This window comes from Pongo pygmaeus, chromosome 2 (assembly GCF_028885625.2).
Source record: "Pongo pygmaeus isolate AG05252 chromosome 2, NHGRI_mPonPyg2-v2.0_pri, whole genome shotgun sequence".
Classification (NCBI taxonomy): Eukaryota; Metazoa; Chordata; class Mammalia; order Primates; family Hominidae; genus Pongo; species Pongo pygmaeus.
Window position 1 is genome coordinate 58,269,140 of NC_085930.1, and position 144,179 is coordinate 58,413,318.

General features: G+C 40.7%; 2 protein-coding genes and 1 non-coding gene across 4 annotated transcripts in view; 1 reads left to right on the plus strand and 2 right to left on the minus strand.

The window, feature by feature from the left end:
• The first annotated feature begins 3,578 nt into the window (after window positions 1-3,578).
• Window positions 3,579-3,681, plus strand: LOC129034443 (small nucleolar RNA U13). Its single transcript, XR_008501918.1, has one exon. It is a non-coding gene; the product is annotated as a small nucleolar RNA U13 (small nucleolar RNA).
• Window positions 3,682-4,169: 488 nt separating this feature from the next.
• Window positions 4,170-84,632, minus strand: SNX4 (sorting nexin 4). Of its 2 annotated transcripts, none has more exons than XM_054481477.2 (15): window positions 84,256-84,632; window positions 83,772-84,145; window positions 68,263-68,384; window positions 57,990-58,125; window positions 57,765-57,914; window positions 57,270-57,317; window positions 49,694-49,749; window positions 40,515-40,587; window positions 34,414-34,475; window positions 25,340-25,405; window positions 17,901-17,990; window positions 14,761-14,860; window positions 11,309-11,454; window positions 8,826-8,940; window positions 4,170-5,351 (listed from the first exon to the last, which is right to left on the minus strand). In XM_054481477.2, exons 2-15 carry the CDS (start codon window positions 83,910-83,912, stop codon window positions 5,304-5,306), a joined length of 1,353 nt encoding a protein of 450 aa, XP_054337452.1. In that variant the 5' UTR covers window positions 83,913-84,145; window positions 84,256-84,632; the 3' UTR covers window positions 4,170-5,303. The 2 variants fall into 2 exon arrangements, with proteins under 2 accessions (XP_054337452.1, XP_063517762.1); XM_063661692.1 differs by lacking the exon at window positions 84,256-84,632 and adding an exon at window positions 18,106-18,222 and having other exon boundaries at window positions 83,772-84,025.
• Window positions 84,633-93,975: 9,343 nt separating this feature from the next.
• The window catches only part of OSBPL11 (oxysterol binding protein like 11), a 67,158-nt gene continuing 16,954 nt past the window's right edge, over window positions 93,976-144,179 (minus strand). Inside the window, exons 5-13 of the mRNA XM_054480756.2 lie at window positions 141,581-141,757; window positions 132,868-133,069; window positions 129,036-129,181; window positions 125,713-125,853; window positions 117,226-117,724; window positions 112,398-112,584; window positions 103,616-103,798; window positions 96,989-97,142; window positions 93,976-95,688 (exon numbers count right to left, since the gene is read on the minus strand). Of these exons, the coding sequence (XP_054336731.1) occupies window positions 95,623-95,688; window positions 96,989-97,142; window positions 103,616-103,798; window positions 112,398-112,584; window positions 117,226-117,724; window positions 125,713-125,853; window positions 129,036-129,181; window positions 132,868-133,069; window positions 141,581-141,757 (1,755 nt within the window). The 3' untranslated portion in view covers window positions 93,976-95,622. The remainder of the gene's footprint in view (window positions 95,689-96,988; window positions 97,143-103,615; window positions 103,799-112,397; window positions 112,585-117,225; window positions 117,725-125,712; window positions 125,854-129,035; window positions 129,182-132,867; window positions 133,070-141,580; window positions 141,758-144,179) is intronic.

The following is a 144,179-nucleotide window of genomic DNA, read 5'->3' on the forward strand; positions in this document are numbered from 1 at the left end:
TCTCCATGTATTAACTTTAAAATTTTTCTTCTGGTAATATAGTGATTGTAACAATTGACTTTAAATGCAAAAACAACCTTGCATTCTGAGATAAACTCTATTGGGTCACAATGCATATTGCTGGATTCAATTAGCTAATAGTTCAGTGATTTTGCATCTATGTTCATGATGTATTTAGGTAGTCACTTTCTTTTCTTGAAATGTCTTTGGCCAGTTTTGGTATTGTGGTGACACTGTCATCATAAAAAGAGGTGGGAGGGAAGTGTTCCCTTTTTCTTTTATTTTCCAAAAGTTTGCATAGAATTGGAGCTTTTTCTTTCTTAAATGTTTGATAGAACTCACGAATAAAGCAATCTGGACCTAAAGTTTTCTTTGGAGATTTTTTTTTTTTTTTTGAGATGGGGTCTCACCTTGTTGCCCAGGCTGAACTCAAATTCCTGGGCTCAAGTGATCCTCCTGTCTTAGCCTCTCAAGTAGCTGGGCCTGCAGAAAGATTTTGTTTAATAACACATTTCTTTGATATAGGGCTACTCAGGTTTTCTATTTCATCTTGTGTACATTTTAGTAAGTTCTTTTTCTCAAGGAATGTGTTGATTTCATCTATTGGTTTAACGTTGTTCATAGTATTTCCTTATTATCCTTTTTTGTTTTGTGTTTTTGTTTTTTTGAGATGGAGTTTTGCTCTTGTTGCCCAGGCTCAAGTGCAATGGCACAATCTCAGCTCACCACAACCTCTGCCTCCCGGGTTCAAGTGATTCTCCTGTCTCAGCCTCCTGAGTAGCTAGGATTACAGGCATGCGCCACCATGCCTGGCTAATTTTTGTATTTTCCGTAGAGACAGGGTTTCTCCATGTTGGTCAGGCTGGTCTTGCGCTCCCAACCTCAGGTGATCCGCCCACCCTCAGCCTCCCAAAGTGCTGGGATTACAGGTGTGAACCACAGCACCTGGCCCTTATTATCCTTTTAATGTCTGTAAGACCTATAATAATATCTCCTAGTTTGTTACTGATAGGAATAATTTGTGTTTTATCTTTTTTTCCTTACAGTTTTGCTAGAGGTTTATTAATCTCAAATAATCGACTGTGGCTTTGTTAAATGTATTGTTCGTCTGTTTTCAAGGTCATTAATTTTGCTTCTATCTTTAGTATTTCCTTTCTTCTTAGTTTGTTTTTCCTCTAGCTACTTTCTTTCAAATATATAGATAATTAAAGTTATTAATATATCATTTAGGAAGCAAGTACAACCTACTAGTTTAGCCTTTTATTATTTTATTTCTCTGGGTTACTCAATCTTGAAATATATTTCTAATTCTTTTTTTAGAGAAAACTTTACTTTTTATTTTTATTTTTTTAAACGCTACATTGGCAAGAATTTAGAGAAAACTTTCTAGGAGAATCAGGAAATACTACCCATGGTGGGTGGAAGGGAGTATATGTAAAAATCTAGAGAATGATTGTAAGGATAGAAAAAACCTAATATTCCTGTTCTTTTTCATTCCATTCCAAGCTGTGTTTATTCTAAAGATACTTGAATTTTAGGAACCCTCAGTTCCTTTTTGAATGCTATGTTGTAATTACCAGTGACTCATTCATCTATACTCAAGTTTTTGGATATAAATGAAGGTTAAATATGACTCCGGTTAATTTAATGCTTTAACTATACCATACCAACCACATCACTAACACACTGTCAAGATGCAATCTTCCTTTCTTACTAATTACATTAACTTGATGAGTCACTTTTCTTTAGTTATTGCTTATATTACCTTTCAATATTTATCTCTGGTGAACTAATTCTCCCATCTTTTTAATAATTCATTTTAATTTCTGATTTTTAAATACTGAAAAGGGTTATAACAAAGGTTATTTTCTTTACACTTAGTCTGGATAGTACAAAAAAATTTCCATCATAAAATTCTTTTTTTTTTTTTTTAAAAGGAATGATTGTGCTAGAAAATGAAACAATTTTCTTTCTTTTTTTTTTTTTTTTTGAGACAGAGTCTCACTCTGTTGCCCAGGCTGGAATGTAGTGGTGCAATCTTGGCTCACTGAAACCTCTGCCTCCTGGGTTCAAGCGATTCCCCTGCCTCAGCCTCCCAAGTAACTGAGATTACAGGTGCCCGCCACCACGCCCGGCTAATTTTTGTATTTTTAGGAGAGTATTTGTATTTGTAATTCATGTATTTTCACCATGTTAGCCAGGCTGCTCTCGAACTTCTGACCTCAGGTGATCCACCTGCCTTGGCCTCCCAAAGTGCTGGGATAACAGGCATGAGCCACCACACCAAGCGATACAATTTTCAAAAGGAACCCCGTCAAGATATTCCTAGTTAAATATACACATAACCAAATGTATGTTTGTATATTTTAGAGAAAATAACGTAATTTTTGTTCTTACTTTAATTGTAGCAACAGAGTCTAGCTATGTTGCCCAGGCTATTCTCGAACTCCTTAAGATGGCCTTAAGTTGCCTCAGCCTTCCAAAGTGCTGGGGTTACAGGCATGTAACTGCACCCAGTCTAGAGTTTTCTTAAATCTTTTTATTTATTTTTTTTTGAGACAGGATCTCACTATGTCGCCTGGGCTGGTTTGAGACAGGATCTCGCTATGTTGCCTGGGCTGGAGTGCAGTGGTGTGATTATGACTCACTGTACCCTCAAGCTCCCGGGTTCATGTGATGCTCCCACCTAAGCCTTCTGAGTAGCTGGGTAGGGATTACATAGGTGTGCACCACCACACTCGACTAATTTTTGTATTTTTTGTAGAGATGGGTTTTCCCCATGTTGCCCAGGCTGGTCTTGAACTGAGCTCAAGCAGTCGAACCACCTCAGCCTTTCAAAGTGCTGGGATTACAGGTATAAGCCACGGAACTTAAATCATTTTTGAAACATAGTTAATAATGGACTTCTCAAATTAAGTCAGCTAGTAGAAAAAAGTCTAACATTTTACATCGAGTCCAAAGCTAGTTTGGGGGAAAAGGCTTTTGATCTTTAAAAGCCAAGAGGAAAAGTATTTTATCTGTCAAGGGATGATACAATTCAGTGGAATAAAATATGTATCCACACAGATGACTTTTGCTTCTACCAATTTTATCTTTTATAAAACCCTGACATGGCCGGCTACAGGGGCTCCTGACTATAATCTCAGCACTTTGGGAGCCAATGAGGTAGGTTCGCTTGAGCCCAGGAGTTTGAGACCAGCCTGGGCAACACAGTGAGACTTCATCTTTACAAGAATAAAATAAAAAAATTAGCCAGGCATGGTGGTGTACCTATGTAGTCCCAACTACTTGGGAGGCTAAGGTGGGAGGATCACTTGAGCCCCCAGAGGTTGAGGCTGCAGTGAGCCATAATTGTGCCACCATACTCCAGCCTGGGCAACAGAGTGAGACCCTGTCTCAAAACAAAAGAGGCCGGGTCAGGGTGGCTCAGGCTGTAATCCCAGCACTTTGAGAGGCTGAAGCGGGAGGATTCCTTGAGCTCAGGAGTTCAGACCAGCCTGGGCAACATCAGACCTTGTCTCTATTTTTTTTTTTTTTTTAAGTAAAACAAACAAAAACAAAAACAAAAAAAACTCATGATCCTTTTGTGGTTCATAAGCATGATGACTGGGTGTTCACACCCACACGTGAGACGTGCCTCCCTCAAACCTTGTTACAACTTCAACCATTACCCATCTGACAGTAAAAACAAAAAAACAAAAACAAAAAACAGTAAAATTTTAAAAATCATGTGTCATTTCAGCATCTTATATTTTTAAAAACCAGTATTTTGGTAGATGACAAATTTATACCATTAACGACTTTATTTTTTTTTCTTTCCTCAACTTTTGTTTTAGGTTCAGGGGATACCTGTGTAGGTTTGCTACATGGGTAAATTGTGTGTTGCTGGGGATTCGTGTACAAATGATTTTATTACCCAGGGAGCGAGCATAATACCCAATAGTTAGTTTTTCGACCCTCGCCTTCCTCCCAACCTGCCCCCTCAAGTAAGCCCTGGTGTCTATTGTTCCCATCTTTGCGTTCATGTGTACTCAATGTTTAGCTCTCACTGATAAGTGAGAACATGTGGCATTAATCACTTTAAAACATAGTATGACAGATATCATTTTCTTACAGAGCATCAGATATTAATATGTATGGATCACCTTGTTAAATTAACAAAAATCATCTGAAAATCAGCACAATATTTCATTTATTTATTGTATAAGTTTGGCAAACAGCACAAAAATCCAGCAACATTTAAAACATATAAAAAATTCAAATGCTAAACAGGACTAGGGATTTTTTTTTTACATCATTAGAAATAACGAGTACACATTTTAAGATTCTGCAAAGCTAGCAAAATGAAGATGCTTGTCTTCTGAACATATACCACAAACACACATATAAAAAAAAATATAATTTATCTTTACAAAAATTACAGCCAAGCAATAGAAAAGAAGGATGTTAATGAAGATAGCAACACATATGTTTAGTACATATATCTTACACATTGAAATGCTACATCTTATACCCTGAAATGCCATGTGTAGAGAGCCAAGCAGAGTAAATTTAGGCTCATTACTGAGGTTAAGAATTATTTGAGAAGAATTTAATTCTTATATGTAACATATTCAGTTAAAACTTTCTATATAGGAATTGCTAGAGGATGACAATGTATTCCATTATAGATCTGAGAAGTTGAGTCTTCTTTGTTGGCAGTATAAAATTTCTGACCAGTATCAAAATTCTGGTAAAACACAAATTGAAGGCATTTTCTAGTGTATGCAAATGTTACAAGGGGCATCAATGAATGTAGAAGAAAATCGTAGATTTTTCACATCAAGTTTCTGCTGAGCTTTGTCAAACCAAATAGCTCAACTATAAGGCAAGAGAAAACAACTCCCTATAACAGATTAGTGGATCTTACCAAGTAAATATAGGAATTCAATCTTAGAGAAAAATTCCCTACATTAATAAATCTGAAACAGTTGGCCTTGAAACAAACATCTAGAAATTAACAAACATCTTGACATTCAGTCATTGGTTCAGAAGCGTGACAAACAATCTGTTGGTATATATTATTAAATTAACTTTTTGGAATCAGCACCGGTCCCCAAAACCTCAAATTATAATATTTAATCTTCATTAAAATATATCTTTTTTGTGCTACATTAACACGACTACAATTAAGTTAAAGAAAGCTGCATTTACTTAACTTACTGTATATGTTTATGTATACTAGGTAGCGACTTAAATTTCTTTCATTTACTTGTGCTTCTGTTTTGGGGCACTTTGATTGAACAGAAATTCAATTCACAGGATTACATCTTGCTAAAGCATTCCTTAGCATTGGTCCAAACTTGAATTCCCTAAAAATAAAAATAAAAACTTTAAAATGTGAGTTTGGAAGGAATCTGAAAACCCAAGTACTTGGCTTAGTGGTACACTAAGTTTTGCTTTTTGGAATAATTAAGAAGTCGAGCAAATTTGACACTATTTTGGGAAGTGGCTAATATAAGCAAATGTCTAATGCTTCTGAAAAGAGAAAGAGAATCTCTAATATGAGCTTATCTTCAAAATGGAAAAAGAACTCCTACACAACTTGTTGGAAAACTGAGTTAATTCATTTCATATCACATACTTGAGTAATTTCTATTTGTGAATCAAACAAGTTTTCAGTCTTTTTTTTTTTTTTTTTTTGGAGATAGGGTCTCACTCTGTTACCCAGGCTGGAGTATAATCATGGCTCATTGCAGCCTTGACCTCCAGGACTCAAGGGACCCTCCCACCTCAGCCTGCCAAGTAGTTGAGGCCACAGGTGCGCGCCACCACACCTGGCTTATTTTTTGTAGAAATGGAATCTCACTATGTTACCCAGGCTGGTCTGGAATTCCTGGGCTCAAGCAATCTGCTTGCCTCTGCCTCCCAAAGTGCTGGCATCACAGGTGTGAGCCACAGTGCACGGCTCGGTTTTTTCAATGTAATATTTGAAACAAAAAACTTCATTAGTCTAACAAATATAAATTAAGTTATTAAATTATCATTCTAATAACTAAAGTTTTGATAAAAACTAATTATGTACTAAATTACTGAATCCCTCTTAGTACCTGAAGTTACTTAGCACAAAGTTATAGATGGCCTAATATGCATACGCAAAAATACATGTTTATAGAGATGTAACAGTAAAACTTAAGGGGTTTTCTTCTTTTTTTTTTTTTTTTGAGATGGAGTCTTGCTTTGTGGCCCAGGCTGGAGTGCATTGGCGCGATCTTGGCTCACTGCAAGCTCCGCCTCCTGGGTTCACACCATTCTCCCACTCAGCTTCCCAAGTAGCTGGGACTACAGGCGCCCGCCACCATGCCCAGCTAATTTTTTGTATTTTTAGTAGGGACGAGGTTTCACCGTGTGTTAGGCAGGATGGTCTCGATCTCCTGACCTCGTGATCCACCTGCCTCGGCCTCCCAAAGTGCTGGGATTACAGGAGTGAGCCACTGCGCCCGGCAACGGTTTTTTTCAGTAAGGTATTTTTTCAATAAGATACATATTCTCCAATAATTGCTAATTTATGAGAAAGAAACTTTTTAATACTTAATCATTAAAGTGTGTAATTTATTAAGGTTTTGAACAATTTTCTTTTTCTTCTCTTTTCTTTTCGAAAGAAGGTCTCGGGCCGGGTGCGGTGGCTCACACCCATAATCCCAGAACTTTGGGAGGCGGAGGCGGGCGGATCACGAGGTCAGGAGTTTGAGACCAGTCTGGCCAACATGGTGAAATCGTCTCTACTAAAGACACAAAAAAAATTAGCCAGGTGTGGTGGCACGCACCTGTAATCCCAGCTACTCGGGAGGCTGAGGTAGGAGAATTGCTTGAACATGGGAGGCGGAGGTTGTAGTGAGCCGAGATCATGCCATTGCACTCCAGCCTGGGTGACAGGGCAAGACTCCGTCTCCAAAAAAAAAAAGAAAGAAAGAAGGTCTCACTATGTTGCCCAGCCTAGTCTTGAACTCCTGGGATCAAGTGATCCTCCTGCCTCAACCTCCCAAATAGCTAGGATCACATATAAAAATCTATATCACTTAGGCAAGAAAATAAAACGACGAAATTGCATAGTACCATTCTTGGGAAACAAGGTGAACATACACTCTTATTAAACTTTTTGTTTTACTAGTTATCTAAGGATTTGTGAATAAACCTACAAAATATCCAACAGTATGTCCAAATACAGCTATAGTAGTATCTTTTATATTCACAGATTAAATTTCTAGCACCCTCAACCACTGCAGCCTAAACAAAATGGAGGGGGAAAGTCCTTTGAGACATTATATAAAGGTCTTGCATTTTACTTTGGAAAGAAGTGAATGAGAGATCACAAGGAGCTTCTTAATGAGTCTTTTACAGGAAAAACAAAAAAACTAAAAACCTTTGTTATCTGGTCTTTCAGATTTCTTGAGGTTAAAAAGTTAGATTGGAAAAAGGACTGTATGACTGGGTGTGGTGGCTCATGCCTATAATCCCAGCAATTTGGGAGGCCAGGGTGGGAGGACTGCTTGAGCCCAGGAGTTCAAGATCAGCCTCGGTAACACAGTAAGACCCCATTTCAACAAAAAAAGAAAAAAAAGAAAAAGGCAAAGGATTGTAAATATCTAGCACCTAGCTGCAGGCAAGAAGTAAGAGGTGACAGAATGAAGGCAAAAAAAAGATAGAGACGCTACCAAACTACAACATACTCAACCTTTAGCACCTGCAGACTCACCAGTCACGATCTAAACTTGTTTTAAGTGACTCCAAAGATCCACAGGATACAGTAACTTATAATTCACTGAGCATAAATATGAATTTGTCCAAACCAAATGGAGCCCACTTAACCAGTGAGCGCGTATGGTGTTTATGCCTCAAAATATCTTTGTTCTCTCAGTGATGGCCTTTAGCCAAAAAATAAAATTTTGGGACAAATTAAAGCATAAGAATTGTATATATATTTATATGAGTGTGATTTTGCCCTGTAAGAAGGTCTTCATAAATGTGAGAATTCATCTTACCATGTAATTTACTGAGATAATGCATGTAAAAGTGCTTGATAAATTATGACAGGTGATACAAATCAAAGCACTGGTGCTGGTAGTCACATTGGCAGATCATAGGTTATAAAAAAGAGGTTAAGGAATGTTTCCTATTTTGTTCTTAAACCAACGTTTTAGAAAGACTTCCATCATTGTCAAACATTTATTTTAACTAGAATAAACTTCAATGTTTGTATCTTTCACTATGGATATCAGCAACACAAACGATTTACTTTACGAGGAAGCATATCATAACCAAGTCTTCACGAAATAATGTTCAAGCTATTTTCCAATCAAAGCATATACCTGGAATGGTATTTTACTGTCTGGTCCAAGAGTACCATATGATCTAAATAATCTTGGTATATATTCTCAAATACAAGTTATAAATGGGGGATACAAATTTGGACTTTAGATGAGTGGAGACTCAGTAATGGGCATACTGGTGGTAACACCAGTAGAGGCTGGACATGGTGGCTCACACCTGTAATTGCAGCACTTTGGGAGGCCGAGGCAGGAGGACTGTATGAGGCCAGGAGTTCGAGACCAGCCTGGGCAACACAGCGAGACCCCCATCTCTATTTTTTAAATATTTAAAATTTTAAAACAAAAAAACCAAAACAAAATAAAACAGAAATCCTATAAAATTAAAATAGAGAAATTGGTAAACATTCTACAAGAGAAGAATAAAAATGAAAAATTTTTTGGTCCAAGTAAGGTAATTTAAATAAATGTATAAGCACTTCTGAATATACATATATCTTCATTGAAACCAAAACCTACCTTTTTGCACATACTGATCTGCATGACTGCATAGCTTATGAGGGCCTCCTTTAAGTCTCGGTTCTTTTGTTCTTTGAAGCGTTCAATATCAGCCCATGCGTTTTTCACAAATTCTCTGAAATAAAAGGTATAGCCATTATTATTCTTATTTAAGTTAAATAAACTGTGTATTAAAAAGTTAACCAGTTCTCATTGGAGTTGGTTTTTAATTGCCTATGTAGAAGGAAGAGTTATTGCTTGTATAAGACAGTTTTTTTATTTTCCTAAAAATTATAGTTAAGGAAAAAGCAAACAGACAGTCATATATTCTTGCACCTTTTAATCTACTTTTTCTTTTTTTTTGAGACAAGAGTCTCACTCTGTTGCCCAGGCTGGAGTGTAGTGGCGTGATCTTGGCCCACTGCAGCCTCTGCATTCCGGGTTTGAGCAATTCTCCTGCCTTAGCCTCCTGAGTAGCTGGGATTACAGGCACACGCCACTATGCCCAACTAATTTTTGTATTTTTAGTAGAGACACGGTTTCACCATGTTGGCCAGGCTGGTCTCGAACACCTGAGCTCAGGTGATCTGCCCACCTCGGCCTCCCAAAGTGCTGGGATTACAGGCGTGAGCCACTGCACCTGGCCTAATAATCTACGTTTTTGCCACAAGGATTCTACCTTCAAATTATTCCTATAAAATACACATAGATGACTCCTTGAGCCAGCTCACAAACCTAACAGGTGTCAGTCACAATGAAGTAAGTGCCTTCCAGGGGTCACTGGAAAATATACACTCTTTTGACAAGATGGATTATGAATCACATTTAGCTTTTTTTTTTTTCTGAGACCAAGTGTCGCTCTGTAGCCCAGGCTGGAGTGCAGAGGCATGATCTTGGCTCACCGCAACCTCCGCATCCAGGGTTCTTGCCTCAGTCTCCAGAGTAGCTGGGATTACAGGTGCACGCCACTGCACTCGGCTAACTTTTTGTATTTTTAGTAGAGACAAGGTTTCACCATGTTGGCCAGGCTGGTCTTGAACTCCCGACCTCAGGTAATCCATCCTCCTAGGCCTCCCAAAGTGCTAGGATTACAGGTGTGAGCCACCACGGCCAGCTGCATGTACTTGTTTTAAATGACAACCAAAGTTTTAAACATTTTTTAGCCAGGCATGGTAGCTAGTAGTCCCAGCGATTCGGGAGGCTGAGATGGGAGGATCACTTGAGCCCTGGACTTTGAGGTGGCAGCGAGCAACAGTGGCACCACTGCACTCCGGCCTGGGCAGCAGGGTGAGACTCTATCTCAAAAAAATAAAAAATAATAATAAAAATAAAAATCCCGAGAGGTATTTGTCTTTTTTTTGGAGACAGAGTTTCGCTCTGTCACCAGGCTAGAGTGCAATGGTGCGATCTCGGCTCACTGCAAGCTCCGCTTCCCGGGTTCACACCATTCTCCTGCCTCAGCCTCCCGAGTAGCTGGGACTGTAGGTGCCTGCCACCGTGCCCGGCTAATTTTTTTGTTTTTTAGTAGAGACAGGGTTTCACCGTGTTAGCCAGGATGGTCTCAATCTCCTGACCTCATGATCCACCCACCTCGGCCTCCCAAAGTGCTGGGATTACAGGCGTGAGCCCCCACGCCCGGCCTGTCTTTTTAAATTGTATCTATTACTTTGCCATATTTGGTGCCAGTAGTTCTAAAAATGAACAAAACCACCTCAAAACCCAAAATACACTCTTGGTCTGCCTTGGTCTATTCACTGACTGTCAGATGAAAACAAAAATAAGAAAAATGAGTCAAACAGTGATAGTGGGTCTCTGAGAACTGAATTTCTAGAAATACTTATGTAACAATTACATGCTAAGCCCTATGCAAGGCACTGGGACGTGAATGTGGAAAAGATACAATCACTGATTTTGAAGGGCTTAAATTTAGCCAGGGATAGTCACACAGAACAATCAATCATCTAATACAAAACTGCCGTACCATACTGGCATGAATTAAATGCCGTGATGGCCTGAGAAGGCTTCACAATGAAGTAACACTTCAGCTGGGTACTGAAGGAGGCGCAGGGGGAGAAGAAATGGTGGAGGGAAAGTACAAAGGGTAGAAATCAGGAATAGTGCAGGAAAATAATATTATGAAGTTGAAACTTTTATTTCTCTTTCCCCCACATTGAAACAACTGTTTCTATAACATGATTTTTGATAATTCAACTTTTATTTTTATTTATTTATTTATTTTTGTAGAGACAGGGTCTTCCTATGTTACCCAGGCTGGTCTCAAATTCCTAGGCTCAAGCAATCCTCCCACCTCAGCCTCCTAAAGTGTCGGATTACAGGCATGAGCCACCACACCCAGCCTAATAACTCAGATTTCTTAGGAATGCATTTTAAAGGAAGAGGCTGTATTCAGGGATGCCAATGAAGCTGGGAATTGTTACCAAAAAAAAAAAAAACTGCCATGTAGTCTACAAGCCTAGCTTACTTAAACATCGCAGCATCTTTACCTGCCTTCCAGATTTTTAGACTTTAGCTGTTGTTCTCCTTCATTTATTTGTTCTTCTAGCACCTTTATTCTGGCTTCTCTCTGCTCTGGAGTTTCTTGACCAAAGAGCTTGGTAGTCATTCCCTTCAAAGAGAATGTTCTCACAGTCTAAAAGGAAATAGAAACAGATGAATGGATAAACAAAATGCGGCATACACATACACATACAATGGAACATTATTCAGCCTTTAAAAGGAATCAAATTCTGATATATGCTACAACATGGATAAACCTGTAGGACATTATGCTAAGTGAAATAAGACAGATACAAAAAGACAAATACTATATGATTCCACTTTTATGAGACACCAGTGTTTACACTGTATTAGGTATTAATAATCTAGAGATAATTTAAAGCAGGGGGTCCCCAACCCCAGAGTCACGGAGTGATACCAGTCCATGACCTGTTTTGGAACCAGGCTGCATAGCAGGAGGCAAGCGACCACCTGAGCTCTGCCTCCTGTCAGATCAGCAGCAGAGGCATTAGATTCTCTTAGGAGCACGAACCCTATTGTGAACTGCACATGTGAGGGATCCAGGTTGTGTGTTCCTTATGAAAATCTAATGCCTGAGATGATCTGAGATGAAACAGTTTCATCCCGAAATCATCCTCAGCACCCACCGCCCTCGTCCATGGAAAAATTGTCTTCCACAAAACAGGTCCCTAGTGCCAAAAAGGTTGGCGACTGCTGATTTAAAGTATACAAAAGGATATGCACAGGTTACATGCAAATACTACACCATTTTATAGAAGGGACTTAAGCATCTGAGGATTTTGGTAGCCAAGGGATCCTTAAACCAATCTCACTGAAGATACTGAGGGATGACTGCACTACTGAACTATATACTTAAAAATGGACAAGATGGTACATTTTATGTTATATATATTTCACTACAAACACAAAGGAAATAAAAAACATTTGCCATATTTCCCCTAGGTCAGACAAAACCACCATAAGCTTCACAACCAGGGGACTCTTATATGAGTTTTTATTTATTTTTACAGAGTCATAGCCAAAAATCCTAATAAAATTTCTAACACTCAAATAATATGGAGTAGTCAAAAAGAAGAAACTTCTAACTGAATTTCTTTTTTTTTTTTTTTGAAATGGGGTCTTGCTCTGTTGCCCAGGCTAGAATGTAGTGGCACAATCATGGCTCACTGCAGCCTCAACCTCCTGGGCTCAAGTGATCCTCCCACCTCTGCCTCCCAAGTGGCTGGGACCACAGGTGAATGCCACCACACCTGGCTAATTTTTAAATTTTTGGTAAAGACAGGGTCTAGCTATATTAATCCACACTGGTCTCAAATTCCTGGGCTCAAGCAATTCTGGGTTTACGCCTCTGCTGCTAAAGGTGTTGGGATTACCATCATAAGCTACCATACCTGGCTTGAATTTCATAATCAAATGGAAAACTTCCACGTGAAATATTAGACAAGTTATTTCTCACTCTGTATGAATGATATTTTAAAAAATTACTTTATGTTATAAAAAAGTAGATAAATTCACTAGGCAACTATGGAAATAAACCAAACTAAAGAAGCATATTTAAAATCTGCATAACTCAATGCTCAAACTTGGGCATCTATTAATAAAACAGGATACCTAAATCCAAGCATGGCAAGGCAACCCCAAGCTTCACTGCCTTAACATTTCCTCACTCTCTGGAGTTTACTGAAGAAAACACTTTTCCCTTGACATGTAGGATAGAGAACCAAGCTCCCTGAAAATGGCCTGGGAACTTCTCCCACTGAGTTTTAAAAATAAACCAAGGGCCTAGGTTATACATGTGTCCTGGTCACAAGTCTTTCCCTACATATATCTATGACTTTTCATAGATGTAGCCAGTGGGTAATCTCTGTGAAAAGCACTTTTAAAACTACAGTGCTTGGCCAGGCACAGTGGCTTACGCCTATAATCCCAGCACTTTGGGTGGCCGAGGCGGGCGGATCACGAGGTCAAGAGATTGAGACCATCCTGGCTAACATGGTGAAACCCCGTCACTACTAAAAGTACAAAAAAAAATTGGTCGGGCGTGGTGGCGGGCGCCTGTAGTCCCAGCTACTCAGGAGGCTGAGGCAGGAGAATGGTGTGAACCCAGGAGACGGAGCTTGCAGTGAGCCGCACTCTGGCCTGGGCAACAGAGCGAGACTCTGTCTAAAAAAAAAAACAAAAAAAAAAAACTACAGTGCTTATTAACTAAGTAGAGATATTGCTGCTGGTTTACTACTTTCAGAATGTGTGTTGCTCACCATGATGGCTGATTTATTGCAATGAAATAACTGGAGTAGAAAGCTGATTATAAAAATGATCCAACACTAATGCAATCAGGTATAGAATTTTCCTCACAAGTACTCACTGTAAGCATTAAAGAATAAAGTACATCAAAAGCTCCCTGTTAGGCGAGATGCACTGATTCTAAGTAGGTAAGGCTTTTCAAAGTCAACTAAAATTTCTGCAAAGTACCTTGCAAAGCTGAACCTGATAAAGGTCACTGCATGTTTTTTCACTTGGACTTAGAAACCATATGATAGACTAGGCATGGTGGCTTACCCCTGTAATCCTAGCACTTTGGGAGGCAGAGGTGGGAGAATCACTTGAGACCAGGAGTTTCAGACCACCCTGGTCAACATGATGAGACTATAAACAAAATTAGCCAGGCATGGGGGCACATGCCTGTGGTCCCAGCTACTCAAGAGGCTGAGGCAGGAGTATCGCTTGATCCCAGGAGTTTGAGGCTTCTGTGAGCCCTGATCATACCACTGCACTTCAGCCTGGGCAACAGAACCAGACCTTGTCTCAAAAAATAAAAATAAATAAAAACAATTTTTTTTTGATGGACTCTTGCTCTGTCACCCAGGCTGGAGTGCAATGGCGTGACCTCAGGTCACTGCAACCTCCACCTCCCTGGTTCAAGCAATTCTTCTGCCTCAGCTTCCCGAGTAGCTGGGACTACAGGTGTGAGGCACCACACCTGGCTAATTTTTGTATTTCTAGTAGAGATCGGGTTGCACCATGTTGGCCAGGCTAGTCTCGAACTCCTGACCTCAGGTGATCCACCAGCCTTGGCCTCCCAAAGTGCTGGGATTACAGGTATGAGCCACCATGCCCAGCCCAATAATTTTTTTTTTTAAACGAAACCAGATGATACTGATTACACCAGAGAAATGTTGGCAAAATTTCTTATAATTCTATACAGTACACGGTTTTAATGGCTTACATCTTTTTGTATCAAGATAATAAAAGAATTATAAAGTTACTCACAAATTATTCCCCTGTAAAAGGTGCAGTGTCCTGAGTATTGTAACTGGAGCTGATTCTACAGTAGTGAGTTACTCACTCAGAGTGAGTGCTTGTGAGGAACATTCCGTGTTGCTACAATATCATCAGAGGCCAAAAGGAAAATACTCACCCCAGTTGCCAGTTCCTCACACTGCTGCTTCTTGGATGCTAAGTCCTGAGCAGCCATCTCCAAGTCATACTGCATAAGTTCATGTTTCCTGCACACAGCCCTACAGATGAAAAAAATGTGCTGCCATTTAACTTTTCCTTTAACATGCCAAACATTGTTTTCAAGGGTAGAGGAGAACCATTCACAATGTCTCACTAGGGCAGAACGTGTGTGCCCAGAATTTTCAAGTTTAAAATGTAGTAGCCCAACATTAAAAATGGAATCTAATGGAATCTAGCAGAACCTAACCATAAAAACTTCATATATTCTTTTTTTTTTTTGAGACAGAGTTTTGCTCTTGTTGCACAGGCTGGAGTGCAATGGTGTGATCTCGGCTCACTGCAACCTCCGCCTCCCGGGTTCAAATGATTCTCCTGCCTCAGCTTCCCGAGTAGCTGGGATTACAGGCATGCACCACCACACCCAGCTAATTTTGTATTATTAGTAGAGACGGCGATTCTCCATATTGGCCAGGCTGGTCTCAAACTCCCGACCTGAGGTGACCCGCCCACTTCAGCCTCCCAAAGTACTGGGATTACAGGCATGAGCCACCGTACCCGGCCAAAAACGTCATATATTCTTAACACAAAAAAAGTTGTTTTCCATATACTCGGAACATTCCTTTCAATAAACATGCCATTATCACATACATAAAACATTTTTTAACATAATGTAAGAACTAATACTGTAATCTCATATAGCAACTGAGTATTCTTAGAAGAGATAATACCTCAAAGTTTTCTTCTTTGTGATTTAGAAATGTCTATTAGCTTTTTTTCTTTTTGGAGATAAGGTCTCACTCTGTCACCCAGGCTGGAGGGCAATGGTGATTTAGAAATGTCTATTAGCTTTTTTTCTTTTTGGAGATAAGGTCTCACTCTGTCACCCAGGCTGGAGGGCAATGGTGCGATCTCGGCTCACTGCAACCTCTGCCTCCTGGGCTCAGACAATCCTCCTACCTCAGCCTCCTAAGTAGCTGGGACTAAGGCATGTGCCACCACGCCCGACTAATTTGTGCTTTGTAGAGATGAGGTCTCGCCCACGTTGCCCAGGCTGTTCTCAAACTCATGGGCTCAAGCAATCCATCCACCTCAGTTTCCCAAAGTGCTAGGATTATATGCATGAGCCATGTCGCCCGGCCTAGAAATGTTTATTAGTTTTTATGATCATAAAAGTAATCCATGTTCACTGTAAAAAGAAAAGATTCTAATACAGCAATGTATAAAATAAAAAAAAGAGGCTGGGCGTGGTGGCTCATGCCAGTAATCCCAGCACTTTGGGAGGCCGATGTGGGCAGATCACCTGAGGTCAAGAGTTCAAGACCAGCCTGACCAACATGGTAAAACCCCATCTCTACTAAAAATACAAAAATTAGGCGTGGTGGCGCATGCCTGTAATCCCAGCTACTTGGGAGGCTGAGGCAAGAGAACCGCTTGTACCCAAGAGACAGAGGTTGCAGTGAGCAGAGATTGTGCCACTGCACTCCAGTCTAGGCAACAGAGTGAAACTCCATCTCAAAAAAATAAAAAATGCAAAATACAAAAAGAAAGTTCAAGAACACTCTCTTTCCTCCAATCTCACTCTCCAGATATAATCTGTGTTACCAGATAGTATATAACCTTCCAGAATTTAGCTAGGCATTGACAAATACCATATCCACGCACCCCAAATGGTTCCTACATCTTTTCTCACATGGCTATATACCCTGGCCATCTTTCCATGTCAATATGCATTGATCCTTTTTATAACTTTTAAGGGCTGCAGATAATTCCACTGTACTCAGCAACTTTCTTTTTTTTTTTTGAGATGGAGTCTTGCTCTGTCGCCCAGGCTGGAGTGTAATGGTGCGATCTCGGCTCACTGCAACCTCCACCTCCCCTGTTCAAGCAATTCTTCTGCCTCAGCCTCTCCAGTAGCTGGGATTACAGGAGCCCACCACTAGGCCTGGCTAACTTTTTTGTAATTTTAGTAGAGACGGGGTTTCACCAAGTTGGCTAGGCTGGTCTCGAACTCCTGGCCTCAGGTGATCCATCCGCCTCAGCCTCCCAAAGTGCTGGGATTCAGGCAGGAGCCACCTCACCCAGCCAACTTTCTTTTGCTTGGTGGCTTGAAAATACATTGGTGAGACTTCCTACTACTCAAAGCCCTAGAAGGAAAACAAGCTAACAATGTGCAGATGATTTCACACCAGTCACCACAGAGGTAAGGGAATAGTGCTCTTTTGTTTTCCTAACAGAATTCTTATACTGCTTTTAAAAGTGACAGGACAGCAGTGGCTCATGCCTGTAATCCCAGCACTTTGAGAGGCCAAGGCGGGCAGATCACCTGAGGTCAGGAGTTTGAGACCAGCCTGGCCAACACGGTGAAACCCTGTCTCTACTAAAAATACAAAAATTAGCCGGGTGTGTTGACGGGCACCTGTAATCCCAGCTACTCAGGAGGCTGAGGCAGGAGAATAGTTTGAACCCGGGAGGTGGAGGTTGCAGTGAGCTGAGATCATGCCACTGCACTCCAGCCTGGGCGACACAGCCAAACTCTACTCTGTCTCAAAAAAAAGAAAAAAAGTGACAGGACAACTGACCAAAAGCCACCTATTCTGGGAAAATAATTCCTTTTTCTAAACTGATCAGAAAAAAAATATTAACTTTTTCCTGGTCACATAGGACTATCTAAAAGAGAATTCCCTTTGGCTCTGTAAAAGATAACATAAGAACAGATAAGAAAGTCCTTGTTACATACAAGCTACTGATAAGAAACACAGAATAAAAATAGCAATATACAACCTAGTAACAGATACTGTTACACACACTCAATCTGTATTTTGCTTCCAATCTTCAAACTGGAAAAAGTGGAAACAACATACAGACACACTTGATGCCTGAGGCTGGCAGGTTTTATCAAAATGATGCTTTGAGGGCAGGCCTCATCTTACATGTTTATGCCTAGCACTCTGCAACACAGAGAAATACAATGAGACCTCATTCATTATCTGAGGGAATGCATTCATTTAAAAAACACTCTATTATCTGTCCTTTACAGTGGCATATGAGAAGAGTGATGAACAACCCCATGGCTGCACCTGGAACTTTTATTAAACTTACCGCAATGCTTCTGCATAAAAAAGATACTCTTTTAACTGATCTGCATAATGTTCCTCATCTTCCAAAATATCATCAATAGAAGATGCATACCTGTTTTAAAAAAAAAAAAAACAACACACATTGCATAAACAGAGTTACTTTCATTGGAACACAAAGTATTAGGGTTCTAGAGAAGTACAATTAGGCTGGGCGCAGTGGCTCACACCTGTAATCCCAGCACTTTGGGAGGCCAAGAGAATCTCTTGAACACGGCAGGAGGAGTTTGCAGTGAGCCAAGATCACACCACTGCACTCCAGCCTGGGCGACACAGCAAGACTCCATCTCAAAAACAAACAGACAAACAAACAAACAAAAAAACAGCAATTCTAAGTGTGGCCCACAGACAATTTGCTACCCATCAATGATGTTATAAGTACAGACAGTGAGAATTAGCATTTAGAATCACTGATAGCAATGTGTAATTACCATGATGATATTATTGAATTTTACCAAAATGTTTTGGTCAGCAATGATTTAGAAATAAAAAATAAACAAAAAATGGTCCTTTTCATAGGTAGCTTAAGAAGCCTGTAAGACTGTAATATCTTTTGTTCAAAGACATACATAAAAGGGCTACAAAATCTGTAGAAAGAATAAGAGTTTGGTATAATTGGTATACATATGTTCTTGGTTGCAATTATTTATTTATAATGATGCCAAAAAGCTACAAAAGAAAAAGTAGAGTAAATAAAGATTAGAGAAAATTTTAGAAGCTTATTTTATACTAATTCTTTTTTTTTTTTTTTTTTTTTTTTTGAGATGGTGTCTTGCTCTGTTGTCCAGGCTGGAGCACAGTGGCACGATCTCGGCTCACTGCAAGCTCCGCCTCCCGGGTTCAAGGGATTCCCCTGCCTCAGCCTCCTGAGTAGCTGGGACTACAGGCGCCCACCACCACGCCTGGCTAATTTTTTGTATTTTTAGTAGAGACGGGGTTTCACCATGTTAGCCAGGATGGTCTCGATCTCCTGACCTCATGATCCATTCGCCTCGGCCTCCCGAAGTGCTGGGATTACAGGCGTGAGCCACTGCGCCCGGCCATTTTATACTAATTCTTAATAGCAACCTCTGCTTTGATTGGGAGACTCCCTCATTGTCATCCCAGTTTCATTCCTGCGCATGAGTCTTCATTTGTACAGAATGTGATGGCTCCCACATTGCTTCTCCAAACCATACAAGCACATGTCTCAACACTTCTAGGAAATTTTCCCAGACTGCTTTAGTCTTTAGTCATCATTCTACTTCCATTCCCTTATCAACAATTTGAACTTCAATTTTATCAAAGTCATATTTCATGTGTTGGTTTTTTAAAAAGTGATTCTTATTTATTTGAATTATCTGTTTGTTGAGCATCTACAATGTGCCAATTGATAGGCTGAGTGTGACAAATCTAGTGACAAAAGAAAACTCGGTACTAAAGCCAGGGTAGACGGAAAAGCTGTAATCGAAGATTGTACACTAGAGCCCAGGAGTTCGAGACCAGCCTGGGCAACATGGCAAGACCCTGTCTCTACAAAAAATACAAAAATTAGCTGGACATGGTAGTGCATGCCTGTAGTCCCAGGTACTCAGGAGGCCAATTTGGGAGGAATGCCTGAGCCCAGGAGGTCCAAGGCTGCAGTGAGCTGTGAATGTGCCATTGTACTCAAGCTGGGGTGACAGAGTGAGACTCTGTCTCACAAAAAAAACAAAAAAAAAGAAAGAAAGAAAAAAAAAGAGAAGAAACCATAGCTGATACAAGGTATTGTAATTTAATATAAAACTGTATGAAATACATGGCAAGTTGCAGTTTATCAGATACTTTTAATTACACACACCATTCCACTGTTTAGTTCCTTTTAGATTGACATTAGATAAGGAATTACCAGATCTAGATAATGCAGGACAAGTGAGCCCCAAAATTGGAGGTTAGCCCAGGAGGGTTATCGGCTTCGCCCAGGAAAGAATTCAAGGATGAGCCGGTGGTGTCAGGTGGAAACCTTTTATTGAAGAGCACTGCTCCTTGAGGAGCAGGACCAACTCATAGGCAGTGCACCTAGAGTCGGCCTCGTGTGTTGGTTTTATTTCTCTGATAGCATTGTAAATTCCATAAGGACAGGGGCTATGTGTATGTACTACTTCTGTGTGATACAGCAGGTATCCTTCTTTCAAATTAATTCCGGTTCCTTCGCATGGACATACTTTATGTCTCTAGGACTGCCTCATCACGTTTATTGAAGTTGTAAGACAAAATAAACAAAACTATGCTAAGGTTCATTTGAAAAGCAATGTGCTTACAGGATTTATATAAGCAGTGAACATATACATTCTGTAAGTACAAACTTACAGCTATGAGAGTGAATAATTTCTTATATGTGACTGAAAAAAAGTCTTGAGAATCACTGTTAAGAGTAGGAAAACCTGACTTTAGTTCCTCAGTCTATGATTCTGGAAGAGTTAATGTGAAGAAAACAAAGAGGGCTGGTGGCCTGAACATAGGAAACACAGTGTAGGGAGAAATTGGAACATCCTAGGGTGGGGAAGTATAAATGATAAAGATTTTCAGATCTCAGTACTCAGAATTTTATTTAACACTTTCATAAATCAACTGAAGGGATAATCCTAAATTCTTATGAACATTGAAATGCCAAATCAAGAGACCACAGGATGACTTAAGGTTAAACAAAATAGTTGAAAAAAATAGCTAGTTGGTTTGCAACATGGCCTAAGGAAAAGTAATATTTAGATAAACACATTTTTTTTTCTCTCCTAGCTTTAAAGTATAATTAAAGAACTGTATGTATTTACAGTGTACAATGTGATGTTTTGACGTATGTATACATTATGAAATGATTAAATCAAGCTAATTAACATATCCATCACCTGACATATTTAGCATTATTTTTGTGGTAAGAATATTTAAGATCTATTTTTTGTCTTTTTGAATCACAGGAGTTCTTTCTATACTATGGTTAGAAATGTTTGCTCCTATACTTGCTTCTTCACTGTCTTAATAGTGTCGCTTTTTAAAAAATAGTAAAGGCCTGGCAGGGTGGCTTATGCTTGTAATCCCAGCACTTTGAGAGGCTATGATGGTGGATCACTTGAGCCCAGGAGCTTGAGACCAGCCTGGGTAACACAGTGAGACCCTGTATCAATTTATATTAAAATTTAAAAAAATAGTAAAACATACATAATATAAAATTTACCTTGTTAATAATTTTTATGTGTACAACTCAGTGGTATTAAGTATATATACACTGTTGCATAATCATTACCACCACCCACCTCCATAATTTTCTCATCGTCTGCAACTGAAACTCTGCACCCCATTTAATTCTCAATTTCTTGCTCCTTCAATGGTATCAAATGGTAAATTGGTCTTCATCAAAATTTAAACAAAAATTTTAAATTTGATGAAGACCAATTTGCCATTCAAAGTAATTTTTTCTTTTCATATCCTTTTTAACAATGTTTTCCACTAAAAGCTATACTTTTACCTTTTACAATTATGTGTATGATCCGAATTGAATTAGTTTTGTGTCAAGTGTAAGATAAGGCTCAAGGTTCTTTTTTTTTTCCATGTAGATATCCAGTTATTCCAACATCATTTGTTGAAATGAACTATAGAAGTGTGAGTCTATTTCTGTACAGAATTCTGTTCCATTGATCTATTTATCTTTCTTTTTTTTTTTTTTTTTGAGACACAGTCTCACTCTCACCCAGGTTAAAGTGCAGTGACAGGATCATGACTCAACTGCAGCCTTGACTTTCTGGGCTCAAGTGATCATCCCACTTCAGCCTCCCGAGTAGCTGGGACTACAGGTGCACGCCACCACTCCCAGCTAATTTTTGTAGTTTTGGTTTTTTTGAGACAGAGTCTTGCTCTGTCACCCAAGCTGGAGTGCAGTGGTGCAATCTTCAGCTCACTGCAACCTCTGACTCCTTGGGTTCAAGTAATTCTCCTGCCTCAGCTTCCTGAGTAGCTGGGACTACAGGTGCACGTCACCAGGCCTGGCTAATATTTATATTTTTAGTAGAGACAGGGATTCGCCATGTTGACCAGGCTGGTCTTAAACTCCTGACCTCACATAATCCACCCACCTTGGCCTCCCAAAGTGCTAGGATTACAGGCTTGAGCCACCACGCTGGGCCTAATTTTTGTAGTTTTTTTGTAGAGACAGGGTTTTGCCATGTTGCCCAGGCTGATCTCAAACTCCTGGACTCAAGGGATCTACTCGCATTTGCCTGCCAAAGAGCCGGGATCACAGTATCAGCCACTGTACCTGGTCAATCTGTTTAACTTTATGCCAATACCTCACTATCTTTATAACTTAGCTTTATAGTAAATCTTTTTTTTTTTTTTTGGGAGGTGGGGACAGAGTTTCACTCTTGTCACCCAGGCTGGAGTGCAATGGTGCAATCTCGATTCACTGTAGCCTCCGCCTCCTGGGTTCAAGTGATTCTCCTGCCTCAGCCTCCCGAGTAGCTGGGATTACAAGCACCTGCCACCACACCTGGCTAATTTATTTTGTATTTTTAGTAGAGATGGGGTTTCGCCATGTCAGCCAGGCTGGTCTTGAGCTCCTGGCCTCAGGTGATTCACCCGCCTCAGCCTCCCAAAGTGCTGGGATTACAGGCGTGAGCCACTGTGCCCGGCCTAGTAAATCTTGAAAGTAATATATTCCAGTTTTGTTCTTTGTCAAGATTGTTGTAGCTATTCTAGGTTCTTTAAATGTCCATATAAACTTTTATTTTTTATTTTATTTTTTTGAGACAAAGTCTCACTCTGTCACCTAGGCTGGAGTGCAGTGGTGTGGTCTTGGCTCACTGCAACCTCTGCCTCCCGAGTTCAAGTGATTCTCCTGCCTCAGCCTCCCAAGTGGCTGGGACTACAGGCATGCACCACCATGCCCGGCTAGCCAGGCGTGGTGGCGCATGCCTGTAGTCCCAGCTACTCGGGAAGCTGAGGCAGAAGAATCACTTGACCCCAGAAGGTAGAGGTTGCAGTGAACTGAGATGGTGCCACTGCATTCCAGCCTGGGTGACAGAGTGAGACTCTGTCTTCCCAAAAAAAAAAAAAAAAGGGCCAGGTGTGGTGGCTCACCCCTGTAATCCAAGCACTTTGGGAGGCTGAGTTGGGCAGATCACTCAAGCCCAGGAGTTTGAGACCAGTCTGGCCAAAATGGCAAAACCCTGTCTCTACTAAAAATACAAAAATTAGCCGGGTGTGGTGGTGGGCGCCTGTAATCCCAGCTACTCAGGAGGCTGAGTCAGGAGAATTGCTTGAACCTGGGAGGCAGAGGTTGCAGTGAGCCAAGATTGCACCACTGCACTCCAGCCTGGGCGACAGAGTGAGACTCCGTCTCAGAAAAAATAAAAACAAAAAAAATAAAGGAGTGGGGGGAAGGACATGAACAGGTATTTCTCAACAGAAGACATACATGTGGCCAACAAACATGAAAAAATACTCAACATCATTAAAGAAATGAAAATCAAAACCACAATGAGATACCATCTCACACTAGTCAGAATGGTTATTATTATTTATTTTTTTTAACTTAAATAATAGAGACATGTTCTTGCTATGTTTCCCAGGCTGGTCTTGAACTCCTAGGCTCAAGAGATCTGCCCACCTCAGCCTTCTACAGTGCTGGGATTACAGGCGTGAGCCACTGCACCTGGCCAGAGTGGTTATTACTAAAAGGTCAAAAAATAACATGCTGGCAAGGTTGCAGAGAAAGAGGAACACATACACTGCTGTTGGGAAAGTAAATTAGTTCAGCCACTGTGAAAAGCAGTCTAGAAATTTCTCAAAGAACTTAAAATAGAAGTACCATTCAACCCAGCAGTCTCCCAGTACTGGGTCTATATCCCCCAAAATATAAATTATTCTACCATAAGGATACATGCATGCCTGTGTTCACTGCAGCAGTATTCACAATAGCGAAGACATGGAATCAACCTAAATGCCATGAGCGGTGGACTGGATAAAGAAACTGTGGTACATGTATACCATGGAATACTACACAGCCATGTAAAAGAATAGATGCAGCAATAAGGATGCAGCAACATGGATGCAGCTGGAGGCCACTATCCTAAGTGAATTAACACAGGAACAAAAAACCAAGTATCACATATTCTCACTTATAAGTGGGAGCTAAACATTCAGTACACGTGGATACAAAGAACAGAACAACAGATACTAACGCCTACTTAAGGGTGGAGGTTAGGAGGAGGGTGAAAATCGAAAAACCACCTCTCAGGTACTAAGCTTACTGGGTGATGAAATGATCTGTACACCAAACCCCCATGTCAGGTAATTTACAAACCTGCACATGTACCCCCTGAACCTGTAATAGAAGTTGGAAAAAATAAAATTAATTCAGTTGTTGGCCAGGTGTGCTGGCTCCCACCGCTAATCCCAGCACTTTGGGAGGTTGAGATGGGAGAATCCCTTGAGGCCAGAAGTTTGAGACCAGCCTCGGAAACACAGCAAGACCCCATCTCTAAAAAAAAAAAAAAAAAATTTAATTCAATCTGGGAACAGCAGCTCATGCCTGTAATTCCAGCACTTTGGGAGGCCAAGGCAGGAGGATTGCTTAAGGCCAGGAGTCCAAGATCGACCTGGGCAACATAGCAACACTCTGTCTCTACAAAAAAAATAATAATAATTAGCCAGGTGTGGTGGCATGCACCTGTAGTCCTAGCTACTTGGGAGGTTGAGGTGGAAGGTGTGCTTGAGCCCAGAAGGTTGAAGCTGCAGTGAGCTGTGATTGTACCAATGCACTCCAGCCTGGGCAATAGAGTGAGACCTAGTCTCTTTAAAAAAAAAAAAAAATCAGTTGTTAGTTCTACAATGTTTTTGGTTGATTGTTTATGGTTTTCTGTGTAAAAGACCTTGTCAACTGAAAATATACTTTTGCTTCTTCCTAATATTTAGGCCTCTTATTTAATTTTCTTGTCTCACTATACTGAGTAGGACCTCCAGTACAATGTTTACTAAAAGCGGCAAGAGCAAACAACCTTGCCTTTTTCTTGACCTTAAGGGAAAGCCTCAATGTTTCACTATTAAGTACAATATTGGCTATAAATTTTAGACTGAGAAAATTCCCCTTTATTCCTAGTTGATGAGACTTTTTACTATAAATGGGTGTTAAAATTCGTCAAATGCTTTTTCTACATGTATGGAAATGAACATACCTTCAATGTTTTCATCTTCATTCTGTTAAAATATGAATTAGAAGGATTTTCAAATGTTAAACTAACTTTGCATTCCTGAGATAAATTTAAGTCAGATATGTACACATAGAGCACAATATAAATGCCAGCAAACTTGATAAAAACAGAAGAATAGAAGAGTCACTAACGCTTCACTACAGGACTTCACCTCGGGCTTCACAAAAGTTCTCGAGGTACTTACACATCCATATGATGACCAGCACTCTGCAGTCCATCACCCATTTCTTTTTCTATGGCACTCCATTCACTAAGGAGTAAAAGATAAAACCAAAAGCAACATGCATTAGAGATATGGAATAGTATTAAATGGACTCTTTTCAAGATTCTTGTCTAGCTAGCTTTAAAATAATGTATAGCACCCGTATTTGGGTTTATTTTCTATAACTCAAATATGCTGTTTTCCCCTTAAGTTTAACAAGTAAATGTAAGTGAAGGCTTCAAACGTTGATGCTTGCTGCTAAGTGGAAGGTAAGTATCATATTAAACAGCTTCTGGTTATAGATAACATTCTCAGTTAGGGGGCTGATTTAAATCATGTGTAAAGCTTTTAAAAAATACCGATGCTAGCCCTACTCTTGATCTACTTAATCAGAAGCTGTGGGGATAGAGTGAGACATGTACATTTTTAAATAATCCATGTACGGCTCTGATGAACATACCTGATTACATGCCACTGTTCTAGTAGCTAACAGAAAAAGACAACTGTATAGAAACAGTAGGTGCAGAGTAAAGTTTTAATAATAATAATCATATTACACAAGAAAGCTACTAGAGCCACACATCATTTTGTTGTCATTTCTGTGAAATGCTTTACATTAAAAATCTTTTTATGGAAGTTATATATGCTTATTATAGTAAACTAGGAAAATAAATCTATAATCCCAAATGCCAAGAGATAACATAATTTGATATACCTCCTTCTAGTCTTATTTGCGTAAAGTGGCTGAGATCATATGGTATATGTGAGTTTGTGTCATGCTTTTTTTAAATAGTATTTTCCCATACTATTAAAATAATTTGTTCTAAATGTCATTTTAAATGGCAACTCACAATCTTTTTAATCATTTTCCTGGCTATAAAGGTTGTTTCCAATTTTTCTGCTATTTAAAGAATGTATAATAAACATCTTCAATTCCAACATATCATAAAAAATAAAATAGTATTATACTCTTAGTATAGATGAAAACTATGTATCTTTTCCCTAAAAAGTTAAAAAAAAAAAAAAAAAAAAAAAACCACAAGATTTTGTGTACGATTTCAGAGACTTCAGACAACCCGAAGTCCACCCTCACCTCTTGGATCTAGAACTCGAACTAAAAAACCACCAGGGTCGCTCTAGTATTTTATAGCTCCATGAAATAAAAAAAAAGACTCCAAGAATGCCTGAGAGTCAAGATTTTGGACAGGAATGAAAAATATTAATTACAACAAAAAGAAAGGCTTAGAGCTAAATTTAGTAATCCAGTATGGTATTCACCAAGGATAAAATCTCTAGCCCCAAACAGGTCTGTGGAAATAGGTTCTATTTGTTTATATTTCTGTATGAGTCTTTGTTTAAACACATAAGAGTTCCACGCTAAAAAAAGGTTTGAAAATCACTGTCCTCATCTACCCCAACAATTAAGAATAGACACTGAGGCCCAGAAACCTAACACGGTTTACTCAAAGTCAGGCAGCTGATCAGAGACAGAGCTGAGCCTAGAATCAACCTCCAACAGAGTCCTCTATCTACCAGTCCCAACTTAAGGCACTTAACTTTTTTTGTTGTCTTAGTCAAAAGAGTTTTTCGGCCGGGCATGGTGGCTCACACCTATAATCCCAGCACTCTGGGAAGCCAAGGAGGGCTGATCACCTGAGGTCGGGAGTTCAAGACCAGCCTGACCAACGTGGAGAAACCCTGTCTCTACTAAAAATACAAAATTAGCTGGGCATGGTGGCACATGCCTGTAATCCCAGCTACTTGAGAGGCTGAGGCGGGACAATCGCTTGAACCTGGGAGGCAAAGGTTGTGGTGAGCCGAGGTCGCGCCATTGCACTCCAGTCTGGGCAACAAGAGCAAAGCTCCATCTCAAATAAAAAAAAAAAAAAAGAGCTTTTCCATGCATATAACTAAAAAGTTAGAAATTATAGAATCATTAAACACAAGTACATCTTTGTGTCTTTGAGCTTTGAGGTACATAACAAGTTGGTGTGCCTTTGCACATGGCTTTTTGAAAGAAATTTGTCTATTTTCCTGGAATCTCTTGAAAGGAACTGTAACACTGAATCTGGAAGAGACGGTTACTTTTGGTTGCTTCCATATGGATTCACAACCTATGAATTAAGATGATATTTTAAAATGCTCAATTAACAGAACACAACATTTTAGGCTATTAGTTCCTGACTGCTTTCATTAGCTTTAAATGCATAGTTATTGGTACTTAAAACTCTTTCCCCCTCTTCTCTAAGTCTTTTGCAGAGTGAACCCCACCTATGTATTTAGTCCATTTCTGCACAGGTGGATCTGAAAGTTCCTGTCTGAGCATGAAACTAGTCCTATAAGCCCCTATGGGGAATAGCCCTTTTTTAGGCTTATCCTAAATTGGGTCAGGTGCTATTAATAGGGGAGGGAGGCTGCAAAAGGCCTAGGGATGTAGGAGCACAAAATAAACTCCTCTACTTAAATGAACAAACAAACAAAACAAACATAACATCAGCAGCACCATGAATATACAACAAAATCTTCCCTGTTTCTTCTCTGTAAGCCTAATTCCTGCTCATTTCTCACCTACATAACATCTGTCACTTCATGTCAGTCCTTTTCTAGTCACAGCTCAGTCTTTTTTTTAGTCCATTCTCTCACTCCAACCTCCAATTGCCATAATTTTACAAAAATTACTTAAGGAATATATTGAAAAAATTTCAATTAAAAAAAAAGGCTGATAAAACCAGCTTTGTATTTCTTCCCCTCTCAAACTGCAAACCAAAGAACAAATTAAGTTTTTTTCCGATTATGTGGCCCCCAACTTTTGAATTTTTTCATTACTCTTATAGGTCAGCAGCACTGAAAAGATAAAAACCATCTCCCACAAACTGGCGCTGCTCAGCAATCCTTTCCACATTCCGAAGTGATGCCTTCATCGGTGCTTCTCAAACTGGGATGTTTTCATCATGGATATTAGAAGCCATATAATAGATATGGCACACTGTTTCTGAAGAATAAATTTTACTTAAACATTAGTGGGGAAAAATAAACTTTTAAAAATAAATATTAAAGTATCCACACAATGTAGATTTTACATGAATTGATAAAACTCAAGCCTTCACAGAGTTCCTGCACTTGGTACAGCTGCTTCTGGCCAATGCCCTGTGAATTGGTGAAGGGAGGTAAAGGAGCTTTTGCAGTAGGACAAGTATTATTGGCACCCCTACCTCCAACCCCCCAAAAGAGAATTCTCTGCACTGTTTGAGACAGACTGCCCAACGTCATTCCCCTCAATCCCCACAACCACACAATTACACAAACTTGTTCTCAAAAAAGACACCTACTTCATGGTGCCTTCTACAACTCACCTCTTCCCTGCCTTAAGACAGCTCTGCACCTTCCCTATCTTCTCCCTCGTCCATGCTCCTATCCCTCCCCTGTCCACCATCCCACGCCAGCCCCAGCCTCTCCTCAAAAAAGTCTTACTACCCTTCAAAAATAACCACAGTTCATCTTTCTCCTCAGGGACTTTTGAAAAAAAAAATTTCAACTTTTATTTTAGACTCAGGGAGTACCTGTACACGTGCAGGTTTGTTACGTGTGTACACTGGATGGTGTGGAGATTTCAGATACAAATGAGCCCATCACCCACACAGTGAGCACAGTGCCCAATAGTTAAAGTTTCTCAACCCTTGTTCCCTCCCACCCTCCCTCCCCGCTCTGGCAGTTTCCGGTGTCTACTGTTGCCATCTTCACATCCATGAGTAGGGACTTTCTTAAAAGACTAATCAATAACTTGCTGTCTTTCCTTCCTTAATCCTTTCCTCTTATTTCTAGGATCACTAGGACATAACGTCATACCACTTAAACTGCTTTCCAAATTAACACTAAAGATGTACTTTTTCCCCCTTCTCATCTAAACTCAATTCTCTTTTTTGTTTTTTTTTGAGATGGAGTCTTGCTCTGTCACCCAGGCTGGAGTGCAGCGGCATGATCTCAGCTCACTGCAACCTCCGCCTCCCAGTTCAGGCGATTCTCCTGCCTCAGCCTCCCAAGTAGCTGGGATTACAGGCACACGCCACCATGCCCGGCTAATTTTTGTATTTTTAGTAGAGACGAGGTTTCACCATGTTGGCCAGGCTGGTCTTGAACTCCTAACCCCAAGTGATCTGCCCGCTTCGGCTTCCCAAAGTGCTGGGATTATAGGCGTGAACCACCGTGCCTGGCCTAAATTCAATTTTTCTACAGTATAATTCCAAGCCTTATTGAAGTGTTCCCTTCACTTGCTTGACTTTGCATACTCCATGTTCCTCATCAATTTCTTGCCTGATCCCTGAACGCAGATATTCCCTAAGGCTTGGCCCTTGAGTCTCCTGTAGACTTGCTCTAACCCTCTAATATTATCAACTAAATCTATGTTTTAAAAAATCACTCTGTAAGGATACACTTTATATATACAACTCATATTCTCACTAGCTTCTTAAATTCCTGATCCAAATTTCTAACTGCTTAATAAAAATCTTTAGTTAGAATGCAATTTATCCACATGAGAACCCTAAAACTCATCCCTCAAACCCACCATTCCACCTACATTCTCTATCACAATCCTCTTAGGCACTCAGCTGCCCTAAATTAAATCTTGGTATTCTTAGCACCTACCATGGTAACAGGAGCTCAGTTACTGTGTGCTGAATGACTGAAAAAAATCCATTGGTAAGTCCATCATTTAGGCCTCTTTATTCTTCGCTGGCAACTGCTGCAGTTCAGGTCTTAATTAAATTACCTCAACCACCTCTGGTCTTTCTGGCTCAGTTTTCATAAGATGTTTTTATTTTTATCTATTTTTATTTTTTTGAGAGACAGGGTGTTGCTCTGTCACCTGGGCTGGAGTGCAGTAGTGTGATCATAGCTCGCTATAACCTTGAACTCCTGGGCTCAAGTGTTCCTCCCATCTTAGCCTCCCAAGTAGCTAGGACTATAGGCATGTGCCGCCATGCCTAATTTTTTAATTATTTTTGTAGAGATGGGGTCTTGCTATGTTGCCAAGGCTTGTCTTGAACTCCTGGCCTCAAGTGATCCTCCTTCCTTGGCATCCCAAAGTGCTAGGATTACACGTGTGAGCCACCACACCCAGCCTCATGAAATTTTTTAAATGTAAAGTGGCTTTCTAATAATTTATTAAGCTGGCAAAAAAAAAAAAAAACCTGTACAATATTTATCATGTGGCCTTAATGCAAATAATTTTCTTTAAAGTTTGATTCAACCAATTGATCTTTTGTCTACCCGCCTCTCAAATTAATTAAAAAGTTCATTTATTAACTATAATAAATGTGCTACCTTTGAGAATGTTTAGTTTATGTTAATTCCCCCCCATTGTCTCCTATGGGATATAATTTTTGTTTTTAAATAAGCATTGTTCCCAAGCTTAATTGGGTTCCAGTTTGAGTAATACTAAAAATTAGAGATGACTTGTGCATAAATCTAAAAGCAATTAATGTTAAGTCAGACAGCATGAGGTAGACTTCAAAAAGTGTAACACTATTTGTCTTTCTTCTCATTATACTATTCTTTTACAGTTGATCATACATTTTCATAGACCCTGGTCCTAGTTATGAAGAGTTTACCTTTTTATAATATCAATAAGCTTCTTTTAATTAAAAAAGTCATATAACCCTGATCTGTCTCAACTTGCATTTAATTTTAATGTATTGATCAACCAAAGACATATGGATAACCTACTACTCTAATAAATGAATTAAATAAATTTAAATCTCTATCTCACATCTTACATTCAAATAAATTACAGATGAATCAAAAATTTATGAAACCACAAAAAATAGAAGAAATGAGAATTTTTTTCCCCACCTAGAACCCACCACCTGAGAAAAAATTTTTTTCATTTTTTGAGATGGAGTCTCACTCTGCCGCCCAGGCTGGAGTGCACTGGCGTGATCTCAGCTCACTGCAACCTTCACCTCCTGGGTTCAAGAGATTTTCCTGCCTCAGTCTTCTGAGTAGCTGGGATTATAGGACCCCACCACCATGCCTGGCTAATTTTTCTATTTTTAGTAGAGATGGGGTTTCACCATGTTGGCCAGGCTGGTCTCAAACTCCTGACCTCAGGTGATCCACCTGCCTTGGCCTCCCAAAGTGCTGGGATTATAGGCATGAACCACCATGCCTGGCCGAGAAAATTTTTTAATAATGCAAAGTAGGGAGCCAGGTATGGTGATTCATGCCTGTAATCCTAGCGCTATGGGGGGTCGAGGCCAATGGATCACCTGAGCTCAGGAGTTCAAGATCAGCCTTGGCAACGTAGTAAAGTCCCATCTCTGCAAAAAAATACAAAAAGTAGCAGAGCATGGTGGTGTGTGCCTGTAGTCCCAGCTACTTGGGAGGCTGAAGCAGGAGGATCACTAGAGCCTAAGAGGCAGAGGTTTCAGTGAGCCAAGACCATACCACTGCACTCCAGCCTCGGTGACAAAGTGAGACCCTGTATTTAAAACAAAACAAAACAAAAAAAACAAAAAAAAAACGGGTGCAGTGGCTCACGCCTGTAATCCAGCATTTTAGGAGGCTGAGGCAGGTGGATCACAAGGTCAGGAGTTCAAGACCAGCCTCACCAACATGGTGAAACCCCATCTCTACTAAAAATACAAAAAAACAGCCAGGTGTGGTGGCAGGTGCCTGTAATCCCAGCTACTCGGGAGGCTGAGGCAGAGAACTGCTTGAAACCAGGAGGCAGAGGCTGCAGTGAGCTGAGATTGTGCCACTGCATTCCAGCCTGGGCGACAGAACAAGACTCCATCTCAAAACAAAAACAAAAACAAAAACAAAAAAAAAACGGGCTGGGTGCAGTGGCTCACACCTGTAATCTCAGCACTTTGGGAGGCCTAGGCAGGCAGATCACTTGAGGTCAGGAATTCGAGACCAGCCGGGCCACCATGGTGAAATCTCGCATCTACTAAAAATACAAAACATAGCCAGCTGTGGTGGCATGCACCTGTAATCCCAGCTACTTGGGAGGCTGAGGCAGGAGAATTGTCTGAACCAGGAGGCAGAGGTTGCAGTGATTTGAGATTGCACTACTGTACTCCTGCCTAGGTGACAGAGTGAGAGTCTGTCTCAAAACAAACAAACAAACAAAAAGTAGCAAAGGCCAGGTGTGGTAGCTCATGCTTGCAATCCCAGCATTTTGAGAGACTGAGGCAGGAGGATCTCTTGAGCCCAGGAATTCAAGACCAGCCTGGGCAACATAGCAAAACCCTGTCTCTATTTTTAAAAAAAGAAAGTGGGGGTGGGGAGCAAGGTAAAGCAAATGAACAATGTAATGTATACAATTTGCTCCCTTTTCTTTCTTTTTTTTTTTTTTTTTTTGAGACAGGGTCTCACTCTATCATCCAGCCTGGGCTCTTTCAACCCCCCTAGGCTCAAGTGATCCTCCTACCTCAGCCTCCCAAGTAGCTGAGACCACAGGCACGTGCTACCATGCCCAGCTAATTTTTGTATTGTTTCTAGGGATGGGGTTTCATCATATTGCCCAGGCTAGTCTCAAACTTCCGGACTCAAGCAATCTGCCCACCCCAGCCTCTCAAAGTGTTGGGATCACAGGCGTGAGCCCCTACACCCAGCCTCCTCTTTCACTTTAAAGAAAGGAAAAATGCATTTGTTTATATGCTAATATGTTCCATTAACAGTGCTATTTTTTACTAGAAGGATACAAGAAACTAAGAAAGTGGTATTAGTTATGTCAGAGTAGGAGACCAAAATAGTTGGCAGACAGGGATGAGGAGCCTTTTTTTTTTTTTTTTTTTTTTTTTTGAGACAGGGTCTTGCTCCGTTGCTGGAGTGTGGTGGCACAATCACTGTTCACTGTAGCCTCAACCACCTGGGCTTGAGTGATCGTCCCACCTCAGCCTTCTAAGTAGCTGGGACCACAGGTGCATGCCACCACACCCAGATAATTTTTTAGTTTTTGTAGAGATGGGGGGCTCACTATATTGCCCAGGCTGGTCTTGAACTCCTGGCCTCAAGCCATCCTCCTGCTGTGGCTTCCCAAAGTCCTGGGATTACAAGTATGAGAACCACATCTGGCTGAGACTTTTCACTGTAGAAGATTTTATTCCTTTTGAATTTTGTCCTAACTGAATGTATGATCAAATTAAAAATGCAAAATAAGCCATATTTTAAATTAACTCAATCAAAAGGACTTATAATGGAACATTTGCAAGGATATTTTTCTTATAAAAAGTTCTAGATAATAACTTCTAAAATGTCACAACCAAAATAATGAACACATATGAAAATTAGTGGTTCAAAAATAACCAAAATATGCAAGTCATATAAACAAATATTCTATTTATCACTAAAGTTAACCTAAGAGTGCAAAACTCACACTGCGAAAGCCTTTGTAAATTATAAAATGACAAAAAGAAAGAAAGAGAAAATCACTAATTCTGTAACCCAGTCATTTCCAATGAAATATCCTTAGGCATTCTGTCAAGAAAGCAAAAGGCTGCAACCCTGCTTCAATCAGTTTTACTTTTTATCTGATCAATGTATTGAAAATCCTCACTAATTTTTATTTAAAGAAAGGCTTTGAAATGAAAGCCTTGAAAACCACTATTATAGGACGTTATTTGAAAAAAATAATCTTCTCACGCCAGGCACAGTGGCTCACTCCTGTAATCCCAGCACTTTGGGAGGCTGAGGCGGGCGGATCACCTGAGGTCAGGAGTTCGAGACCAGCCTGACCAACATGGTGAAACCCCATCTCTACTAAAAATACAAAATTAGCCCGGTGTGGTGGCGCATGCCTGTAATCCCAGCTACTGGGGAGGCTGAGGCAGGAGAATCGCTTGAGCCCAGGAGGTGGGGGTTGCAGTGAGCTGAGATCACATCATTGCATCAGCCTGGGTGACAAGAGAGAAACTCCGTCTCAAAAAACAAAAACAAAAACAAACAAAAAAAGAAATAATCTTCTCTCCAGACTCATAAATTTTCAAGAATTATTGTTTTTAGGCAAAAAGCTAATTAAAGCTAATTATTTTTAAAGTCTGTATGATGCTTACCTGAAAACTCGCCCATAATTCCCATGTACTTTATATACACCATAGAGTCGATCTGCTACTCTCTGAAATAAATATTTAATAGAAATTACTTTAGGTCAAAGTTATATCTTCATCCAAAAAAATACCCAAAAAACAAAAAACATGCTTAGTACAATAAACTTGGAAACGGAAAAAAGAAAAATAGTAATCTCCGAAAATCCCATCCCCCTAAAAGTAAAACCAGTGCTCTTAACATATTTATCATATCTTATACTTTCATACTTCTTTTTCTGCAAAGTTTTTAATTACTGTTTTTAAATTGCCTATAGCAAGAGTGGTAATATGCTTACCCATCAGGTTAGTATTACCTTTAATAAATACCACTATAAATAGTTGCATAAAATTCCACTAAGTAGTGTATAAGATATACAAGCATTCCTTGTTGAATAATCTTGTTGGAATTCAGTTATTCTTAATTTTTCAGTATTATAAAAAGTTATCTCTGAGAATAAGCCTTTTTCCTTCAGATTGTTTCCTTATAATAAAATCCCCAAAGTGGAATTAACCAAGGGAAAGGACACATTTTCAATTCTACTGAGATACAGTTTTATATATAAATGCTGAATACATGCATATACTTCTATGCTTTGTCAAAAGATAACTCCTCACCAACGAACACATTATTTTAATAACAACAGAATTATAATTTACTCACTGAAATGTGTACTGCCTAGCCAGTCACAGAAATTTTACAAGTTAAAACAAAACCTCAATATGGTAATTAATTTGCTTTACGTTCCCCCGAAGCATTATGAAAACAAACTGGAAGACCAAAAGCTCATCCTACAAAAAGCTCTAGAAAAAATTTCTGGTATACAGTTTCTAAGTATAAGCTCTAAGGATAAATTATCTCCCTGATTCCTTACTCAAACATAAGTATGAGGAATTAGGCATTAATGATAGAACAAATCAACAGAACTGCCACTACAAATACTTCAAGTAGGTGTATGAGGATCATAAAATGTTTTCCATCTATCGTTGGCCTGCTCTGAGGAAACACGTACCCACTAGACTAGGGGTTCACACACTACAGGTCTGCCACTTGTTTTGTAAACAGAGTCTCACTGGAGCACAGTCAGTTTCACAGTGGAGCTGAATAGATGCAACAGAAACCATAAAGCTAACAAAGCTGAAAACACCTCCCATCTGGCCTTCAGAAAAAGATGCTGGCCCCTACACTAGAACCAGCTTTCGGGACAAAGCTCATAGTCCTATTCCTACTTGAAACTCTTATGGGTTGTCCCCAGACCTCTAAACTAATTTCTCTAGGATGTCATTTCCTTCTTCTTCTTCTTTTTATTACTATTATTATTATTATTATTTTGAGATGGAGTCTCACTCTGTCTCCCAGGCCAAAGTACAGTGGCATGATCTCAGCTCACTGCAACCTCTGCCTCCTCGGTTCAAGCGATTATCCCACCTCAGCCTCCCGAGTAGCGGGGATTACAGGCATGCACCACCACGCCCAGCTAATTTTTGTATTTTTAGTAAAGACCATGCTGGTCAGGCTGGTCTCAAACTCCTGACCTCAAGTGATCTGCCCAGCTTGGCCTCCCAAACTGCTGGGATTACAGGTATGAGCCACTGTGCCTGGCCCCCCAAGTATTTTTTGAGCATTCTGTGCAGTGTTGAATGTTTTTCTTTTTTTTCTTTTTTAAGTGGTTCCATCATCAAGCAAGGTTGGGAAACATTGAGACAATAAAATTTAACAGTTTTTTTTTCTGTAGAACCTTTTAGACCTTTAACACCACACATGAATCATGACTGCTCAAGGGAGATATGGTTTGCAGTAGGGAACATCTTACAGGGTTAGCATTCCAGAGAATATATGATGGAAAATGTCATTCTAACACTAACTTTTCTAGATCCCTGTACTTTTAGATACCAAACCTCCTTCCTAAAAGCTGAGCATTCATCCTCTACTAAGATATTAAGCATGGAAGAGAAGAGAAGTTGCTGAAAAACCACTTAAGAAAAAAAAAACTAGAAGCAATGTGAGGGTACAATGCAGATTCTCTGAATGTTTGTCCCCCATCTGCACCTCCCACAAGAACCATTGCCTAATTTGTCTGGGTAATTTCAAGGCAACCAAAGGTCCAGAAATTTTATCTCATTAATCCACAGCCCTTTCTAATACCCAGTTCTTGACTCTAGCCTAATAATTCTCGCAGGTAACTTTTCTTTTATGAGAAGGTATATTATAATTTATTCAAAGAGTCCAACGATACTCTTGAACAGTTAAACTGGAGATCAAGACAATATAAGACCTTCAGAAGAATTTTTTCCTTTATTTTTTCTGTACTGTCATGGAAATCTTGAAACATACAAAAAGCATATAGAACAGAAGGATATACCTCCATTTCCCAACACCCAGCTTCAATAATTATTATATGGCCAAACTCATTTCTCCTAAAACTGCCCCCGCTCTCCACTGCTCATCAGTAGACTCTTTTTTTTTAAATTAATTAATTTATTTATTAATTATTATTTTTTTCTTTTTTCAAAGTACAGAGAAATCTCTTTTTTTTTTCTTTTTATTATTATTATTATTATTATACTTTAGGCTCTATGGTACATGTGCGCAATGTGCAGGTAAGTTACATATGTATACATGTGCCATGCTGGTGCGCTGCACCCACCAACTCGTCATCTAGCATTAGGTATATCTCCCAGTGCTATCCCTCCCCCCTCCCCCCTCCCCCCACCCCACAACAGTCCCCAAAGTGTGATGTTGCCCTTCCTGTGTCCATGTGTTCTCATTGTTCAATTCCCACCTATGAGTGAGAATATGCGGTGTTTGGTTTTTAGTTCTTGCGATAGTTTACTGAGAGTAATGATTTCCAATTTCATCCATGTCCCTACAAAGGACGTGAACTCATCATTTTTTATGGCTGCATAGTATTCCATGCCGTATATGTGCCACATTTTCTTAATCCAGTCTATCATTGTTGGACATTTGGGTTGGTTCCCAAGTCTTTGCTATTGTGAATAATGCCGCAACAAACATACGTGTGCATGTGTCCTTATAGCAGCATGATTTATAGTCCTTTGGGTATATACCCAGTAATGGGATGGCTGGGTCAAATGGAATTTCTAGTTCTAGATCCCTGAGGAATTGCCACACTGACTTCCACAAGGGTTGAACTAGTTTACAGTCCCACCAACAGTGTAAAAGTGTTCCTATTTCTCCACATCCTCTCCAGCACCTGTTGTTTCCTGACTTTTTAATGATTGCCATTCTAACTGGTGTGAGATGGTATCTCATTGTGGTTTTGATTTGCATTTCTCTGATGGCCAGTGATGGTGAGCATTTCTTCATGTGTTTTTTGGCTGCATAAATGTCTTCTTTTGAGAAGTGTCTGTTCATGTCCTTCGCCCATTTTTTGATGGGGTTGTTTGTTTTTTTCTTGTAAATTTGTTGGAGTTCATTGTAGATTCTGGATATTAGCCCTTTGTCAGATGAGTAGGTTGCGAAAATTTTCTCCCATTTTGTAGGCTGCCTGTTCACTCTGATGGTAGTTTCCTTTGCTGTGCAGAAGCTCTTTAGTTCAATTAGATCCCACAAAAAAAAGAGAATTTTAGACCAATATCCTTGATGAACATTGATGCAAAAATCCTCAATAAAATACTGGCAAACAGAATCCAGCAGCACATCAAAAAGCTTATCCACCATGATCAAGTGGGCTTCATCCCTGGGATGCAAGGCTGGTTCAATATACGCAAATCAATAAATGTAATCCAGCATATAAACAGAACCAAAGTCAAAAACCACATGATTATCTCAATAGATGCAGAAAAGGCCTTTGACAAAATTCAACAACCCTTCATGCTAAAAACTCTCAATAAATTAGGTATTGATGGGTCGTATATCAAAATAGTAAGAGCTATTTATGACAAACCCACAGCCAATATCATACTGAATGGGCAAAAACTGGAAGCATTCCCTTTGAAAACTGGCACAAGACAGGGATGCCCTCTCTCACCACTTCTATTCAATATAGTGTTGGAAGTTCTGGCCAGGGCAATTAGGCAAGAGAAGGAAATCAAGGGTATTCAATTAGGAAAAGAGGAAGTCAAATTGTCCCTGTTTGCAGATGACATGATAGTATATCTAGAAAACCCCATTGTCTCAGCCCAAAATCTCCTTAAGCTGATAAGCAACTTCAGCAAAGTCTCAGGATATAAAATCAATGTACAAAAATCACAAACATTCTTATACATCAATAACAGACAAACAGAGAGCCAAATCATGAGTGAACTCCCATTCACAATTGCTTCAAAGAGAATAAAATACCTAGGAATCCAACTTACAAGGGATGTGAAGGACCTCTTCAAGGAGAACTACAAACCACTGCTCAAGGAAATAAAAGAGGATACAAACAAATGGAAGAACATTCCATGCTCATGGGTAGGAAGAATCAATATCATGAAAATGGCCATCCTTCCCAAGGTAATTTACAGATTCAATGCCATCCCCATCAAGTTACCAATGACTTTCTTCACAGAATTGGAAAAAACTACTTTAAAGTTCATATGGAACCAAAAAAGAGCCCGCATCGCCAAGTCAATCCTAAGCCAAAAGAACAAAGCTGGAGGCATCACGCTGCCTGACTTCAAACTATACTACAAGGCTACAGTAACCAAAACAGCATGGTACTGGTACCAAAACAGAGATATAGATCAATGGAACAGAACAGAGCCCTCAGAAATAATGCCACGTATCTACAACTATCTGATCTTTGACAAACCTGACAAAAACAAGAAATGGGGAAAGGATTCCCTATTTAATAAATGGTGCTGGGAAAACTGGCTAGCCATATGTAGAAAGCTGAAACTGGATCCCTTCCTTACACCTTATACAAAAATCAATTCACGATGGATTAAAGACTTAAATGTTAGACCTAAAACCATAAAAACCCTAGAAGAAAACCTAGGCAATACCATTCAGGACATAGGCATGGGCAAGGACTTCATGTCTAAAACACCAAAAGCAATGGCAACAAAAGCCAAAATTGACAAATGGGATCTAATTAGACTAAAGAGCTTCTGCAGTAGACTCTTATTAAAACAAATTCCAGGCAATATATTTCATTTCAAGAGGATTCTGGCCAGGCATGGTGGCTCATGCCTATAATCCCAGCACTTTGGGAGGCTGAGGTGGGCAGATCACTTGAGGCCAGGAGGAGTTCGAGACCAGCCTCGTTAACATGGTGAAACCCCATCTCTACTAAAAATACAAAAATTAGCCAGGCATGGTGCTGCATGCCTGTAATCCCAGCTACTCAGGAAGCTGAGGCAGGAGAATTGCTTCAACGCGGGAGGTGGAGGTTGCAGTGAGCTGAGATTGTGCCACTGTACGCCAGCCTGGGTGACAGAGCGAGACTCCATCTCAAAATAATAATAATAAAGAGGATTCCAGATTCCAATCAGCATAAAATGTGACCTTACCTGGTATCCCAGTCTCTTTCAAAGCCTTTGGCACAGGCATGTTCTAAGGTTCCTTCTAGGTTGCCACAAGGGACCAGAGTGGATGGTACATTTTCCAGGTACATTAATTTACTGAAAAGTATTTTCCTCTTTGCCTATTACAGCTGAACTATATGGTTAAGTATAATTATTATTCCTTGATTTCTAGCCCCTTTTTTCATGGCAGACTTATCTGAAATTAGTTTATTTGGTAGAATTTAAGAGCACAGACACACGATGGCCTAACGTCTATAAACTATTTCACAGACCTTTAAAAAAAACATGACAGAATATGATATGTAGATCTAAAATCCTACACTTATTTACATTCCAGCACTGAAATGGCAGGCCTTTCGACAACATCCAAAACAACTATTCTATTCCAAACCATGGAGAAAACAGGCTAAGTGAGTTGTTTATAACAGAAACCATTTCACATTTTTTTAAAAAGTACAGTTTGGATGATGAACATTTTAAATTCAAATGCAAAAATCAGTTATTCATGATAAATACCACCTACTACTTAAAAACATAATGCTTAAATGAGAAGCACTTCCTTATGCATGAGCATCAAAAAGCTTTTGGGGATCACTTACAGCTCTGACTCGAAGAAGATGTGAGATGACAGACTGCAGTTCATCACTATAGTGCTTAAGGTCAGTAAATCTCCTGAAACAGGAAACAAATAAAACATCGTTTTTCAAATGAAAACAAGCAGTCAAAAACTGAAAGAAAAAACAGTAGTTCCCGAGAATAACAAAACTGATTCTATTTAACCATATGCTGGCCTTAAACATTTACACACCAATATAAATCCAAAAAACTCCAAAATAAAATGATACTTTCTTTTGATATTTTGAAAGTCAAGATATCACACTTCATAATTTACCTCGTGGAACTGAAATAGATAAAAAAATCTGTTGGTATGAAAAATTACTTTGAAAATACAAAACAGGAAAAACTTTAAGGAGCTAAAAGATACATTATGGTGCAATCATAAACTCATGGTCTCTAACCTCAATCTTAATTCTGCTCAAGTAATTTGCTTCCCTCATCTATTAACTGCCATTTTCCATAAGGACCAAAAACTTCTGATGCACCGCCTGTCATTCTCCAAACAACCAAGCTTCACAGACAAACAAAAGCCATCAGATGGGAACGACTCCCACCTCTACCTCCTGCCAATCAACTTACACACTTCCCCATATCTATATAATTTTTTCCCTCCCACTAGGATTTCTTCCCATCTAACGCTCTAGATTCCATTCCAGCTACACCCCATATTCCTATTTCCTAACTTCCTATCTCTATAAGCTTTTTCTCACTAACATATCAATTAACTCCTCTCATAGATTAAAATACACACTCCCTTGACAACACACCCAGCTATTAACACCCTGTCAATATCTACTCCTTTTATAGCCAAGCTTTCACAAGGTATCATTTCTCCAGCAATAACCACTTCTTCCATTCCCATTCACTGCACAGCCTATGAGAATCTAGCTTCTGCCTTCAGCACTATATAGTAGGGAAATATTCCTGACAAAGTCACCAACTATTTTCATGTTGTAATATCCAATGATCAATTTTAGTTCTCCTCTTACTTGATCCTTTTGGTAATGCAGTAGCTGACATCACCCTCCTTCTCAAAAATCTGTTTCCGTTTCAGTGTTATTTTCTCATGGCTTTCCTTTTATTTCACTCTCTGGTCACTCCTGAAGCTTCTTTTGTAGTACTTCCTTCGCCCATCTCTTACATCTCCAACTGTAGTGTGCAAAAAATTCCTGAAATCTTTTTTTTTTTTTTTTTGAGATGGAGTTTCACTCTTGTTGCCCAGGCTGGAGTGCAATGGCGCGATCTTGGCTCACCACAACCTCCGCCTCCTGGGTTCAAGCAATTCTCCTGCCTCAGCCTCCCGAGTATCTGGGATTACAGGCATGTACCACCACACCTAGCTAATTTTGTATTTTTAGTAGAGATGGAGTTTCTCCATGTTGGTCAGGCTGGTCTTGAACTCCCAACCTCAGGTGATCGCCTGCCTCGGCCTCCCAAAGTGCTGGGATTACAAGGGTGAGCCACTGCGCCTGGCCAAAATATTTCTTAAAAACACTACTGATGGTCTTTCAGAGGGATATGAATACACCAAGGTCCTCGTGGGACTCAGGAATCTGAATCTGAATTTTATAGCTCATCCACAGGATTCACATGCTGGCAGTCCTCAGGTTACACTTTATTTTTCTTTCCTTCTTTTTTTTTTTTTTTTTTAAAGGCCTGGCACTGTGTCACCCAGGTTGGAATGCAGTGGCTTGATCCTAGCTCACTGCAGCCCTTGATCCACCTGCCTCAGCCTCCCAAACAGCTGAGACTACAGATGGGCATCACCATGCCCAGCTGACCTCGGTTATACTTTGAAAACATCCTTAAAGTGTTGGCATTCTTCAAGGCTCAGTCCTAGGTCCTCAGCTATCTTCCAATCAGTCTTTCAATCTATACATTCCTATGTGACTTGTCATTCACAAAGCTTCACGATTATGATCTACATGTTGCTAAATTCCAAATTTCTACCATCAGCCCAAATCTCTCCTAACTCCAGATCTATAAAACCAACTGATTTAGTAGATATTTGTACTTGCTTACATAGCCAAAGCTCAGCCTATCTTCCACTACTCCTCAAAATCTTTCCCTTGTGGTCCCTTGCACTCTAAAGAATGAAAACTTGAGTGCCATCTGTATTTCCTTCTCTCCTTCACCCCATACATTCCACTAATTGCCCAGTCTGTTGATCCTACCTCCTAAACATTGCCCCAATCCACTCACTTTTCTCTGGCCTCTCTGCCAATGCCCTAAATTCAGATTAGCATCATCATCTCTCACCAGTCTTCCTGACTGGCCTCCTAGCCCACTCCCACACTCCTCTAATCTACTGTCCGCTCTGCTTGGATGATCTTCCAAAGTCCATATCTATACCACCCCCTTGCTTTTAAGCAGCTTTCTACTGCAAAGGTTATCCGCTGATCCTGAGACAAAGTCCAAACTCTGTAATGTGGCTTAAAAAACTTTTCACAGACCCCAAGTATTCAGTTACTGTGGTTCATTTAAATAAAGAGGCAGTGGTGAAGTTGAGGACATCAAATCACTAGATAAAATACTTAACCACTCTTATTCCCCCCAAGGCAGTGTTTTTCAGCAAGGAAAATAATTCAGGGATAAAAGAGTTGGCAAGATCGGCTCCCAATTAAGTGGAGTACAAATCTCCCTTTTTATATCCAAGATGGAAGGTGGAAAATGTACACTTGCATTTGTAGGATAAAACTTTGAAGGAATATAAACCTAAAAACTAACACGGTGTTACTCTCTGGGGAGGGGAAATTGATAGAGAAGAACAGGAATTAGACTTTTCACTGTACAACTTTTCCATACTTATCAATCTACATATATATCTGGTTAACCATAAGAATATATTATGTACTCCAAAACATTTTTATTTAAATAAAATTAAATTTATATATAAATATATATAAATATGTATTTTATATAAATATATAAAATCTCAGATAACTGTGGGTGGCTTTCTTTACGTAGAGCCAGTTACAACTGAGCTGGTATAATTTTCCCTTAGAAGTTTTATTATTTGAATTTAAGTTTCAAGAGGCTAATATTTTGTTAAACTCTTCGATCAGATCCTCTTGTGCTGGGTCCCAGGAGCTAGAAATTCTAAAGATCAGGTCTTCTGAAGCTTCTCCAGAACTGATTAGGTCCCCTAAAAATGTTTCTTTGTCAGCTTCCATACTCAGGATCTGGCATGACTACAAAATTCTTAGCTGTCATAATCTGGATATGAGAAATGTATAAGAATATAAACAGTAAGCCTCAGAACACTTAAATTAGGTGAAGCAGAGGTTTCTGGAGTTGAAAGGTCTTAACACCTGTGGTCACAGAACATATAAGGCACACTAAAGTTTCTCTGTTTGACTAACACATTGGTACAATCTCTTGTGAGGGGAGAGGAGTGACAACACAAATCATCCCCAGGTGATCACATCACCAGAAAGTCAGGGCTAAAAGATTCTAAACACCTAGGGGACACAGATAGATGTGGACCTTTGAAAAAAATCACAATTACTGGGAAATCAGAAGACCTAAAGGTGAAGAGTGAAAAATTCATCAAGTCTTAGATAACAATGTATGTTTAAGAAATAAAGGAATGAATTTTCTGAAAACGAGGGTATAACTACTTAGCCCAAGTCAAAATCTAGAATGTCTGCATATTAAAATGAGGAATCTTATCATAAATGATTAGGTGTTCTTAGAGAAATATTAAAGACTAAAAATCATATATAACGTCAGAATGTTGCAGTTTCACTTGAAAACAGTGAGTTTAAAAAGAGGACAGTCCATACTAGGAAGATGGTGACATAAAACTTCCCTCCGGAAATACTAAGTATCTAAAATCCCTGTCTTCGAGGCATGCAAAAGTGAACATGTAAATGCAGATTCTGATAAGACTGTAGTTTGAGGTTGTCTATATCCAAACCCAATATGTCCTCTGGCCTGAATCAGCCGTATTTTCTATTCTCCTCAAAGTACACCTATTGCCATTACAGGCTTTATGTTTCCCTTTATTTTCCATATTCTTTTTGAGACGGGGTCTAGCTCTATCACCCAGCCTGGAGTGCAGTGGCACGACCTTGGCTCACTGCAACCTCTGCCCCTTGAGTTCAAGTGATTCTCCCATTTCAGCCTCCCGAGTAGCTCGGATTACAGGCATGCGCCACCATGCCTGGTTAATTTTTATACTTTTAGTAGAGATGCGGTTTCACCATGTTGGCCAGGCTGGCCTCGAATTTCTGACCTCAAGTGATCTGCCCACCTTGGCCTCTCAAAGTGCTGGGATTACAGGTGTGAGCTACCATGTCTGGCCTTATTCTCCATATTCTTTAACATACTTTTAGTAAGTAAGCCTGGACAGGTGCCTCTCCTAATCAGATGTCATCCATTTCTCAAGACTCGTGTTGAAAAGACCCTCCATCAAGGCTTTTTGAGAATGCTTCTCTCCAATCTCAAAGGCAAAAACATGGCTAGGTGCAGTGGCTCACATATGTAATCCCAGCACTTTGGGAGGCCAAGGTGGGAGGATCACTTGAGACCAGCCTGAGCTGGTGAGACCCTGTCTCTGCAAAAGCACAAAAAATTAGCCAGGCCGGGTGGATCAACTGAAGTCAGGAGTGCAAGACCAGCCTGGCCAACACGGTGAAACCCCGTCTCTACTAAAAATACAAAAATTAGCTGGGCGTGGTGGTGGGCGCTTGTAATCCCAGCTACTTGGGAGGCTGAGGCAGAGAGAATTGCTTGAACCCGGGAGACGGAGGTTGCAGTGAGCCAAGGTCACGCCACTGCACTCCAGCTTGGCAAGAGTGAGACTCCACCTCCAAAAAAAAAAACAAAAACAAAAACAAAAACCAGCCAGGCATGGTGGCGCTTGCCTGTAGTCCCAGTTACTTGGGAGGCTGAGGTGGGAGGATCATTTGAGCCTGGGAGGTCAAGGCTGCAGTGAGCTGAGATCACACCACCGCACCCCAGCCTGGGTAACAGAGCAAGACTTTGTATCAAAAACAACAACAAAGGCAAAAACACAGCTTGGGGTATAACTTATCTATTTTATAAGGCTTTCCTTTTTTTTTTTTTTTTAGACACAGTCTCACTCTGTCACCCAGGCTGAAGTGCACTGGCACAATCTCGACTCACTGCAGCCTCCACCTTCCCGGCTCAAGTTATTCTCGTGCCTCAGCCCACCAAGTAGCTGGGATTACAGGCATGTGCCACCATGCCTGGCTAATTTTTGTAGTTTTAGTAGAGACAGGGTTTCACTATGTTGGCCAGGCTGGTCTTGGACTCCTGGCCTCAAGTGATCCGCCTGCCTTGGCCTCCCAAAGTGCTGGGATTAGAGACGTGAGCCACCGCGCCCGGCCTTATTTGGAGTTCATATTTGCATACAGCTGTAGTTTTCTCTACCTAGCTATTATACCGAAAATAAATCAAGCCATACAGATTGTCTTACGCTTCTTTACAACTTGTGCAACTATTACCTAAGATAAAGCCCTGAAAGAAAAGAAACTGTAGTCTGAGTGACTGTTAGAAATCATAAATGACAGTCCACTCCCCACCCTTCTCTTCTTCTAGTTTCTACACTTTGGTTCTTGCCTCCCTATCTGTAAGCATTCTGTTTTTTTGAGACAGAGTCTTGCTCTGTTGCCCAGGCTGGAGTGCAATGGCGCGATCTCGGCTCACTGCAACCTCTGCCTCCCAGGTTCAAGCAATTCTCCTGCCTCAGCCTCCTAAGTAACTGGGATTACAGGCGTGCCCCGCCACACCCAGCTAATTTTTGTATTTTTAGTAGAGACGGGGTTTCACCATGTTGGCCAGGTGGGTCTCGAGCTCCTGACTTCGTGATCCACCCACCTCAGCCTCCCAAAGTGCTGGGATTACAGGTGTGAGCCACCACACCTGGTCTCTGTAAGCATTCTTAATATGATGTACCTTGAGCTCCTTGAAGAAAACTCACTATATAGATTTTTCTCTATCCATACTTCCTGCCCCAAACTCAGCATAACAAAATGATATAACCTGATATTTAGAAGCTCGAGGAATAACCTGAACATATCATAACCTCAATTATCTAACTAGTTTTCTTTTAAAAGAAAAAAACTATCACTTTACATATGAGTTAACTAAAGTTACATAGATTTTTTTTTCAGCCAAGAAAAACTGGCCACATTAGATGAAACTTCTACTATGCAACGCAGCACAGTACATGAGTGGTTAGTACTGCTTATTTCTACTAGCGACAGGAGATTGCCAGGCGTGGTGGCAGGTGCCTGTAGTCCCAGCTACTCAGGAGGCTGAGGCAGGAGAATGGCGTGAATCTGGGAGGTGGTGCTTGCAGTGAGCTGAGATCGCAGCACTGCACTCCAGCCTGGGCGACACAGCGAGACTCCGTCTCAAAAAAAGAGAGTATGTTACTCATATAATCTGGTCAGTTTACCACCTAGATTTTGACTTAGTGGGTTTAGTTTATTTGCAACAATATAAGATGCTCAATAAATGGAGATAGACCTTGGGCACATCTCTTTTAAGAAAAATATACAAGCCAGGCACAGTGGCATCCGCATGTAGCTCCAGCTATTCTGGAGGCTGAGGCGGAGGATTGTTGAGCCCAGCAGTTCCAGACCAGCCTGAGCAACACAGTGAGACCGCATCTCAAAAATATATATATATGTGTGTGTATACATATATATGTATATGCAATCCAATATGCAAAAGAAAGCATTTACAGAGTACCTAAGGCCACATAAAAGTAGAAGACTCCAGGCCCTCCCACTCACTGCTCTTAACAGTCTAGTTTGGGGTAAGATAAACATGAATGAAGCAAGTACTAGAAGAATCACTTTGTAATCCCTCTAAAACAATCTTTCTGGTTTTCTGAATTTTAGGAAATAACCAAACTATTTTAGTAATATATTTTAATAATCATATAAAAAAATCTATTGTAACAGCTAGATCTAGAAGAGAGTCTACATATTAAGAATCTGATACAACAATGACCAATATACACAATTATCCAGAATTTAAGACAAATAAATCCTATTACTAATTATATAGCAATTACACACTTTAACAAGAACATAAGGGCAAAAAAACTGCCTTGGTGACATTATTGGTCATATTAAACTTAAAATTCTACACACAATATGGATAGTAAATAAAATTCAGCAGTTCAGAAAACCTGGCTGGGTCAGAAAAGGGAGGAAAAACATTCAATTGACAAAATGTTTTTCATTCAACTGAAAAATACTAATTGACAAAATACTAGCATTAATCAAAAATATTATCAAAATATCAATCAAAAACAATTCTCTAATGGATGTACAGCCACCAAAGTCATACACTTAGCTTACTAAGTTATCCAGAGCTTTTTTTTGAGGGTGACTTATAATTTTAGTTCTTAATCTAGAGAACACCTCTTATATACCATGCATGTTAGTATAATACTTATAAAAACCTCAATGGAACCATAGATGCAAATTAAGTGAAAGAAGCCAATCTCAATGTTTACATACTGTATATGATGTGACATTCTAAAAAAAAAAAAAAACCATGGTGATAATAAAAAGATCAGTGATTCCCAGGGGTTGAGGGAGAAGATGAACAGGTGCAGTAGAGAGGATTTTTAGGACAGTAATACTATTCTGTATAAAATGATAACGGTGGATACACGTCATTATCCATTTGTCCAAACTCAAAAACTGCCCAACACCAAGTGTGAACCCTAACATAAATGATGGTCTTTGCTGATAATGCTGTTTCAATGTAGGTTCATCAACTGTAACAAACACAGCTCTCTGGTGTGGGATGCTGATAGTTAGGGAGGCTGTGACAGGTCAATGGGGAGAGGTGTGGAGAGAAGGTATATGGGAATTCTCTGTATACTCCACTCAATTTTGCTAACTCTACTAAACCTGTGACTGCTATAAAAAATAGTCTATTTAAAAAAAAAAAAGGCCAGGCATGGTGGCTAACACCTGTAATCCCAGAACTTTGGGAGGCCAAGGCGGGTGGATCCCTTGAAGTCAGGAGTTTGAGACCAGCCTGGCTTACATGGTGAAACCCCATCTCTACTAAAATACAAAAATTAACTGGGCGTTGTGGGAGGTGCCTATAATCCTAGCTACTCGGGAGACTGAGGCAGGAGAATTGCTTGAACCTGGGAGGCAGAGGTTGCAATCAGCAGGAATCACGCCACTACACTCCAGCCTAGGCGACAGAGCAAGTCTCTGCCTCAAAAAATAAAAAAATTAAAATTAAAAAACTCAAGTTACCATCACAACCTCCTAATTACCAAAATTTAAAAATATTCATTTAGGTTTTATATTCAAAATTTATATGAAAAATCAGGGGCATTTTGTTAATATGTTATGGTTTATAAAGTCAGGCATAATAGGTCATCAGAATATGCAGACCCCACCTTTGTCTGGTAAGAATTTACACAATGTAGAAATTAGTGCTGAAGGATTCACTAGAGAAATTCTAACAGACCTCATAAATTTGGTCCTCCAAAACAAAAAAGCCTCATCTGCCTAAGCACATATCCAACTAAAAAACTCTAACTGAACCAAATTGCCAAGTAAAGGTCCATATAATGTACAGTTTGAATTATACACCAAATATAAAGATTAAGCAAAACCAAAATCTTAAATACATAGGTCCCACCCCATGTTAAGTAATTTCTGAATACACTGGCTTCTTTTAATATGGAAATGCTCTCACAAATACTAGCTGATATTAATAAAATCAAGTATTTGTCATATATCTTCGTGAAATTTTCTTGGTATACAAACTAGATGGTTCATTAATAAGTATATGTAAAAAGTATATAATTTTCTTATCTTGAGCTGTGCATATTTAACAAGCAAAATCGTATAAGGAAAACTATAAAATTAAAATTACTTTTCTCATTTTTCTGATATCTGCAACAACACTTAACAAACCCTTCTAGAAAAAAGCAATGGTTTAATTTTATAAAACTTCAGTCACAATCATACCCCCAATCAAGTTATCAAATTTCAAATTCAGTTTTAGACTTTAAAAGGATTTCACTAAATGTGAATAGGTAAAATATTTAGCAAATACAGTGCACACATTCAGAAACGAAAAATTAAATAGATTGATAGGCACCATTCAAAACAACGTTGTAACTGTTATTAAAACAAAACCTTACTTGTCTGGGTTTTTCACTCTGAATGTTGCATTAAGCGCTTTTAACCTGGAGTCTGCCTGGAAAAAATAATTTGTTCACTTAATACAATTACATTTCAGGGTATAAAATTCAAACAATTTTACTTTCCCTTTAGAATTAAGATGCTGAAGTACAGTTTTCTTCATATCAATTGTTGTAAACACATTAAACATGCCTAAAAAAAGCTTAGTAATTATTTTTGAAAACACTACAAAAACATACTATAAAACAGACTGAATACATGGCATTCAATGGTACCAAAGTAAAACAACTGTACACACCAACCAATACACAAACAGGCATACAGCACTGCATTATTAGAATTTGGAAGAGGTCATGTGAAAACAGTAGTTTTTCTCTAGAACAAGAAAAGCAATGATATGTATATATAAACTAAATGAAACTACTGCTTTAATGGCCGGGCACAGTGGCTCATGCCTGTGATCCCAGCACTTTGGAAGGCCGAGACAGGAGGATCACTTGAGGTCAGGAGTTTGAGACCAGCCTGGCCAACATGGTGAAACCCCGTCTCTACTAAAAATACAAAAAAATTAACTGGGTCTGGTGGCGTGTGCCTGTAATCCCAGCTACTCGGGAGGCTGAGGCAGGAGAGTCGCTTGAACCTGGGAGGCGGAGGTTGCAGTGAATTGAGATCGTGCCACTGCACTCCAGCCTGGACGACAGAGAGAGACTCCATCTCAAAAAAGAAACTACTGCTTTAGAGTCTGCATCTACCGAGGGTAGTTCCAAAGCAAATGTACACTGGTTTTTCTCATTTTCACAATCTGTATTTTAGAAGAAAGAATATAGAAATACATGTACTAACACTCTACTAAAAAAACAAGCTAGATTACAGCAATTACTTTTTAGCTAGCAGAAAATGTAAGACAACACAACTTTTAAACTATTTTCTTCATTTATTTCTAGATAATTACTCTCAAAGAAGAAACAGAGGGATAAATACTAAATAATAATTTCACTGCATAAAATGTATACTTAACACATCCAAATCCTGTCCTGTCCTAAATTCTCATTAAAAAAACAACAACAAAAAAGACAACCAAACAACTTTTCTAACCAAGGTACAAGAACAATTAGGGTTCATAAAAGGTAGCTCAATCAGGAATCAATTTCTAAATGTGGTCTGGTTTTTAAAATCCCACCTTGAAAATTTTACACTATTACAACTTCCAACTCATAATTACAACTACTGTTAATGAATAAACAAAACAAAAATATTACTAAGGCTTCCCAGATTACTTGGCTAAGAAAATAAAAACAAATATAACAAATATACTACTCACAAGTTCAGCCTCCTAGAACTCCAGACCAAAAGAGATTTAAAGGGCTATCTAAAGAATATCTAAAGTAGTTTACTTTGATTTTAGGGAATTCTCTTATGGAATTCTCCTATTTCTAAAATCAGTATTTCACAAATTCTGGATCCTTCTTACATCTGAAGGAAAAATTAGCTAATACACGTCAAAGTCCTTATAAATAAAAACACCTATGAATTTAAGGCATATATTAAAAATCACTAAAAACCAAAGGATCTTGTAAGTATTCATGACTTCAGTCACATGCAAAATGTGATTCTTTAAATGAGGATGAAACTACATAAATCACTAAGGAAAAAAATATTCATTTGTATCTTTTCTTGAATCTCATGCTTTTTAACACCAGCAATTTATTTTTTACTTTTAAAGTCACCAATTTACCAATTTAAAAGTCATATAAATGTAAAAGGTCACCATTCTAACCTTTGCTAACCAAATGTTTTGTCAGATCAGATCCATCTCCACACCCAACTCAATCTGCTCATTTCAGAAGATTACATAAAAAAGGGGAAGCTGACTAAAATGTCACCAAACCGCTGGATCTCTGAAAAACTACCTGGACTGTTCCAAATCTGATAGGTTATCACCCACCTAATCAGATTCCCCATCAACACCTAAAGATGCCCCTTAATTCATTATTGTCTCCTATGATCCTATTTTACTTCCTTTGAAACAGCATTATCTGAATCATCTTGTTCACTTGATTCTTGGCTGTCCATTAAGAATATAAGAGCCATAAGCCAGACGCGATGGCTTATGCCTGTAATCCCAGCACTTTGGGAGGCTGAGGCGGGCGGATCACGAGGTCAGGAGTTTGAAACCAGCCTGGCCAATATGGCGAAACCCTGTCTCTACTAAAAATACAAAAAATTAGCCAGGTGTGGTGGCACATGCCTGTAATCCCAGCTACTTGGGAGGCTGAGGCAGGAGAATCGCTTGAACCCGTGAGGCAGAGTTTGCAGTGAGCCGAGATCGCGCCACCGCACTCCAGCCTGGGTGACAGAGCAAGACTCCATCTCAAAAAAAAAAAAAAAAAAAAAAAGAATATAAGAGCCATAAAAAGGCACAGTGTGAAGGTGGCCCCTGGACTGTACAAAGGCTGCTGTGGCAACACTTCTACCTGCTTTATCTTCCCCCCCTACATTACCTAGTAAAGCACACCCAGTCTGGGCCTCCCTCTCAAGGAGCATTCCTCTTCCTTGGACTCTGGTGACTTCACTGCAGGTTTCTCATCATCACTAATGTCTCAGCTCAAATGTAGGCTTTTTAAAGGAGGGTGACCATGTGGCCTGGTTTGCCCAGGAGAGTCCTGGTTTATAACTGTTGTCCTAATCTTTTTTTTTTTTTTCAAGACAGAGTCTTGCTCTGTCACCCAGACTGGAGTGCAATTGTCCCCATCTTAAATGTCCCTATTTCCTCTCTAAAGGGGTCCCATTTGGATAATAAACTTTATGGTCACTCATCTTAGGGTAACCCTTGAAAAATAATCCCTGCTGTCATATTCCCCAACAAGGACGATGCTTTATGTCCTTTATACTACTTATCACTATTTTAAAGTATCTTATTTTTTATTTAAATGCTAACTTAATGTCTCCAACCACTAAAATATAAGCTCCACAATAACACAGAGTTCATGAATATTTCCAGCTCATTCACTACTGTATCCGCAACACTTAGAAGAGTACCTCACACTGTAGGCACCAGCATTTGGAATCTCCACATTGGATCTCTGAGAGTTCCTGTGCAATAACGAGATTAAAAGAGATCCTAACTAAGGGCCCAGACCTTGGCTCCGGTAGTCCTTGCCCCAGGGAAGAGGCAGGGTCCAGGGTTCTTATGAATCAGCCTAAATTCATTTAAGGATTGGGTATTTAGAACAATGTTTTCATGACTAACTATGTTAACTGAGTTAAAATGTCACTTTTATACTAAAGCAACTAGTTTATATGTTCATTACTCTAGGGATAAACCCTTTGCTCTTCTTTCACTGAATTAAGTAAAATGAGTATTTATATTTTGTGTATGTATTTATTTTTAAATAGAAACAGAGTCTCGCTATGTTACCCAGTCTGGTCTCAAACTCCTGGGCTCAAGTGATCCTCCTGCCTCAGCTTCCCAAGTAGCTAGAACTATAGGAACATGCCACCAAGCCCAGATTGAGTATTTATATAAATATTCCACCCCCAAAAAAAGAAGAAATGCCAATAACCAGTAATGATGAAAAAATAGGTTGCTCATGCTTATGTTAAATAGAACACAGATAAAAAGGAACTAAATTTTGGCCGGGCGTGGTGGCTCACACCTGTAATCCCAGCACTTTGGGAGGCCGAGGTGGATCACGAGGTCAGGAGATCAAGACCATCCTGGCTAACACGGTGAAACCCTGTCTCTACTAAAAATACAAAAAAATTAGCCAGGCATGGTGGTGGGCGCCTGTAGTCCCAGCTACTCAGGAGGCTGAGGTGGGAGAATGGCTTGAACTGGGGAGGTGGAGCTTGCAGTGAGCCGAGATGGCGCCACTGCACTCCAGCCTAAGTGACAGAGGGAGACTCCGTGTCAAAAAAAAAAAGAAAGAAAGAAACTAAATTTTATGATTATCTTGCTGGGTGTAATGATCGCTCTCAAAAATTTTAAGAAAATATTGCCGGCCGGGCGTGGTGGCTCATGCCTGTAATCCCAGCACTTTGGGAGGCCGAGGTGGGCAGATCATAAGGTCAGGAGATTGAGACCATGCTGGCTAACACGGTGAAACCCTGTCTCTACTAAAAAACACACACAAAAAATTAGCTGGACATGGTGGCGGGCGCCTGTAGTCCCAGCTACTCGAGAGGCTGAGGCAGCAGAATGGGGTGAACCCAGGAGGCGGAGCTTGCAGTGAGCAGAGATCGCACCACTGCACTCCAGCCTGGGTGAAAGAGCAATACTCCATCTCAAAAAAAAAAAAAAATGTTAATCTAGTAGGCCAAACTACAGACAAAATATGTCTGAGAAAAGGAAAATTAAAGTAAGATAACATTTCAATTTGAGGATAACAATCCAAGAGCCAAGGTCAAATATTTTTATAAGATATGAATATTTGGTCTCATTCAGAATGACCTCACGTTCACAGAAATACAGCTTTCAACACTTCCTTTAACAACCATCTCTGCAAATATTAATTACATAATTAATAAGCAAGAGAGGTAATATGGGATGGTAATTAAGGAGGGCTTTCAGTTAATCTAGACTTGGATTCAGCCTCTATCACTTGTAATTATGTGACCTTGGCTAAGTCACGTTCTAGAGTTCCTCATCTAAAAAATGGGAATATTAACTCACCTCAAAGATACTGAGGCAATATTCAGCAAAATAAACATAGTATAATTATAGTATAGTACTTAGCACATAGTAAGCATATATGATGATGGTAATACTCAGATAAGAAACTGTTTTTAGATTCTAAAAAAAGTTTTCTTCTTTTTTATCATTTTGGACAATCTTTCTTAAATTATCTTCCTAAAAATAGTTTTCTTTATTGCCTTATAGCAATAGTTGTCAAGTTTTAGGCTAATGGGATGTACGTCTGGGATGAATTCAGTATTTTGAACAAACGATCCCATCAACTGAGTTACATGCAGTCCACTGACCACACCCTGAATTAAGAGTACACAAGCAAAATTCTACTTTTTCTTGAGGCCTCCAGTTAACCATTACCAACAATTACTACTGAACCCATCTATGACACAGTGAAGCCCTGGGGGTTACAGGTGGGTAGCGATTTTGCCTCACTCCGAATGTACCCATTCTGCAACGTGTGTGTGACTCACATACCACTGCTACCTCCTTTTCCGCTATCAGGCTCAGCTGTCAATTGTCACTACTGTCACAATGTGACTGTCTCCACTCACTTTTTAATCCTCTGCTCAAATAGGCTGTAACCTAAAAAACAGCCAAATTTGTCCGAATACCTATAATAAAATTAATGGGTCCGCTACAGGAAGACCAAAGTATAGTAGTAAAGTACAGCAGGAAGCCATGTTACATCCCCTTGAACATCTCAGAAGTCAGTTTTGCTTAAGTCCCAGCTTTCAACTGTGATCAGATTAGCTGTAACTGCCAAATATATGACCTCCAGATAAGTGAAATATGACACACTCATTCTCTCTTTATATATATATATACACACACACACACACACGTATGTTATTTACATATGATTGTGGACATTTCTATGATGTACACACGTATATGAGGCTATGCAAAAAGGTCCCATTTCCCTGATGGGAGGAAGGACTTAAAACAAGGAACATCCACAACAAAATAAGGAATACAGAGAGACACATGGGTTTCTGAATTCTCTCCAACAATTTTATTTCTGGCTCACTTCATTAGAAGTTTGATGTTTTCAATTATTAATTCTGTATATTGATATTACCTTTCAAATACTTTTTAAAAGTACAATACATAAGGCTCCCCCACAATGAAACATTCTATCTAAATACTTAAGTAGCACCTACACATAAGATTCAAGGAACTGGTAAATAGCAATTTTATAACGATGGAGAAACTCAAGAGTTTTCTCAGAATCACTAAAGTTACGGCCAAAAACTGGATTCAAAGACAAAAACTGATAACTATTAACTGCAGTAAAGACTTAATGACTAGAATTTTTAAAATTTTTGTTATATAAAGAGAATTCACTAAAATGATTGTATTTTAGTTTAACCTTTTCCTTGTTAGCTTTTAACATATCAAACTATTTTTCAGAAAACTCTATCTAAACATAAATCAGTTTTTAAACTTCCAAGTTATTTCAGATCCATCCCTAAACTCAAATTCTACCATTCCCTCTTGAGTGTTATAAAGTGATGGATTACAGCCAAGAAAATTCTAATTGTTTCAGTATATCTGTCAACTAAATATTTATAGCTGGGCACAGTAAAACTAGCACTTTGGGAGGCTAAGGGGAGACAATGAGCTCAGGAGTTCGAAACTAGCCTGGGCAACACAGTGAGACCTCATCTCTACAAAAGAAAAATTTTAAAATTAGCTAGGTATGGTGGCACGCACCTGTAGTCTCAGCTACTTGGGAGGCTGAGGCAGGCGGATCGCTTGAGTCCAGGAGTTCAAGGCTGCAGTGAGCCGTGATCACACCACTGCACTCTGGCCTGCGTGACAGAGCAAGACTCTGTCTCAAAATCATAAAAACTCCAAAATATTTATAAATTAGAATCAGTTTATGACAGAACTGGTTTATCATATTTTCTCTGCAGAAAAAAATTTTCCTCTTTCTAGTCTGTTTTGTGCCAAATTTCAAATATCTATGGGCCAATGCATGGGAAGTGTTTTTTAAATTACTGTAAAAAAATTTTCTTCTTCTTGTCTAGACATATTATATTGAACTTTTGGTACTGTATTATCATGTGAGTCATTTAACAATTTATATTATGTTATATATCAATTTTTATTCTGTTAGTCTACTTACCTATTCAGTTTACACCAGAGATGAAAAATTTAAAAAGTTTGTAATAACCTTTGTTGTATTTCTTTTAGGGAAGAAATAAACAGCAGCATAGAACTCGAGTGTCCAGCTTACCACCACTATGCTCTCGATTTTCAGATCATCATCTCATTCCCAAACACTAATTCTAATGACTAAATTTAAAAAGCTGTTACAAAAACTAAATAATCCTGTACCACTAACAGATAAAACTTAGAACTATTTCAAAATGACTCCTTTGTCCCCATTTCAAACTGGCCACGATGTCTCAACAGACAGAAGAAGCATGACTAAGGGCTTATCTATTAGACTGCTAAGGTTGGACTCTTTCATATCTGATAGAGTGAGCAATTGTCGGCGGGCAGGGATACGAGTGGAAACAGGACAGAAGAAAAAAAGAGGCAAGGTATAATACTAGTACACTGGGGAAAATCTACAACTTGTATTTAAATTACTGCTTCATTACTATAAACACTAACCAAAAAAAAAAAAAAAAAAAATCACTGTTTCAAAATGTTCTTTCCCTGTAGAATAAATATGCCCATTATAGTCTCATTAGTAACTAAAATTACACAAATCAAAAGTGAATTGTAGTGTTTCTTTGAAAACCTTACCAATGATATTTATTGTAAGACTAGTTCCAACATTCATTTATTCAATAAATACCAAGTTCCCAATGAGTGCATGGCACCACGCTGGGAACTGTAAAGGAAAATGGCAAATTTCATAGAAATATTCTTACCTTCAGCTGAAACCCAGTTTCATTCACAGTCTCCTTCCAGTTACCTTCCTAAAAATTGAAGTTAATTTTAGAAATCATTATTGCAAAGCAAATATTCCAAATTAAGTAAATTAAATTTCTATCATTCTGTTCTTCCTTCAGCAGGAATTGGAGAGAGAGGTTTAAAAAAATTTCTTTTCACTTCAAAATTAAACATTCAATCCAACTTCTAAAAGATTACCAAAAGGTGAACCCAAGATTTTATAGATCTGGGCTTCAAAATACTGAAGACAAATTTTAATATTATTTAAATGATACCAAAAATACCATCATCAGTATCTTTAAATAGAAAAATGTTAGCCAAAAGAATGACATAATCCACTAATTAGAAATTCATAACAAAAAATAAATTGCATATAAATTAATGAAAAGATCCTTAAAATAAGTATTCTAAAATTTTTTTAAGAAACCCAAATTAAATGAATATTTTACTAAGACTAAATAAAAGAAAAATACCTGTGTTAAAAATAGATAGAAGATTTTGTCTCTACAAAGGAGGGGATGTGAAGCAATCCTCAAGAGAAAGTTTTCCAAACCAATCCGTCGCCTCTCCACAAAATCTGGATCCATGTTGTCAGCAGAGAGTTTATGCCAAACAAATTCTGCCTAGGTAAACAAAATAATCATTAAGAATAGTCTCAATGCTGAATACTTCTAAACTACTGCCATTTCACTTCTTACCCGTTTTTCTGGCAGAGGTGGCACAACAATATGTGGATAATAAACTAAAAGGTAGCTTCTCAACAACTCAAATTCACTATATCGCCGCCACAGTGAGTCTGTTAGGACACTCTGACCATCGGTATGTTCAATTGACCTGAAAAGGAACAGAACAACACTTAAGTTATTTTTTAAAAACAAAAATACATACACATAAACACAATCACCTTTAAAATTATAACTACAGAATGATTATGAACCAGGCACTAAGTAAAGAACTTTTCCTACATTTTCTTTTTTTTTTTTTTCAAGACAGGGTCTCACTGTCGCTCAGGCTGGAGTGCAGTGGTGCAATCACGGCTCACTGCAGCCTTCGCCTCCTGGGCTCAGGCAATCCTCCCACCTCAGCCTCCTGAGTAGCTGGGACCACAGGCACATGTCACCACATTGGCTAATACTTTAATTTTTTGTAGAGATGGGGTCCAGCTATGTTGCCCAGGCTGGTGTCAAACTCCTGGGCTTAAGCCATCCTCCTGCCTTGGCCTCATGTATTTTCATATTTAATCCTTATGACAACCCTGGGAGGCAGAGATTTATTATCCTCGTTTTACAGATGAGGACACAGCTGCACAGTATATGCTCTGTCTATGATCACAAAGGTCTGTGGATAAAGCACTCAGATCCATCTGATTTCAAAGCCCTTACTCCTAACCACTTTCATTCTGTTACAGAAAGCCTGTTTAAACATAAGAGAAACAGTTTTATTAGGAACACTCTAAAAGCCTTAATGTATAAATAATTGATTTTATAATATGATAAAATCTAGTTTAGCCAGTGCTTCATTACATAAAGAGCATTTTTAACTTCACTTCTGCCACAATGAGAGAATAACATTCCCAACAAAGACCAAGACACCACAAAAACTTCAATTTAGGTTATTAATAAACCAGATTAATCCAAGTATCAAGAAATATCCAAAAGAAAAAATATTAATTAGCTCTGAAAGAGTGGGGAAAAGGGGTCATAAAAATTCATCTCTAGTCTTACTTTTAATTATAAAGGGCTGGTAGGCAATGCCATGTTTCATACATATAAAAATTCAACTTACTTTTGGGGGAAAGTTAAGGTAAAATCATATAAAGGATATTTTAAATATTTTGACTACTTAGGATTTCTTGCCAGCATAAGTAAGCCCTATTAGGAAGCACCAGTCTTCTAAACGTTATCAGGACCTTGCTATTTTCTAATTTGCTTGACAATAACCTGTTTGCCCTCCACGAAATGCACAAGGTGTATTTGTACATTAGGACAAAAAGTCATAAAAGTTAAATCAGTCTCCAAATAAAGTCTAGAGAAAGTATTTACATCATGCCATGCTCAGCACAATAGATGCTCATTTTTATCATTTTTTAAGTTTGCTACTAAATTTATTCATTGAATATTAATAAAAATGAACCAAAATATGAAATGCAAAATGCACAAATGGCTCCCACGGCAAAAATATAGAATTATTAAATCATAATTCATTTTAAAGAGTATACCTAGACATTAGTTATAACTAATACCATCCCAATTACAATTCCCAACTTCAGCTGAAAAAATACTTGGGTTAATCTCAAATTTCAAATTATTCAAAATCACTACCAACAAAACCCAAAACTTGTAAGTAAGTGGATAAATAAAGCCTATAAGCAGTACACCTACAGAGCTGATAGAAGGTCTGCATAAGTGTTTAAAAAAAAAAAAAAAAAGCAGTTGGATGCGGTGGCTCACGCCTGTAATCCCAGCACTTTGGGAGGTCAAGGTGGGTGGATCACCTGAGGTCAGGAGTTCGAGACCAGCCTGGCCAACATGGTGAAACCCCATCTCTACTAAAAATATAAAAAATTATCTGGGCGTGGTGGCAGGTGCCTGTAATCCCTGCTACCCAGGAGGCTGAGACAGGAGAATTGCTTGAACCTGGGAGGCAGCGGTTGCATTGAGCTGAGATCACGCCAACGCACTCCAGCCTGGGCAACAAGAGCGAAACTCCATCTCGAAAAAAACAAACACACACCAAAAAAAAAAACCAAAAAGGCAGGGTCTAGTAGTTTCATTAGAAACTGTCTAAAAGCAAGAGAGGACTTTCATTAGACCCCAAAACTACCTCATTCATCTAATCACTCAACAACTATTCAATAGCACCTAAATGGTTTTACTTGTAATATTTAACCCCCACAATGAAAATATGATCATCAACCATGTTTTACAAATTAAAAGAATTAATAACATAGTGCCTTCCAAGCCATCAAGGCATTACTACCTATTCTAAAAGAGACATATACTTATTTTAAAAGAGTTCATATTCAATGAAGAGGAACACATACAAAAATCTCTTGGGGAATTAAAAACCAGAGACTTTAGTCTTATTCAATCTTAGCCCACTAAACTACAACACTATAGCATAGCAATCCCTCCCCCTCCCCCTCCCCCTCCCCCCTTTCTTCGGTCTCCCTCTCCTTTTTTTGGTCTCCCTCTGTTGCCGAAGCTGGACTGTACCGCTGTGATCTCGGCTTGCTGCAACCTCCCTACCTCAGGCTCCTGTGACTCTCCTGCCTCAGCCTGCCTCAGCCTGCCGAGTGCCTGGGATTGCAGGTGCGCGCCGCCACGCCTGAATGGTTTTTGTATTTTTGGTGGAGACGGGGTTTCGCAGTGTTGACTGGGCTGGTCTCCAGCTCCTGGCCTCGAGTGATCTGCCTGCCTCGGCCTCCCGAGGTGCAGGGATTGCAGACGGAGTCTCGCTCACTCAATACTCAATGGTGCTCAGGCTGGAGTGCAGTGGCGTGATCTCGGCTCGCTACAACCTCCACCTACCAGCCTCCCGCCTTGGCCTCTTAAAGTGCTAAGATTACAGCCTCTGCCCTGCCGCCACCCCGTCTAGGAAGTGAGGAGCGTCTCTGCCTGGCCGCCCATTGTCTGGGATGCGAGGAGCCCCTCTGCCCGGCCGCCCCATCTGGGAAGTGAGGAGCGCCTCTGCCCGGCCGCCATCCCGTATAGGAAGTGAGGAACGTCTCTGCCCGGCCGCCCATCGTCTGGGATGTGAGGAGCGCCTCTGCCCGGCTGCCCCGTCTGGGAAGTGAGGAGCGCCTCTGTCCAGTCGCCCAGCGTCTGGGAAGTGAGGAGCGCCTCTGCCCGGCCGCCCCGTCTGGGAAGTGAGGAGTTCCTCTGCCTGGCTGCCACCCCGTCTGGGAGATGAGGAGCACCTCTGCCCAGCTGCCCCGTCTGGGAGGTGAGGAGCGCCTCTGCCTGGCCGCCACCCCGTCTGGGAGGAAGTGAGGAGCGCCTCTGCCCGGCCACCACCCCGTCTGGGAAATGAGGAGCGCCTCTGCCCGGCCGCCACCCCGTATGGGAAGTGAGGAGCGCCTCTGCCTGGCCACCCCGTCTGGGAGGTGAGGAGTGCCTCTGCCCGGCCGCCACCCTGTCTGGGAGGAAGAGAGGAGCACCTCTGCCCGGCTGCCCCGTCGGGGAGATGAGGAGCACCTCTGCCCGGCCGCCCTGTCTGGGAGGTGAGGAGCGCCTCTGCCTGGCCGCCACCCCGTCTGGGAGGAAGTGAGGAGCGCCTCTGCCCGGCTGCCCCATCTGGGTAGTGAGGAGCGCCTCTGCCCGGCCGCCACCCCGTATGGGAAGTGAGGAGCGCCTCTGCCCGGCCGCCCCGTCTGGGAGGTGAGGAGCGCCTCTGCCTGGCCACCCCGTCTGGGAGGTGAGGAGCGCCTCTGCCCGGCCGCCCCGTCTGGGAGGTGAGGAGCGCCTCTGCCCGGCCGCCACCCCGTCTGGGAGGAAGTGAGGAGCGCCTCTGACTGGCCACCCCGTCTGGGAGGAAGTGAGGAGGGCCTCTGCCTGGCCACCCCGTCTGGGAAGTGAGGAGTGCCTCTGCCTGGCCGCCACCCCATCTGGGAGGAAGTGAGGAGCGCCTCTGCCCAGCTGCCACCCCGTCTGGGAAGAGAGGAGCGCCTCTGCCCGGCCACCCCGTCTGGGAGGTGAGGAGCGCCTCTGCCCAGCCGCCCAGTCTGGGAAGTGAGAAGCGCCTCTGCCTGGCCGCCCCGTCTGGGAGGTGAGGAGCGCCTCTGCCTGGCTGCCACCCCGTCTGGGAGGAAGTGAGGAGCGTCTCTGCCCGGCCGCCCCGTCTGGGAAGTGAGGAGCGCCTCTGCCCAGTCGCCCCCTCTGGGAAGTGAGGACCGCCTCTGCCTGGCTGCCACCCCGTCTGGGAGGAAGTGAGGAGCGTCTCTGCCCGGCCGCCCCATCTGGGAAGTGAGGAGCGCCTCTGCCCGGCTGCCCCGTCTGGAAAGTGAGGAGCACCTCTGCCCGGCCGCCCCGTCTGGGAGGTGAGGAGCGCCTCTGCCTGGCTGCCACCCCGACTGGGAGGAAGTGAGGAGCGTCTCTGCCCGGCCGCCCCATCTGGGAAGTGAGGAGCGTCTCTGCCCGGCCGCCCCGTCTGGGAAGTTAGGAGCGCCTCTGCCCGGCTGCCCCGTCTGGGAAGTGAGGAGCGCCTCTGCCCAGCTGCCCCGTCTGGGAAGTGAGGAGTGCCTCTGCCCGGCCGCCACCGTGTATGGGAGGTGAGGAGCACCTCTGCCCGGCCACCTCGTCTGGGAGGTGAGGAGCGCCTCTGCCTGACCGCCCCGTCTGGGAGGTGAGGAGCGCCTCTGCCTGGCCGCCACCCCGTCTGGGAGGAAGTGAGAAGCGTCTCTGCCCGGCCGCCCCATCTGGGAGGTGAGGAGCGCCTCTGCCTGGCCGCCACCCCGTCTGGGAGGAAGTGAGAAGCGTCTCTGCCCGGCCGCCCCGTCTGGGAAGTGAGGAGCGCCTCTGCCCGGCCACCCCGTCTGGGAAGTGAGGAGCGCCTCTGCCCGGCCGCCCCATCTGGGAGGTGAGGAGCGCCTCTGCCTGGCTGCCACCCCGTCTGGGAGGAAGTGAGGAGCGTCTCTGCCCGGCCACCCCATCTGGGAAGTGAGGAGCGCCGCTGCCCGGCCGCCCCGTCTGGGAAGTGAGGAGCGCCTCTGCCCGGCCACCCCGTCTGGGAGGTGAGGAGCGCCTCTGCCCGGCCGCCCCATCTGGGAAGTGAGGAGTGCCTCTGCCTGGCTGCCACCCCGTCTGGGAGGAAGTGAGGAGCGTCTCTGCCCGGCCGCCCCGTCTGGGAAGTGAGGAGCGCCTCTGCCTGGCTGCCACCCCGTCTGGGAGGAAGTGAGGAGCGTCTCCGCCCGGCCGCCCCGTCTGGGAAGTGAGGAGTGCCCCTGCCCGGCCGCCCCGTCTGGGAAGTGAGGAGCGCCCCTGCCCGGCCGCCCCGTCTGGGAAGTGAGGAGAGCCCCTGCCCGGCCGCCCCCTCTGGGAAGTGAGGCGCGCCTCTGCCCGGCCGCCCCGTCTGGGAGGTGAGGAGGGCCTCTGCCCTGCCGCCCCGTCTGGGAGGTGAGGAGCGCCTCTGCCCGGCGGCCCCGTCTGGGAGGTGAGGAGCGCCTCTGCCTGGCCGCCCTGTCTGGGAGGTGAGGAGCGCTTCTGCCTGGCCGCCCTGTCTGGGAGGTGAGGAGCGCCTCTGCCCCGCCGCCCTGTCTGGGAGGTGTACCCAACAGCTCGGAAGAGACAGCGACCATCGGGAGCGGGCCATGAGGACGATGGCGGTTTTGTTGAAAAGAAGGTGGGGGGAAGTGTGGGGAAAGGAAGGAGAGATCAGATTGTTGCTGTGTCTGTGTAGAAACAGGTGGGCATAGGAGACTCCATTTTGTTCTGACTATGAGAAATTCTTCTGCCTTGGGATCTGTGTTGATCTATGGCCTTTCCCCCAGCCCCCTGCTCTCTGAAACATGTGCTGTGTCAACTCAGGGTTAAATGGATTAAGGGCGGTGCAAGATGTGCTTTGTTAAACAGATGCTTGAAGGCAGCATGCTCTTTAAGAGTCATCACCACTCCCTAATCTCAAGTACTCAGGGGCACAAACACTGCAGAAGGCCGCAGGGACCTCTGCCTAGGAAAACCAGAGACCTTTGTTCATGTGTTTATCTGCTGACCTTCTCTCCACTATTATCCTATGACCCTGCCACATCCCCCTCTCCGAGAAACACCCAAGAATGATCAATAAATACTTAAAACAAAAACAAAAACAAAAAACCACTATAGAATAGGCACATACCAAAAACATCCTGTTTAATTTTAAACTTAAGAATTTACTGGCCAGGTGCAGTGGCTGATGCCTGTAATCCCAGCACTTTGGGGGGCCAAGGCGGGTGGATCATGAGCTCAGGAGATCGAGACCATCCTGGCTAACATGGTGAAACCCCGTCTCTACTAAAAAATACAAAAAATTACCCAGGCGTTGTGTTGCGCACCTGTAGTCCCAGCTACTCGGGAGGCTGAGGCAGGAGAATGGTGTGAACCACGGAGGGCGGAGGTTGCAATGAGCCGAGATTGTGCCACTGCACTCCAGCCTGGGCGACAGAGCAAGACTCCGTCTCAAAAAAAAAAAAAAAAAGAATTTACTTTGGAAGCTAGAGTTAACACTAATTTTTAAAGTATTTTTTAGGTGGCTAATTTAAAAAAAAAAAAAACAGAAACAAAACCCTCTCGACAATTGGACTACAGACAGTTGCTAAATGGGCTTTCTACTTGTATCCAAAAGGTAGGTAGGTAGGTAAGCTACATGACAGAAGTTGAATTTCTAGTTAACATGAAGGGTCAATAATATTCATATTGTCCACAACTGTAAAACACTGAATTACAGAAACAATACTACATAATTAAATTAAGAAATTTGATGATTGTGGTTGATGAAGGTCAGTTAACCTTAGGGATAGTATAAAACAATCTATTCAAAATCAGTATTTCTCAAATCCCATGTCTATATGATGTGGAGTAGGGAAGAATTTCTTAAAACAGAAAAAACACAAATCATAAAGAGAAAAGACAGACAAACCTGTCTTAAAATGGAAAGGCTTTGTAGTTTAAAAGACAACAATCAAAAATCATGGTCCAGCTGGGCACATTGGCTCACATCTGTAATTCTAGCACTTTGGGAGGAGGCTAAGGCAGGCAGATCACTTGAGGTCAGGAGTTCAAGACCAGCCTGGCCAACATGGCAAAAGCCCATCTCTACTAAAAATACAAAAATTAGCTGGGTGTGGTGGTGCAAGTCTGTAATCCCAGCTACTCGGGAAGCTGAGGTGGGAGAATCGCTTGAGCCTGGCAAGAGGAGGTTGCAGTGAGTCAAGATCATGTCACTGCATTCCAGCCTGGGTGACAGAGCGAGACTCCACCAAAAAAAAAAAAACGGTCCATGGCCCATCTGTGCTGAAAGCAGCTGGACCTTTAAATAAAAAATGTAAAATCCTGGGCCCTACCCCAAACCCTGCAGTTGTTTAACCAATTTTTCAAGTAATTCCAACATGTTTTTAAGTATAAAATCCATGTTTAAAATAAATTTATATTGAAATAGTTGTGAAAGTTGACTCAATAATCCTTTTGTGTACCACACATTTACTGATGATCTACTTAAATATGTATTCACAGTCTAGCTATTACTGATGTATGGTCACTTCTAACTCCCAGGTTCAAATTAGAACTGGGCTACAGAAGAAAACAATGATCCTTTATTTATTTCAAAGTCAAGTACAAACATTATTAAGTTATTCCAGATTATCCAAATCAAGGTTCTCTCCCAGCAGTAAAAGTAATCAATACCTATTTCATTGCCCAAATGGGTGAAAAAATAGGCATATACTAAATATATCCTTTTTCATTGTAAACTTAAAATTTACTTAGAAGGCTACAGCTAACACTGTTTTCTAAAGTATTATTTTTAAAGTGGCTAATTTAACTTAAAAAACAAAAAAACAGAAACAAAAATCCTCTCACAGGGCCACGATCTTTAAAAACTAACCTTACAAATCTCTGGGATACATAAACATATATATGTCATGAAATGACCTAATTTTGAAAAGAACCACATTACCTCTCTCTTTTCCTAAACTTCCTACTGTATAAAAATTTTCTTTCTTTTTTTTTTTTTTAGAAGATTCTTTTCTCTCTTTTTCTTTCTAGTAGAAGAAGGAAAACTACATTTTTCAGAATTGTCTGTAGACAATCTTCACCAAGATATAAACTTTTATTCTGGGCAGAAACACAGACCTGGAAGAAGCCTTGGAAAGTCACAGGTTCAGCACTAAGGCAAGCTCACAGGTAAAGCCTATGAAAATGGTAGGTTAAAAATTTTTTTCTTAAAAAAGTATTAACATTGGCCAGATGCGGTGGCTCATGCCTGTAATCCCAGTCCTTTGGGAGGCCGAGGTGGGTGGATCACGAGGTCAGAAATTCGAGACCAGTCTGGCCAACATGGTGAAACCCTATCTCCAATAAAACTACATGGTGATGGGCGCCTGTAATACCAGCTACTTGGGAGGCTAAGGCAGGTGAATCGCTTGAACTCGGGAGGCAGAGTTTGCAGTGAGCTGAGATCACGCCACTGCACTCTAGCCTGGGTGACAGAGTGAGACTCCATCTCAAAAAAAAAGTATTAACATTAAAACATTGTTATAACACTTAACTTGGTTTGGTAGTTTTTTTCGTGTTTTTTTTTTTTTTTTTTTTTTTTTTTTTGAGACAGTCTCTCGCTCTGTCACCCAGGCTGGAGTGCAGTGGCACAATCTCAGCTTACTGCAATCTCCACCTCCCAGGTTCAAGTGATTCTCCTGCCTCAGCCTCCCGAGTAGCTGGGACCACCACAGCTGGCTAATTTTCATATTTTTAGTAGAGACGGGGTTTCACCATGTTGGCCAGGGTGGTCTCAAACTCCTGACCTCAGGTGATCTGCCCACCTTGGCCTCCCAAAGTACGGAGATTACAGGCGTGAGCCACCACACCCAGCTAGGTTTGGTAGTCTATAATTTTACTGGCTATCAACAATTCTCTCATATCTACTTGTTTTAACTGAAAGCATTTCTGCTCAAACTCTGCAGACAGAAAAGAAATAGTACATTATTCTTTATATAAACTGTTAATAACTGGCAACAACAAATTGGTCTTCCCTTGCCTTTCTTTAGACAAAACAATTCTAATTCCTTTAGCTTTTCCCTTAGGAAGTAAAAGACAACTTTTCTAGTGAGTTTTTATTTCGTACTCCATAATTTGTCTTTTCTATTTTTACTCACCAAGTTCTTTTTCTTTGTTTTTTAAAGGTGTCTACTTCCCTTTATTCTTAATTTACTCCAAGTTCTAAAACACCAATCTCAATGTTTCTGTTTGTTAATTTTTTGTAACTCCCAACTGTCCTAAGAAGATTCAGACCTTATGCTCTACTCCTAGAATTCTTTGTTAACCATTTCCACCTGCCCAAGTTCACTTCATACATGCCAGAGAAGCTGGTATTCTTTAAAAAAATTGCACAGGGATTCTAAGACCAAGGAATCCTCCAAAGCATGTATCAAATAACATTCCAGATTCCAAAAGTATTCCACTAACCTCCCTTCTCCCCACAAAACAAATTCATTAAAATATAGCTGTCTACCAACAGTATCACAGCAAAAGACACAGCTGTTTACCCATTAAAAGATAAAGACACAGGGCTGGATGCAGTGGCTCACACAAGTAATCCCAGCATTTTGGGAGGCTGAGGCAGGAGTATCACTTGAGCCCAGGAGTTTGAGACCAGACTGAGCAATATAGTGAGACCCCATCTCTACAAAAAATTTTAAAACTGCCAGACACAGTGGCTCACACCTGTAATCCCAACACTTTGGGAGGCCGAAGTGGGTGGATCGTTTGAGATCAGGAGTTTGAGACCAGCCTGACCAACACGGTGAAACCCTGTCTCTACTAAAAACACAAAAAAATTAGCTGGGTGTGGTAGCACATGCCTGTAATCCCAGCTACTTGGGAGGCTAAGGCAGGAGAATCGCTTGAATCTGGGAGACAGAGATTGCAGCGAGCCAAGATCATGCCACTGCAATCTAGCCTGGGCGACAGAGTGAGACTCCATCTCAAAAAAAAAAAAAAAAAAAAAAATTAGCCAGCCATGGTGGCTCATGCCTGTATGCCAGCTACTCAGGAAACTGAGGTGATCCCAGGAGTTTGAGGCTGCAGTGAGCCATGACTGCACCACTGCACTCCAGCCCAAGCAACAGAATGAGACCCTGTCTCAAAAAAAAGTAAAGAAACAAAATCAATCCTGGAAAAAAAAAAAATAACCTTTAAAAAATTCTGTTATACAGCAGAGTCTGCATCGATAGCTACCAGAAAAAGCTTTCCGTCTACCTGCCCAGGTGTAATTTTCGTTACCCACCTTGTTTCAATGAGGTAAGCAGTATACGTTTCTTGCATGTTCATGGCATTTCTTCCAGTTCGTTTTTCTGCTTCTGAAACACTGATTTCTATCTTCTTCAACCAAAAATTATTGTGTGTCATCTAGACAAAAATAAATAAAACAACAACACAAAAAAAACCTTTTAAGATCGTACTGAAAAAAGCCTCAGCTATATAAATTAAACCCATTATTGGGTTTACATATTTCAAAATAGTTACTTATAGTTCTTGAGTTGCCAGGGGTTGCAAAATGACAGCAGCAAATGATAGCCTTTATCAACATACAAAAGTACATTAACTTTTCCAGAGGTATTTTATGTATGTATGTATGTTTTTTTTTTTTTTTTTTTTTTGAGACCAAGTCTCACTCTGCCACCCAGGCTGAAGTGCACTGGCGCGATCTCGGCTCACTGCAACCTTCGCCTCCTGGGTTCAACGGATTCTCCTGCCTCAGTCTTCCAAGTAGCTGGGATTACAGGCACGCACCAACACACTCAACTGACTTTGGTATTTTCAGTAGAAACGGGGTTTCACCATGTTGGCCAGGCTGGTCTCAAACTCCTGACCTCAGGCGATCCACGTGCCTTGGCCTCCCAAAGTGCTGGGATTATAGGCATGAGCCACAGCACCCAGCCTTCCAGAGGTAGTTTAAAAGGTACTATATATGTTAAATGATTAAAATTTAGACATTTCATAAGTGACCAAGAATAATCTATAGAAATACATAAGAAAATATCTTAAAAACACATTAGACACAAAAGATTCTGGGAGGATAGTGGAGTAGGAAGCACCAGGAATCCATCTCCCCACCTAGACGACAACTGCACTGGCAGACTCTGTCTAAGTATTTGGGAACTCTGGAGTCCAATAAAGGCTTGCAACTCCCAGGGGAAGGCTTGGATGACAAACTGTGGTTAATTTCAATCAATTTTAGCTACCTATCCCTTAGTGCCTAGCAGGCAGCTGTGCAGCATTCCTGGAACAGCCTGATGAAGCCACGGTAGGCAAAAAGGGCCTTGTTCTCCAAACATCCAGGATCTGTCCTCTGATCATCAACTGCTTCTTCTAAGAGGCACAGACAAAGAAGTGGTGGTCATTGCTGCTGCTCCTCCCCACATTGTTGCAAGCCTCTTGTCCTGGCTGAAGTGACTTCCAGGGGACTTCAAGAGCCAGCATCCTGTTTTTCCTCCCTTCATTTTTCTTTTGACCCCCTTTTGTAAGCCAGACATTAAAAACTTGGACCTTTAGCCAGGTGTGGTAGTGCGTGCCTTTAGTCCTAGCTACTAAGGAGGCTAAGGCAGGTGGATCAGTTCATCCCGGGAGGTCAAAACTAGCCTGGGAAACACAGGAAGACCTTGACTCTTAAAAAGAAAAAATTGTACATTTAAAAACAACTGGATATGTGAGAACAATTAGAAAATAATCACACATGCCCAGGAAAAGGCTCAAGCTCAGGAAAGATCTATAAAGACTTTAAGTTTACACCTCTCTCAGGCTGATCTTTGGCATGGAGACAGTCTACAGTAATTAAAAAATAAATACATAAATAACAAAAACAGCAACCCCCAGGGTAGGAGAAGAATTCGATGTCCAGAGTTACCACATTATTACATGCAATGGCTAGTTTTCAACAACAAAAAAAAATCACAAGGCATATAAAGAAACAGGGTGGTACGATCCCTTCAGAGGGAAAAAAATACATCAACAGAAACTGCTCCTGAAAAAGACATGATGACAGATCTACTAGAAAAAGACTTTATCCCTTTTTCCCTTTCTTCATTTCTTTTTTTTTTTTTTTTTTTTTTAGACAAGAGTCTAGCTCTGTCACTCAGGCAGGACTGCTGTGGTGCAATCTCGACTTAGTGCAACCTCTGGCTCCTGGATTCAAGCGATTCCTGTGCTTCAGCCTCCTGAATAGCTGGGATTACAGGCGTGTGCCACCATACCGGGCTAAATTTTTTTTTTTTTTTGAGACAGTGTCTTGCTCTATCGCCAGGTCAGAGTGCAGTGGCACGATCTCAGCTCATGGCAACCTCCACCTCTTGGGTTCAAGGGATTCTCCTGCCTTAGCCTCCAGAGTAGCTGAGACTACAGGCCATGTTGTCCAGGCTGGTCTTGAAGTCCTGGGCTCAAATGATCCACCCGCCTCAGCCTTCCAAGCTGCTGGCATTACAGGCATAAGCCACCATGCCTGGCTGACAAAGACTTTAAATCATCTTATAGATGCTCAGAGAACTTAAAGGAATATGTGGAGAAAGTAAAAATAAAATAAAATAAATAAAGATAAAAAAAATGATGTATGAACAAAATAGAAGTATCCAGTAGAGAGAGAGAAAACTTAAAGAGAAACCAAAAAGTGGCTGGGCATGGTGGCTCATGCCTGTAATCCCAGCACTTTGGGAGGCTGAGGCGGGCAGGTCACCTGAGGTCAGGAGTTCAAGACCAGTTTAGCCAACATGTTGAAACTCCATCTTTACTAAAAATACAAAAACTAGCTGGGCATGGTAGTGGGCGCTTGTAATCCCAGCCACTCAGAAGACTGAGGCATGGAGAATTACTTGAACCCAGCAGGCGGAGGTTGCAGTGAGCAAAGACCACGCCACTGCACTCCAGCCTGGGTGATAGGGCGAGGAAAAAAAAAAAAAAAAAGAAACCAAAAAGAAATTAAAAGAAATTCTGGAGCTGAAAAGCACAATAACTGAAATTAAAAGTTCACTAGGGGGGTTCAAAGGCAAATTTGAGCAGGCACAAGAGAGAACTGGCAAACTAGAAGATAGGAGAATGGAAATTATCAAGTCTGAGGAACAGAAAAAAGATGGAAGGAAAGTAAACAGAGCTTAAGGGACATGCAGGACACCATCAAACAGACCAACATGTGCACTGTGGTCGTAAGGAGAGGGGAGAGAAAAAGGAGAAGGGACAGTATCTGAAGAAATAATGGTTGAAAATTTCACAAATATGATAGAAGAAATGTATATACACATCTAAGAAGCTTGACAAATTCCAAATAAGATGTTTACTGAGACATTTTATAACTTTTCAAAGACAGAATCTTGACAGCAGCAAGACAGAAGCAACTGATCATATATAAGGAATCTTCAATAAGGTTATCAGCAAATTTCTCATCAGAAACTTTGGAGGCCAGAAGACAGGGAGCTGATATATTCAAAGTGCAAAAAAATAAAAATAACTGTCAATCCAGAATCCTATATCTAGCAAACTGTCCTTCAGAAGTGTGGGAAAAATTAAGACATTCCCAGAGGCAGAAGAATCGCTTGAACCCAAGAGGCGGAGGTTGCAGTGAGCCAAGATCGTGCCACTGAACTTCAGTCTGGGCAATAGTCACACTCTGTCTCAAAAAAACAAAACAAAACAAAAAAATAATGAAAATGAAATTATAAAAATAAGTCCATTTACAAGAGCATCAAAAAGAAAAAATACTGGGGAATTAAGGTGGTAAAAGACTTGTACAATGGAAACTATAAAACATTGCTAGAAATTAAAAGAAGATAAATAAATGAAAACACATCCCATGTTCATGATTTGGAAGATTTAATATTATGAAGATATCAAAACTACCCAAAGCAATCTATATATTCAATGCAAACCCTATGAAAATCCCAACGACATTCTTTGACATTCTTTGCAGAAACAGGAAAACTCATCCTAAGAGTCACATGGAATCTCAAGGGACCCCAAATAGCCAAAGCAATCTTGAAAATGAAGCATAAGGCCAGGTGCGGTGGCTCACGCCTGTAATCCCAGCACTTTGGGAGGCCGGGGCAGGCGGATCACGAGGTCAGGAGATTGAGACCATCCCGGCTAACACCGTGAAACCCTGTCTCTACTAAAAATACACAAAATTAGCCGGGCGTGGTGGCGGGCACCTGTAGTCCCAGCTACTCAGGAGGCTGAGACAGGAGAATGGCGTGAACCCGGGAGGCGGAGCTTGCAGTGAGCCGAGATGGCGCCACTGCACTCTAGCCTGGGTGACAGCGCGAGACTCTGTCTCAACAACAACAAAAAAAGAAAATGTAGCATAAAATTGGAGGACTCATACTTCCTGGTTTCAAAACTTACTACAAAGCTACAGTAATAAAAACAACGTGGTACTGTCATAAAGACAGGTATATAGACCTATGAAATCAGATAGTCCAGAAATAAACCCTCGAATATATGGTCAAACAATTTTTGACAAGACAGTTCGATGGGAAAAGGACAATTTTTCCAACAAACAATGCGGGGAAAACTGAATATCCACATATTAAAAAATTAAATTGGACCCTTACCTAACACCCTACACAAAAACTAACTTTAAATGGTTTAAAGACCCAAGCATAAAACTCTTAGAAGAAAACACAGGGGAGAAGTTTCAAGACATTGGATTTAACCATGGTTTCTTGGATATGACACCAAAGGCACAGGCATTAAAAGAAAAAATTGGCAAATTGGACTCCATGCAAATTAAAAATGTCGTGCATCAAAAGACAATATTAACAGGCCAGGCACGGTGGCTCATGCCTGTAATCTCAGCACTTTGGGAGGCAGAGGCAGGAAGATTACTTGAGGTCAGGAGTTCAAGACCAGCCTGGCCCACATGGTGAAACCTCATCTCTACAAAAATACAAAAATTAGCTGGGCATGGTGTCATGTCTGTAATCCCAGCTACTCAGGAGGCTGAAGCAGGAGAATCACTTGAACCCAGGAGGTGGAGGTTGCGATGAGCCAAGATTGCACCACTGCACTCCAGCCTGGGCAACAAGAGAGAAACTCCGTCTCCAAAAAAAAAAAAAAAAAAAAAAGAGAGAGAGAAAGGACAGTATTAGAGTAAAAAGGCAACCCAAAGAATGGAAGAAAGTATTCTCTCTCATGGATCCAGACTATTTAGAGAACTCCCAAAACTCAACAACAAAATACAACCCAATTGGGCCGGGCGCGGTGGCTCACGCCTGTAATCCTAGCACTTTGGGAGGCCAAGGCGGGTGGATCACCTGAGGTCAGGAGTTCGAGGCCAGCCTAGCCAACGTGGCGAAACCCTGTCTCTACTAAAAATACAAAAAATTAGCTGGGTGTGGTGGTGAGTTGCCTACATTCCAGCTACTTGGGAGGCTGAGGCAGGAGAATCGCTTGAGCCTGGGAGGCAGAGGTTGCAGTGAGCTGAGATCGTGCCACTGCACTCCAGCCTAGGTGACAGAGTGAGAATCTGTCTCAAAAAAAAAAAAAAAAAATACGACCCAATTCAAAAATGGAAAAATGGGCAAAGGACTTGAACAGACATTTTTCTGAAGAAGCACATGAAAAGATAATCAACATCACTCATCATTAGGTAAATGCAAATCAAAACTACAATGAAATACTGCCTCACACCTATTAGAATGGCTACTATGAAAAACAAACAATAGAAAATCAGTGTTGGTGAGGATGTGGAGAAATTGGAACCCTTGTCCCCTATTGGCGGGAATGTAAAATGGTGCAGCTGCTGTAGAAAACAGTACAGTGGTGCCTCAAAAAATTAAAAATACAATTACCATATAATCCAGCAATTCCACTTCTGCCTATATATCCAAAAGAACTAAAAGCAGGGTCTCAAAGAGATATTTGCATATCCATGATGTCATGGCACCATCATTCACAATAGGTAAAACGAGGAAGCAATACAAAATGTCCATCAACAGATGAATGGATTTTTTTTTTTTGAGATGGAGTCTTGCTGTGTCGCCCAGGCTGGAGGGCAGTGGTGCGATCTCACTGCAAGCTCCGCCTCCCGGGTTCACGCCACCATTCTCCTGCCTCAGCCTCCCAAGCAGCTGGGACTACAGGCGCCCGCCACACGCCCGGCTAATTTTTTGTATTTTTAGTACAGACGGGGTTTCACCGTGTTAGCCAGCATGGTCTCAATCTCCTGACCTTGTGATCCACCCGCCTCGGCCTCCCAAAGTGCTAGGATTACAGGCATGAGCCACTGCACCCGGCTGAATGGATTTTTTCAACGTGATATATATACAAACAATGGAATACCATTCATCCTTAAAAAGGAAGGAAATTCTGTCATATGCAACAACATGGATATTTATCTTAAAGACATTATGATAAGTGAAATAAAACAGTCACACAAAGACAAATACTGTACGATTCCATGTATATGAGGTACTCGGAATAGTCAAAATCATACAGACAGTGGAATGATGGCTGCCAGCAGCTGCGGCAGGGCGAAATAGGTAGCTGTAGTTTAATAGGTACCATTTCAGTTCCACAAGATGAAAAGAGTTCTGGAGGTTGGTTGTACAATGTATGTGAATGTACTTATGACTGAACATTTTTAAACCATCAAGATGGTAAATTTTATATCATATATATTTTAACACAATTTGTTTGTTTTTTGAGACAGAGTTTCGCTCTTATTGCCTAGGCTGGAGTGTAATGGCACGATCTCGGCTCACCGCAACCTCAGCCTCCCGGGCTCAGGCGATTCTCCTCCCTCAGTCTCCCGAGTAGCTGGGATTACAAGCATGCATCACCACGCCCGGATAATTTTGTATTTTTAGTAGAGACGGAGTTTCTCCATGTTGGTCAGGCTGGTCTCGAACTCCCGACCTCAGGTGATCCATCCACCTTGGCCTCCCAAAGTGCTGGGATTACAGGCATGAGCCACCGTGCCCAGCTTAACACAATTTTTTAAACTGAAGAATAAACACATTATACAAATATGAATGATCCTCAATATTGATATCTAATTTGGGGTTTAACCAAAATCAAATCTCTCTCTCTTAAAGTCAAATACTATACATATGCCGAAAGGGAAGATTATCAGCAGTCAGCATAATTTTTTTTTTTTAAACAATCAGGAGTCATCTTATATTAAACTTTAAATTCACCTAAACTTTTGGCAGTGGTTAATAGGCTCCACCCTTGAGGCAGCAGAGTTTTAAGAAGAGCAGACTCCTTTCTTTTCCCACTAGAACATCTCAGGTCTATACCAAAAGGCAAAAAAGAACAATAAACACACCACTGGCAGACCCTAGGCCGTATGTTTCAGAAAGCGCATCACTGCAGAAAGGTTTCAAATACACCCAAACTAACTCCAAGTCTAAACAAGGAAGAGAAAGTGAGACCACAAGATAACTGCTATGCTATGGCTTTTTTTTTCTTTTTTGCTCACTGTCAAAATTGAGGTGGGTTTTAACTTAATTTAAAATATTGTAATGTATTATAATTGGGGTGTTTTATGAAGGAGAGATAAAAGTAGAAACTAAGTGCAGCAAAGGGTAAAAGAAAAAGCTACACATATCAAATTAAACCTAGCCATTACAAGGTCTGAAAGAGGTTTGTGACAGTGCAAAAATATGAATCAGAAATGAAAACAGATGATACACTACACAGCTCTCCCAAAATGTACAGGAAAAATGCAGAAGAAGGTAAAAATGTTAAAAGAAGATAAAGAGCCAACCCAGTGGGTTGAAATCAGCCAACAAAAACAAAAATCTCTCAGTCCTCAAGGCATTTTTATAAAATGTAAGTTTTTATGTATTTATGTACTAAGACAGAAAATAAGAGAGACAGCAGGAAATCATCAACCAAAAGAACGCTCAAGAAATCACCTAAGCACAAGCCACCCAACATCAGGGTTGGTTATGAAGCCCTCATTGGTTGACACATACATATATACATGTATTAATAATACGTTCTGGCCCACAGCCAAGCATTTTGATTTACCATCTGCTCCAGTGACAAATTCCCTGATTCTGAAAGCACATCCTGATAAAGCAAGTTATTAATATCTCCCCAGTCAAAAAGATAAGACATATGAATCATAAATTGACCTGACCCTGTCTTACCATCCAGTTACAAAGAAGGAAAAAAGATAAAAGCATAAAATCAGCTATCATAAAAGCTAAAGAATACAAACAGGCACACAACAATAATACCAGTAGGGTTGGTAGATGATATAAAATTACTTAAACTGTCAGTAGTAAAGCACAGAACAGTGCCAAGAATAACACAACTGAACACCATAATTGTTAAAAAGACACATTCAACAGATTTAAAGATGGACTGGCTTGTTGAATGGCAGATGAGACCAGGGACCTTTTAAAGAGAGACCTAATTTTTATTTTATTTTTAAATATTATGTGTAGAGAAGAGGTCTCGCTATGTTGCCTAGGCTGGTCTCAAACTCCTGGACTCAAGCAATCCTCTCACCTCAATGCAGGGTCAACAGATACAACAACTTTTTTTTTTGAGACAGAGTGTCACCCAGGCTGGAGTGCAGTGACTCAATCCTGGCTCACTGCAACCTCTACCTCCTGGGTTCAAGTGATTCTCATGTTTCAGCCACCCAAGTAGCTGGGATTACAGGTGTGTGCCAACACACTCAACTAATTTTTGTATTTTTATTAACAGTAGAGATGGGGTTTCACCATGATGGCCAGGCAGGGCAAGTAATTTAGCCTGTCTGTGCTTCAGTTTCCTCATCTGGAAAACAGAGATAATAGTACCTGCAATAAATGGAACGTTTGTGTCCTCCTAAAATGTATATGTTAAAATCCTAACACTCAAGGTGATGGTATTAGGAGGTGGGGCCTTTGGAAAGATTAGGACATGAGGGTAGGGCCCTCATAAGTGGGGTTAGTGCCCTGATAAAAGAGACCCCAGAAAGTTCCTCTCCTCCTTCCACCATGTGAGGACACAGTGAAAAGACAGCCTACAATGAGCCAGGAAACAGCCCTCACCACTCACTGAATTTGCCAGTTCCTTAATCTTGGACTTCCCAGCCTCCAAGACTGTAAGCAATTCATTGCTATTGTTTATAAGCCACTCAGTCTGTGGCACCTTGTTATAGCAGCCCGAACAGACTAAGACAGTACCTAATTCACAAAGTCATTGGGAACATTTAATGGGTTAATGCATATCAAGAGTTTTTAAAGTTGCTTGGCACATAGCAAGAGCTCAAGTATTACTTTTCCGCCATTATTTTTAGATTTAAATTTTTTGATGATGAAAATTATACATGCTAAATGTACAAACACTGAAAAAAATTAAGTAAATATAAATCATCTGTATCCCACAACCCAGTGCTAACCACTGTTACTGTAACGGTATACTTCCTTATCACCTTTTTTCTAGGCGTGATGGTTCCGTGTTACTGAAACAGGTCAGACAGCTAAGGATAAGAACCATCTATTGAAATTACTTCCTTTTGGGGCTCTGTCTACACTGATCAGAGGTAGCTGGTACTAGGTTAAAAATGATGTGTTTACTAATAGTGATGCTTACTTCAGCTGTAAATAACTTAGTTCAGGCTGCTATAACAAATGACCATAGACTGGGTGGTTTGCAAACAACAGAAATTTATTGCTCACAGTCCTGGAGGCTGGAAAGTCCGAGATCAAGGAACTGGCAGATTCGGCAAGGGTCTGCTTCCTGGTTCACAGACAGCTCTGTTTCACTGTGTCTTCATATGGCTGGAAGAAAGGAGACTTCTGGAATTTTTTTTTTTTAATAAGGGCACTAATCCCACTCACGAAGGCTCCATCCTCATGACCTAATCACCTTCTAAAGGCCCTTCCACCAAACACCATCACAATGGGATTAGGTTTCAACATATGAATTTTGGGAAGACAGAGACATTCAATCCAAAGCAATAACTAAGAAAAATAGGGTTATAATATATGACCTGTTCTCTTGTGCTTTTTGCTATAAAAATACTTTTAAAATAACAGCACAGCTATTCAGAAAACATTAATTTTTATTTAAAATACAACAATATGTTAAGTTTGAACAGTGTTTCAAACTGAGTAACACATTCATGGTCCATGAAATTAATTTGGTGGGTTGTGACCAACATTTTTTTTTTTTTTTTTGAGACCGAGTCTGGCTCTATTGCATAGGGTGGAGTGCAGTGGCATGATCACAGCTCACTGCAACCTCCACCTCCTAGGTTCAAGTGATTCTCCTGCCTTAGCCTCCCAAGTAGCTAGGATTACAGGCATGTGCCACCATGCCTGGCTAATTTTCATATTTCTAGTACAGCTGGGCTTTCACAATGTTGCCCAGGCTGGTCTCAAACTCCCAACCTCAGGTGATCCGCCCGCCTCAGCCTCCCAAAGTGCTGGAATTACAGGTGTGAGCCACTGCACCTGGCCTCCAAAACTTTTTTTTGACACAAGGTCTTGCTCTGTCACCCAGACTGGAGTACAGTGACATGATCATGGCTCACTGCAGCCTCAACCTCCCTGGTTCTTGCTCCCACCTCAGCCTCCTGAGCAGCTGGGACCAAAGGCGCAGGTCACCACACTAGGCTAATTTTTTAATTTTTTGTAGACTGGGTCTCCCTACATTCCCAATGCTGGTCTCAAGGCACGGGTCTCAGCCTCCTAAAGTCCCGAGATTATAGGTGTGAGCCACTGCATCCAGCCCAATGCTTCTTTTTAATTTAAAAATATAGAAAAGAAAAATATCAGAAAGTGTTGCATGCAGTAACGGCTAAGTATTGTTTCCTGAAACAACAATCACATATTAAAGTATGTGTATGCTGATTATGATGTAAAAGTGTATTTTGCTTCGGGAGGCCAAGGCAGGAGGACTGCTTGAGGCCAAGAGTTTGAGACCAGGCTGGCCAAAATGGCAAAACCCCATCTCTACTAAAAAAAATACAAAAATTAGCCAGGCATGGTGGCGCGTGCCTATAGTCCCAGCTACTCGGGAGGCTTGGGCAGGAGAATTGCTTGAACCCGGGAGATGAAGGCTGAAGTGAGCCGAGATTATGCCACGGCACTCCAATCTGGGCAACAGAGGGAGACTCTGTCTCAAAAAAAAAAAAAAAATGTATTTTGGGTCAGGCATAGTGACTCACGCCTGTAATCCCAGCAATTTGGGGGGCTGAGGTGGGAGGATCACTGGAGCCCAGATGTTTGAGACCAGCCTGGGCAACATAGGGAGATCTTGTGTCTACAAAAAAAATAGAAGAAATTAGTCAGGTATGGTGGTATATGCCTGTAGTTCCAGCTACTCCAGAGGCTGAGGCGGGAGGACTGCTTGAGCCCAGTAGGTCAAGGCTGCAGTGAGCCATGATCACGCCATTGCACTCCAGCCTGGGCAACAGAGCAAGACTTGGCCTCAAAAAAAAAAAAAAAAAAGAAAATGTATTTTGTACTGTGAGTCACCTTCAAAAAAATCTGAGAGCCACTGAGGTAGAAAATGGTTTTTAAAAGTTCTTAGGGCTGGGTGCTGTGGCTCACTCTTGTAATCCTGGTGCTTTGGGAGGTGAAACGGGAGGATCACTTGAGCCCAGGAGTTTGAGACCAAGCTAGACAACAAAGTGAGACCTCTTCTCAATCAATCAATAAAAAATTACTGAGTATGATTTTATCATCTGCTGCTGAAGTGATGAATTCTGTAATTATGCCTATAAACTTTATCTTCCTTTTTAATGTTATCCTTACCCACAGAATGCCTCAAACCTTACTCACAATCTGGTCTACTCCACTTAGTTCTCTGCTGCCAATCAGTGAAGGTATTCAATGTGCACCAGAATTTTTAACCACCAGCTGCTCAATCACTCTGCTCCATCAGCATTCCCAGGTCTAGAACACTCTCCCTAAAAATCACTTATGAATTCCTCAGTTAATGGGTTTTCTCTGGCAAATACTGTAAATGGTTTTCCTCTGGCAAATACCTGTCTGTTAACTGCCAACTCAATGGAATCTAAAAAAGTACTCTGTCCTCCACTCCCTTGCTATTTCCTCTCCTTCTGCTCGGGCTAATTACTACTTTCTTAGAGAATGAATTCCCTTCTCATATTTTCCATTTTCCAAATTATTTTAAATAGAACTGACTATAGCTTTAAAAAACTGTACAGAAAAAGAGCTTACATAGTTTAAAGAATCCCGATTAGTGGTGTTAAAACCAGAAGAGTCTTGTGACTCTTTGGCGGTGCAGTTTCCACAACGTCTTGGGGTAGGATAATTGGTATAAATTACTCTCCCTCTTAAAATCTGCAATCAAAAATAAGGCTGGGCCAGGCACAGTGGCTCACGCCTGTAATCCTAGCACTTTGGGAGGCTGAGGTGGGTGGGTCACTTGAGGTCAGGAGTCCAAGACCAGCCTGGCCAACATGGTGAAACCCCCTCTTTACTAAAAATACAAAAATTAGTCAGGTGTAGAGGCACATGCCTTTAACCACAGCTACTCGGGAGGGTGAGGCAGGAGAATCGCTTGAACCCAGGAGGCAGAGTTTGCAGTGAGCCAGGATCCTGCTACTGCACTCCAGCTGGGGCCACAGAGCAAGGTTCTGTCTCAAAAAAGAAAAAAAATGGTGGTTAAGCAAGCTGTTGTTTCATCTCTGAACACTATTTGCCTAGATATCTTTGTAGTAAAAAAAAATAGATAAATCAACACATCTTTTAAACCTTTTTTTCGTTTTCAAAATTACAACTTAGGCTGGTCTGAAGATAGTAGGTTATCTCAATTTATTTTCATAATCAGTTACAGATCAAACTCTTTGTTCTACTCTTTTCCCCCTTCTCACTACTGCACTTGACTAGTCTAAAAAAATTACAACTTAGTGTTAACTACACTAAAAACTTTAAAATACAGTATTGAAACAATGCACAAGACTATTTTAAACTTTTTTTAATGAAGCAAAATGGCTTAATGGAAAAAGCACTGATTTCAATGCCAGGTGAACCTAGATTCAAATCCCAGTCATGCTACTGACTAGCTTGTGACCATGGTCAAATTACTTCTCTCTGAGCCTCTGGCTGGTTCCATTTACCCATCTATTGGAAGTAATTTTGAGAATTAAATGAAAAGTAGAGCCCCACTGTGCACAGCACACACAAAACTAACTTACTTTTCTGCCGAGACCACATTCCTATCAGTAACAGCTACAATGAAGCCATAAAAATATTACAGTAATTTTCAACTGAAGACAGAGTGAGAGAGGGTATAGAGAGAAGTGAAGGGATGTGAAGACCTTCAAAGGACAGGTTTTTAGTTTGATTTTCTCTTTGAGGGGAGAGGAGGGGAAAGGGAAGGGGAGGGAATGCACTGAATGCATGTTTGTTTAAACACCTAGTAATTCTGAAATATTTGCCCAAATGGCTTGTGTCTCTTTATGAATTTCTAAATTAGGGAGTTGTTTTAAGAAACCACATAGGCTGAGGGTAGTGGCTCATGTCTGTAATCCCAGCACTTTAGGAGGCCAAGGCAGGCGGATCGCCTAAGATCAGGAGTTCAAGACCAGCCTGGCCAACATGATGAAATCCCATCTCTACTAAAAACACAAAAATTAGCTGGGCATGGTGGCACACACCTGTAATCCCAGCTTCTCAGGAGGCTGAGGCATGAGAATCGCTTGAGCCTGGGAGGCAGAGGTCTGCAGTGACCCAAGATCACGCCACTGCACTCCAGCCTGGGTGACAGGTCAAGAGACTGCTCAAAAAAAAAAAGAATAAAAATGTCAGGAAGTAGTATGTAACTACAACTTATACTGTATGATAGCATCCCTGGGTTTTCAAATATTTAGAACTACATGTACATAGTGTTCTTTTAATTAATAAGAGACATATATAATGCCTTTTAAATTAACATAAACAGATTTTATATTCTAGTTGCAATTTCATATTAATTAAATACCTAATGGCAGGGTGTGGTGGTATGCACCTGTAGCCCCAGCTACTCAGGAGGCTGAGGCAGGAGGACTGCTTGAACCCAAAAGTTCAAGGCAAGTCTGGGCAACATAGAGATACCTCATCTTTACCAAAAAAACCCCAAAACTTAGCCAGGTGTGGTGGCATGCATCTGTAGTCCCAGCTACTCAGGAGGCTGAGGCAGGAGGATCGCTTGAGGCCAGGAGGTCAAGGTTGCAGTGACCCATGATTGTGCCACTGCACTCCAGCCTGGGAGACAGAGTGAGAACCTGTCTCAAAGAAAAAAAAAGCACATCCAAAAAAGTCTTCATGCTACCTTATATACCCAGGTATGTTCCACAGCAGGCAAAACTTTCAAATCCTGAAGTCCCTGCTTAGCTGGTCTCTAAACTTAAAAGTCTTTCAGGCCGGGCACCATGGCTCACACCTATAATCCCAGCACTATTGTGAGGTCCAGGTGGGCAGATCGCTTGAGCCTAAGAGTTGCAGACCAGCCTGGGTAACATGGTGAAAACCCATCTCTACAAAAAATACAAAAATTTGGCTGGGCATGATGGCTCATGCCTGTAATCCCAGCACCTTGGGAGGCCGAGGAGGGTGGATCACTATAAGTCAGAAGTTCGAGACCAGCCTGACCAACATGGCAAAACCCCATCCTTACTAAAAATTAAAAAAAAAAAAAAAAAAATTTAGCTCGGAGTGGTGGCGCCCACCTGTAACCCCAGCTACTCAGGTGGCTGAGGGATGAGAATCGCCTGAACCTGGGAGGCGGAGGTTGCAGTGAGCCGAGATCGTGCCACTGCACTCCAGCCTGGGTGACAGAGTGAGACTATGTCTCAAAATAAATAAATAAATTAATTAATTAATTAATTTAGCCGTAAGTGGTGGTGTGTGCCTGCAGTCCTAGCTACTCAGGAGGCTGAGGCAGGAGGATCGTTTGAGCCCAGGGGGTCGAGGGTGAAGTGAGCTGTGTGAGCAATGCACACAAAAGGAGACTTTGGGCAGGGTGGTCTGATGTGGAGCACTGCAGTTAGTTTCTTAAAGGCTTCAATATAAGCAAGTCTACAAATCTTGCATTATACATGCAAACACTTTGTAATGAAAGCACTTACAAATATAAGATGATACATTTTCCCCTTTTCCTCAAGCAAATGAAAATCACTAATTACTAAAGGGTCTTCAAAAAGTACATCGGTTATCAATAAGACTCCAATGGGAAACATAGCACTTCCCCCAAAACAAAGAAATTACAGCCAAATGAGGAGTTTAAAAAATGTTTTCTCATTTGTACCTTTTCTTGAAGCTGACACTTTCTTCAACTTCCTGATGGCAGCACCAAGCCAACCACCCTTATTGGCCCTGACCTGCGCCTCACTCTAGTCCCCCATTCCTTTCCTTCTCAAGCACTGCTGCCCACTCCCCACTGTGTCCCTCTAAGCTACTCCCCAGCAAAACCCCTTAGCAACTGGCTGAAACATCAGCGTTCTTCTCGCGGTCCACATCTCCCAGCTACGCGACCACTGAAAACCCCCTCCTCCAGCCTCGCCCATCTGGGGCCCAGACCCCCACGCCCGCGGGGGCGCCCCCCCGCGTCCCTTTCCCTCCCCTTCGCAGTCTCGACACTTCCCTCAGTCACCCGCAGCGCCTGGCGCTCGCCCCGCACCCAGCACCCTGTTTTGCCACTGAGCCTCCTCTCACTGCACCTGCGGACCCCGCCTTTCCACCTCGCTTCCCCTCACTGCTGGGCCTCCTCGGCCGAGCCCACTGGCCCGGCCCAGCCCGGCCCGGCCCGCTAGGCCACCACACAGGCCAAGAGGGCTCTGCCTCCCCTTCTCCTCACCGTGTCGACCCCGGAGCTCTCTTCTCCTGCCCCCTCCGTTTCTTTGCCGACCGCAGCCCCCAGCACAGCGTCTGGGGAGCCCAGCGGCTCCAAGGGCGCCGGCTGGAGCTGCCGCTCGGGGTCCGGAGGTGCCTGCTCCATGGCTGCAGTTCGGCGCGGCGAACCCAGTGCGCCTGCGCCGCCGCCGCGCCCGCGGCCAACCAGTCTTTCAGCTAGCGATGCCCGCCCCTCCGCTCGCCATCGCCTCGCCCCTCTGGTCAACCTGGAGGGTTCCCGGAGCTGCAGCTGGAGGCGGAGCCGGGGGTGGGAGAACACGCAAGCCTGCGGAGGACCTGGTCAGCTGCTAAGCCAGGAGACCCAGAAAGCTGGGGGAGCTGGTGAAGAGAGAGACAAAGAGAAAGGCAAGGGGAAAGTGAACACCTGAAGTAGGCACGGCGATCCTAAAGCCAACGAAACTCAAAAGAAATTTGAGGCGTAGTCTGACCTGCTCCCTCTGCCTTGCCGGTTATTATTGGGTCTGTTTTCTCCCGGAAAGATCAGGGCTCCATAAATTGTTAACTTTCAGCGGGTTGAGTAACACATTCAGCAAAAGGTAATACTTGCAAGTTTTTTTTTTTTTTTCCTTTTTGAGACGGAGTTTCCCTCTTGTTGCCCAGGCTGGCGTGCAGTGGCGCGATCTCAGGTCACCGCAACCTCCGTCTCCCGGGTTCAAGCGATTCTCCTGCCTAAGCCTCCGGAGTAGCTGAGATTACAGGCGCCCGCCACCACGCCCGGCAAATTTTTTTTTTTTTTTTTTTTTTGTATTTTTAGTAGAGACGGGGTTTCCACCATTTTGGCCAGCCTGATCTCCAGCTCCTGACCTCGTGATCCGCTCGCCTCGGCCTCGCAAAGTGCTGGGATTACAGGCGTGAGCCACCGCGCCCGGCCTTTGCAAGGTTTTGAGGAAAGTGAAGCGTTCTGTTGAAGCAGGGCTTGAGTTCTATTGTAAGCGTTTCGTGAAGCCCTGGAAACCTCTGATAATTTTCTACAAACATCCCTTTTTAAAATTTTCCAAACCTGCTTCCTTGACAAGCTTTCACTATGGCAACCTGATGGGAAATGCTCACTGGTGGTAACGGACTGTGGTACCTTAAAGTACTTTCTATACAAAGTCTGGTCTCAATTTTTCAAGTACAGAAACATTTTTGCCCACTTAGTTATTTCAAGCTGTAACACACAATGTTTTCTTCCTGGAATGCTTTATCTGGCCTGGGAGCAAATTTTCATTCATTCCTAAAACCTCAGCTCAGTTATAATCTTCAAGTGCTAAATTATTCATAAATCTGTTATGGGCTGGGCGCCGTACTTCCCGCCTGTAATCCCAACACTGGGAGGCCAAGGCCGGCGGATCGCCTGAGGTCGGGAGTTTGAGACCAGCCTGGCCAACGTGGTGAAACCCCGTCTTTACTAAAAATACAAAAATTTGCAGGACATGGTGGCGTGCGCCCGTAACCCCAGCTACTCAGGAGGCTGAGACAGGAGAATCACTTGAACCTGGGAGGCGGAGGTTGATCTCAGTGAGCCGAGCTCGTGCCACCGCACTGCAGCCTGGGCAACAGAGCAAAACTCCATCTCAAAAAAAAAAAAAAAAGATTTCAAAATCAGGGCAAAATGGATCTGATGGTTATTTTCCCCTATTTATATACACATAATACATGTTAATTGTGGGAAAATTAGAAAAGTTGAGCATTAAAAAATAAATAAAAGCCACAATTTAAGCATGAGAAAAAAAGAAAAATAATAAAATGAAAAATGGTTCTTGGCCGGGAGTGGTGGCTCAGGCCTGTAATCCCAGCACTTTGGGAGGCCCAGGCGGGCAGATCACTGGAGGCCAAGAGTTCGAGACCAGCCTGGACAATCCGGTGAACCCCGTCTCTACTAAAATACAAAAAATTAGCCAAGCATGGTGGTGTGTGGGAGGCTGCTTGGGAGGCTTCTTGGGAGGCTGAGGCAGGGAGAATTGCCTGAACCTGGGAGGCAGGAGGTTGCAGTGAGTTGAGCAACAGAGTAAGACTCTTGTCTCAAAAAAAAGAGAAAAAAAAAGGCCAGGCACGGTGGCGCAAGCCTGTAATCCCAGCACTTTGGGAGGCCAAGGTGGGCAGATCGTCTGAGGTCAGGAGTTTGAGACCAGCCTGGCCACCATGGTGAAACCCCATCTCTACTAAAAATACAAAAATCAGCCGGGCATGGTGTCACGCACCTGTAATCCCAGCTGCTCCGGAGGCTGAGGCAGGAGAATCAAGATCATGCCACTGCACTCCAGCCTGGGTGACAGAGCAAGATTCCATCTCAAAAATAAATAAATAAATAAAAATAAAAAATGCTTCTTTTGGCCGGGTGTGGTGGCTCATGCCTGTAATCCCAGCACTTTTAAAGGCCAAGACAGGCAGATTGCTTGAAGTCAGGAGTTCCTAGCAGACCACAGACTGGTACCAGCCCACAGCCTGGGGGTTGGGGACCCCTGCACTAGAAAATATGCCTTACTTTTGGGGCTGTCTATAGGCTAACAAATTATTTTTGATAAAGAGATAGCAACTAATGGTTATGTAAAAAGCCTGGGGTGGGAGGGGAGCTGGCATTTTGAATTTTTTTAATGGGTCCATGTTTTGGACACCCTGCGCAATGGTCAGAATCATGATAGCTGCAGTTTTTTTATGTCTTTGGCACTTCACATATTAATACTTTTTCATGCAGCGCCCCTCCCTGCAAGACAGGCATTATACAAGCTGGGCATGGTGACACGTGCCTGTATTCCCAACTACTCAGTAGGCTGAGGTGGGAAGATCGCTTGAGTCCAGGAGTTTGAGGCTGCAGTGATCCATGATAGGACCACTGCACTCCAGCCTAGGGAACAGAATAAGACTCTTAAAAAAAAAAAAAAAAATCCCAGCACTTTAGGAAGCCGAAGTGATTGCTTGAGCCCAGGAGTTTGAGACCAGGCTGGGCAACATAGTCGGACCCTGTCTCTACAAGAGATACGAAAAGTAGCCAGATGGGGTGGCATGCCCCTGTAGTCCCAGCTACTTGGGAGGCTAAAGTGGGAGGATCCTTTGAGCCCAGGCGGTCAAAGCTGCAGTGAGCAGAGACTGTGCCATTGCACTCCAGCCTGGGTGACAGAGAGAGACTCTGTCTTAAAAAAAAAAAAAAAAAAGGACATGATTTTCCCCATTTCACAGATGAAGCAGGCTCAGTAATATTTGACAAAGTCACACAGCCATTAAATAAGGGAAAGAGATTCAAACCCAGATTTGTAGGACACCCAGAACCCAAGCCCTTGGGCCATGCTGCTTCTCTTCATGGGGGAGAGGAAGAAGAGAGATTCTTCTAGAGACAATGCAAATAATTTGCGGAAATTGAGAATTGATTCCTTATGTGAACACACACAAAGAAAAGCAGGTTTCCTTGGCTTATGAAGGCAAAGTCACACCTGTGTGCTGAGGTCTGGGAAAGCCCAAGGCTAACTCCATGGAGATTATGGAAATAGATGTTCCCCCTTCTTCTGACTCTGGAAGGGAAGGAATTCCCCCTCACAGCCCTCACTGGGGGAGAGTCTGTGGTGACTTGCTCTGGAGTGAGTGGGGAAGCCTCAGGAGCAGGAATGACTAGCCAGGCAGAAGCCACTTCAGTCCCTTGCATATTAACAGCATGTTTTAGATTTCAATTTGTCATTAACATTTATTGAGCTCCCGTGTTAGCCTGGGAACACCAAGAAATATCTATTCTCTGGTCCCCATCATCCAGGTTCTGTTCTCCCCCTTTCCAGGATTTTCCTCCTTGTGCCTGGCCAGCCAGCCTCCCAGGGACTGTGACAGTCACTTTCGTCTCCTTTCTCTGAAACTATCCCCTTCTTCTCAGCAGCAACCAAACCCAAACCCCATCCCATTTCTTCTTTCAGTGTCAGTGTGGATGACATTCGCCCTTGGTCGCAGCACAAGATCTTTCTTCCCACACTCCTATCAGTACCACCATATTCTTTTGGAGCAAATTCCTCATTGTGTGAGGACTTGTGTGGGGAGCAATTTTTAATATGTACCTCTGTTGTAGCCTCCCATCACAGGAGTTGAGGAGCCCAGATCCTTCTTGTACCACCTCTGGGAAGATTATTTCAACTCACCAACTCAGACCCTTAAACTCCCAAGATTTTGAATCTTGGGTCGGAGGGAATGCTGGAGGTTGAGCCTGTGGCAATGCTAGGGCCAGGTTTTTGCCAAGTCAAATTTCCTGTGTGTTCTGTGCCAAGTGTCTGAAGCTACCTTGATTCTGCAACTTTCTACAGAATCACCAGCCTTAATTATGTGAATTCCTGTCCTATTTCTCTATTTGCTTCATATGAGTAGAGTTCATCTTTGTTCTTTTTTCTTTTTTCTTAAGAGACAGGGTCTCACTCTGCCGCCCAGGCTCGAGTGCAGTGCCATGAACACAGCTGACTGCAGCCTCGACCTCCTGGGTTCAAGCTATCCTTCCACCTCAACCTCCCATGTAGCTGGGATTATAGGCCCATGCCACCATGTGCAGCTAATTTTTTTTTTTTTTTTTTGGTAGAAATGGGATTCTACTATGTTTCCCAGACTAGTCTTGAACTCCTGGGCTCAAGGAATCCTCCCACCTCGACTTCCCAAAGTCCTGGGATTACAGGCATGAGCCACTGCGCCTGGCCCTGGTCTCTGTTCTATGCAACCTAGAGCTGTAACTGCTGCAGTGAAGCACTCATCTACTCAACTAAACATGCAGTAAATATTTATGAAATATCTGCTCTGTCCCTGGCAGTCTCAGTGTCAGCCAAGGTGATTTTCCAGATTGATTCATGGTTCTATGCCCTTGGAGAAGACTGGAATATATACCCAGAATCAGAAAAACCATATCCTCAACCCCTATTGCTTGAGAAACTCCCCAAAGTGCTACAGCAAGCCAGCTACCAGAATCTTCAACAGCTAAAAACCATGGAAGCCACTACAAGGTAGAAATTTTTCTCCCCGGACGGATAACTTAAATACACTTTGATAGAGACCTTCTGAGGCAAATAGTCACTTACAGCTAAGAAATTTAAACAAGACAGGTTAGGAGGAAGCACAGGTTGGCCAAAGTTCTTCCGGACAAGTGAGTCTTGTGGCACCTCTCAACTAATATTGTACATATGAGTAATAACAGCTTACCTGTAAGGCTATTTTGGAAACTCAGAAGAGCCTGGCCACTTGTTTCTCACCTCCCACCAGCAACATCCCATTCAACTCTGGGCCCCGAACACATGAAGCGCAAGTCTTGAGGGAGCATTTCCACATTGTGGAGATCCCAAGGGAGCCCATAACTGTTTCACATATCCGTGTGAAGAGTCCACCAAACAGGCTTTGTGTAAGCAACAAGGCTGTTTATTTCACCTGGGTGCAGGTGCGCTGAGTCCGAAAGAGTCAGCAAAGAGTGGTGGGATTATCATTGGTTCTTATAGGTTTTGGGATAGGCGGTGGAGTTAAGAGCAATGTTTTGGGGGCCAGGGGTGGATCTCACAAAGTGCATTCTCAAAGGTGGGGAGAATTACAAAGAAACTTCTTAAGGGTGGGGGAGATTACAAAGTTCATTGATCAGTTAGGGTGGGGAAGAAACAAATCACAATGGTGGAATGTCATCAGTTAAGGCTATTTTCACTTCTGTGGATCTTCAGTTGCTTCAGGCCATCTGGATATATACGTGCAGGTCACTGGGGATATGATGGCTTAGCTTGGACTCAGAGGTCTGACAATAACCGCCTCTTGCGTACAACTGCCCACCAGGAGGCACATACCCAGTGTGAGAGAGGGATATGGTCTTGCCTTAATCTCTGTTAAAACTGCACATGTCTGAGGCAGGCGGATCACCTGAGGTCAGGAGTTCAAGACCAGCCCGGCCAACATGGTGAAAACCTATCTCTACTAAAAATACAAAAAAATTAGCTGGGTGTGGTGGCGGGCACCTGTAATCCCAGCTACTTGGGAGGCTGAGACAGGAGAATCACTTGAACCTGGGAGGCAGAGGTTGCAGTGAGCCGAGATCATGCCACTGCACTCCAGCCTGGGCGACAAGAGTGAGACTCCAACTCAAAACAAAAAAACAAAACAAAACAAAACAAAACAAAAAACTGCACATGTGCAAGCCATTTGCACTCTGGAATTGCATGCCATGAAAACTCCTAGTGGTGTGGAACTTAGTTTGAATTTGAAATCATGTGGCATGCACAAAGGGACAGGCCCAGGCTTGCCCTTGGGTCACCTGCCCACTGACTGCACAGCATCCCATAAGCCACAGCAAGGCCCATGGAGCCTGAGCTTTGTGTAGCTCGGTGCTTATGATGTACCACCTCCCTTCAGTCCCGACTCCTCTTCCTCCTCCATCCTCAGGTATACTGATTGCACACTCCCTGTGTCAGAGGTGTTTGAACCAGATCAACTCCATTTTGAGTGAGGGCTAGGAAAATGAGGCCGGGACTTGCTGGGCTGCATTCCCAGAAAGCCAGGCATTCCTAGCCTCTAGATGTTTACGGTTAAGGGAACAAATTAATAATGTTTACTAAACAGACCCAGAGTTGGGAGTGTCCAGGTATCCCGATATCTGGAGAACAAAGGCATTGTTGATTTTGCTTTAAAAATAATAATATCGATTCTTGCAAAATATAGTAATTAAGAAAATTAATCCTTTATCATAAACCCTTGTAGCAGATCACACTCTCCCATATACCCAAGCATTGTACCTAGGGTGAATGTGTTTCTCCTCTTACTTTAGGGAATGTCCTACTCTGTCAATGGAGTAGCTGTTCTTTTACTACTTTACTCTCTTAAGAAACTTGCTTTTAGTTTGCACTGTGGACTTGCCCTGAATTCTTTCTTGTGCGAGATCCAAGAACCATCTTTTGGGTTCTGGATTGGGACCCCTTTCCTGTAACACTTGTGCAAACTACAGTGTCCCTATTATGACCATCTCATAGTGGTAGATTCCATTCAGATTTAAGGTAAGCCCAAAGACCACTTTTGGGTTTTCTTGACTCTCTGAGAAAAGTTGTGTAAGTACCTGCGTTCTTCTGGGTTTGGCTAGATAGGGTTGTGTCCCTCTAAGGAATGGAGAGTCATGTGGATGAGGATGTCATTTTCTCACCCAATAAAACTCACTGAGGATGCTTCTGTAGAAGCGAGAAATATGATGACTATATTCAGAATAATGATGTCTCGGCTGGGCATGGTGGCTCACGCCTGTAACCCCAGCACTTTGGGAGGCCGAGGCGGGCGAGTCACTTGAGGCCAGCAGTTCAAGACCAGCCTGGCCACCATGAAACCCCATCTCTACTAAAAATTCAAAAATTAGCCAGGCATGGTGGCGCGTGCCTATAACCCCAGCTACTCAGGAGGCTGAGGCATGAGAATCGCTTGAACCTGGAAGGCGGAGGTTGCAGTGAGCCAAGATCACACGACTGCACTCCAGTCTAGGCGACAGAGTGAGATGCTGTCTCAAAAAAACAAAAAACAAAAAACAAAAAAAAAAAACCATGTTGGTCAGGCTGATCTCGAACCCCTGACCTCAAAAAGTGATCCCCCTGCCTCAGCCTTCCAAAGTGCTGAGATTACAGGCATGGGCCACCACACCCAGCAATCATTTTTTAAATTAAAGAAATATTAACAAGCACAAATAAAAACATAAAAGTACAGTCTTTTCCCTTAATAAGTCCTTCTAAGAATCTGTAGAAGTTATTTATCAAGTAGTAGACAGTCACAGTGGGAGTTAAGCATAAGGACTAGAATTGTGTGTGGGGTGAGAAATTCAGTACTACTTTTTGTTTTTGATGACAACCAGGTATTAGAGATAATGATGACCATAATGTACTGAGTTCAGTGAATCAATACGGATATGCCATAACTTACCGAATATACAACATAAAGTTACCTTTAGAGGCTTAAAAACTGTCTAACTGCAACATGACCGGGGGCTTAAACACAAATATTTTGCAGAAGGTATAGTGTCATCACCATGGGAAAAAAAATTAAAAGCCCAAATATATGGCTGGAACACTCTCTTTTTGTTACTTCCAGTCTTGAACTTTTTTTTTTTTTTTTTTTTTTTTTGAGATGGAGTCTCACTCTGTCGCCCAGGCTGGAGAGCAGTAGCACAATCTTGGCTCACTGTAACCTCTGCCTCCTGGGTTCAAGTGATTCTCTTGCCTCAGCCTCTCGAGTAGCTGGGACTAACAGGCGTACGCCACCACGCCCGGCTAATTTTTGTATTTTTGGTAGAGATGGGGTTTTGCCATGTTGCTCTGGCTGGTCTCGAACTCCTGACCTCAGTTGATCCACCCACCTTGGCCTCCCAAAGTTTTGGAATTATAGACATGAGCCACTGTGCCGGGCCACCCTGGACTTCTGGACTTCTTTTTTTTTTTTTGAGATGGAGTCTCGCCCTGTTGCCCAGGCTGGAGTGCAGTGGTACAATCTCGACTCACTGCAACCTCTGCCTCCCGGGTTCAAGTGATTCTCCTGCTTCAACCTCTCGAGTAGCTGGGATTACAGGCATGAGCCACCATGCCTGGCTAATTTTTTGTATCTTTAGTAGAGACGGGGTTTCACCATGTTGGCCAGGCTGGTCTTGAACTCCTGACCTTCTGATCCGCCTCAGCCTCCCAACGTGCTGGGATTACAGGCATCAGCCACCATGCCTGGCGGTCTTGGACTTCTTAACACACAATTGCTAACCACCAGAAGGAAGTGTACATTTAAAATTCTGGCCCAAATGAAAGAGATACAAATATGGCACAACTGCCACAAAGACTTGTTTCCCTAGCCAAATAGTACCAAGGCGTAGACAAAAAAAATCAAAATAGAAAAAGCCTCTAGCTGTCGTGAGGTAGGTAAGCTGCAGCTTCTGGAAGCAGATGTTGCTCCTTCCTCACTCTCTGGGCCCCGTTTCTAGGAGAGCAGTGGGAAGGCAATTAGATAGGGAGAAGGTAAAACAGTCAGCCTGAAGTATAACAATTCATTCTTGTCAAAGAGTTCAACCCAATAATGTGGGGGAGATTTCATTACTCATAAACGTATTACTTTCCATAATAACTTTACAACTAATATTTCAGTAATTCTTAAAATGGCTCAACAATCCAAAGAAATAAATGGGCACTTGACATGGTTTGGCTCTGTATCCCCACCCAAATATCATCTTGAATTGTACTTCCACTTCACAATTCCCACGTGTTGTGGGAGGTAATTTGAATCATGGTGGCGGTTTTCCCCATACTGTTCTCGTGGTGGTGAATAAGTCTCACGAGATCTGATGGTTTTATCAGGGGTTTCCACTTTTGCATCTTCCTCATTTTCTCTTGCTGCCACCATGTAAGAAGTGCCTTTCGCCTCCTACCATGATTCTGAGGCCTCCCCAGCCGTGTGGAACTTTGTAAGTCCAATTAAACCTCTTTTTCTTCCCAGTCTTGGGCATGTCTTTATCAGCAGTGTGAAAGCAGACACAGCACTCAAATAGTTCAAATGAAACAAAAATCTCTGGTTTCATTTTATTTTTAAAAATTTTTATTTATTTCTTTTTTAAAGGCTAATCAAGTTAAGCAGTGGGAGCAGAGAAGGAACAAAGAAATCTGTAAATGGGGCTGGGCACGGTACCTCACGCCTGTAATCCCAGTACTTTGGGAGGCTGAGGTGGGAGGACTGCTTGAGCTCAGGAATTCAAGACCAGTCTGGGCAACATAGTGAGATCCAGTCTATACAAAAAGTACAAACATCAGCTGGTTGTGGTGGTGTGTGCCTGTGGTCTCAGCTACTTGGGAGGGTGAAGTGGAATGACTGGTTTAGCCTGGGAGGTCAAGACTGCAGTGAGCTATGCACTGTACTCCATCCTGGGCGACAGAGTCAGACTCTGCCTCATAATAAACAAAATAAGGAATCTATAATTGGTTGTGATCAATTAGTTGTAAATGCCACTGCATGCAGATCAGCCTGGTTTCATTTTATATTCTTCTTCTATCTCCAGAATATTTAAAAGTTAAACATTTCAATTTTTAGAAACTCTTATTAAATTTACCACCTAGCTGAAGATTCCTGAAGGACTTAAACAGAAAATCCATGCCCCTCTCAAATGAACAGGGCAATAACTCTACTGAATATAAACTTTCTATTTCTCTCCATTCATAAAAGAGACGGAAGCATTATTGTTTGTTCTCTATTTTTATTATTTGTCAATTTTCCCAACACAGGAACTATAACTCATTTTGAGGATTTTTTTCAGTGCATTTCACAGCAAAAATGAACAAGGGAATCATTAAAATTGTTGTACACAAACCAACTCTTTTTCTTATAATTTACAATTTGTTGAAAAAATTATTGTTTTGCTGTTTTCATCCTACTGACCTCTTTAACAGAACACAATTTATCAGAGCACAAAGCTTAAACTTCTTATGATGATGCAACAGACACAGCCACCTACAATGGCTGATAAACAACAGGTATGTTACACACACTGATTGGAAGACCATATCAGAAAAAACAGAGTAAGGCACCACTCTTGGGAAATTAAGGTAGCTTGCAGTAACAAGTGTTGAGCACCATAATAAGTAGGTGCTCAATAAATACATGAATGAATGATGAAAGCCATAATTAGCTCTATTCTTTTAAATGCCAGCAATTCTTCAACCTCAACAAAATACTTACTTAAAAAAAGATTTGTACCTGAATACAACTTCCTGATCTTTTTTTCTGATACCTTTTCATTTCATTGTTTCTTTAGCATTTACATTTCCTCAAAAAAAAAAAAAAACATACCTTACATGTGCGTTCAGTTACACATATAAGTTCTGAATTACTGACAAGTATGAATAGAATCATTTATTTTAATTTTTAACAGAGGTAAAATAAAGCATACTTATCCAAAGGGATAACACATAATACTGGATATTAACCTAGAGGTGAAAAGAAAGAAGGTAGAAAGTAACAGTTTTATTTTTTAATATTTGCTATTTTCTTTAATGCCTTAGTTCTGGAGAAAGGCTAAAATCTCATCATATTGACATTAACACATTTTTAAAAATTGTCTCTCAAGTGTAATATTTAATAAAACTAGGTACTGAAAAATGTTCTGAAATTTTTCAAGTCAATGTTGTTTTCAAGTATATTAAAATGCTCAGAAGAAAAAAATTCTCCATGGTTATAATTCTGATCAATCTATAAATGTACTGTTTAAAAGAGAGTTCCAACAGAGGTGGATAATGGGTAAGTTCCTCAGACACAGGCATACAGTCTTTTTGAAGAAATAGAATGCCTTGTTACCACAACCTGGTTGATTTTTTTTTTAAACACTGATTTCAGGCACAATGGCTGAATCCACTTCTGGGTCATCTTTCTCCTCCTCTTGGTTGGTTTACAAGAGTAGTGAATACTTCAGTTATGGACAGAAAGAAAGACACAAACTCTGAAACAGAGACTTCACTTTTCACTACAAAGAAATCAAAGTCACTGAGTTCTCATTGTTGTGTGTTTCTGCTGCCCCTGTGCAAAAATAGGGGATTCAAACTTAATTTTAGGAGCAAGAACTGGATAAAAGATTCATCTACTGATTCAGGTAACAAGTTTTAAGATGGTATTGCTCACATCACATGAACAGGTTGGTAAGAAGTCCACTGTGTTTCTTTACCACTTTGGTCTTGCTGCAGTATTATGGTGCCCTAGTAGGTACATTCAGGTTTCGCTAGTTTCAGTCTGCGCAATCAGGAAGCAGGTCACTCAGTGCAATGACTCCATTCTGGGAGGATTTAGGGTAAACAGAGAAGAACCTCATTTGGTCGAGTTTTAGATAGTATGTGTCACTCTGCTGGTTGTGTTGTTGGAATTATTTTCCAAAGTGGTTTATGATAAACCCAGCCATCTCCCTGAAACAAATAAAAAGATAAAGAATCATCCCTCTAAAATTATCAAAATCAGTAACCAAAACTAGAAGCAACACCTTCACTGAAATGGAATTCTATTTTCACATTCAAAAAAAAGTTTTTGTGAAGGAATAAAGTCTTTGTGCTTAAGACATCAAACAATGCCTGTGGTTTAGCTAGGATTTAGGTGAGAAGGTATGGTACGGGAGGATCTAGTTTGTGACCCATGAACATTTAATTTTGCAAGAACCATTTGTAGCAATTTTGCAAATTTTGCCAAGATGCTATAGATTGAGCCTCACTCACAGAGTTATGGGCAGCAGGTGGAGTATAGAGAAATGATCGGGAAGGTATTAACTGTTCTCCCTGTCTCCACTGGCACCCCAGAACTCATTTGTTTTCTTTCTTTTTTTTTTTTCCCATGACGGAGTCTTGCTCTGTCAGCCAGGCTGGAGTGCAGTGGCACAATCTTGGCTCACTGCAACCTCCGCCCCCCTGGTTCAAGCAATTCTCCTGCCTCAGCCTCCTGAGTAGCTGGGATACAGGCACGTGCCACCATACCCGGCTAATTTTTGTGTTTTTAGTAGAGATGGGGGTTTCACCATGTTGGCCAGGCTGGTCTCGAACTCCTGACCTCATGATCCACCCGCCTTGGCCTCCCAAAGTGCTGGGATTACAGACATGAGCCACCGCACCAGGCCCCCCTAGCTCATTTTTTCTTTTTTTTTTTGGAGACGGAGTTTCACTCTTGTTGCCCAGGCTGGAGTGCAATGGCACAATCTTGGCTCACTGCAACCTCCGCCTCCTGGGTTCAAGCAATTCTCCTGTCTCAGCCTCCTGAGTAGCTGGGATTACAGGCATGTACCACCACACCCGGCTAATGTTGTATTTTTAGTAGAGACGGGGTTTCTCCATGTTGTCAGGCTGGTCTCGAACTCCTGACCTCAGGTGATCCACCTGCCTCGGCCTCCCAAAGTACTGGGATTATAGGCATGAGCCACCGAGCCTGGCCACCCCCTAGCTCATTTTTAATGATATATAGATGTTCTCACTTAGAAACTCTTCTTTCTTAGAATCTGTTCCTGGTATGGTATATCTGCCTTTTTTTTTTTTTTTTTTTTTTTTGAGACAGAGTCTTGCTATAGGTCACCCAGGCTGGTCTCAAAAACAGTTGGTATTTATATACAGCCATACTACTTTTAAAAATAAAGATGTATAAGTGATAGCAATTCAACAAAGCCTAGTAAGCTAAAGTTCTCAACCAAGTAGATACATTTTTATCTTGAACACATGTACAGCATACCTCTTTAATAAAATATTTGGTTTTCCAAGGTGTGCCTGTTTCAGTACGATGCCTTTCTTCAGTCCTCTGACGTTCTTCCAGGGTATGCTTATGCTCTGTGGCCTTATCAATTTCAGATTCTCTCAGACAGTCTGTCACATTTTTCCACAATCGCCTGAAATCCAAAAACCACACATTTTACAAGCATTCTTTAAAAGAGATAATTAAATAGAATCAATACCCTCAAAATTACAATAATTTTATAAAATAACATTTCCTAAATCACATCTACAATGTCATGCTTATGAATTCCAAGAATAATGATACTGTGCTGCTGATGGTTATGTCCAGGATGCTGCTCCTTCTGCTTCTTTTTAAATTAAAAATAATTTGTATTTTTCCAGGTTATAAAAGGAGGATTTTTTTGTTTTTAGAAAACTTAGAAATTAACAAGTAGAAAGAGAAGTAAATTTTCAAAGTTGAAATGTAAGCAAGACCAACTGTGCTTCTGGACATGATGAAATAATGGGGAACACATTTATTTTCCTGCCTTCATCAACCAGGAAATCAGGCAACATATAATACGATAGTGGTTTTCAGATACTGAGCAAAAGGCAGTGCAGGGCAGTGATCCTTGAGAAAGGAAACAAATGAGGGGAGTCCTATGAGCGCTCTAACTCGCTGTTCAGAGTGTTTCTAGGCCACACACAGGGAGAGGAAAGCTTAACAAATCTCAAGCAAAAAAAAAAACAAAAAACTGCCACAACACTTCTTTAGGGAAAGAACTGTTTGCTGAACAAATGGTGCTGGGACAACTGGATGTACATGTGAAAAAAGATGTAGTAAGTTAAACATAAAACTACCATAAACCCAGCAATTCCACTCCTGGGTATGTACCCAAGAAAAATGAAAATAAATGTCCATACAAAGACTTGTAGGAGAATGTTCACAGCAGTATTATTCATCATTGCCCCCAACTGGTAAATGGATAGGCAAAATGTGATATATCCATACAGTGCAATACTATTCAGCAATAAAGAGCAATGAACCACTGATACATGCAATTAATACTTCATGGATGAACCTCAAAAACGTTATACTAAGGAAATAAGCCAGGCATAAGAGATCACACATTATATGATTTATATGAAATATCCAGAAAAGGCAAATTTATAGAGACAGAAAGTTAGTGGTTCTCTGGGCTGGGGGTAATGGGGATTAACTGTAAATGAACATGAGAGATCTTACGGTAGGATGAAAATATTCTAAAACTTATTTATGGTAATGACTGTACTACTCGAGAAAGTTACTAAACATCTTTGTTTCTTCTTTCTTTCTTCCCCCCTTCCTTCTCTTCCTCCCCTTCCCTCCCTCCCTTCTCTCTCCCTCCCTCCCTCTTTCTCTTCTGTTCTCATCTCTTCTTTCTTTTTTTGAGACAGGGTCTCACTGTCACCCAGGCTGGAGTGTGCAGTGGCACCATCTCAGCTCACTGCAACCTCTGCCTCCTGGACTCAAGCAATTCTCCTGCCTCACTTTCTTGAGTAGCTGGGACTACAGGCGTGCACCACCATGCCCAGCTAATTTTTGTATTTTGAGTACAGACAGGGTTTCACCATGTTGGCCAGGCTGGTCTCGAACTCCTGACTTCAAATGACCCGCCCACCTCAGCCTCCCAAAGTGCTGGATAGTATGCCAAAGGTCTTATAGTTTAAAGAATTAAGGCTACATATGTATCTTAATGGCTCCAAAAGGTTTCCTAACACATTTCTGAAAATCAAGTATCAAATTTCCTTTTAAAAAAATATGATACAAGAGATGGCTCAAACATAAAAATGAATTTATAAGGAATTCTCCATAAATAATGAAAGACATTAAAACAAAAACAGAAACATCAAGACATAACAATCCTAAATATAAATGCCTGCCCTAATAACAGAACTTCTAATAAAATGAAGTAACAACTTGCAGAACTACAAAGTGAAATATTCAATTGTAATTGGTAATTTTAATAACCAATCTCAATAACTAAACTCAACTGATAGAATAAATACACAGAAAATCTGTAAGACTACAGAAGACTAGAAAAATACTGTCAACTCATTTGACCTGACATTTATAGAACACACTCACCTCAGCCTCCTGAGTAGCTGGGATTACAGGCACATGCCACCACATCCAGCTAATTTTTATATTTTTTGTGGAGACAGAGTTTCGCCATGTTACCCAGGCTGGTCTCAAACTCTTGGGCTCAATACACATTCGTGTCAAGGGCACATGAAACATTTACCAAGGCCAGGCACGGTGGCTCATGAATAATTCTAGCACTTCTTTGGGAGGCCGATGTGAGTGGATCACTTGAGGTCAGGAGTTCGAGACCAGCCTGGCCAACATGGTGAAACCCCATCTCTACTAAAAATATAAAAAAATTAGCCGGGTGTGGTGGCACACGCCTGTAGTCCCAGCTACTCGGGAGGCTGAGGCATGAGAATCGCTTGAACCAGGGAGGTGGAGGTTGCAGTGAGCCGAGACTGCATCACTGCACTCCAGCCTGGGCGACAGAGTAAGACACTACTTTGTCTCACACACACAAAAAAAGGAACATTTACCAAGACAGAACATATTCAGAGTCATTAAACAAACCTAAATAAAGAATTCAAATCATACAAAGTATATTCTTTGACCAAAATGAAACTAAATTAGAAATAAATAATGGAAAGATAGCTGGAAAATCTCTAAACATTTAGAAATCATCAACACATTTGTAAATAAGTTCATGAGTTAAAAAAAAAACCCCACAAAGGAAATAAGAAAATATTTTGAAATGAAAACATATAAAAAGTCATCAGATAGAAATAAAGCAGTCCTCAGAGGAAAATTTATAGCATTAAACATTTAGGAAAAAAAAATTGATGAGCTAAACCAGGGATCAAACTATGGCCCACAGCCCATTTTTGTAAATAATTTTTTATTGCAATATAACAATGTCTCACCATTGACTTATTGTCTATGGATGTTTCATGCTGTAAGGGCAGAGTTGAGTAGCTGTGGGAGAGGCTATTTGGTCCACTAAGGCTAAAATATTAATTGGCCTTTTACAGAAAAAGTTTGCTGACCCCTGACCTAAGCTTCCATTGTAAGAAATTAGAAGAAAAAAAAAAAAAAAAAAAGCAAATTATTTACAATGTAAGGAGAAAAAAAGAGATTTTATAAAAGAGCAAAATTCAATGAGAAAGAAAACAAAAATAGATTAAATCAGTGAAGCCAAAATCTGGTTCTTTGCGTAAAATTAATAAACTTCTAGTCACACTGATGAGAAAAAAGATATTACAAATACAAGGAATAAGTATGGGGATATCACTACAGATCCTACATAGATAAAAAAATAAGGTAATATTAGGAACTATATGACAATAAATTTGACACATTAGCTGAAATGAACTAATTCCTTGAAAGACAAACTACCAAAGCTCACTGAAGAAACAGAAAACCTTAACAGCCCTATATATTAAACATATGTAATTTGTAATTCAAAACATTCCCCTAAAGAAAAGAACAGAGCAATATCCCTCATGTATATAGAAACTATAAAATTCATTATAAAATTTTAGCAAATAAAATACAGAAGCATCTTTTTTTTTTTTTTTTTTTTTTTGAGACAGTCTGGCTCTGTCACCCAGGCTAGAGTGCGGTGGTGCAATGTCGGCTCACTGCAACCTCCACCTCCTGGGTTCAAGTGATTCTCACGCCTCAGCCTCCCGAGTAGCTGAGACTACAGGTGCGTGCCACCACGCTGGGTGATTTTTGTAGTTTTAGTAGAGATGCCCGGCTGATTTTTGTATTTTTAGTAGAGATGGGGTTTCACCATGTTGGCCAGGCTGGTCTTGAACTCCTGACCTCAAGTGACACACCCGCCTTGGCCTTCCAACATGCTGGGATTATAGGCGTGAGCCACCACACCAGCCCAGAAGCATCTCTTTATCTGCCCATACATTCAATCTGTGGTGATATATTGATTTAAAGTATATATAGGAAAAATCTGGGCCGGGCATGGTGGCTCAAGCCTGTAATTCCAGCACTTTGGGAGGCCGAGGTGGGTGGATCACCTGAGATCAGGAGTTCGAGACCAGCCTGACCAACATGGTGAAACCCCATCTCTATTAAAAGTACAAAAAAATCAGCTGGGTGTGGTGGTGTGCACCTGTAATCCCAGCTACTTGGGAGGCTGAGGCATGAGAATCGCTTGAGCCCAGGAGGCAGAGGTTGCAGTGAGCCGAGATCATGCCACTGCATTCCAACTTAGGTGACAGAGTGAGATTCCATCTCAAAAAAAAAAAAAAAAAAAAAAAAAAATCTGGCGTCACACAGATACAGTTTGAAAAAGCGAAGAAATATTTTAACAGATTTTTCAAATAATTCAATTCTTTCATACTGTTTCAAAACTCGACAAGTGGTAATTTTAAAAAGGCTAGTTGCAATGTGGAAAATTAAAGAATGTCAATTATTTTTTCAAATAACTTATATGGAAATCCACTGGTCTAATGTGCATCCTGAATGGATCATTTATCCATGCATGATTCTGGATTAGTCATTAGTCATGCATTAGTCATTTGAAAAATACTGGTTCATTGAGTTATGCATATCTTCCAGATGTTGACATACTATACAATATTTTAAAAAATCACATTCAATCATATCAGCACCAAGTTCACCAGAAAACTAATTGGGAAGTTTTCAAGTTCATGGTGGCAGATACAATTTTCTAAAATTCTAATTTTGCCTTGAAGCTCAAATTTTATTATTAGTAACATACTGTCAATTGTTTTTCTTTAAGTATCACATTCATGTCTTTCATTTACAAGAAAAATGTCTACCTAACATTGAAATTAGAAGAACCACAGTTTGTCTATCAATCATTCTTTTAAGTAAACACGGTATTTCATGAACAAAGTGATTAATTCTGCTTGTAACTCAAAAAATTATACAAGTGCTCTTCTTCCAGATAACTACTATATTTCTTCGGTAGCCAGCACAAATACTTATTCATATTCCCAATTTGTCATACAGAATACTAATAAGACATGTACTCTGCCAGGCACGGTGGCTCACACCTGTAATCCCAGCACTTTGGGAGGCTGAGGTGGCAGGATCACTTGAGGTCAGAAGTTCATGACCAGCCTGGCCAACATGGTGAAACTCCATCTCTACTACAAATACAAAAAATTAGTCAGGCGTGGTGGTCGATGCCTGCAGTCCCAGCTACTCAGGAGGCTGAGGAAGGAGGATCACTTGAACCAGGAGGTGGAGGTTGCAGGGAGCCGAGATCGCCCAACCACACTCCTGGGTGGCAGAGTGAGCCTGGGTGACACAGCGAGACCCTGTCTCAAAAAAAAAAAAAAAAAAAAAAAAAAAAAAGACATGTACTCAGTAATCCAGATTTTAAAAAAACTAATAATTTGTATTGCTTTTTCAAGGACATCTTAAGAGAAAGGGGCATGCGAGTACATGGCAGTGAAGAATATAATGACTGCTTGTGACATTTGGTGCCACTGCCTAGATTAGTCCTAAGGCCCACCAGTGCTACCCACAGCATTCCTTTTGCACCATCATAAGAGCCCACAGAGTGAAAAATGGTAAATAATATCTTAGTATTGTTATAAAAAAACTGTGAACTTGCAGATGCCCTGAAAAGGTCTCAAGGACCCAACAGGGGTCTGTTAGGATAAATCCCTGTAAGAATTCTTTAAAAATTCATTATTGCTGTATTTTTTGACCCACTCTGAATGTTTGATTGTGGACATTTAATCCCTTTTCACACCTAGTTAGAAATTGTTTGGTTCTATTTATGTGATCTTAATGTAAGATGTTTAGTGGTTCCCTGTATATTTTTTTTTTCTATTTTTAATTGATAGAGGGATATTTTATGTCCCTCATGACATAAAATTTAAACAGTGCAAATAGGAATCTTGTAAAAATTAAGTCTCTTTCCTATTCCAGATCCCAGTACTCTCTTCCAGAAGCAACCACTGTCAACACATTTTGGAAGCTGTACCTTATTAACACATATAGATCCACTTTATTTTTCAAGGTCTATGACACATACTGCCAAAATAACCTCTACAAAGATTGCACTGGTTTAACATCTAATCAGCAGCATGAAAATGCTCACACCTTTTCCCCAAAGAACTATTATTTTAAAAACTAATTTGTCTTATTAATTTGTACCTCTGAATTCTAATTACCCTAAACAATTTTTCATTTCCTTGGTTGACCATTTAAGATGTTCCGATATTTATGCACCACCTCTTCACATCCTTTGCCCAGTTTTTGTATTGGGGTGCCTGCCTTTTTGTTAATAATATAACAAAATTTTTTATGATAAAGTTTTTATGATACAGTAATTCTTTGACAGTAAATGTTTTTAATATTTTTGCTCCATTTACAATGTTTGGTTTTTACTAAAATGTGACTGTATATCAAAGAATCTCACAGCTGGCAAGGGGTTTAACATCAGATCAGACTAATGCTTTCAATTTACAAAGCTGATACAACCTGTGAAGTGACTTGGCCAAGGTCACCAGTTAGTGAAAAGGCTTAGATTAAGATTCAGAGCATCTGACTCTTTCCTGGATAGATGCAAGGATGACATACCTGGATTCAAATGGATCCTGCTTCTCCAGAGGTCTCACTCTTTTCTTCGTCACTGCCAATTTAGTCAAGTCCACATACTTTGTCTCTCCATTGCTATATGTGAACTCAAGAACACTATTCCATTCCCCTTGCACTCTGCATACCACAGTGTTGGTGATGTTGTGCTTTACTTCAGCTGTAACCCTAGAAGCAGACAGAAAAGAAAGATATGCTCTAATAAGTGATATCATGTTTGTTTCTTAGATCTGAAACCCAAGAACACAGCCTGTGAATCCTGTTGAAATTAGTTATACACCTCACTTCAATATGTCAGTGCCAAAGTTAGATTCTTTGTATGTCCTAAGGCAGCTTCCTTCATAATTTGTTCAAGTAATATCAATTTTAATCTTTAGAAAAAATGCCAGGAGTCAAATCAGAGACTTCATTATCATTAATGTCAAAATGTTATCTTTAAAATGCTTGCTATAAACAAAACTATAATATTAAAACTAAATAGAAATATGAAAAAATCAATATTTTATTAGTCTAAAAGTGTTACAACATTACAATCTATTTAACTTTTTTTTACTAGTTAATTCTACTTATTGAAATATTTGGCATCCCTACATTTGAAGTTCTGGATACATCAATCCTGTATTAAACTACATAAGCCTAATTTTAAATTTAGAAACCACACAAACCAATAAGAGGTAGAAAAACACAAAATAATACATTAAAATGTTTAAAATTCTCTTGCCAAGAGAAAAATTAAAAGAGTACTGGTCTCCAAAAACTATAATTATCACCATAGAACTCAGAGAGAACTTAAACACTACTGCTATTGAAGTTTAATGAAGAGTCACCACAGCCATATATATATACAATAGCTATATATATGGCTGTTTATCAGCAGATAGCTGTATTGATGCAGCACAAATACATCAATAGGAACAGGCTAGGAATTGGAACAGGTGTAGTTGTTATTATTATTGTTATTATTTTTGAGACAGAGTCTCGCTCTGTTGCCTAGGCTGGAGTGCAGTGGTGTGATCTTGGCTCACTGCAACCTCTGCCTCCTGGGTTAAAGTGATTCTCCTGCTTCAGCCTCCCAAGGAGCTGGAGTAGCTGGGATTACAGGTATGCATCATCATGCCCAGCTAATTTTTGTATTTTTAGTAGAGACGGGGTTTTGCCATGTTGGCCAGGCTGGTCTTGAACTCCAACCTCAGGTGATCCGCATGCCTCGGCCTCCCAAAGTGCTGGGATTACAGGCGTGAGCCACTGCGCCTGGACTGTAATTATTTTTAGTGAGGTATTTTATGTTCACTCTAGGACACAGATAACAACAGGGTCAGATTAGATAGAGGTTCAGAACTTAGCGAATGATAGGCAAAGGTTAGGGTCTAATCAGTGTACAAGAGAATATGGCTTATCTAGATTCAAAAGGAAATTCAAAAGGTCAAAGCCTAGAGGTTCAAGTGACAGTTCAGGAATCCCAAGTAGCATTTGTCCGGCATAAGCTAAGGGAACAAGAAGGACAAAGTAGAATTCAGGGAGTCCAGTTTCAGTTTTGCAGCAAGCGGTCTGTGAACTCAGTTCAAGGCAGAGGTGTAAGGAGCCCAATAAGTAAACTATTTATAAACCAGATCTCTGGAATCTAAGAGCAAATCAAACATTCACAATCAAGAGTTAAGAGTAATTTTATCTACTAAAAATACAAAAAATTAGCTGGGCGTAGTGGCACAGGCCTGTAGTCTCAGCTACTCAGGAGGCTGAGGCATGAGAATTGCTTGAACCCAGGAGGCAGAGGTTGCAGTAAGCCAAGATTGCACCATTGCACTCCAGCCTGGGTGACAGAGGATGGCTCTGTCTCAAAAAAAAAAAAAAAAAAAAAAGTAGTTGTATAGTTGTAGCTCACTGGACACAAAGAACACTACGACTATCAGTCAACTTGATTACAGCAGGAATGGGAACTCTGGGTTATGCCTCAAAGCATACGCACTTAAATAACTGCCCTGGTTTCTTGCCAGTGTGAATGTTTCTTCTGATGTCACTGCATGCTTCCTCTCTGATCCCACTTGCCAACATCGTTCCCTTCCTTGAAAATTTACCTCTATCAAACAGGATATGAGGAAGTGACACTGAACATTTATTTAGTCTGTTTCCCATCCACATACACCCAGAATTATATTCTAAGATAATCAGCTCCTCACTTGATCTGTCTTTTACTACCATAGCACATCTCTCAAGTTACTGTTATCTCCCATAAGGCTTTCCAATGGACAATCTTAGGGCCCTGTTCATGACTGCTGGGTATTACAGGGTCCATATTGTTTAGAGCAGCTACACAGCAAAAACAGCACGAAGAGAAGTGGGGCAGGGGACAGGAATCACATATACTACAGGTAGGCCATGAGAAACTTGCAAAGGAGCACGAGGAGGAAGAAGGCCTCATCACTTTGCTTATAACAATTCTTCACAACAGTCTAAGGCAATCATCACACTTCTTCCGTAAAGGGCCAGAAAGTAACTATCTCAGGATTCTCAGGCCAGACCGTCTCTATTGAAACTACTTAACTTTGTCACTGTAGCATGAAAGCAGACAGAAACAAGTACATGAATGGGCATGGCTGTGTTCCAATAAAACTTAATTTACAAAAACAGGTGTCACTAATGGCCTGAGCTCTTTACTTCCATTGTATGTCTTTAGGGAACTGATCACACAGTAATGTTATTATTGGTTTGCCATCCTTGCCCCTCCCCAAGACTGTAAGCTCTTTAACAGGCATGGAATGGGTTTCATCTCTATAGCCCCAGATAGCACTTAGCAGAATGCCTGATAAACAGTAAGTGCTTAATAACTGTTGCCTGAATTAATGAATGAGGAAACAAAACCTCAATTATATTATCACTACATAGAATAAGAGTGAGCAAAAGCATACATACACAAAAGGGTGCCAATGTGTGCAAGGAGGGGGAGTTAACATTTTTTGAACATTTAAAATATGCTGGGCATTTTACATAAATTATTTGTCAAGCCTTGTGAGTATACCATTTCTGTAGATGAAGAAACTAAGGCTCAAAAATTTAGGTAAGGTGCCCCAAATCTCTTTCTGTATTTTTTTTTTGGAGACAGAGTCCTGCTCCGTCACCCAGGCTGGACTTCAGTGGTGAAATCATAGCTTAATGCAGCCTGGACCACTTAGGATCAAGCCATCCACCCGCCTCAACCTCCTGAGTAGCTGGAACTACAGGCATGTGCTATCATGCTCAGCTAACTTTTTAATTTTTATTCTTGTAGAGAGTGGGTCTCACTATGTTGCCCAGGATGGTATTAAACTCCTGGGTTCAAGCGATCCTCCCACCTCAGCTTCCCAAAGTGCTGGGATTAGAGGTGTGAGCCACCGTACCCGGCCCCCAAATCTTATAGTTAGTAAATAATAGAGTCAGGATTTGAATACATGTTTAAAGGACTCCAAAGTCCGGTTCTTCCCAATACTTCTAGGTACAAATTTCCTTAAAACAACTTGACCTGAGGTCTGACATTACCATTATTTTGTAGCTATGATATACAAATAAAAGTTAAGTACTTCAGAGAAATATTTTACAGGACAAAGAGAAATTGAGAAAATAACCCGAAGAAATAAAATTCTGCTCCGATTCAAATCTGTCATTCTGCTTACATGCAGCAGCATGAAACAGAAACAGACTTCCTGCATAAACAGAAGATACAAAGGCAGAGCTTAGGAATTTAAAAGTAAAAGCTTGTACCAAACTACCATAAGAAAGGTATATTTAAAAAGTTACACCAATGATTAACACAAAGCAAAAGAAGTTAGGTTATGGAAAGCGATTCTTTTTCTTTCTTTCTTTTTTTTTTTTGAGATGCAGTTCCGTTCTTGTGGAGTGCAATGGTGCGATTTCAGCTAGGCACGATCTCGGCTCACCGCAACCTCTGCCTCCCAGGTTCAAGTGATTCTCCTGCCTCAGCCTCCTGAGTAGCTGAGATTATAGGCATGTGCCACCATGTCCTGGTAATTTTGTATTTTTTTCTTTTTTGAGACGTAGCATCGCTTTGTCGCCCAGGCTGGAGTGCAGTGGCACGATCTCAGCTCACTGCAAGCTCCGCCTCCCGGGTTCACGCCATTCTCCTGCCTCAGCTTCCCGAGTAGCTGGGACTACAGGTGCCTGCTACCATGCCCAGTTAATTTTTTTTTGTATTTTTAGTAGAGATGGGGTTTCACTGTGTTAGCCAGGATGGTCTCGATCTCCTGACCTCGTGATCTACCCGTCTCGGCCTCCCAAAGTGCTGAGATTACAGGCGTGAGCCACCGCGCCCAGCCGAAAGTGATTCTTAATCTTAGGGAAATTTTGAAATACTTGATAATTCTTCAAAAGCTGTCTGGTTAAGAGTAGAAAGGAAATGGTTATTGAATCAGATAGACCAGTTCTGTTGAGGGTCTTAAAGAGTCTCAATTTTCTTATCTATAAAACCAATACCTTTCCCTCATGGGGCTAGTAAGATTTTTTTTTTTTTTTTTTGAGACAGAGTCTCACTCTGTTGCCCAGGCTGGAGTGCAGTGGCGCAATATTGGCTCACTGCAACCTCCACCTCCCAGGTTCAAGCAATTCTCGTGTCTTGGCCTCTGAAGTACGTGGGATTACAGGTGCGTGCCACCATGCCCAGCTAATGTTTGTATTTTTAGTAAAGACACAGTTTCACCATGTTGCCCAGGCTGGTCTTGAACTCCTGACCTCAGCTGATCCACCCGACTTGGCCTCCCAAAGTACTGACATTACAGGCATGAGCCACCGCGCCCAGCCTAGTAAGATATTTTAGATAATATTTATAAAAACACTTATTTACTTGTTTTCAGTAAATTTTTAAATGTGACCATCAATAGTAGACAAGAAGTTAAAGCTGTGATCAAAAGCTCTAGTTTTATTGGAATATGTCAATTTGATATATCCTCGTCCCCTGCTAAGCTTTGTCTCAAAGCAACCATTTTGGGTTGGCACAGTGGCTCATACCTGTAATCCCAGCACTTTGAGAGGCCAAGGTGGGCAGATCACTTGAGGTCAGGAGTTCAAGACCAGCCTGGCCAACATGGCGAAACCTCGTCTCTCCTAAAAATACAAAAATAGCCGGGCATCGCGGCACGTGCCTGTAATGCCAGCTACTTGGGAGGCTGGGGCAGAAGAATAGCTTGAACCTGGGAGGCGGAGGTTGCAGTGAGCTGAGATCGCGCCACTGCACTCCAGCCTGGGTGACAGAGTGTGACTCCATCTCAAAAATAAAAATTAAAAAAAAAAAAAAAAATAACCACTTTGTTATCTCTCTTGTCTGACAATAACTGAGTTATTAATTTATCTGGGACTATCATTGACTGAGATGATGAAAACACTTCAAATAAATTGTACTAATCATCTAACCGTTGCTTTTGATGAGCATCCTTATGAACCAAGATTTTTTTTTTTTTTTGAGACGGAGCTTCACTCTTGCAATGGCGCGATCTTGGCTCACTGCAACCTCTGCCTCCCGGGCTCAATCAATTCTCCTGCCTCAGCCTCCCAAGTAGCTGGGATTACAGGCATGCACCACCACGCCCAGCTATTTTTTGTATTTTCAGTAAAGACAGGGTTTCACCATGTTGACCAGGCTAGTCTTAAACTCTTGACCTCAAGTGATCCTCCTGCCTCAGCTTCCCAAAGTGTTGGGATTACAGGCGTGAGCTACCGCACCTGGCCAAGAATGGTTTTAAGAAGCAATTTACCAAATGGTTAATTATATCCTATAAAAAACAGTTATATAAACATTGCCAAAACCAAAGTTGAATATTCAAAAATAAGATATTAAATAATTCCCTTTAACAGGTTAAGGTACTGGCTTCTTGTGGTTGCTATCTAGGTGCTAATATCTTAACCATCAGGCAAGTTCTCCAAATCCAAGTCAAATTCTGGATTCTTTATGACTGAGGCAATTGAAAGGCTGTCTTAAAGTTAAAAAATATTTCTAACACAGAAATCTAAGATTTCAACAAAGCACTTGCCTAGGATTTGAGCAGATCAGAATTTTCTCCTTGATAAAAACTTTGCCTCTCTCCACAACTCAGGCTTATGGAGATGAGATGGCCCTATATGCGGGTGAGAATGCAATTAAAATTTTATTTTCAAAGAAAAAAAAGGTTTCTTGACCAAATCTACAATATCTCAACTATGTACATCTTGTATCAATAAATGACATAGAATACAGAATATGCTGCCCTGAAGAGTTAGCAAAGAGCTAAATCTTACATTGTTGTCCCATTCATCTCTAAAGTGAGAATAATTGATAAATAATAAAACATATGCTTTCTCACTTTTTAAAAACTTGACAAGTCAGCCTTTTAGATTTTCTAGATCCTGTCTCTAAGAGCTCCCTGAGATACCAGAAAACCACTGGTTATGTTAACTTAGCTTCAAATAGAAAATATTTTATTGACTGAAAGTTAGCTTTGGGTTTCATTGATGGTATATATAAAAAATTCACATGAAGCATAATTACATTTTATGGAGAGCTACTGAAGAAGACACTGTCTATTATGTTACTCGATATCGCTATGTAAGGACACATGCAACAAATCCCTTTAGAATTTAGTGCCAGGAAAATAGTTTGTCTATCTCGAAAAAGTGATATGCTTCCTTTATCAGACTTTGGGAAGTATGTTGAGCATCATGTTTCTTTATTTGCTTTAACAGACGAATCAGAACTAAAAATTGATTTTTTAGCTATAGTAATCATCTAATCCTAGCTTCACAGTACCACTGTCCTTACCCATCTTTATGGTATTATGACAGACTTTATCTTTAACTATTATATATGAGTTTTTCCTAAAAGCCTTACAAATGCTTTCCAAAAATAGTATCCTGGATTACAATCTCAGACTGAAAGCTTCTTGTAGGCAGATAGTCTTTATTTTTATTTCTCTGTATCTCTAGTATGCAGTAAAGTATATAGATATATGTATATATATGCATGTATGTGTGTGTGTGTATATATATATATATACACACACATCTACATATCCTAAAATCTTTATGATATTACACCACACACTATATATATAGGCATCCTAAAGTGAGTGTGGAAAATGGGAACAGAAGGTGGACATGAGAATGGGGAATAGTTAAGTAGGCTCACTTGGCTGCATCAGAGATAGATGTGGAAAATGAGGGAGTAAGGGAAGACAGGTAGAATATATTTATACCAAATGCAGACAGCAGATAATGTGTCTGTCCCAACTGCAGACAGCAGTTAAAAAAACTAGGCTATGTCTGAGGAAGGAGGCATGGGCATTAAATAAAGACATGAAGAACCCCTTAGTTACAATAATTTGTAAGCACAAAGAAGAAAAGGTGTCAAGAATAAGAAAGTTGGCTGAGCATGGTGGCTCATGCCTGTAATCTTGGCACTTTGGGAAGCCAAGGATTGCTTGAGCTCAGGAGTACAAAACCAGCCTGGGCAACAGAAGGAGATCCTGTCTCTTAAAAAAAAAAAAAAAAAAGAATAGGAAAGTCTATTTCGTTTTTTTTTGTTTGTTTGTTTTTTTGAGACAGAGTCCTGTTCTGTCACCCACGCTGGAGTACAGAGGCACAATCACGGCTCATTGCAACCTCTGCCTCCCAGGCTCAAGCAGTTCTCCTGCCTCAGCCTCCTGTGGCATTACAGGCACCTTCCACCACACTTGGCCAATTTTTTTTTTTTTTTTTTTGAGACGGAGTTTCACTCTTGTCACTCCGGCTGGAAAGCAGTGGTGCAGCCTCAGCTCACTGCAACCTCTGCCTACTGGGTTCAAGCGATCCTCCAGCCTTGCCTCCTGAATAGCTGGGATTACAGGCATGCATCACCATACTCGGCTAATTTTGTATTTTTAGTAGAGACGGAGTCTCACCATGTTGGCTAGGCTGGTCTCGCACTCCTGACCTCAGGTGATCCACCCACGACTAAAAAATCACATGTGACTAAGAAATACATCAATATTAGCCAGGTGTGGTGGCTCCCAGCACTTTGGGAGGTTGAGGCAGGCAGATCACTTAAGGCCAGGAGTTCGAGACCAGCCTGGCCAACATGGTGAAAGCCCATCTCAACTAAAAATATAAAAAGTAGCCAGGCGTGGTGGCACATGCCTGTAATCACAGCTACTTGGGAGGCTGAGGCACAAAAATTGCTTGAACCCAGGAGGCGGCTGCAAGGAGCCAAGACTGTGCCACTGCACTCCAGCCTAGGCGACAGAGTGAGACTCTGTCTCAAAAAAACAAATGACAAAAAAACAAACACATATCATTGACAATAAGAAGTGCTGGATCTGGAAATTTATCACTGCAAGTTGCTTCCACCTAAGCAACTACTAAAGCACATACACTGGCTTTAATCATTGTGCTTCCTGAACCATTCTTCATGATTAGATATATTTCCACCCTAACTTGTAGCTATAGCTGCCTTCACTGAGGTCCAGATCCAAATCTGTATCCCTTAAAGGCAGAATTGGGCCAGAGACCGCATGTTCATTTGTTAGAAATTCTACTGTAAAGCTCACTAGTTACTTCATCAGGAAAAATTTTAAGAGTAGATATCTTAATGTTACTACTTTTAAAAATAGAGCATGATTTTCAGAATGCCTTAAAAGATGAAATATTTTAAACAAGAAATAAACATTAATACAAATCCAACTTCACGTAAAACAGAGCAGAAAAAGAATAAGGGGTTGTAATACAAAATCAAAGTGGAAGAATAAGAACCAGATAATCATTAAAATGTTCTTACCGATGCAGTTTGCCACCATAAAATGGCTTGGTATGAAAAGTGATGCTGGCTGAATATCCAGTTTTTGCACAGTTGACACTGACTTTGCCACCCAGTTCTACCCAAGGAACAGTCAAAATTGACCGAGCATATGCACAAGGTAGAGAAAATGTGTACTCTTCTCCATGCTCCAACAGACTAAGGATACCTGAATGTGAAAACATGAGGGTGGTTACTATCTTTTTAAAGAAACAGCTAATGAAAAAATCCACATTTTTTTCCTGTCTAGTAAATAAGCATCATTATTTTTCCTAACCTTCATTTAACTTTCAATGAAACTGACTTCATTTATAACTATATCTGACAACATTACCAGGCAATAGTGAATCAGGTTTACTTTCACTATGACATGACCTTTCTGTCAATTTGAGGTTCATGGGCCCAGTAAACGTTACAGTGGAAACATTTCAAGGGTTTCCTCTAATGCTCCTAAAAATAATTTTTTTTTGAGACGGAGTTTTGTGCTTGTTGCCCAGGCTGGAGTGCAGTGGCGTGATCTTGGCTCACTGCAACCTCCGACTCCTGGGTCGAAAGATTCTCCTGCCTCAGCCTCCCAAGTAGCTGGAATTACAGGCGCCCGCCACCATACCCAGCTAATTTTTTTTGTATTTTTAGTGGAGATGGGGTTTCACCATGTTGGCCAGGCTGGTCTCGAACTCCTGACCTGAGGTGATCCACCTGCTTCGGCCTCCCAAAATGCTGGGATTACAGGCGTGAGCCACTGTGCCTGGCCCCTAAAAATAATTTTTTAAAAAAGGCCTTCAGTCAGAGTTTAAGACAATGGTATGCTAAAATTTTATCATTAGTATGAATAACTTTTTAGCAGTTTAGGAATAATGAGATGTTCAATGTTATAAAGTCATAGACATTCATCTAAGACAGTATAATGGGAAAAAATTGTTCTTCATTCTATTCTATGTATATTAAGAAAGAAAAAATGTTGTCTGATTATAAAAACTATGGTCATAATAATTTTGTTTGCCAAATTATAAAATATTTATGGTGAAGCTAGAAGAGATAATAGTGGTAGTTTTCAAACAAATATTATTCTAATGGAGAAAGGAGCTTGTTCCATATTAAGTGATGCTAATTAAAGATGGTTTAAAAGGTTTTATAAAAAGGGGACTATATTAATAAATAATCACTGTATACTAGATAATTAAGGGATACTAAGGATACTCGAGCTACATTACTAACCTTCTAAACTCATTACCTGTGTCATCAACAGACCACATATTGAAGTGGATATATACCACTAGTCCAAACTTTTATGGCATCTCCTTCTTAATAAATGCTCGTTAAGCACTCAGTTCTCAATGTTCACAAATAAGGGCAAGTGTATGATAAATATTTTAATATAGTTAATTTTTAGGATAAGCAAATGGACAAAATGAGATTCTAAAGTAGCCTACAGAAAGCAACATCAACTATTTTTTTTGTATTGCTCTTAATAGTCTTCACAAAGGGCAACAATAAATTAAGGTTTATTGAGCCACTTCATAAAAAACATGGTTCTGGCTATATTTATACATAATGAGAGCTGTCAGATGACAGACAACATACTTGTATATATTTTAAGTCTTTTTTTTTTCGAGATGGAGTTTCACTCTTGATGCCCAGGTTGGAGTGCAATGGCACGAACTCAGCTCACTGTAACCTCTGCCTCCCAGGTTCAAGCGATTCTCCTGCCTCAGCCTCCCAAGTAGTTGGGATTACAGGTGCCTGCCACCACGCCTGGCTACTTTTTTTGTGTTTTTAGTAGAGACAGGGTTTCACCATGTTGGCCAGGCCGGTCTTGAACTCCTGACCTCAGGTAATCCACCCACCTCGGCCGCCCAAAGTGCTGGGATTACAGGCGTGAGTCACCACACCCAGACCCATTCCTGATTTTTACTTACTTTCTGTTGAGGATATCGATAACCATTAAATTTCCAATATATTCCATTAATATGTAGCAGCATAATAAAAAATTATTTACATACCTCCTTTATAATTAAAGCATGGTTAAGATATGAATGCTTTTCTCCATTTCTTTTTAAAAAATTTTACATTTGAGACAAGGTTCTCCTCTGTCATGCAGGCTGGAGTACAGTGGCACGATCATGGCTCACTGCTGCCTCAATTTCCTGAGCTCAAGTGATCCTGCCACCTCAGTCTCCCAAGTACCTGAGATTATAGAAGCAAGCCAACATGCCCAGTTAATTTTTTTTTAAATTTTTGTAGAGATAGGGTCTCATTATGTTGCCCAGTCTGGTCTCCAACTCCTGGGTTCAAGCTATCCTTCCACCTCGGCCCAGCAAAGTGTTGAGATTACAGGTATGAGCCACTGTGCTCGGCTTTTCTTCACTTCTTGAAGTATTTCCTTTCTTGCAGTGTGAGAGGCTACCATTTCCAGATTCTTACTGTTACATGAACTGATAGGAGTAACTGTCCTTTGGGAGAGTGTCAAAGAATATGGTTCTAAATGTATCTATTCCTTAACATTTATGACCTTAGACATGTCTCATCACCTCTAGACTTCAGTTTTTTTTCACTTATAAAATAAGCAAATTGATCTATGAAGTGCTTAAGGCTAATGTTACGGAGCTTATAAAGAAGGGTAGCAAACTTTTTTTTTTAACTAATAAAATATGAATGATTTCTGCTGGGTGTAGTAGCTCACAACTGTAATCCCAGAACTTTGGGAGGCTGAGGTGGGTGGATTACTTGAGCTCACAAGTTTGAGACCAGCTTGGGCAACATGGCAAAAATCTCATCTCTACAAAAAATACAAAAATTAGTTGGGCATGGTGGTGCACGCCTATAATCCCAGCTACTGTGGAAGCTGGGGTGGGAGGATGGCCTGAGCCTGGGAGGCAGAGATTGCAGTGAGCCAAGATGGCCTCACTGCACTTCAACCTGGGCGACACAGCTAGACCGTGTCTCTCTCTCTCTCTCACACACACACACACACAAAGAGAGAGAGAGTACTTTCTAATGTTATAAAAGTTGTAATTAACTTGAAATATTATTTGGAAATTGGTAAGACATATTACAACAGAACTTAAAAATGGGGAAAACTGAAAAAGACGGTATTTTCTTCATAATGACTATAACACAATCTCAAAATTAAAATTAGAGTGATAGGCTTAATGATGCCATGCTTACATTGTAAGATGACATTCAGAGCAAAGTGTTCTTTGCATAAGAGTTTTCCTTTAACATAAAAGTGGTAGTTATTTTCCTATCATTATATTTTCATTAACTCTTCAATAATTTCTGTGGAGATTTTTGTTTTTGTTTCATATTCTTGGTCAAAAAACACTGTATTTCCAAAATAATTTTTTCATAATCTTCTGATGAAGTAGAATTAACTTTTATCAGTATATATTTTTAAATATTCTATGAATAGCACCTAAATATTCTATGAATAGCACCTCTGGCCTCCATCTCCTGAAGTGCTGAGATTACAGGCTAATGCCTGGAGGTGGAGGCCAAAGGATCACTTGAGCCCAGGAGTTCATGACCAGCCTGGGCAACATATTGAGACCCTGTCTCTAAAAATAAAAATTAAAAAAATTAGCCTAGCATGGTGGTGTGTGCCTGTAGTCCTAGATACTTGGGAGGCTGAGGCAGGAGGATGGCTTGAGCCAAGTAGGTCAAGGCTGCAGTTAGTTATGACCATGCCACTGCACTTCAGCCTGGGCAACAGAGCAAGACCTTGTTTCTACAAAGAAAAAAAAATTAAATTAAAAAAAAAAAAAAGATTTACCTAGGTTTTTTGGTGATTTTTATAATAATAAAAATTTGGGACCAACCTCAATGTCCAAATAAAGGGAAATGTTTAAATAAAGGATGGAAAATCTATTTCATAGAATATTATGTAGTCATTAAAATATGTTTTATCAATGACATGAGAAAATGAATATATTTAATTTAAAAAGCAGGACACAAAACTATATATATTATTAATTCTAATTTTATAAGGCTAAAAGTATGAACATACACACACATAAAAAGTATAAAATATTAAATTATATATATATATGTGGATGCAGGCATTACAGAAGCTTTTATTTTCTGCTTTGTACTTTTCTAGTTTTCCAAATATTTGATAAGAAATATTTAAAATCGCCAGGCAGGTGGCTCATGCCTGTAATCCCATCACTTTGGGAGGCCGAGGTGGGTGGATCATCAGAGGTCAGGAGTTTGAGACTAGCCTAACCAACATGGTGAAACCCCCCATCATCTCTACTAACAATACAAAAATTAGCTGGGTGTGGTGGCGCGGTGGCAGGCGCCGTAATCCCAGCTACTTGTGAGTCTGAGGCAGGAGAATTGCTTGAACCTGGGAGGCTGAGTTTGCAGTGAGCCGAGATAGTGCCACTGCACTCCAGCCTGGATGACAGAGCAAGACTCCATCTCAAAAAAAAGAAAAGAACACAAACGAAAAGAAATATTTAAAATCAGAAAAAATAATTTAAAAAGAGAATTTACATTAGTTCATAGATATACTCCTCCCATCCCCCCAAGAAGCATTCTGGAACACTCTAGGAATTGGAGTGAAAAAGTAACATAATATTTTAAACTTAGAGTTAATATTTATCTAGGGTTCCTAAATTTAAGATTGTAGTTTGATATTAAAAATTATAAAACAGGCACTTGACCTTCACATGCCTGCTTGGGTTTCTTCCAAGCGAACTTTCCTTTCTTTCCTGTTCTAAAGCCTTTTAAAATAAACTTTCATTCCTGCTTGGAAAAAAAAAAAAAATATATATATATATATATAAAAAATAATTTTTCTACTTACCTTCTCCAACCATTGTCACGCCTATTGACATGCCTAAGAACTTGCTCTTAGTCCAGACATGCGCATTTACACACATCTTCCTTTCTGTACATTCTGCATAAAATCCTGAGACTGGAGGATGATGAGAAACCTGCTCAGCAACAAATCTGACTGTGTAACAGTCTGATTCCACCTGGTTCAAAGACTCCTCCGATAAAGGAGCATGATTTGTGACTCCCTGGGTGGAAGAACTGCTAAAAACACTGGATGCTACCTCACTTTTTGGCATCTTCCAGGAACAGTGAAATGTTTCTCCAATGATAGGATTGTATGGTTTTTTAGCAATGGCTCCCTTACGGCCTTCATGAAATGAGGTAAGGTAGTACTCAACAAAGCGAACCATTCTGTCCTCAGCTGTGGCTCCATTAGTGATGGCTATAAATAGGTCTGGATGAGACATAAAGTCTGCATACATTTCCAGCAAGGAACGCTTCTCTAGGATAAATGTAGGAAGCACCACCTAAAACAACAATCAATGAAAGAGGGGAAATTTAATCCATGTGTAGCATATCTGTAGACAACTACTCTCTCTCTGAAAACATTTCATTCTAGACGGGTATTAAAAACAAAGTCACAAAGAAAAAGTATTTAGTCACATTAAAAAATAAGCATTCCTGGCCAGGCGCAGTGGCTCATGCCTATAATCACAGCACTTTGGGAGGCCAAGTTGGGAGGATTGTTTCAGCACAGGAGTTCGAAACCAGCCGAGGCAACATAGTGGAACTGTGTCTCTACAAAAGATACAAAAATTAGCTGGGTATGGTGCCTTGTGCCTGTAGTCCCAGCTGCTCAGGAGGCTGAGGTGGGAGGATCACTTGAGCCTGGGCGGTCGAGGCTACAATGAGCCATGACTGTGCCACTGCACTTGTACCTGAGCAACAGAGTGAGACACTATCTTAACAACAACAACAACAACAACAACAACAACAAAAGCATTCTTAAAAGGAAACGCAAATCTGCCCAAGACTAAACATAAATTCAAGAGGGTCAGAAGAAACTTTAAAAAAATCCTCAAACTTCTAGACTGGATAAAAGTATCACCAGGGAAATGGCGTTAAAACTCAAAGTAAATGTTAGCCATGCCTTTGCTCCTTTCCTATGTTAAAATTAAATTGTAGATGAATGACCAAGACATGAGAAGAGTCAATAAATGTCATTCCCTGAGAACAGACTAAAGAGATCACAGACCGAAGCAAAAACTGCAACATATATTTAATCTTAAGCACAAGAGAACTATTTCCAATAAGAGAAGTTTTCATACTTAAAACCAGGTAAGTGTAAGAAAGATTAAATATTTTACTTAAAGCAGAGTTGGGAGAGGCACTGCAAAATGGTTTAAACGTCTGAGAAAGCAAAATCTGGCAATATTTTTCAAGAGCCCTAAGATGTTCTTACCCATTTAGCCTAGTACTTATTATTCCAAGAATCTAGCCTTAGGAAATAAATAATTGAATGAAGGAAAAGCGATGTGAAAAAATAATTAGAACAACCTGTATTTTAAACTACGGTTCTAGCTAACTGAAGTAGGGAACTTTCATTTAATTGACTATTATAGTCATTTAAAAAGATGGTTTTGAAGATGATACAAATAATACAAAAGACAGTGGATGTTGCAGGTTCAGCTGGTGAATTGAACACATGCATCTTAATTTCACTTTCTGTCAAAATTCCACTGAAATTAAATTAACTTCATATAAAGACAAACCCAGAGATACCAGGAAAGTAGACAAAACACAACAAAATTTTGAGAGTTCCTAACTAAAAAGCTGAAACTTAGGCAGTAGGTTACAATATGCAAAGATTCCTAAAAAGGCTCAGGAGCTGATAGCACTAGGTACCTCTGGATCTGGGGATTCACAGAAATGATAAAATAAAAATAACTGAGTAAAATCTGTATGGAAAGCAATTAGATGCCTAACTCAAACCCCCAACTCCACACTGTTAGTAACTACCCTCTTGGACCTCAAAGTCTAGAGGTTTAGCCTCTGGATAAACAAGGTGGTCTATTCTCTAGACTGGAGAATAGCAAGGAATTCTAAGAGAGTGGATACCAAGTGATACATAACAAGGGCATTTAATAACTCCATATAAACTAAACGTTAGCTATTAACACCCTCTCTCATGCAGCCTTCTTCTCCTTTTTAACTCCTTTTGGACTCACCAAGTATGAGATGAAAAAATTTTTCTTCTGGGAAATTTGACTAAACCTAGAGAAAAAACCTAATGATTTTTAGTTTCCCAACAAATGGCCCATCCAGATTATGGGACAATGAAAAACATAGGCGCCACCTACGTGTTAAAGTTTAAAATCAGATTTTAGTTTCCCTAAACTTAATTGTGAGCAGAAAAGAAATACTGATTTCTGAGAAAACCTCTAACTAGGAATATAAAGAACAAAATAAAGAAATAGATTTGGAGGAAACAGAAACCTCAAAGGAGGGGAAAAAACAAAAATAAAAAATAATATCTTCAGAGAATTAAGACGATATTATATACATACAAGAATGCTTTTTAAAAAAATCAGAAAATTTAAAAACATAACAATAACTAAAAGTCAAAAGAAGAGTTAAAAGATAAAAGGCGAGGAAATAAAACACAGAAGACAGACAAAGAGAGAAAAAGAAAAGTATGAGAGAAAAATAAAAGACCAGACCAGGAAGTTCAATGGCCATGTAATAAGGATTTCAGAGAAAACAAACAAACAAAAAAAAATAGAAGAAAGAAAAATCATTGTGATGGTTAATATTGAGTGTCAACTTGATTGGATTGAAGGATGCAAAGTACTGTTCTTGGGTGCGTCTGTGAGGGTGTTGCCAAAGGGGATTCACATTTGAGTCAGTGGACTGGGAGAGCCAGACCTACCCTCAATCTGTGTGGGGACCATCTAATCAGCTGCTAGGATAAAAGCTGGCAGGGGAACATGGAAGGACTAGACTTCTTGAGTCTTCTGGCCTACATGTTTCTCCCGTGCTGGATGCTTCCTGCCCTTGAACATCGGACTCCAAGTTCTTCGCTTTTGGACTCTTGGACCTTCAACCACAGACTGAAAGCTGCACTGCTGGCTTCCCTACTTTTGAGGTTTGGGGACTCGGACTGGATTCCTTGCTCCTCAGCTTGCAGATGGCCTATTATGGGACTTTACCTTGTGACTGTGTGAGTCAATATTCCTTAATAAACTCCCCTTTATATGTACATCTATCCGATTATTTCTGTCCTTCCAGGAACCTTAATACAATCATCAAATAAATAATTCAAGTAAATTTCAGAGAACTCAAAAACATGAGTTGTCACACTGAAACGGCCCACCAAGTGCCCAGATACAATGGATAAAAGAAACCTACATCAATGTTACAACACCAAGACATGATAAAGAGAAGATTCTAAACAATTTTGGAGAGAAAAACATACAAAACAAGTCACAAACAAAAGATCAGTAATCAGAATGACTTCAGTCTTTTCATTAGAACCCTGTAGCACGGAGATATTATCTCTCTTATCATTATTTTTTTTTTTGAGATGGAGTCTCGCTGTGTCACCCAGGCTGGAGTGCAGTGGCGTGATCTTAGCTCACTGCAACCTCCACCTCGCAGGTTCAAGTGATTCCTGTGCCTCAGCCTCCTGAGTGGCTGGGATTACAGGCATGTGCCACCATGCCTGGCTAATTTTTGTACTTATAGTAGAGGGGATTTTGCCATGTTGGCCAGGCTGGTCTCGAACTCCTGGCCTCAAGTGATCTGCCTGCTTTGGCCTCCCAAAGTGCTGGGATTACAGGCATGAGCCACCACACCTGGCCACAAGTAACAAATTCTATTTAAACCAGCAATGAAACATGAGGGCAACACAGACATTTCAGACACACATTTTCACATTTGCTTCTTACAAATCTTTCTGAGAAATTAATGGAGGATATATTCCAACAAAATGAGAGGCAATGAAGAAAGAAGAAATGGATACAGTAAACAGATTTAGCCAAAGAGAAAGCTAAAGGAAATCCTGTTCCAGATTAGAGTGATGTGACTCAAGAGACAGACATACTGAAAACTGTCATTCACATGCTTCATGCTGCCATTGTATCATCTTTTCAAACCTGAGGATAAAATAGCCTAGTGAAACTGATCCCAAGTATATCTGTATTTGGCTTGTGTTGACTATCTGCTGGTGAAGTTCTTACTCTCCTCTCCACGTTCTGCTGTCTGGATTGGCTGAAGATGCTCATTTCCCTGACAGAAGCCTTCTGACTTCAATCTATTCCTGAGAGTTGGAGGTAGGTCAGTTTGCTTTGAAACTGAAAATACTGAGCAGCTCACTCCCCTAGCCCACATTCCTCCTGTAGCTGACTCACACCAAATGCTCTGGGATGTATATTTTACAGGACTCACAACTTTGCCTTATAATTTCACAAGAAAGGGCTCTTCTAAACTTTCTCAATAACTTATAAAAAGCTAAAGCCAGAAACTCAAATGTTTAACTTGTCTTTTTCTGGGAGCTGCTTTCTACAAATGGCAAGACGGTCCTTTCCTTATGCTAAGCTTATGTTAGCTATTCATTTTTTCCTAAACATCATTATGGAGTACAAAAAAGCAGTAAAACTATAGCAAAAACTAGAGGGATAATTAACACACAAGTCAAACTGTTTTATGGAGGAAAAAGAAGAGGATTATAAATTAGAGGGGAACTCTGAGATTCCAAGTTCAGGCAATGTTCTATAACTTAATGTCAGAGGTAGATACATGGGTATTCATTTTATCTTTTTTCTTTGAATGTTTATATGTATTCCATTCAGTCTTCTGTGTGTTTAACACATTTCATACACACAAAAATTAACTGAAAAAAGGAAGTAAAACAAAATTCCATATAAACTATGACAATGTGAAGAAAGATAAAAGTGAGAGCTCTGTTATGTTAGGGTAGTGAAACGATAGACTTTCTTTGGTTTTCTAAAATTTTCTGTGTTTATACTAATTTCATAATATTATTTAAAAAGAAACAAAATGAACAGTAGGAAAATGCATATTACTTATTCACAACATGAAGGCTAGGACCATGGTTGTCTTATTTGTTCCTGTCCCAAGACCTAGCACAGTGTCTGGAATATAACATGGGCCCAGTAAATATTTGTTAATTAAGTGTTATTGTTAGATAAGAGGTAGCTGTAACTGCAGTTTAGTCACCAGGCTCTTTATTTTTATTTATTTGTTTATTTTTTTGAGACAGAATGTAGCTCTGTCGCCCAGGCTAGAGTGCAGTGGCGCAACCTCAGCTTACTGTAACCTCCGCCTCCTGGGTTCAAGTGGTTCTCCTGCCTCAACCTCCCGAGCAGCTGAGATTACAGGCGTGCACCACCATGCTCGGCTAATTTCTTTGTTTTTAGTAGAGACGGGGTTTCACCATGTTGGCCAGGCTGGTCTCCAACTCCTGACTTCAAGTGATCCACCTGCCTCAGCTTCCCAAAGTGTTGGAATTACAGGCGTGAGCCACGGCGCCCAGCCACCAGGCTCTTTAATATTGCCTGAAAAGTATCATTCCATTAAATGTTGTATAGATGTTCTTAATTTGTGGTTGGTTAATATTAATGTAATATATGTGTAACACATACAACTTTCTTTCTTTTTTTTTTTTTTTTTTTTTTTTGAGACAGGGTCTCGCTCTGTTGACCAGGCTAGCAGTGGCACAATCTTGGCTCACTGCAACCTCCACTTCCCAGGTTCAAGCAACTCTTGTATCTCAGCCACATGGTAGCTGGGATTGCAGTCGTGCACCACCATGCCCGGCTAATTTTTGTATTTTTTGGTACAGACAGGGTTTCGCCATGTTGGCTAGGCTGGTCTCGAACTCTTGGGTTCATGTAATCCACCTGCCTTGGTCTCCTAAAGTGCTGAGATTACAGGCATGAGCCACCACACCCAGCCACATACAACTTTTTAATCAACAAGGTACAAATGTGGAGAAAGTATAGTATATGCAGTTATTCATGCCATGAGAGAACTTCTACCATGTGGATTACTATCACACCACACTTTTTTCAAATGCTCTTATGCCTCATAAACCTCAATGCTGTTCTTATGCCTTAGAAATGCAAATCTACTCAGGGACTGCAAACACCATGCTAACTAATACCAAACAACTCCTTCAGAAGACTATTCAGTTTTAACCAATTTCACAACTATGAGGTCTTTTCTGAACCATTAATACGAAAATATTTCTAGAACAGAAATGATTCCCAGTTGAAATACTGAAGCTATATAAATAATGAAAGCTTTATGGGTTTCTTTATTAATTCCTAAAATGTCTGCTTCTTATGCTTTCTATTTAAGTTATATTTTCAGATGAACAGTTCGTTGGAAACAATGTTTTTTTTTATTTTATTTTATTTTATTATTATTATACTTTAAGTTTTAGGGTACATGTGCACAATGTGCAGGTTAGTTACATATGTATACATGTGCCATGCTGGTGTGCTGCACCCATTAACTCATCATTTAGCATTAGGTATATCTCCTAAAGCTATCCCTCCCCCCTCCCCCCACCCCACAACAGTCCCCAGAGTGTGATGTTCCCCTTCCTGTGTCCATGTGTTCTCATTGTTCAATTCCCACCAGAAACAATGTTTTAAATCTACCTTCAATGGCATCAAAAAAATCTCCAATTGACATCTACCTCCTAAAGTCAATTTTGAAATTCCATACTAATGCAAAATTGTTTCATCAGTAATTCAAAGTAAATAATCCTACAGTAATAAATATTTGACATATATAGGTTTTGAACTTGATTGGCTTTTTAAATCAATGTCATGGATTAATTGTTAAGACAAATTAAGGAACACTAGTTAAACTGGGAACAGAGAAAACTGGCCTAAAATTAAAAACTATAGATTAGTGCTTCTCAAACTTTAATGTATATATGAATCATCAGGGATCTTATTAAAATGCAGATTCTGGTCCACTAAGTCTGGGACTGGGGCCTGAGATTCTGCATTCCTAACAAGTTTCCAGGTGATGGTGATGCTACTGGTCTTCAGATCACACTTAAAGAAGCAAAGCTTTTGGCCAGGAATCTGCAAACTGTAGTCTTTGGGTTAAATCTGGCCTCCTGTTTTAGTAAATGAAGTTTTGTTGGAATACAGCCATGCCCAATCCAGTATACTGTCTATGGCTGCTTTCATACTACAAAGGCAGAGTTGAATAGCTAACAACAGAGACCTATGTCCACATAGCTGCAAATATTTACTATCTGGCCCTTTACAGAAAAAGTCTGCAGACTCCTGTTATAGATAATATCCCAAATGTATGATCCGCATGTGGGAAGTAAGTGGAAGTGTCAATGCCTTTCATAGTTTTGTAGGATTACATACTTTTCTTTACATTTTCCAGTATAGTATACCAATGGACTCCTTTGATTTTGTTCTGAAACTCAAAGACAATTGGTATTACTTGCCAGACAACTTCCTGCTGCACAAGAAAGCCAGAAAGCCTTTTTTTTTTAGTGATGGAGTCTCGCTCTGTTGCCCAAACTGGAGCGCAGTGGCACAATCTCAGCTCACTGCAACCTCTACCACCCAGGATCAAGTGATCCTCCCACCTCAGCTTCCCAAGTAGCTGGACTACAGGCCACCATGCCCGGCTAATTTTTAGTGTAGAGACAGGGTTTCACCACATTGGCCAGGCTGGTCCCAAACTCCTGAGCTCAAGTGATCCGCCCACCTCGGCCATCTCCTGAGACGGGGTTTTGCCATGTTGGCCAGGCTGGTCTTGAACTCCTGACCTAAAGTGATCTGCCCGCCTCAGCCTCCTGAGTTGGGGTTTCACCACATTGGTCTTGAACTTCTGACCTCAATTGATCCACCTGTCTCAGCCTCCTGAGACAGACTTCACCTCGGCCTCCCGAGGAGAGTGGATCATTTGAGATCAGGAGTTCAAAGCCAGCTTGACTACAGGCATGAGCCACTGTGCCTGGCCAAGAAAGCCGTTTTTTATGAAAATAAAAAATGCTGATCAGGAGACTAAAAAAAAAATCATAAAAAATAAAAATCACAAAAAATAAAAAGACCAGCCAGGTGCAGTGGCTCACGCCTGTAATCCCAGCTCTTTGGGAGGCCGAGGTGGGAGGATCATGAGGTCAGGAGCTCGAGACCCGTCTGGCCAACATGGTGAAACCCCATCTCTACCAAAAATACAAAAAATTAGCTGGGCTTGGTGGTGGGCGCCTGTAATCCCAGCTACCCAGGAGGCTGAGGCAAGAGAATCGCTTGAACCCGGGAAGTAGAGGTTGCAGTGAGCTGAGATCGCACCATTGCACTCCAGCCTGGGCAACAAGAGCAAAACTCCATCTCAAAAAAAAATTTTAAATTTAAATTTAAAAAGTAAATAAATAAAAAGTACTGACATAAACATGAACAATTACTGGTACAGCCCTTAACAATCTCCATAGCCAGCTTATGCCATTACTTACTCTCGTTAAATCCATGCCCAGCTTAAGCTGTGACAAGAGATGTAGGATGACACTACGTTGTTCTTCTACGGCTCCCAGGTCATCCTCTTTGTGGTCACATGTATCCTCTATCTCATCATCTGCATTTATTTCTTCAGGCTCCTTGATGGAAAACAAAGCAAAAGTCTTAGTATTTTAACTACCTATTCATATCCATTGAGAACAAAAGAATAAATATCAGACTTGAAGACATTTGTATTTGACCTAAGTGAATCTGAGTATGGGCAAAAATCTTTCAGAAATATAACTATTTGGCCATGGTATAAATTTCCTTCAGAGAGCCCCATTATTGCTGATATTGACATATTGCAGTTTTGCCATATATATCACATAGGAACTATTTTTCTTTTTTGGGGGAAAATATAATTTTTCAAAAAGAGTGAAGAATGTCTCCTTCAGCCTCCAGAGTCGCTGGGATTACAGGCGTGCACCACTGCATCCAGCTCATTTTTGTATTTTTAGTGGAGATGGAGTTTCACCATGTTGGCCAGGCTGGTCTCAAGCTCCTGACCTCGAGTGATCCACCCGCCTTGGCCTCTCAAAGTGCTGGGATTACAGGTGCCCACCACCATGCCCGGTCCCTTAATTGCTTTTTTCTTTTTGAAACAGGGTCTTGCTCTATTGCCTGGGCTGGAGTGCAGTGGTGTTAGCTCACTACAACCTCCACCTCCTGGGTTCAAGCGATTCTCCTGCCTCACCCTCCCAAGTAGCTGGGATTACAGGCACACACCACCACACCTGGCTAATTTTTGTGCTTTTAGTAGAGATGAGGTTTCGCCATGTTGGCCAGGCTGGTCTCAAATTCCTGACTTCAAGTGATCCACCTGCCTTGGCCTCCCAAAGTGCTGGGATTATAGGCATGAGCCACCACACCCGGCCCCTTAATTGTTTTTTATACACATTTATAATCACATAACCTCCTCTCATGTAAAATTTACATGTTTATAATTATACTAAACCTTTTTTCTCAAAAGACTCTTTCTTCCTAATTTTCCTTTGTGAAAGACAATACAATTTTATCTAACCATTTAGGGTCAAAAACTTGGGACTTGACTTGATCCAACTCTATATCCAGTCAGTCACAAATCCAATTGATTTTTCATTTGAAATGCACATAATCTATTCATTTGCCTTCATGTCTACTTCCATATCCTTCTATTCACATTTTATTCAAGTCGTATCATGTACCAATTTTCTTAAACATAGTACATTCTTCCCCATGATCATGACGCTATTGTCATTAAGACTAAACCCTTCTGCATTATTTTGATGTTATTTGGAGGCACAATTTACACTGCATTCTATGGAGCAGTGCTCCTGGAATCTTCATTCCACAGAGTACAACATGAATAGTGCCATTCAGAGTTGTAAAATCCAAAAATACTGTGATCATTTCCCATAAACCAGGTGTTCTACTAAATTCATTTTATCCTCATAAGCATCTTACAAGGTAGTATTATCCCTACCTTACCGATGAGGAAGTTGAAGCTAAGAGTGGTTAATTAATTGGTCCACATGTTAGTGAATAGCATATCCTGGGTTCAAAATTACCAGGCAAGCTTTCTCTTCAATAAACGCACATGCCTTAGGATCCTTGCTAGTGTTAGTCCTTCATCTTGAGATTCCCATTCTCTTCCTCCTCCCTTCAAATCCTGTCTCCTTTCAAAGCCCAATTCCAATCCTACTTTCTCCCCAAAGCATTTCTCATGTACCCGACTCAATATGTCTTCTTCCTTTCTCTGAATGCCCCTATCCCAATAGCCTACGTGGTATCAATTAAGAAAAAAATATATTGCTTTATATTATCATCTTATCATTTTAGTGTATATGTTGTGACTCCAAGCAGATTATAAGTCTCTTCAGTGAAAAATCTGTATCTTCTAATTTTTGCTTCTCCTCTAATTCTTAGCATTGTACTTGCCATATACTAAGCTTAATAAATACTTACTAACTGCTGATTCTACAAATGAGCTAGTCAAACAGCTATAGAGAAAAAAGCATTTTATACATTATTGTTTTTTCTTCTCCCCTGCCAACGCTTGCCTGCAATGCCTGTCTTATCAAGCCAAAACTTTTGCCAACTTTGGAAGTCCCTGTGCCATATATTTCTTTAAAGAAGTAATTTACGAATATATAAAGTACCATAAACTATGCATTACTCTTGACTCAGTAATGCTACTTGGTAATATAACTTAAAGAGATAACCTAAAAAAAAAAATAGGAGAAGGCCGGGTGTGGTGGCTCACACCTGTAATCCCAGCACTTTGGGAGGCCGAGGCGGGCAGATCACCTGAGGTCCAGAGTTCGAGACCAGCCCGGCCAACATGGAGAAACCCCATCTCTACTAACAATACAAAATTAGCCGGGCATGGTGGCGCATGCCTGTAATCCCAGCTACTAGGGAGGTTGAGGCAGGAGAATCACTTGAACCCCGGAGGCGGAGGTTGCGGTGAGCTGAGATTGTGCCATTGCACTCCAGCCTGGGCAATAAGAGCAAAACTCCGTCTCAAAAAAAAAAAAAAAAAAAAAAAAAAAAGGAGAAAAAGTTGGAAACAAGATAATAAAGTGTTATTTATAATTAAAAAAAAAACCCTCCAAACAATCTAGATATTCAACAATAGGGACATTAACTCAATAGACTATTTCAACCTTTAATTATACAGACAAGTACAACATAGGAAAATGCTTATCAAGTAAAAATAGCTTAAAATAACAGATGTGAACACAAAAGGCAAAAAAATCAATATGATTTGTTACAGTGGTAGATTATGAATAGAATCAAACACTCTTCAGCTTCTAAGAAATGTGAAATGAATAATAGCTTATAAAAATATAAACCCTAAGATTATGTGCTATTTTAAGTAGGGTAATACTTGAAACAACTGGCTTGGTAAAGTGCTTACTATGAAAAAGACTTAACTTTTAAGATTATAAACTTAATAATAAATAATGTTAAGATAATAAGAAACATAAGAGATAAACATTGTGCAAATCTCATTAGATAAGTTGTTTTCTAGAAAAAGAAAAACATAAATTTCAATTTTTTAAATATATTTTTATCAAGCAAAAGTAAACTAAAAGTTAAAAGGGCATATAATTTAACCTGGAAAATTCAACAATATAAGAGACCTCTTCAAAAACAATGCAGTTTAAAACGTTTTAGAATCAAGAGTGTTGCTCAGGTGTTAAGTTGATGTGCATGCCCCGGCAATGAAAAGCAAACTGACTCTTTTTCAGTGATACCTAATTTTGCACATCAAAATCATATTCTTATATTACCTTACCCTTGCTAATAGTTCAGATTCTGCAACAGGCTGCTCTTCTGGGACTGCTACCGGCTTACTCTGCTCAGTTGAAAAGGGCTGGTCAGCTCCATTTTTATAGTGGTTTGATAAAGATATCTTTGGTTCTAACCACTCGATTGTCGTTCCTGATGGAGTAAGAGAAAACTTTCGCTGAAACTTGCTCATAATCTAGAAAGTTCGGCAGATGTGGATTTTAACAATTTCGTTTTGAGCCTACAAGCCTAAAGCAATTAAACCTGTTAAGAGACCCTGCAAGACAGCCACTTATATCTCATTAGCATGAGCACCATGATTGGGTATTTTACAACAGAGCAACTTGCAACTTGATATCAGATACTATTTAAAAGAAATCAACCCTGAATAGGACTGAATTTACTTCTTGGACAAGTCTGTGAATCACGAAGTATATTCCCAACCTAACAGTTGATTTGCTGTCTTTGTCCCTCTACTGATTAAGAAGTATGCAATTAGGCTTTAGAGAGGCACAGCTACAGGAGGAGTCTGGGACTGTGAAACAGTAAGATTTGTTTCAGTTTGGGATTGAGTCTTACTCTCAGCAACAATTGTCTAACCAACCAAAATAATCCCCCGGATCTAATTTAAGAATTGCAAATACATGTCCTTTTTTGAAATCATTTTTAAAAAGCCCCATACAACTTAAACTGAAAGACTCTTCTACTGAATAAATAATAACTGACCCAGTGAAGACAGTGGTCACATTTGGAGACCTGTCATCTTCTCGGTTAATGATTCAAATGTCTCTTGTTACCCTCAACTAGTTTAACAAAGTGGATTCTATGCCTAATCAATAATGGAAAATGTTCCATTTGATTTCAGTGGCTGATCTAGGTTTCACAGAAGCTTGGTGATAGAGTGCTATAATAAGGGACGCTCAGACTACTGCAGCAGAAATGTAGGAGTAGGAAATGTATTATCCTTTTTTTTTTTTTTTTTTTTTTGAGACAGAGTCTCGCTCTATGGCCCATGCTGGAGTGCAGTGGTGCGATATCAGCTCACTGCAACCTCCACCTCCTAGGTTCAAGTGATTCTCCTGCCTCAGCCTCCCGGGTAGCTGGGACTACAGGTGCTCACCACCACGCCTGGCTAATTTTTGTATTTTTAGTAGAGACGGAGTTTCACCATGTTGGCCACACTGGTCTTGAACTCCTGACCTCAGGTGATCTGCCTGCCTCAGCATCCCAAAGTGCTGGGATTACAGGCGTGAGCTACCATGCCGGGCCACAAATGAAATTTAGTATTTAATTAATCAAGTATTTATTGAGCATCTAATATCTAGCACTGTGTTACTTGACATACTTTTAAAAAATTAAGTAAGCCTGGGCAACACGGACAGACTCCATCTCTACAAAAACTAAAAGGAATTAGCCAGCCATGGTGGCATGTGCCTGTAGTCCTAGCTACTCGGTGGGCTAAAGCAGGAGAATAGCATGAGCCTGGGAGGTTGAGCTGCAGTGAGCCGTGATGGTGCCACTGCACTCCGGCCTGGGCAACAGAGTGAGAAAAAAAAAAAAAAAAAAAATATATATATATATATATATAATATATTGTCTTAAAAATAAGCAAATAATTAAGTAGTATAGACTGGAAACAAACTGTTTCATCTGACTAAGAATTATGATTAACAACACTAGAATTAACTCAAATTTCATAGCTAAGCCTAACTCATCCAATGTTCAACACAGGGATATAGTTAAGTAAACCAAAATACATTTGTCTCCTCAAAGGAATATAAATACTAAGCAAATTTATCAATAGCATATGATTGGAAAACATTTTTGATATAAAGTGAAAAAAGATACAAACATATGTTTTCCAATAACAACAGGGCAAAAGAAACAAAAACTAAGAAGAAAAAAGAGAAAACCTGGGATGGGGAGTATACTAATATATCAACAGTGGTGGTTTCTGGTTGGTAGGACAATGCATACTTTTTGTTTCTTCTTTTGACTCTACAGTATTTTCTATAACGAGTATGTTGCTTTGTAAGAAGAGAAAATTTATATTGAACTACTTACAATTCCTACAAGTCATGAATTCACATTCACAACTCACAATTTAGACTCTTCTATCACTTTGGAATGCCCTTTCCTCTACCTCTCACTCCTAAACTATGAATGCCCTTTCCTCTACCTCTCACTCCTAAACTATGAATGCCCTTTCCTCTATCTCTCACTCCTAAACTAATCGGTCTTTGCAGCTTCTCTGTGCCTTTCTCAGAACTCTTTCTACCAGCCATTCAGCTATTCTCCCACAGTTTGTTCCTTTTGGTAGCAGCACCCTATGCGTTATCTTTTTTTTTTCTTCAGCCATTCAGCTATTCTCCCACAGTTTGTTCCTTTTGGTAGTAGTGCCCTACATGTTATTATTATTATTTTTGAGATGGAGTCTCACTCTTGTCACCCAGGCTGGAGCGCAGTGGCATGATCTCGGCTCACTGCACCCTCCGCCTCCCGGGTTCAAGCGATTCTCCTGCCTTAGCTTCCCGAGTAGCTGGGATTACAGGCACCTGCCACCACGCCCAGCTAATTTTTGTATTTTTAGTAGAGACGGGGTTTCACCATGTTGGCCAGGCTGGTCTCGAACTCCTGACCTTAGGTGATCCACCTGCCTCGGCTGCCCAAAGTGCTGAGATTACAGGTGTGAGCCACCGCGCCTGGCCCCTACATATTATTTTATACTTACTATTTACATATTTCTTCCCTAAGTGGACTATGAATGTTTTAAGAGGAACATACATAACTGATTGGCCTCTCTCAATATTGCCCTAACCTACATCTACAATTGCCATTAAAAACAGTTTGTTGGCTGGAATTCTTGAATTTAGGCACACGTGAGGATGAGGTCCATCCTATATCCATCTGAGTAAGGGAAACTGTCTCCTGAGCAGAGACTCTACCTTTCTAAAATATCTTTCTTTTATGAGTAAGGTGAATTAGTTAAATAAGAGAACAATGAGATGTAAGGTATTAAGTTACATCTTAATACAATGAGATGTAAGGTATTAAGATGTAAGGTATTAAGTCATCACTAGCATTATTAAGTTATTGCTCATACAATGTGATGAGCATCTTATTTATAGAAAGACTCATTTTTTTGTAGTCCCGTGCAATAACATTTCCCTAGCACAATTAATTTCAACAAATAGGTGTTCTCAAATAGTGGACATATATATATATATATATATATATTTTTTTTTTTTTTTTAATGGGGTCTCATTCTGTCACCCAGGCTGGAGTGCAGTGGTGGGATCACAGCTTACTGCAGCCTTGGACTCCTGGGCTCGGGATCTTCCTGCCTCAGCCTCCCAAGTAGCTGAGATTACAGGCATGAGCCCCTCGCCTAGCTACACATTATTTTTCAAAATGAAAAGTGACTGATAGACTTTTATATACTTGAAAATAATGACAGTGGACTAAGCCAAAACTCAAAAAATAATGCCCAGGTTTCTACTTTGGTCAACTGGATGAACAGATGGATAGTGGGCCACCAATTTTAACAGAAATATAGGAGATGCACATTTTGAGTTCAGTTTTTGACATGTTGAGCTTGAGGTCTCTTCAGGAATGTTCAGTGATATTAGACATTAGTCCTAAAATCATTTTAGATTCAAAAAAAGGACACAAGCATTAAGAATTTGTATAACATCAGCATGATAATTAAAAACCAACAGGCTCTGGTTTTCTTTTCCTTTTTTTAAATTAAGATTTTCTGAAATTAGAATTACAATAAATGCAGTCCTTTCCATGTGTTGGCCTTCATTGTGAAGCCCTACCTTTAATCAACAACTTACCTGAAGGCAATGAGCCCTTCTGATGTGATGCGTGCTGTAACTGGAGAATATGAAAGCAGTCATGTAAGCAGTTCATAGTTGCCATGGAAGTAGCTTTGAGCATTAAGAGATCCTGGTCCAAGGAACTAAGATGGCCAGAAGTAGGAAGGCATTCAATTCGTCTAATTAAGTCTCTTTGTTGTCCTTCAGCATGAGACATCATCTAAGGAAAAAACAATTCTGTGGGTCCTACTCATGATTTCTGTAAAACATGTATACATACAGTTGCCATTTTAATTACCAGATTCAGCTTCTAAGCCATTTTTAAAGACCTACTAGGCCAGGCATGGTGGCTCACACCTATAATCCCGGCATTTTGGGAGGCTGAGGTGGGAAGATAACTTGAGCCCAGGAGTTCAAGACCAGCCTAGGCAACATAGCAAGACCCCATCTCTACATAAAATTTTAAAAATTAGTCAGGCATGGTGGCACATGCCTGTAGTCCCAGCTACTTGGGAGGCTCAAGTGGGAGGATCACTTGAGCCCAGGAGGTTGAGGCTGCAGTGAGCCATGATCACACCACTGAACTGCAGCCTGGGCGAAAGAGTAAAACCCCGTCTAGAAAAAAAAAAAAAAAAGACATATTAGGCCATATTAGGCTTTTTAAAAGTTTGGCTATTTTCATTTAATGAACATTTAATGGTGCTTATCAATTGGGCAAAAGATTGTTATCTAAGGCAGCTGCAATTTTTCTTTGGAAGCAACAAAACTTAAAAGACCTGGCACTTTTTATTAAGAGTAATCCCAGCACTTTGGGAGGCCGAGGCGGGCAGATCATGAAGTCAGGAGATCGAGACCATCCTGGCTAACACGGTGAAACCCTGTCTCTACTAAAAAATACAAAAAATAAGCCAGGCATGGTGGCAGGCACTTGTAGTCTCACCTACTTGGGAGGCTGAGGCAGGAGAATGGTGTGAACCTGGGAGACGGAGCTTGCAGTGAGCCAAGATCGTGCCACTGCATTCCAGCCTGGGCGATAGAGTGAGACTATGTCTCAAAAAAAAAAAAAAAGGGAATATTAAGCCATCAAGTTATCAGAAAGATTCTAGAAGATCCTTAACAGGAGAATCAAATACTTCATTCCAAAGTTAAATTAAGTTCCAGTCTGGGCTCTCAACCACTTACTTCTCATACCTTTAGTCAGGCTCAATTTGAACCTACTATGAGTGCATAATGCGTTTCCTGCTTCCTCTTTCCTAACCAACCTTTCTGGTCCTGTTATGCTAATTTTGGACCAAGTACTGGATGCAAGCTTTTCAAGTTTCAAAGATTTTAATACACTCTGCTTTTATTAGGAGCATTGTCCAGCTTTCCTAACAGAACCAATGGAACAATGATTGATGAGCAAGCCAATTTTTTTAGAGGAAAACTGAATTTATGATGCTTAATGACTTTCAGGTATGCGTGGAAGGTTCTCTAATGGGCCATCCTTTGGATACTAGTTTAATTCACATAGAAACTCTATATAGTGGACAGACTCTTTTAGCTTTCAGAGGCTCTGTTCCAGGTGATTATTTTTTTCTTTTTTTGAGATAGGGTCTCACTCTGTCACCTATGCTGGAATGCAGTGTTGCAATCATGGCTCACTGTAGCCTTGACTTCCCAGGCTCTGAGGTTCTCACCTCAGCCTCCCAGGTAGCTGGAACTACAGGTATGTGCCACCACGCCTGGCTAATTTTTTGTATTTTTCTTTGTAGAGACAGGGTTTTGCCATGATGCCCATGCTGGTCTCAAACTCCTGGGCTCAAGCAATCCACCCACTGTGGCCTCCCAAAGTGCTGGGATTACAGGCGTGAGCCACTGGGCCCAGCCCAGGTGATTTTTAATACGGCTCATCGGGGGCAAGTGAAAGAGGCGTACAAAATGATCCTACTAAGCAAATCAGTGTCATATATGGAATAGTCCCTGAAAACATGTACCACAGTTAAGGATCAAACATTTACCCATCCCAGAAAAAAATGTTTCATAAGAGGATGAACTGTATGTAGGTATGATGGTATCTATTAATATATACACATTTATACATGCATATATAGTGTGCTTTGTGTGTGTATAAATGTTTTTGTATACAAATTTAGGAACCAACTCCCACTAATCCAAACTTATAAACAGGTAGAACCACTCTGAAATACAGTGTGGCAATATCTACTAGACATAAGTAAATATAATTTATGATCCAAAAATTACACTCTTAGCAACCTAACCAAGAGATATATACATGCATATGTTCAGCAACTCATGTCCATCAACACCAGAATGGATAAAAAATATTATAGCATAAGCATACAGTTAATATTATATAGCAATGAAAAGGAACAGTTACACCCAACATCCTAAGTAAATCTCAAACACATACAGTGAACTGAAAAGCAGCCATACCCGAACGAGTACATACTATATGATTCCAGTTTTAGAAGTATCAAAACTAGGCAAAATAAATCTATGGTGTTAGAAGTCAGGATAGTGAGGAAGGGTGTTGTGATAAGGGGCATAGAAGTGGCCCTAGGGTGCTCGTAACATTTAACTTCTTGATCCAGGAGGTGGTTCTGCAGAAATTACAAGAGGCACACTTATAATTTGTGTACTTATCTATAGTATGTTATAAGCCAATAAAAGTTTAACAAAGGAAAAAGAATCTTAAGACATTCACAGCATAATCAGAAGTCACAATATAAAAACACTTGAAAGAGAAAATAGTATGTTTCTTTGTGTAGAAGGCCCAAAAGAGCCACCTGCTAGTAATGGTGTTAGAAGTGGTCAAAGAAAGTAATGTTCTTTGCTAGAAAAAATAAAATTAAAAAAAAATAATTGTATCTTTGGGAGGCCAGGGTGGGAGGGTCACTTGAGGCCAGGAGTTCAAGACCATCTTGGAGAACATAGCAAGACCCTATCTCTAGCAAAAAAAAAGAAAAAAGAAAAAAAGTAAAAATAAGCTGTGTGTGGTGGTGTGTGTCTCTAATCCCAGCTACTTGGGAGGCTGAGGTGGGAGGACTACTCGAGCTCAAGAGTTCGAGGCTGCAGTGAGCTATGCACTCCAGCCTGGCAACAATGAGACACTGTCTCTTAAAAACAAAGTACATATATGATATGGTTTGGCTGCGTCCCCACCCAAATCTCATCTTGAATTTCTGTGTGTTGTGGGAGAGACCCAGTGGGAGGTAACCGAATCATGGGGGAAGGTCTTTCTCATGCTGTTCTCATGATAGTGAATAAGTCTCATGAGATCTGATGGTTTTATAAAGAGGAGTTCCCCTGCACAAGTTCTGTCTCTTTGCCTGCTGCCATCCATGTAAGACGTGACTTGCTCCTCCTTGACTTCCGCCATGACTGTGAGGCCTCCCCAGCCATGTGGAACTGTAAGTCCATCCACCTCTTTTTCTGTATAAATTACCCAGTCTCGGGTATGTCTTTATCAGAAGCATGAATATGGACTAATACAGTAAATTGGTACCGGAAGTGGGGAGCTGCTGAAAAGACACCTGAAAATGTGGAAGCGACTTTGGAACTGGGTAACAGGCAGAGGTTGGAACAGTTTGGAGGGCTCAGAAGAAGACAGGAAAATGTGGGAAAGTTTGGAACTCCCTAGAGACTTGTTGAATGGCTTTGCCCAAAATGCTGATAGCAATATGGACAATAATGTCCAGGCTGAGGTGATCTCAGATGGAATTGAGGAACTTGTTGGGAACTGCAGCAAAGGTGACTCTTGTTAGGTTTTAGCAAAAAAACTGGTGGCATTTTGCCCCTGCCCTAGAGATTTGTGAAATTTTGAACTTGAGAGAGATGACTTAAGTATCTGGTGGAAGAAATTTCTAAGCAGCAAAGCATTCAAGAGGTAACTTGGGTGTTGTTAAAGGCATTCATTTTTATAAGGGAAGTAGAGCATAAAAGTTTGGAAAATTTGCAGCCTCATGACATAGTAGAAAAGAAAACCCCATTTTCTGAGGAGAAATTCAAGCTGGCTGCAGAAATTTGCATAAGTAACTAGGAGCCGAATGTTAACTCCCAAGACAATGGGGAAAATGTCTCCAGGGCATGCCAGAAGTCTTCGTGGCAACCCCTCTCATCATAGGCCTGGAGGCCTAGCAGAAAACTGGTTTCATGGGCCGGGCCCAGGGTCCCCATGCTGTGTGCCGCTTAGAGACTTGGTGCCCTGTGTCCCAGGTGCTCCAGCCATGGCAGAAAGGGGTCAACGTAGAGCTCGTCTGTGGCCTCAGAGGTTTCAGGTGCCTCAGGCCTTGGCAGCTTCCATGTGGTGTTGAGCCTGCTAGTGCACAGAAGTCAAGAATTGGGGTTTGGGAACCTCTGCCTAGATTTCAGAGGATGTATGGAAACACCCGGATGCCCAGGCAGAGGTCTGCTGCAGGAGCGGGGCTGTCATGGAGAACCTCTGCTAGGGCAGTGTGGAAGGGAAATGTGGGGTCAGAGCCCCCACACAGAGTCCCTACTGGGGCACCACCGAGTGGAGCTGTGAGAAGAGGGCTGCTGTCCTCCAAAACTCAGAATGGTAGATCCACTGACAGCTTGTACCATGTGCCTGGAAAAGCCGCAGACACTCAATGCCGGCCCATGAAAGAAGCCATGAGGGAGGCTGTGCCCTGCAAAGCCACAGGGGCGGAGCTGCCCAAGACCATGGGAATCCACCTCTTGCATCAGGGTGACCTGGATGTGAGAGATGGAGTCAAAGGGGATCATTTTGGAGCTTTGACTACCCTATTGGATTTTGGACTTGCATGGGGCCTGTAGCCCTTTGTTTTGGCCTTTTTCTCCCATTTGGAATGGCTGTATTTATCCAATGCCTGTACCCCCATTATATCTAGGAAGTAGCTAACTTGCTTTTTATTTTACAGGCTCATAGGCAGAAGGGACTTGCCTTGTCTCAGATGAGACTTTGGACTGTGGACTTCTGAGTTAATGCTAAAATGAGTTAAGTCTTTGGGGGACTGTTGGGAAGGCATGATTGATTTTGAAATGTGAGGAGATGAGATTTGGGAGGGGCCAGGGGCAGAATGATATGGTTTGGCTGTGTCCCCACCCAAATCTCATCTTGAATTCCCACATGTTGTAGGAGGGACCCAGTGGGAGGTAACTGAATCATCAGTGCAGGTCTTTCTCATGCTATTCTTGTGATAGTGAATAAGTCTCACAAGATCTGACGGTTTTATAAAGAGGAGTTCCCCTGCACAAGTTTTCTCTCTTTGCCTGCTGCCATCCATGTAAGACGTGACTTACTCCTCCTTGCCTTCCACCATGATTGTGAGGCCTCTCCAGCCATGTGGAACTGTAAGTCCATCCAACCTCTTTTTCTGTATAAATTACCCAGCCTCAGGTATGTCTTTATCAGCAGTGTGAATATGGACTAATTATATATATATATAAAATATGTACATATTATATATATAGTGTGTGTATATATATACACACATACATACACACACATACTTTAAAGCAGACTGCAAGATATAAATATAGTAAGATATATATCTAAAGATATATATAGTATAGTGTGTGTGTGCATGTGTGTGTGTGTGTGTGTGTGTATAACTTGCAGAGTCTGCTTTAAAACAAAGTATATAATTATAGCATAAATGTTAAAAGTTGGTAATGGCTCTCTCCAAAACAAATTAGCTAATCAAATATATTCAAAGAAATGGAAAAGTGATTTGTGAAACTGTTTTAGTGATGGTTCCTTGACACTATAAAACCAGTTCCTTTAAAAAAAAAAAGAAAACTTCAAGAAAGCTGAAAACTTGGTGAACCTGTGTTTTGTAGCTAGAAATGGCAATCGTAGTGATAGGAGTATATCATTCAGGTGGCATATAATTTGTCTGAAAACCAAATTAGAATTGTGATTTTAATCACTTGTGTTTTAAGTTTCTGTCTCACTTACTAGACTGGTCATTTGAGTTACTCACAGGGCATAGCATAGTACCAGCATGAAGCATGGACTGAAAAGGAAGGGAACTGACAAGTAGTACTAATAAGAAACAGTAAATAGGAAACAGATGATTTTAATAAAGTAAAGCTTTTGTAATAAATTCATTTTCAAGGACAATATGATACTACTCACAAGAGTTAACTGCTTTTAGGCCAGGTGCGGTGGCTCACGCCTGTAATCCCAGCACTTTGGGAGGCCGAGGCGGGTGGATCACCTGAGGTCAAGGGTTCGAAACCATCCTGGCCAACATGGAGAAACCCTGTCTCTACTAAAAAAATACAAAATTAGCCGGGCATGGTGGATGCCTGCAGCATGCCTGTAATCCCAGCCATGTGGGAGGGTGAGGCAGGAGAATTGCTTGAACCTGGGAGGCAGAGGTTGCAGTGAGCCATAATTGTGCCATTGCACTCCAGCCTGGGCAACAAGAGCAAAACTCCGTCTCAAAAAAAAAAAAAAAAAAAAAAAAAAAAGGAGTTAACTGCTTTTACAAACTGCTACCTCATCTAACACTAAACTTATCCATAGATCTGATTAAAATGTTCGTTTCAAACTCACACCAATTTATATCTTTGCATCACAACCTCCTGGAACTGGATAATTCTAGAACAGTAATTCTCAAAGTGTGCTCTACAGAGACCCTGTGAGACTCCTTTCAGAGAGTCTGTGAAGTCAAACTATTTTTATATTAATTCAAAGAAGTTATTTGCCTTTTTCACTGTGGTGACATCTGCATTAATGGCGTAAAAGCAATGGTGGGTAAAACTTCTGGAATGATAGTGAAAAGGCAGTGACACCAAACCCACTAGTGGTCACTGTATTCTTTACCTGCCATGAACTCACAGGAAAAAAAAAAAAAAGCCAATTTACTGAAGAATGTCCTTGTAAAGCAGTAAAAATCATTAAATTTACTACATCTTGACTCAAGTACACATTTAAAAAATTCTCTATATAAAAGGTGGGAAGTATATACAAAGCACTTCTGTTGCATACCAATACACAGAGGTTGCCTAGAGAAAAAGCACTTCTGTGACTGACTTGTAAGCTGAATTAGCTGTTTTTTTTTTTCTATGGACTACTATTCAGATGTGAAAGAATGACAGAAAGAAACTATGGAGATTCAGGTTTGGGGAATGAGGTAGACATTTTCTCAAGATTGAATAAAATGAGGCTATCAATTAAAAAGACAGTATTTGTTACCAATTACAAAATTTGAGCTTTAAAATGAAAATCAGAATTTCGCACAACCTTATCTGATATATCTGACAGCTTCCCAATACTTTTCTGATGACACTGGGGATGTTAATAAATGTGAATTTTACTCACTGTATAATAATAAAATGGATCAATATTTGCAAGATCTGCATAACTCTGTAAACTAATATCTCCAAAATGACTAATGCATGCCTGCACAGTGTTACAAAATCATGGATAGGTTAAAGACCCATTCAAAGTGCAGGACAGACCAATGGATTTTCATGTAACGAAATACAAAAAGTTCACCGATATGTATTCGATTCCACACTGCATCTAACATTTAAGAAACTATCAGGTGTCAAGTTTTGGTATAGTAACAAAGAATAGCCACAATTATCTAAAAAGGCTATTACAATGTTCCTCTTTTTTCCAAACACATTATCTGTGAATGGCCAAATTTTCATCCTGTAGTTCAACTAAAACAACATATTACAGTAGATTGAATACAGAAACTGATATGAGAATTCTGTTGTGTTCTGTTATATATTCTATATGTTCTATACATATATTTGGAACTTAATATTTAGAACTTAACGAACTGCATGTTTTATTAACTAGAATTACTTGGTACACAGTTTAAAAGAAAGAAATGGTGATATAAGGCAACATCAAAGATTTAATGATTCTATACGTTTGAAATGTTTTATATATATATATCAGTTTCTCTCTATATATATATCAGTTATATATATAAAAGTTTTTTGTTTGTTTTGTTTTGTTTTAGAGACAGGTTTTACTATGTTGCCCAGGCTGGTCTCAAACTCCTGGGCTCAGCCTCCCAAAGTGCTGGAATTACAGGGATAAGACACCGTGTCCCACCACTGTTTGTTTTTTTATTTTTTGAGACAGGGTTTCACTCTGCTACCCAGGCTCGAGTGCTGTGGCACAATCATAAATCACTGCAACCTCAAACTCCCAGGCTTAAGGAGTTCTCCCACCTCAGCCACTGGAGTAGCTGGTACTACAGGTGCACACCACCACCCCCAGCTAAAATAAAAAAAAAATTTTTTTTTTAGAGACAGGGTCTGGCTTTGTTGCCCAGGTTGGTCTCAAACTCCTGGGCTCCAGCAATCTTCCCACCTTGGCTTCCCAAAGTGCTGAGATTACAGGCTTGAGCCATCATGCCTGGCCTATATCAGTTTGTTTTTTTTTAAAGAATCACCTGTTTGGCTATAGAGCCTTCCCACTAGGCTTAATTACCCTTTTGATCATAAAATTTACATAAAAGGAGTCTGTACTTTTACTTGAGAATTGAAAGATACACACTTTTGAAAAATGACCACGTACCTAGTACGTGACAGACATGAGGAAACTTAGGACATTATATATTCAGGGAATGTTTATGACTTAAAAATTATCTCAGCATACTAGATGGGAAACAATGAAGGCCCTTGAAGACACAAACAGTATTTAAGTTTTTTTGTGACAAAACCAAGCAAGTAAGATCATTTTGTGCATTTTAACTCGACTTTAATTCATACTTACTTCTCTGACTTCCACAAGATGGTCTGGAGGTAAATTAGTTCTTTTGCTCACTGATTGCAGTTTGGAATGTCCAACATTAAAAAAAGAAATGGCATTTTGACTTGGTCTCCTCTGCGATATAGGAGAATTACCACTAGATGCAAGTGAGAAGCTCCGTGACTTCAGAGGAGGATTATTCTGATAGACAAAGAAAATCATTCCTTTTGTTTTCTTCTTTAATTTAGGATTTCTAACCATCTAACTACCATACACTTAAGATTTACACATGAGCAGCGTTTAAAATTAACTTCAGAATTGACTATGAGAACATTTCCAAAGATAATAAAATCTGAGATACTCAAAGCTTAAGCATTTTACATATCCCAAAGTAAACTGGTAATTTATTTAGAAAATAATTTTCTAGCTTTGTGCTGTCAAAAAATATTCTTTCACATTTTATAAATATTAGAATAACAAAAAGTTTCTAATTTCAGATTTTTAAACACCACGAATTTTTTTTTTTTCTTTTTGAGACTGAGTCTCACACTGTTGCCCAGGCTGGAGTGCAGTGGCGTGATCTCGGCTCACTGCAACCTCCGCTTCACAGATTCATGCGATTCCCCTGCCTCAGCCTCCTGAGTAGCTGGGATTACAGGCATGCACCACCATGCCCAGTTAATTTTTGTATGTTTAGTAGAGACAGGGTTTTGCCATGCTGGCCAGGCTGGTCTTGAACTCCTGATCTCAGGTGATCTGCCCACCTCAGCTTCCCGAAGTGCTGGGATTATAGGTGTGAGCCACTGCACCCAGCCTTAAACACCATGATTAACACGAAAAATGCACTCAGCAATATAATACATTTCCTAATGTAATATGCCAAGTATCCTTTGATACAAACTAGTACTTTCTCACTGACAATGACTAGAACCTTGCAGAATGAGAAAAGCTGTTGTGCTGGATTTCCTGAAGACTAGGTTTTAGGCCAAAATTACAGTTTTTAAAAATTCACTTCTGGGGGAAACCACCAGAAGAATGATTAAAAAAAATAGTAAAAGACAAGTTATCACCTAGGTATGAAATCTTTTAAATATGCTGCCCATATATTACTTTTTAGACATCTCTAACCTCAGATTTCAAGTAATGAGACTCTCCTTTCACCTTGAAAAATATTTTTCAAAACACTCCAAAGAAGATATACAAATGACTAACCAATAAGCACATGAAAAGGTGCTCAACATGATTAGTCATTAGTAAAATGAAATCAAAACCACAATAAGATTCCACTTCATATCCACTAAGATAACCATAATAATTTTTTTAAAGGACAATAACAAGTGTTGGCAAGGATGTACAGAAATTAGAACTCTCGCCGGGCATGGTGGCTCACACCTGTAATCCCAGCACTTTGGGAGACCGAGGCGGGTGGATTGCCTGAGCTCGAGAGTTCAAGACCAGCCTGGCCAACACGGCGAAACCCCATCTCTACTAAAAATACAAAAAATTAGCCGGGCGTGGTGGCGGGCGCCTGTAGTCCCAGCTACTTGGGAGGCTGAGGCAGGAGAATCGCTTAAACTCGGGAGGCGGCGGTTGCGGTGAGCTGATATCGTGCCACTGCACTCCAGCCTGGGTGACAGAGTAAGACTCTGTCTCCAGAAAAAAAAAAAAAAAAAAGAAATGAGAACTCTCAATGAGAACTCTCATATATTGTTAATGGGAATGTAAAAAAGTGTGGACGCTTTGGAAAACAGTTTGGCAGTTCCTCAAAAAATTAAACAGAACTATCACGTGATCCAGCAATTCTACTCCCAGACCCTAGAGAAATGAAATCATATGTTCACATAAAAACTTGAACACTTATAATGTCATTCATTAAAATAATGAATGTTTTCATTATGAAAACTTGAAAGTGTTCATGGCAGCATTATTCATAATGCCTATAAAATGAAAATAACCCAATGTCCACCAATTGATGGATAAAAAAAGTAGTATATCTATACAATAAAATATTAGTCTTAAAAAAGGAGTAAAGGAATAAAGTACTGATACATGCAACAACATGGATGAACCTTGAAAACATGCTAAATGAAAGACACCAGATACAACAAACCCCATATTATATGGTTCAATTTACATAAAATGCCCAGAATAGACAAATCCATGGAATAGAAAATAGAGTTTGCTAGGGGATTGGGAAGGAGAGAACAGGGAGTGACTGCTAGTGGCTCCGGATTTTTAATTTTTTTTGTGGGAGGGATGACAATGTTCTGAAATTAGAAAGCTGCAATGCGGCCGGGTGTGGTGGCTCACACCTGTAATTCCAGCACTTTGGGAAGCCACGGTGGGCGGATCACTTGAGGTCGGAGTTCGAGGCCAGCCTGGCCAACATTTTTAGTAAAGAAACAACTTTTTTAGTAAAGAAACCTGTCTTTACTAAAAGTACAAAAATAAGCTGGGTGTGGTGGTGCGTGCCTGTAGTCCCAGCTACTTGGGAGGCTGAGACAGGAAAATCACTTGAACCCGGGAGGCGGAGGTTGCAGTGAGACAAGATTGCGCCACTGCACTCTAGCCTGGGCCACAGAGAGAGACTCCGTCTCAAAAAAAAAAAAAAGAAAGTTATAAT

What these genes read in the sequence shown, in the direction of transcription:
- SNX4 (XM_063661692.1), bottom strand. Translation starts at nt 83,912, where the DNA reads ATGGAGCAGGCACCTCCGGACCCCGAGCGGCAGCTCCAGCCGGCGCCC. An exon ending in TCTATCTATTTTTAACACAG is followed by an intron (nt 57,318 to 57,764) that starts GTATTTTTCTTT and finishes TTCAATTTTTAG; the next exon opens with GAAGGTAACTGGAAGGAGAC. An exon ending in AGATCAGTATGTGCAAAAAG is followed by an intron (nt 5,352 to 8,825) that starts GTAGGTTTTGGT and finishes TTTTATTTTTAG; the next exon opens with GGAATTCAAGTTTGGACCAA.